At 43.4% G+C, this 144179-nt stretch overlaps 4 protein-coding genes across 4 annotated transcripts in view; 2 read left to right on the top strand and 2 right to left on the bottom strand.

Annotated features, from left to right (window-relative positions):
- LOC132590517 (inner centromere protein-like) overlaps positions 1–14639 on the bottom strand; it is a 34277-nt gene extending 19638 nt beyond the window's left edge. The window contains exons 1-5 of the mRNA XM_060263427.1: positions 14493–14639; positions 10334–10441; positions 6278–6996; positions 3524–3572; positions 3188–3224 (exon numbers count right to left, since the gene is read on the bottom strand). Of these exons, the coding sequence (XP_060119410.1) occupies positions 3188–3224; positions 3524–3572; positions 6278–6996; positions 10334–10441; positions 14493–14620 (1041 nt within the window). The 5' untranslated portion in view covers positions 14621–14639. The remainder of the gene's footprint in view (positions 1–3187; positions 3225–3523; positions 3573–6277; positions 6997–10333; positions 10442–14492) is intronic.
- A 2888-nt stretch (positions 14640–17527) lies between these two features.
- On the top strand, positions 17528–45678 carry LOC132590514 (inner centromere protein-like). Its single transcript, XM_060263423.1, has 18 exons — positions 17528–17727; positions 18878–19022; positions 19933–20046; positions 21851–22548; positions 23337–23385; positions 27001–27034; positions 27662–27770; positions 29178–29265; positions 34305–34437; positions 34518–34655; positions 36150–36259; positions 36507–36627; positions 37451–37549; positions 38518–38684; positions 39199–39280; positions 42512–42616; positions 44281–44440; positions 45306–45678. The coding sequence occupies exons 2-18, from the start codon at positions 18886–18888 to the stop codon at positions 45515–45517; spliced, it is 2556 nt and encodes an 851-aa protein (XP_060119406.1). The 5' UTR covers positions 17528–17727; positions 18878–18885; the 3' UTR covers positions 45518–45678.
- A 38471-nt stretch (positions 45679–84149) lies between these two features.
- Positions 84150–90033, top strand: LOC132590516 (ferritin heavy chain). Its single transcript, XM_060263426.1, has 4 exons — positions 84150–84453; positions 87521–87667; positions 88419–88544; positions 89723–90033. Exons 1-4 carry the CDS (start codon positions 84343–84345, stop codon positions 89885–89887), a joined length of 549 nt encoding a protein of 182 aa, XP_060119409.1. The 5' UTR covers positions 84150–84342; the 3' UTR covers positions 89888–90033.
- Positions 90034–93414: 3381 nt separating this feature from the next.
- On the bottom strand, positions 93415–129455 carry LOC132590515 (bestrophin-1-like). Its single transcript, XM_060263424.1, has 11 exons — positions 129229–129455; positions 126984–127139; positions 124950–125109; positions 122583–122677; positions 121162–121395; positions 109258–109412; positions 105665–105742; positions 100791–100943; positions 100369–100449; positions 98417–98568; positions 93415–94688 (listed from the first exon to the last, which is right to left on the bottom strand). Exons 3-11 carry the CDS (start codon positions 125099–125101, stop codon positions 93500–93502), a joined length of 2289 nt encoding a protein of 762 aa, XP_060119407.1. The 5' UTR covers positions 125102–125109; positions 126984–127139; positions 129229–129455; the 3' UTR covers positions 93415–93499.
- Positions 129456–144179: the final 14724 nt, after the last annotated feature.

The following is a 144179-nucleotide window of genomic DNA, read 5'->3' as shown; positions in this document are numbered from 1 at the left end:
TTAGCACCTATCCCAATTAACTGAAACCGAGTTGTTATATCTACCAGTTGTTATATCGCTGCATCAATTATCAGATGTTTGAACTCCAGGACCATTCATAATTACATGTGAACAAGCGTCTCTCAATATACACTCTGTAACATATAGTGCAGTTGTTCCTCAGCTGCTACTATATGCGTCCATCTACTAATCAGTTACACACTGCTTTAGGAAAGGAGTACACATTACACTAAAGAGTCACAAAGTAGTAACAGAAACAATTGGTTTGCCCCTATTCTAGGAGAGACTTGTGAATTTTCTGCCTTCCAGCAGTATACAACAGGCTCAGCAGTTGGAAAAACCAGCTTTGGACATTATTAGAAGCTAACAGAGCTTTATATCCAACAGCAAAAATCCTGCCACTTGAAAGATCCACAAAATCCAACACACATAAGTCATAACTGAACAATAATCAGTATACAAGAATGACTGTAGAGTAAGCTTTGCCTGCTGGACTCCTAACATGTAGAGCCTATGCAAACATCTTTGCTGTGAAATATAAAGTACATATGGCCCTGAATTTTTTTTCTTTGGACCTAGTTGCTCAGTCTCATCTCTAAGATTTGCAGGATTGCCAATGTTCTCTCCTTTTAGTAGAAAATAAATGGAATATTATTTATCAGGTGATTTTACTTCCATACCACAAAAAGCTTCACTGTATTTTTATGCATTAAGCCTCAGATCAGCAGCAAGAAAGGAGGTGGAGTTTCTGCAATCTAGAGAAGCAGACAACCCTCACTTGCAACTCTTATGCATGGAAGAAGTCAGGAAAGAGGGTGAGAGAGCTGGTACTCTGTACAGCAGGAACAAGCAATCACATTTGCAAAATTTACTTTGCACCATGCTAGTTGTCCAGGAAATCCAACAGTGGCAAAACTCATTTGCAACTCTGGGCTGGGTTTTAGCAGGAGACAAAACATCCGTTCCATACACAAGCATGACCCAACAACATGCTTATCTTTATATGTAAGTTAAATGCAGTACTAGCAGGTAGGGATGAAAACAGAGAGAGGTTTAAAGTTTGTATATTGCTAAATGTTTAAACTAGCCTTGCTTTGCAAATGCTACAGGAAGACCTTGGAAATCATGCAGGGACAGAGCTCAACAAACACATTAGGCTGGTTGCTGGGGTGGAGCTGAGAAAAAGGTGACGCTGGGAAAGGACATAATTAAGTTTTACTTTTATTCTGCTACTTCTCTATTCCAGTTGCCACAAGAACAAATCATGCTCTTGCAGCAGCAGGTCAAAAATCCACTGCCTGGATATATTTTAATCACAATTTCCCTGACCAATTTCCATTTTCCTGACTTTCCAGAAAGTGGCAACCCTATAAGAACACAAATTTTGATATTTAAAAAAAAAAAAAAAAAAAAAAAGAACACCAATTTTGCCTTTACTGAACTTGGCCTAAGACTCTGGATTGCCTTTCTGGATAAGTTGCAGAGCTGCTTCTTCCTTATCGTCTTCCAGATGGGGTAAAAAAAATGTTTTGTGTATGCGAGAAAGTCTATCTGAAGAGCTACAGCTCAAGAAAAACTTGAAAACTTTCACACAACCCCTTAATTCTCCTCTCCCACAGGAACTAAGCTATGCACTTGTCATTAGAATGAACACATTATTTCCCAGCTTTCCCTCCTTCCATCTTCTTCCCTTTCTCTGCTTCATCAGGTCTCAGATTCTGGATTGTAAATTCCTGAGGGCAGGATCTTGCCCTCTTGTGTTCTGTAAAGCATCTCACCCATCAAATTTTCTGACTGAGCAGAATATAATCAAAGTGAGCCTCAATTAATGACTTCCACTGGAATAACTGTGTTAAGACCAGAACTCTACGGCACCCAAAAAGACATATATTGCATCATAAGCTTTTGCAGATTCAAACCTTTTTAAAAAGCAAATGTTTTAAGAAAGGCAAATTGCTATATAGTCAGAACGGAAGAAGAAAAAAACTCTTTCTAAGTCAAATGTAGAGTCCTAGGGGGGAGGAGGGATATGAAACTGGAGTCCCCACTTCAGTGACTTAATAAATCTGGATCTTAAACCTGTGAGTATAACTAGTATACAAATCCTGACTATGAAACTATTCACAATCTGTGTGCTCTGAATTATTCCAATATCACTGAAAGTTGATTTGAAGACTGAAAGACTTCTACACGTCAGGTTTCTCCGCATTCTTCCTACCCTTGGAGAAGACACCTACCCTTGCCCACCCTACCAAGCACAATCACTAGCCTTCCTCCAGCTTCCCCCTGAGCGTGGCAGGAGACAAGGAAGCCAGCAGCAACTGAGCTGTTTTCAGCAGAGCTCACAGCCTAGCACAAACTTAGCTCTGTGCTAGAAGTTTTGCAAGGCATTTTAAAAGGGCTGACTCTCCTTTTAAACCTCCTAGCAGAGTTCACAGCCCAAGGGCCTCCAGAGCTTTGGGCACCACAAGGCAACTTCAAGTCACAATGGTAACTTGGTATCTGGAACTGTTGAGGCCTGCTTTAGAGTGGCTGCAGATATACTAAATGAAATTACTTCAAAAAATAAATACCAGCTGAAGCGTGGTACAGTGTAGAAGAATAAGTAATACCGAGAGATTAAGACCTATAGTACAAAATAGGTGCTTATAATAAACAAACATGTTTATAGCAGTATATACTAAACCTGCACATAACATGGAATTTTTTGCAGAACTTCCCAGAATCTTAAGACTTACATGTAAGTATCCACCAAATTTCCATTAGAAAGATAACCTAGAATTGCTTATAGGTGAAGCATAAAATGTTTTATACTATATAGCTTATAGTTACATCACTCTATAAGAAAGTTGTATGACTTCAGCAAATTAAAAGTAATATACATGAAATGCAGCTTAAAATCCTACATTGAATCACACAGACTACAAAGGTCTTTAACAGCAAAGTCTTAAACAGCTGCACCCTTCTAAACGCATTGACTTCAGACAAAGGTTCCACTCTGTTCAGAACTGCATAGTGAGAATTCTTGACTCGTTCAAATTTAGGACATTTTCAAAATACTCTGTAGCCCTAATTTTCTGTGTTACATAAATGACATGTTCAAGTGGGATACAAAAATAGAACCTGCAGATTTCCACAATCCACTTCTCTAGGTTCTCTTATTATGTCAACTATTCCTAGAACTTGCCTCTTGATGAGAATGGGAAGCAGGATCCAGCTGCGGGCTACAAAAAAACAAAGGGAAAATATGTAGTATTTAGAGACAACAGTACAATTCCTTTATTTTTATTTATTTATTTAGAATTTATATAGAATTTATATCCCGCCCTTCCCACAAGTGGCTCAGGGCGGCTTTCAAACTCCTATGGTGCAGAAATACAAATATACCACTTCCAGCTTAAAGAAGCTGCACTTTACATTCATTCCATATTAAAGAGGGCCAAAGAGCATGAAATATATTAACAGTCGTCATGCTTTCAAATAGAGTCTCCCTAGTTTTGGAAAGTGAAGAATTTAAACTCACCTAGATACAATAATTTCTTCAGCCACTAATTTCTCCAGAGATACACGGCCTAAAGGATACACACATATTAGCATGTAATCAATCAAAATGCAACATCTGCAGAGATACCTTCTTTCTGATCTTTATCTCTTAATGCAGAGGTGTCAAACATGCAATTTGGGGGCCAAATCAGGCCCCGGGATGGCTCCTATCAGGCCTCCGAGCAACTGGTTGTCATCTGCTTCCTTCTCCCTCTCTCTTGCTTCCTTCAACATAACAGCTTGCTTGATTGCACAGGAGCTACAAAGCAAAACCTCGATTATCTCCATTGGCTGAGGCTCCTCCCTTGGAGAGGGAGGAGGAATAGCTTGCTTTGCCAGGCTCTCTCAATTGCTCAGCAGAGCTACTTAGCCAAGCATCTTCCTTCTATTGGCTGAGGCTCCCCCCCATCCCCTGAGGAAGGAAGGAAAGAGCCAGCGCTTCCTTTGCCCAGTTCTCTGGTTCCCATGGGAGAAATACAAAGAAAGCATCTTTAAGACCAATGAGCGCTAACATTTTAAGCATGTTTTTAAGTTTTTAAATATATATGTGTGTGTTTGTTTGTGTTCTTTATAAAATTTACCTCTCTACTACCTAATCTTAAATAGGTACACACATGGCTTAGTCCAACAAGGTCTCATTTATGTCAGATCTGGCCCTCATGAGTTCAACATCCCTGTTTTAATGTTCTCTTCTGAACTCAACCCCAGAATGCAGATAAAAACATCCAAACACGGGGAGGTTTCTACTAAAACCTTCAGATTTGTCTCGGCCAAAAGGGAGTGATCAGGATATATGTGTGTTCCTCTTGGATTTTGGTCAACATTTAAGTGGAAATGGCAGGAAAGCATAAAACAGAGTGCCTGATTTGGAATGCATCTCCTACAGAGAGATGTTCAGTACCCACCCTGTAACAAAATGCTGGGGCTTTTGTATTAGCATGGGTAGCAAAAAGGTCCACTCCCAGGAAACAACTGTTGAAAACCTGGGAAGATAGTAATTCTTCCCCACTTGCCCCTTTCTTGCGGTCTAGGAGAAGGGTAATAAGGGTAAATCTTGCCAAGGAGACAGAGTCATAGAACCCTGCCTCAGCACTTGAGAAGATGGTTCTGATGATTGCCTAGCTGCTGGAACCACCAGTGTGTCAAGGCCAGGCTATATTTCCTCTTCTGATTATGAATGAGCCAGGGAGGCATGTGGAGAAGGTGTTCATGGTGGGGAGACTTCCCTCTGTTCTGTTGGAACCAAAGATGATTTGGCCGTAACCAAAGAGTTAATCAATTCAGAGAGCATCTTAGAAACTAGAACAACACTTCCCCTTATGTTTGGATTTGGGTGCTTTCTTAGGTGGGGGTTCTGACACGCAGCGTTCTGTTGAATGGACAGGTGATCAGACTTGAATACTTTGGTTCCGTCCCTGGAACCGAGACAATGGCAGGCTCACAAATTGGTTGGTTCTAACTGGGGACTTTGAAGAAAAAGATTAACTGTGCTCTACTGGGATAGATGTTTTCACTGCTGGGCTATTAGAGCAAGAGAGTGCATTCTCCCATAAGCTTGCCTGTTAGCGGGCTGCTCAATCTGAGCAGGTTTTGGGGGTAAACTGAAGGCAAATTTTGCACATGGCTGTATTATAGATCTCATCCAAGCAGAAGAGGCAGCAAACATGTTCATCTAAGTGGGTCATTTTTGTACCAAACTGAGTACATTTTTAAAACAAAGCCTTCTGCAACATTTCCCAAACTGGGGAGAGTCCCCAAGAAACAAAGAAAACTTTGAGAAAACTCATGACAATCAGAGCTGAAAAGAATACATCCTTGAAACATGGAGGCGAAAAAAGGACTGAGGTCAAGTGGGGAGGGGAGGGCTCCTTCCTGCAGAGCACATGACTGTTAGGCAGGAAGAGGGCCTCTAATGAGCTCTGCAGGGGAGGGGCACCCACCAGAGTAGGTGGTAAGACAGCTTCCAGTGGCTGGCCTGCACAAGTCTAGTCCCAATGTGAGACTGCATGGAAGGCTAGGATGAAGTGCTGTTGCCTGCCCTGAATGTTAAGGGTAAGAGAGGGCTCACGCTAGAAGCAGAGATGGCCAGATCTACTGGGAACCTGTAAAAATACACTAGATAAAATGAATCCTGCAAATAGACATTTGAAGCACAAGTCACATTTAGCTTAGCATAATTTATTCTGATGCATTAGCTTGAATCTTTACTCATCATGTGTTCAAAGTTGTTACAAATCATAACAGAAACATTTTAAAAGAATGAAAAGTCATCTGAAATTAAAGATTTCATTATTTGAGGATTTAGTCCTTGCTAACATCTATCTCTCTGTCCTTCAAAGGAAATGTTTTTTTCTAACATTTCTATCTCAACTAGCCAGTTAATGCTACAAATGCTTAAACTCTATGCACTACTGGAAATGGGACCCTAAAGTTGTCATTTCAGTGTCTAGGTTCTAGAGGTGTCATTTCACTGTATCTGGCCAATTATAGCAGTTTTACTGAACACTAGCAAAATGCTTTAAAATTCCCTAAGCTTAAAATGGGTTCCCTATGGAAATATTCAAAGTCCCCCCAAAGTATCTGCCATGACCATATCAAGACAGTGCCACTTTGATCTTCAGCAGCACAGCACTGAAGAACCTAAAATAGGCAATTGGACATTTAAAAGTGTGTGCCCATGTGTGTGGGAGAGCTAAGAGAAAGATACCATAGTCTTTACATCGCAAAAACTTACAGCTCACACGTCTGCTAGTGGATGAATGCTCCTGAACTGTGCTTCTCCTGGATGAGGTCCTGTTAACAGCTTTCTGGAGTGTTCTCTCCCTTTTGCTGGCTAGCGAACATCTCTGTACAAGGGAAGCTTTATTCATAGATGTTCTACCCATCAGACTTCGGCGTACAGACTGATGCTTTGCTTTCGGAGCTCTGGATGTCTGTGCACTCTTGGTCTCTGAATCCTGGTTGTTTTCTTGCTGCCACTCAAGTAACTCTTCTGCCTGAGAGCTGGTTTTCTCAGTTTCAGTGGTGTTGACAATGGTTACATTTGCTATTTTCAGCTTGCGTGCACTCCGGTCTCCTTTGATTACTTGAGACTCAGGGACGTCTGGGACCACAAGCAACGAACCTTTAGACAAAGGTTGCAATGTTTCTACACAGTGCTCACCCTCTAATGATGATGCATTAGCCAAAGCAGCCACAGTTTTCTGAGCTGCTGTTTTTTCAATCTTTAACTCTGCACTAAGCCTCTCATGGTTACTAATTTCTACTAGCGGTATTCTTCCTCTTGCTAAGTCAATAGTTGCTGTCTTACAAGAAGCATTTGAAATCCTTGCAGCCTGAGATCTGGTCATCCGACAACATGGAGAAGCATTCTCTACATTCTTCTTCTGTTGAAGTCTTTTGGAAGTTCTCCGAACAGGACTTGACCGGTTACTGTCTCTCTCCAATGACCACCTGTAAACACAAACACAATGTTTGAAAACACTCTCAGGAATGTGATGAAAGCAAGTTCATAACAGGGTTGAACTGGCAGAAATGCTACAAAGAGTAGAACAAGCCCGTACGTTGCCTTTCATGGTAGTTAGGAAATAACAACCAAGGTGCTCCTTGCTTGTCCTTGTCTGCACACTGAAGTTATTCTGAGAGATGCTATCAAGTTTACCAACACTGTCCCGCCCCCCATTGGCAGTATGAAGGTTCAAGAACTGACAACCAGGATCAAGAGTTCCCTCCATAGGCCGTGGGATAAAACAATTCAGTGTCCGGTGTTCTCTCCCTGATCCAAAATACTTCAGTATCCTTGCTGATGAAGCCAACTTGACCACTAGCCTGCACTAAACCCATTACTTTATCTGAGGCTTTACCAGTTTACTACAGCCAGACTTATTTAAATAAGCCCCAACTCCCTGATGCAATATGAAGCTAATGAAAAAATAACTCTCAAGGTCAAGTAGATACAATCTCCCAAAACAACGACCAGCTTGTTGGTAGAGTTCAATCCACACTTTGGGTTTCCTTTCAATGAATTTAGAATTTTTGTAAAAAGACAATAACTGATTGCAGGCCAATAATACAACAGAAAGGCCTTCAGAGCACAAGCACTAACACAGCACAGAAAGAAATAACAAGAGGTAGGCTACAAGTGGACTTTACTCTTTCAGCAGTATTTATATTAACTAGACCAGGGGTGTCAAATTCATTTGTTACAAGGGTCAGATCTGACATAAATTTTGATTGTCTCAAGTTTAATATAATCTCACTATCTATATTAACGACATTATACCAGATTCATCCTATGACAGCCATATGAAAAATCTGCCTGTGATTTTAGCATTAGAGTTGCCTCATGGAAGTAATCATGAGGGATCAAATTTCTGAGCTAAAACAATTTCTTCCCAGATTCTAGTTGCCAAGGCAGTAAGCATTTAATTTACAATAGATTATATGAGCCTAATGCCTTCCAGCCAAAGCGAGGCCTGAAGTAAAGCTTTTCTCTTTGTGCTCACAGAAGGCAAATAGTATCTGAACAAGGGGTTCTTATCAGTATTTTGTGTATGCTACCAAAAAGGCCCTTAAATAGGGCCATAAATCAGGGAGTTCAAAGTCTCCTTTTTCAGTTGGTATCTGCAATTTTTAAAGACAGTTCTGGGTCTTTTATTATTCTCCCCCCCCCGAAAAAAACAAATAAAAAATTATGGTCAATTTTGAGAAATTGTTTTTGAGAATATACATTTGTTATGCTTCTTTCAAAACTTGACAAAAATACCCATATTTAGATTTTGATGATAAATTATTTAAATTTATCATAAACTGATTAATAGGATTAATAGCAATCTGAAACAGTGGATAACAAACTACTGCAAAGAACTTTATACAGGAGATGGAAAAATTGACAGACATTATTTGGATCAGTCTTTACTTCTTGTTTAATACCCTTGAGTACAACTCTTAAAAGTGGAAGATATTTTGGAATTCCTTGTACAATGCTTGAAATCGTTGTTGTTGGTTCTGACTTTAGAAGATTTGTTCAACTTCGGATATGGACTATATCATTGTAAATTGTACTTTATTGGACTTCTTTTTTATATATTGATTTATTCCAAATAATATGCTTTTTCCTGCAACTCTTCTGTGATGGAGTTTTTGGCATTAACGTCAATTAAAATTATTTGTTTATTATTAGTGCTTTTTGTTTTCTCTGAGTATACAATAATGGCACAACCATATACACAAAAGACTGCTCAAAGAGTATCAGCAAAAATGGAAAACTTATTATTCATATTATGCAAATAATTTGTTTCTTGATTTAATACAACATGTGAAAATTTTTGGATGTTATATTTTAAAATCTATTTGATTATTATATAAGTTCAGGGAAACACTGATTGTAAGATCATTTTTTCACTTAATATTCTTTTATGTATTTAAGTTATTTAGTAAGAATCAGATTTACAATATGATAAATTATTAATATGTAGGTTATAATGAAGGCTCAAATTCAGTGTTAATATTTATCTTAATGCTAGAGATGTAACTGTCACGCCCTGGAACTTCTGGGTCTGGTGGGGGGGGGGTGGGTCAGGGTGCCCCAGGGTTCATTTTGCCTGAGGGAGAGATAACATGGTCTCAGAACATTGTGACAGGTAGGGTTTAAACTACACCCGTTTCCCACTCTCTCATTCCCAGACTCTGTCCTCAGCTGTTTGTATTCTGGGACCAGTAAGCACAGCAAGAGTTCTGGACTTTTCTTTCCTGACCAGTCATTTTGCTTCCCTTTAAAATTTCCCACCTCACACTAACCCTCTCTGCTACTGCCAATCCCTTTCTCTCCTTACACTAACCAGAGTCCAATCCTGGAGTCCAATCCTGACGACAGGGCCAGAGTCCAATCCTGGAGCCTGATCTGTGCTCATCCTCCCACTTAGCACCCCGGTGTTTGGCGGGCTTATCTGACTTTACCACCTTTTCCTACCCTGCTGCCTCAGATACAGAGTTGTTGGACTGCTGACTTTCCTCTCTTCCTCCTTCGACTCTCCTAATGGCTCAGTCAGGTATCTCCTTTGGGCTTTTGTGCCTTTGCTGCCCCCCTTTGCCAGTTCTGTGTTTCAGCAACCCCTCTGCCCTGTTCCTCTGGCCCTTCCGCTGGCATTGTGTGCAGGAGGAAGGGATCATTATGTACTGAGGTCCCTGGGAGCTGATGGGGTAAGGCTGAGAGCATTCCATGAGACTCCAGCCTCAGATACAAACCTTTCTTATTTTTACTAGATTTTCTTTGTATATTTTGAAGCATTCTATTCCTTCAAAGAGAGAAAATACTTATGTTGTTCTATTATCTGCTACTATATTTGAAAAAAATGTATTTTCATTAATCCCTTGTATATAACTATTCATGGTATCTGACAACTTTTTAAATTTTTATATCCCTTACTAACCCCTTTTTCCTTTTGGGATCCCAACTTTCTTTTGAGAAAATAAAAACAAGCGTGATGGAAATGAAACACAGCAACTTTCATGTGTTACAGCATGCACATTCCTTCCTGTTAGAAAGAGAAGATGAAGAATGTTGGCTAAAATGGAACTGTCCCCATAATTAGTAAAGTAAGTAGATAAAAATAACTTTTTTAAAAAATTACCACTCTACAAATTGGAACATTTTTTTTAATAAAGTTGTTTAATCAAATCAATGTTGCAGCCCTGACATTCTCTAAGTATCAACTGGGAATAGCAAATGCTATCTATGATTTATTAAATCATCCAGCAATCATACACTCACCACTGTAGGCATTCTTACCTCTTTTCAGAAAATTGATCATTCTTAGCTGTCGAAAAACGTCTCTTTTTCCTGCGACTCTTCTGTGATGGAGTTTTTGGCATTAACTCAGGCTCTTCATTACAGTTGCTGTTTTGACAGGGAAAAGTTAAGTTCAACACTATTTCCCATTTTGGCAGGTGCTATTATCTAGTAAACTTGAGCATTAAATTAAATGCCTAATTTCAGTACAGGAGGCCATTTCTTCTTTGTACAGTTTCAATTAATGCTGCAGAACAGGGGCTACTAGGAAATCCATTCCCATGCCAACTCAAGATCAGTTACTGTTGGCTGAGCTTGTCAACACCTCCCACTGAAGGAGTGGCATGCTGGCAGTTAAATAGAAGATATCCTTCCTCCGTTTTACAACAATTCCAGCAAGATTCTCTGGGCGGTCACAAACTACTTGGAGAAATGCTGAGTACAAATGGCTAGCCTGCAGCTTCAAAAACCTAACAACTTCTATTAACGCCAGCCAAAAATGCAATTTAATATATTTGTATCTTTCCTTTCAAACAAACTTAATGGTTGTTTAATTGTTCTAGGAACTAGTTTGCATGCTTGTTCAGGAAGCATAAGAGTTTAAAAATGGAAACCAGTATTTTCCCAATAATGAATCACCTTATGGCACCTCAAAGACCAATGGATTTGTGATGGCACAGATTGAACCCATTTCATCAGATGCATGAAGCATTGTATTTATTTGGCAGACTGTAGACATTGGGTGCATTCGCACTACACTAAATAATATGTTTTGCAACTGGATTTTTACTGTGTAAGAATAGTAGTCTGCCAAATGAATACAATGCTTCATGCTTCTGATGAAATGGGCTCAGTCTCAAAATGCAAATCCTGTAACCCACCATCTACAACAAACTAAGTCTGCCAATATCCAGCATCAAAGGCTGGCACGACAGGGTCTTAAGAGCTAGAACAGTAACATTTCCTTTAAGCATTTTCTTTGGCAGCATTTGCCTTATGAAGGATTCTACATAACTCAAAAACATGCACAATGTCTAGCATCTTCTGTGTTTTCCTCAAAAAAAGGTATTACATTTTTTTGTTTCTTTTTTAAGTCAAAGCTACAGACTGTAGAATTGGGAGGGGGGCACACAGCCCAATCCTCTTATTTTCATTGCAGCAGACTAATATCTCTGTCCATTTTCCTTGGTGATTTATGTCACCAGGATTGGGCAGCAATTAGGGATGTGCATTCGGTTCGGCCGAACCGAATATACAGCCGAATCAACACTGATTCGGCTGTATTCGGAATCGGCTGTAGCCGATTCCCATTGCCGCCTATTATGCGGCAGCCGAATACGGCTCGCCGTATGCTGTCAAAGTTTTTTCAAAGAAAAAGGCGGGAATGGCTTCTGCAGCCTCAAAGGAGCTGCTTTCCCGCCTTTAGTGGCCTCTTTCCGCCTCTCCCATAGCCTCCCTGGGATCGGGGAGGGGGGGGAGGGGGAAGAGGAGCCCCAGCAGCCAATCCAAAGCATGCATTTGCAAAATGCATTGCAAATGCATGCTTTGCAGGACTGTTGTGTAGCTGATGGCCCAGCCATCAGCTACATTGTTGTTATTTTTGATCTTTTGCTTACTTGGGTATCCAAGTAAGCACTGTTGTCTGGCCAATCAGAGAGCAGTGCTATTTTTTGAAATTGCTCTCTGTAGGGCCAGAGAACCTTTTAAAGGAGTCTTCCTGCTGGACTCCTCCATTGGTGTGTTGGTGTGTGGCTTGGTGTGTGTGAGAGAGATTGTGCTGCTGCTGGTGGCTGGCCCTTGGCTTCAGCTGCTGCTGCCCGCTGCTCTCTCACTCAGCCTTACTTTCCTGGACTCAGAGAAGACAAGGTAAGACAGTTTTGGGGTTCTTGTTTTAGTTTTTGTTGGTAAAAGGACTAGAGTCCCTTTACTTGTCCAGATTTGGGTGGGTGACTGAGTACTGGGTGGGTAGGGTAGCCTATTTGGGGTTGGGGTTAGGTTCTGCTGGGGGTGGGGTTTTTTTTGCTAATTTGCCCATATCTTAATTTAGTGAGAGGACTTTTTAAAGTGCAGTGTCCTTTTACTTCTCCTGATTTGGGTGGCTTGGATTTTTTGGGGTTAGGGTGAAGGGTTTTTTTTTGGGGGGGGGGGGAGTTCCTGTATTATTAAAAGTTGAGTTTTTTACTGTTTCATTGTTTGATTTGTTGCTGCTGTGTTGTGTTGCTGCTGTGTTACTTTTATCTTCAGGTTATTGGGGGGGGGTGCTGTTTGGCCTAATTTTCATTGTTTAAAAGGCCACTTTTGTCCCCCTTTTCATGGTTCTGGTTTTAGGGGTGGGGGTGTTGTTGTTGACTGATTTGGCATGAGTTTTCTTATTGGCGAAAGGCCACTTTTTAAAAACTTGAGTTGCTTTGCTTGGCCTTTTTTTTCCTGTTGTCACTTTTCTTGGTTTGGGGGTGGGGGGGTGTTGTTGACTGATTTGGCCTAAGTTTTCTTATTGGTGAAAGGCCACTTTTTAAACACTTGAGTTGGTCCACCACTTCTCTTGTTTGAGACTAGAGTTGTGTTGTTTGGGGCAGGGAAGCTGGCACCTGGGTGAGAGACCCAGAGGCAGCATGCTTGTTGTGGTTGGCCAGCTCTCCCCGTGTTGTTTGGGGCAGGGCTGGAGAGCTGGCATCTGTAGATTGTGTGTTCTGTGGCTGGGAAGCTGGCACCTGGGTGAGAGACCCAGAAACAGCAGGCTTTTTGTTGTTGGCCAGCTCTCCCCGTGTTGTTTGGGGCAGGGCTGGAGAGCTGGCATCTGGGTTTGCTGCAGCCAGGTCTGCAGAGCAGACCTTGAGCAGATTGTGTTTTGTGTGGCAGTGACGTTGGCAACTGGGTTTACATTGGTTCCAGGCCTGCGGGGTTCATAGAGTAGATAGAGGGATGTAGTGCATTTGGGTCCTATAGAGATTCTCTGGTGTAAAGTTAGGTTTGGCTTTGGGTGCCCCAGGAATTGGACCCCCGGTCCCATTTTTTTTTGGCCTTGTGGGTTTTGTGTGGGACAGTGCCCTGAAGCTGCACAGCAGTTTGGGGGGCTCTCTTCAAAACCTCCTGCTCCCCAGAGCCACTTTTCCCACGACAATTGCAGTGAGGAAGTGGCTCTAATTGGTTTTTTCTCACCATTGGGAGCAGTGTTCCTTTTGGGGTGCCCACAGATGGGTGCTGTCTTTTGGGGCCAGGGGGGTTGCATGCTGGGGAGTCCCCTGAAGCTGCCCTGCAGTTTTGGGGCCTCTCCCTCAAACCCCCCTCTGGCCAGAGCCACTTTCCCCACAGCAATTGTAGTGGAGGAAATGGCTAATTGGGCTTTCCCCATCATTGTTGGCAATGGGCCTTTTGGGGAGCCCAAAGACAGGGACCCCCTGCCCCAATCTTTTTGGGACTTGGGGGGGTTGGAGGGGAGAGTCCCCTGCAGGTCCTCTGCAAATTTGGGGGCTCTCCCTCAAACCCCCTGCCCCCCAGTAGCCTCTAATTATGCCCTATGTTGCCATTGATTTCAATGGCCCTTAGGGTGTAATGATGGAATAGGGGCACCCTCTTTGGGTGCCCCTGGAATGGGATCCCCTGGCCCAATCTTTTTGGGACTTGGGGGGGTTGGAGGGGAGAGTCCCCTGCAGGTCCCCTGCAAATTTGGGGGGCTCTCCCTCAAACCCCCCCCTCCAGGCGGCTTCAAATATACCCTATTTGCCATTGATTTCAATGGCCCATAGGGTATAATAGGGCCATATATTCGGAAATAGCCGCACATTACCCTATATGCGGCTATTCCGAATACGGTATTCAGTAGTACACGGGGAATCCGAATTTTTTTTCCCCGTGTACTTCCGAATCCGTGTAATTCCGAATTTTTTTTTTGCACATCCCTAGCAGCAATCCTAAATCCAAGCTATGATTTTCTTAGTCAGTTTCTGTACTGTTAGTTTTTCACTGATATGACACTTTTTCTGCAGCATTTCCTGCACTATGGCTCCTGTTGTTGTTCAGTCGCAGTCGAGTCTGACTCTTTGCAACCCCATGGACAAAGTCACGCCAGGCCCTCCTGTCTTCCACCATCCTCCGAAGTCTGCTCAAATTCGTGTTTGTTACATCAGTAACACTGTCCAGCCATCTCTATGGCTCCTACCTCTTTAATATCTTGCTGGCTTCTTCAAGAATCTCATCCAGCCATACAAAATCTCTGTTGTCGACATTGTGCAGGAATTCTGAAATGTTGTTTCTACATTTTTCTTCCAGGCATGCAATGTCCAACATCTTCACCCTCAAGCTGATCCTGCTGAAATCAAAGGGAAAAAAAATCTTATCACCTCAATGGCACACCCTATATCCGATTTTAACAGTAAAGCCTGAAAGTTCTTTAGAAAGGATATATGATTTTAAAATGTAGGCTATATGTGTTGGCTAAAAAAACACTTGTGGAGTTAGTTACTTTACTATAGACCCATTTGTTGTGAAGCATTTTAGATCAAAGAAACCTACAGCCATGCAAGGAAATTTTCTGCCCTGAAATTCCAGAGAATAGCAATATTTCAGTTTTATAAACACATATGAAAAAATGGTACTAGAGTTCTCTTTTTAGCAAAGGCTGCAACATTATGCATATTTCTAAGTAAGCATTATTACAGGCATTCTACTTCTACCAGGGGTATGGTGCCCCAAGGTCTTACACTTTTATAGAAATTTTATCTTTGAAGAGACGGCACTAGAGATATTGCGTTTTGTAGAATTTGCTTTTTTAATAAATGCACTGAGCCACCACAGGTACAGAGATATTTCTATAAGAAAACAGATTAACTAAACTAGTTGAGGAATTAATCAATTCTATTCCAGAAACATGTAAAGAAATTAGAGCTCCTGTTTAACAGATACACAAATGTTTGTAAGGAATAAAGCACTTGTATGCAAGTATGGTTGACTGAAGAGTCTTTTTAAGTGGTCTCTGTTCCATTCTTCCCTATGTACACAAAATCAATACAAAGAAAAAGATGTGTGTTTAATTCTCAGCCTTCCGTATCTGGCAGTCTTGTGTACGCATTTTACTCATCCAGTTATTTCTCCCGTGTGTTTTGTATGTGCATTACTACACCACAACCCTTCTTCTGTGCATATATTTTTGTTTTCTATTCCCCATTCGGTGTGTGTGTGTGTAGAGTTTTCTTTGTCGAAAAAGCTCAGCAGGAACTCATTTGCATATAAGGCCACCCCCTGATGACATCATTGTTTTGCACAGGGCTTTTTTGTGAAAAAAGTCTAGCAGGAACTCATTTGCATATTAGGTCACACCTCTTGACATCAAGCCAGCCAGAACTGTGTTCCTGCTTAAAAAAAAGCCCTGTGTGTGTACAAACATCTGCCTTCACCTACTGCAGCATCCAGTTCATTGTGGTACCTCCATTCAAAACTCCAACAATGCCTACAGCTTTAAAAGCCTGGAGATTCCTGCTGTAGTTAAAAAAGCTTCCTCCCCGTCTCCCTACAAGAAAGAACTCTCTCCTTTTCGGCATCGTTCAGAAAAACTACTAAACCATCACTGGGGGAAGTTCCTTTGTTCTCTTAGCAACTTCATATTCGTAAGTGAACTTGTCTAGTCCTCCCAACTTAACAGATAGTGGATCATGTTTTCTCTAAATGTATAACCAGTTCTTCAGGTAGCTATAACAGCTTCTGAGCATCTGCAGAACGCAAATTAAACGTTAACTCCAAACCCATCACACTATGATATGGCTTGAGGTTTTTTTTTCAAGAAAGATACACAACATGAACATATACTGAATCAGACCCTTGGTCCATCAAAGTCAGTATTGTCTACTCAGACTGGCAGCGGCTCTCCAGGGTCTCAAGCTGAGGTTTTTCACGCCTACTTGCCTGGACCCTTTTTAGTTGGAGATGCCGGGGTTTGAACCTGCAGATGCTCTACCACTGAGCCACCGTCCCTCCCCAATACTAAATAATGTAAATAAGATAACACAATTTGTAAGTAGGACTTCCAATGCAGCAATCTTAACATTTGAAAAAAATGAACCACCCCCCTAACCCTATAAGTACTTCTCTCAGAAATAACACCGAATTAAAAATGGCTTTGTTATAACGAAAGCAACTCCGTAAGAAACCAGTACATAGGCTAAACCACGGCAATTAAGACTGAAATACTAACCACTGCACTTATGGAGCAAGTCCTCCCGAAATCAACGAAACTTTCTTCCGAACAAGCAGCCTCAGGGCTGCGCTGGACATTTTTGAGCAACTTACCGCAATAGATTTGGTTCGGTATGTACCCGCACACAGCAATACTCTCGGACGAGGGCAGATTTTTAAGGGTGCAAAGCAGCAGCCATTCGGTTCAGACTGCAGCCACCCCAACCCCTGAAGATCCAGCCCCCACCGCCCTGCAAATTTCTCTCCACGACCCCTCCCCCACACGCGCGCCCCAAAAGCGTTAACAACACCGATCGCGGAAAAGCAGCAAAAGCGCTCGCTATGATTTTTAAAAATACGCCATTCTCCCTGCGCTCCAATCGGAGGCAGAGCGCTCAGGAACGGCGTATTCTATTGGCTGAGGAGTCACTTAACAAGTTTAAAAAAAAAAAAGCAGGTATGGGAAATGAAAAGGGAAGAGGCGGGCTTTTCCTAAAAAGGGGGTGTTATTAATTTCTGAAAGAGATTAGAAAATGAGGACCCGAATGAATTACCCAGAGACCACCTGTAATTTAGCATATCTTCCGTAAAGTTAAGCTTATTGCTGGCCTTGAAGAATATCTGCCTTTCCCTCTTGTATCTTATGAATAAGATATTATTACTAAATTAATAATTAAGCTTATTAAATTTTGTGACATCCAGAGACTTTTGGTGAATTCAAAAGTTTACACCATGTTTTGCATCAATTTGGTTGGTTCTTACAAGATATTAAAAAATAAATTTATTATTATTATATTACAGCTTAGTGATGTTCTGGGGGAAGACTGCTTATGAATTTTTTTTAAAAAACCCTTTCATTCGCACTTTTCACGAATTCGGAATGGCTCAAAGATTCAAACTACACGCTCAAAGGGGAGGGGTGCTAGAAAACGTCAGCGCCCTCCCCGCTCCCTTCTGCGGAAACAAAAGGGGTGGAGCTTTTCGGACGCTTTAGAGCCAATGAACGGCCGTTATGCCAACGGGCTACTCTTGCCGGCGTGATGTGGTCTCGCGGAGCCGGGGGAGGGAGGGCATTTGTTTGGAATGTTCCGGGGTCTCCCTGGGCACCTTCGTCTTGGCTGCGCGTGCGTGTTGGGAAAGCCGTCTCCCGTGGTGCCTGTTACCTGTGGAGCTGGGCAAGGAGTTGTCTGAAGACTGCTTTGCCTTAGACTTCCGCCGGAGGAAGGGTAAAGCAGTATTTGATTAGTATTCGCGTTGTTGTTGCTAGCCGACTTTGAACTGCGCGGGCGGGGCCTTGGAACCTTTTGGTTCCCGCATCTTGTCTTGCTAGAAATAAGAGGGCGGCCTTTCCCCTACCAAATGAATTCGAAACGTTTATGTGGCTATAAAGATTCTATAGTTGTTGCTTTTTAAGCTATGAAGGTTTTGTTTATGCTTCCAGTGTTCTAGAGTAGCTAGATGTGTTAACTCGTTAAAAAAAATAAATAAAACGTGGTATCCTAAAGAGTAAACACCAAACAGTTTGTAAGCTTTTGTGGCCTCCAATAAAGCTGTTGGTGTCTGAAGCGCTACAAGTTTCCTCTCTCCTTTGAGTGCAAACTGGTCTTCAGTCTTTTCCTTTAAAAAAAAAAAAGCTCCAAAGATTTGAGAAGTGTACCTGACAGCTTTTGCTTCTGCATTTTTCTTCAAAAAGAAAATTATAAAGTCTTAAGGGATTCCAGCCCTGCTCATCTCCAGAGTAGAGAACAATTCCTCTGGAGAAAATGGATACCTTGGAAGGTGGATTTTATGGCATTGTACCCCACAGAGATCCCTGTCCTCCCCAGGTTCCACCCCCAGATCTCCAGGACTTTCCCAGCCTGGATCTGCCAACCCTACCCTGCTCTCTCCTGCCCCCCCCTCCCCATGGCAAGGAGGACCTGGCAACCCTATGAGGCCTGTGTGCTACAACATGTTTTAATTTGCGTGCTTTAACAGTTGTCCTTATATATTTTTAAAGTTCCAGCCCTGCACTAGTTCGGTGTAGTGATGAAAGTGTGTGGACTCTAATCCGGAAGAAACAAGTTTGATTCCCCACTCTTTCACAGGCTGGGTGACCTTTGGTCAGTCACAGTTCTGGAAACTTCTCTCAAGAGCTCTCAGCCTCACCTACCTCACAGGGGCATCTGTTGTGGGAAGAGGAAGGGAAGGCAATTGTAAGCTGCTCTGAGACCCGAGTGAAGGGTGGGGTATAAATCCAATCTCTTCTCTTTAATTACAAATTTTTCCCAGATATCAAGTTGGTAAGAAAACGTGATAATTAAGTTCAAATAGAGTGGGGAATCTGTCATAAAGTGATGAATGCAGTGATTAGTTTATGTCTTTCTTTTAATTTAGATCACATCATGGCAGAGGCAACAGAACCCATTCACTTTCTTGATGTCTGCAATCAGAAATTTTCTGAATTCATGTTCAATACTGAACATAAATGCTTGATGTGGTTGCGGGAAATTGAGGAGGAAGCCATGAAAATATTCGATAGGTAGGCTCAGGATTTCAAAAGAGCAAGCCTTAACTCCCTATGATGCTTGTGGAATGGGAAAATATTGATCTTTTTGTTACCCATATTACACATGATTGCAGAGTTCCCCTTTTACTCCTGTGTGGTTAAGATTATTATACAACAGGATGTATCAAACCTATGGAGAAGCACACTTTTTAAAAGGAAACCAAGTTCCTAATTTCATCTTTCCTAATTTCATCTTTCTAAGCAGAAAAATCAGGCTGCTCATACAGTTGTGTTTCATTTGCTGTGACTTCCTCCTGGCATGAATTCAGTGTTTTGATCAGAAATTCAGGATTATCTATATCTTTGCCCTGAGTGTGTGGTTACTGTGGATGCTAGGGTATATGTAGTGTGCTCCTGGTATGCTTATGTAACCCCTAGCTAGGAGTGGAATGAGCCAGGAAAAGGTGGAACCTCTAGATGCAGAAGGGTGCAGAATGTGTGGAAAGCAAGACTGCACTACTGGGGAGTTTAAACCTTAATCATAGGCTCTTAACACCTTGTTTAAGAGCTGTGATATCTAGTGGGGAGTTCATTTGGGACCCTTATTTTGAAAGCTGGTGCATAGAGTGTAAAGCTGGAGACCTCTTGGCCCACCTACAAGAGGAAAAAGATGGACTTCAGGAGTGGCAAGCTGTGAAGGAGGGAAAAGTTAATTATTTGGACTTTAAAAAGATCACTGTTCTGTTGTGTTACTAAGATCTATGTTTTGTTAGATGATGATATGTTAAATAAAAGTGTTTTATCCTTGGAAGATTCATTCCAAGTTCTGCCCCACAGTACCCAGAAACTGAGGTTACACTCATGGTACTTCTAAGATGTGCTTCCAGACTTGATAACTCTTTTTTGCATGCTAATTGGAATTAATTTGCTTTTGTTTGACCAGCAGTCTCAATGCTGAGCCTGCACTGATGCCCAAAACGCCATCACAGAAGAAGCATCGGAAAAAGAAGCGCTCTTCATCTTTTAAAGATGACAGTAAAGAACTGACTAGAAAAAGGTAAATCCTGATTAGAAACATTTGTGTTTAGTACTTTAGTGATCTCAAGAGGACAAAGATCATTATATGCCTGTCTGTCAACTTAATTGAATTTTCTGATTTATATTCCGTCTTATCCTGCAAGTGGGCTCAGGGCGGCTTACAACATTCAAAACTTTACAACAGCATTAAATAAACCACATCCAAACTAGACAATATCATAATTACAGAGTTATCAGATTAGATAAAAAACCCAGATCCACTTAGAGCATCTCTGTGTGCTTTCGCCGTCTGAGATGACTTTGGTGGTTGCTGGAGAAGAGAGAGTCCTCTTCTGTGGTGGTTCCCTGTTTGTTGAACGCTCTTCCCTCCACCATGTGCCTAGGTATTTGTGTGGCACCTGATCTAGTTATTTTTAGGTATTGTGTTAAATCATATCCATCCAAATCCTAGTTTAAATCTGCACCTCACAATGAAGCTTGCTGAATGACCTTGAGCTAGTCATGCAGTCTCAGCCTAAACTATCACTCAGGATTGCAGCAAGGATAAAATGGGAAAGGTAGAACAATGTATTCCACCCTGAGTCCTTGAGGGAAGAACATGATAAAAATGTGCTAGGGAGATTAATTTTCCCTCTTGGATATTTAGTTTTTAACATGCTTATGTGATTCTAATTTGTTTTCTTTATTTGCTGTTTTTTAATTGACTATTTGCTGATCTAGATTATGATTTTATTGTTGGACTTTGTGTGTGTTTGCTGTCCCGAGAACTAGTTCTTAATATTTCTGGGTTTGCTTATTACCCCAAGCAAGCTGTTTGCAAACTATATACTACCCGTTTGTCTTTTCCTGTGTAAAAAAAAAGCAGCATATGCTTTTCTATTATATTCACCTTACTGTGGTTCAGTCTTCATTTTTCCTATTTATTTAGGAGCTAGAGATGTCAAAGGGATAATAAGGGTAGATTTGTTTAAACATATTTATCCATGTATGATTTTTATTTCTTCCCCTTCTGTTTACCTCCACCAAACATAATGTGAATTCAACATATTGTTTCTCTTTTTTTGTGCAAACTTCCTCCATAGCTTCTAGATTAAAGCTGGATGAATTCCGATTGATAGCAAAATTCTGCTTTTATTTTTTGAGAGGAGTTAGGAAATAGTATGTACATAATAGTATATTCAGCTAACGTGTATAGATTCCGATAAACACACACAGCCCGGTCTTGAGCACATTTATTCACAAGTCCTGATGAGTTCAGTATGACTTGCTTCCAGTGAAAGCGTATAGCTTATCATGGTCCATTAGACAAGTTGTACTCTTAGAGATGTTAAAGACCACCTCCTGCCATCACATGATGGGCACAAATGTGGTACTCATGTGCCTGACAGCTCATAGGAATGAATAGGCAATGAGGATGTACATTTAATTTAATAAAACAGTTGTTTAAAACAGTCCTCCAACCTTTTTGAGCTGTGGCCCAACTACAAGATGGCTGCCAGAGGTGGAGCCAACCACACATAAGAAGCCCAAGCGTAGAAGAGTAGAGGAGTACTTTAAAAAATACATTGGGAATGAAACAAACCAGCACTGTGGTGGCAGCTGCAGTTCAATGTTAATTTCATCTGTGCAGTCAGAAACCATGCATAATTGTGCAAATGAGTGATATCTAGAGATAATATGTAGAGAAAATCTGTATGGCTAATGCACAATTGTAGAAGAGCAGTCAGAAAAACTGGCATACCTCCAGAGAATATGGAATTTGTTCTGCAGTTCTTAGTGCCACCTTGTGGCTTGAATAATATTAACATGTCTTTCTGTTTAAGACTCTCAAAAAGACGAAGTGGCGTAAAACCATCCTCCTCTATTGAACTTTCTCTGAGCAAAGAGAATCTGAAAGTAACGACATCTTGTAAAACAAACTTTTGCACAAAGGAAACTTTAGAAGCACAGTGTCACAAAAAAGTTATGTATCCAGCTGAAGAACAAGCACTTGGTGTTGACTTTAACAAAAATACTGAAGTGAAAGGAAAAATGGATGAAGAAATGATTAGTATCCCTGAAATCTCCACCATGTGCCCTGATGGCCATTTTGCTGACAGGGTTGGAGCTACTGAAGGTGCAGGTGTTTTGGATGTCTCTGCCATTATGCTGCCAAATCCCCTTCATCCAGTAAGGACTGGAAAAGACTGGGATACATCTAGGCTGAGTACTTCTACTCCAAAACCATCTTTAAATGTGAAGCCTACAGGTGAAGGAGAGTCGTCCTTGGCCCGACAAGGAGATAATGCGGTGCAAGAGGGAACTGCGTCTCAAGATTTAAAAGACAGTAGTGAAATCTCTGGAGGCTCCCGATCGGGCCATCGCCCTTCACATAGACCCCACAAGAACAAGAGAGTATCACTTGTAGAGAAATACTCACTAACCAGCAAAAGGAAAAGCATGATTCGGAAATCCATCAGCAAGTCGATTGCCAAGAAGAAAGCAGCTCAGAACTCTTCATCCACTTCTAGTCGAGTAAGCGGTAAGTAAAGGAAATTAAGTCTTGGAGGCAGATAATGGTCATTCTTTGTATGTGTAACGTTAGGTTATGAGATTTGTGAAGAAAAGAGGTAGCTCTAATACGTTTGCGTGGAAATTACTGTGTCACTCTAACTTCAGTATCTTAAGACCTGACAGGCATTTCTACTGCATACGATGTCTGTAGCTTCTTTTAAGAGTCTAGAAACTGCATAGAAGAGAATGTTGATGATCTTGTATGTCAGCAAACTTCCTCAGTTGTCTGACATCTAACCTGTTGCATGCATTGCTCCTTTACCATGCACAATGAAGGCCCTTTGAGGACAGATTGGCTTCTAGGAAACCCATAGCAAACCTGACATGCTTCACCTCCTGTAGATATTAAATGAAGCTGCGTCCTTGATTTTTGCCCAAAATAAGTCTATCTAGGACTGTACTTCTTAAACGGAAGTAATTGTTTACTGAAGTAATTGTTTGAATTAGTGAATGTTATAGTTTAGGGGTGTCAAACTCATTTGTTATGAGGCCCAGATCTGACCTAAATGAGACCTTGTCGGACCAGGTGTTGAGTTCTTGCAGCATCTTGGAGTATCGCTCTATTCCAAGTTACAAAGAGCATTTTTCCTCATGCTAAGTGGCAGCCAATGATGTGGTCCAGAAAAAATGTTCCAATATCATGGCACATTAAAGATGAGGTGGACTTGACACAGATATGCTCTGTGTGATTTGTAGTGAAGTCTTGCAGTTAAAACATTTGATCAAGTAATTTTTTATTTTATATTATTTTTTCAGGCCATAGTTCCATTGAAGTGTTTGTGGATGATGAAGCAAGTACGAATGGGTGAGTTAGTTTTACCAAACAGAAGCTTTAGAAGTCTTGTCTCAAACAGTCTCCTAAGATTTCAGAATCCATTTTTAATCTGTAAATTAAGCAAAATATTTTTAGCATGAAAAGCAATTTCGCCACACTAATTTAGTAAAGCTGAGACTTAGGGATGAAGTGATACAGTTAAAAGAAAGCACTTAAATTGTCATTTAATATGCTGAGAGGGAAGGAAGTTGACTCCGTCTTGTTACTGCTGTTCCTCTCTTTCGAAGTCTAAGTGATTCCTCCTGTAACCTGAAAAGAACCTGGACACTCATCCCTGGCCTGCTGCTTAGTCTCTTTATAGGCCTGCAGAGCACTCCTGTACCTGTCTCCTTTTGACTGATGGCCTGGCCAGTTTGGTCCTGCTATAGCTGCCAGCAAAGGACTGCTTGGTGATACGGTGGTGCTGTACTTCATTCAGTCAGCTGGCTGTGGCCCATAGGGAGCTGGAGCACCATGGGAATGGTAGTGAACCCAGAAGTTGGAGCCAACCTCTGGGTTTGCTTGTGGCAGCCCAGGCAAGCCTAAGGGCATCATGGGGGCCAGGAAGGTCCCATATTGCGCAGGTTTCTGAAACAGCTGCTGATAGTATATCCTGAATGCAGTGCACTGGACTTCAATTCTTTTAGTAAAACCTCAGTTTGGATTCTTCCTGCTGTCTGTATTTGATCCCATTTACAGAAGTCTTCTAAGGTCCATAAGATCTTTCCTTTAACTGCCACTAGCTCTGAGTCTGCAGAAGCCTAGGAAAGAGCACTGGACTTTGACACTGGACAAAGAGCAACATGAGTCAGCTCTCCTTTCGAGCAAGAATACCATGTCTCTCTGTGTAACCATCCCAAGTTTAAGCAGAGAATGGATCCATAATGAAATGTAAAATATAATCACTTTATGGTATGATATAAAATAAATGGTGGTCATTGATACCAGTTCATTATACACAATTTAAGCAAAATTTCAACATCCTTTATGTCACTTTATATTTTTACTGATTTTACATCCCACCTTTGAGTGATCAGAGCATTTTTGCTAGTGTAGAATAGTCGTTCCTGAAGAGTATTTTTGGTCTGTTTCCAGTATTTGGTGTTGAAATAGTTTCCTTGCTTAGTCAGGTGTGTATCCTACAGTGAAGATTAGGATTTTTGGGGAGGGGGGTTGCAGAGAAATATCTTGTCCTTACAATAATTACATATCCACTTCTGGATAAACATCCTGAAGGTGCAGTGTGACTCTTCTGTAAGGTAGGAATGTCCATGGGAAAAACAGTGGTCTCCCTGCATCTAAATGGCTTGATGCATTGAGTTGCCTTTCAAATCTCAACGCTGACACAGAATATTGTGTGTTTCAGAGTTAGGGGTAATATGTTGTTGTAGTGACTGGTGCAGGCTGCTTATTAACCAGGCAACAACTGCCAGAGGAACTGGATGGCACTGTGAGACTGACTTTATGTTGACATGACTTGCTCCTACATGTGTTATTAGTTGCCTTGTTTATGTTTCACCTAACTACATGCTAAAGATGCTCTGGAAATGGGTGCATTGATGTGGATATTAGCATAAGAGAAGCCATGCGGGATCAGGCCAATGGCCCATCCAGTCCAACACTCTGTATAACACAGTGGCCAAAAACCAGGTGCTATTGGAAAGTCCACCAGCAGGGACAGAGCTCCAGAAGCCCTCCCACTGTTGTCCTTGAAGAACCAAGAATACAGAGCATCACTGCCCCAGACACAGTATTTCATTTGTACCTTATGGCTAATAGCTAGTGATCGCCCTCTGCTCCGTATGTTTATCCAGTCTCCTTTTGAAACTGTCTGTGCTTATAGCTGCCATCACTTCCTGCAGCAGTGAATACTCTTTGGCTGAATAAGTACTTCTTTTTATCTGTTCTAAGCCTACTTATTAATTTCATTGAGTGCACATGCGTTCTTGTACTTCTCCATCCCATGCATAATTTTGTAAACCTCTGTCATGTCACACCTCAGCCTTTGTTTCTACAAGCTAAAGATCCCTAATCTCTTTAACCCTTCTTCATAGTGAAGGTGTTCCATCCCTTTAATTGTTTTAGTTGTCCTTTTCTGCTTTCCATTGCTATAATATGCTTTTGTTGTGCTATTGCTATAATATGTTTTTTGAGGTGTGGCAAGAACTGTACACAGTATTCCAAATGAGGCTGCACCATAGATTTATGCAGAGGCATTATGATACTGGCTGATTACTTTCATGCCTCTTCCTTGTAATCCACAGAGTAGCATTTGCCTTTTTTAATTACAGTCATACACTGAGTTGACATCTTCAATGAGTTATCTACTGTAACTCCCAAGATCTCTCTCCTGGTCAGTTATCACCAGTTCAGACTCTATCAGTCTATATTTATAGTTACGGTTTTTGGCTCCAGTGTGCATTACTTTGCACTTATCCATGTTGAACTTCATTGCCCACTTGCCCAGCCTTGACATATCGCTCTGGAGCGCTCCACAGTCCTACCTGGTTCTCACCACCCTAAAGAACTTAGTGTCATCCGCAAACTTAGTCACTTCACTGCTTAGTTCCAGCTCCAAATCATTAATGAACAAGTTAAAAAGCACCAGACCTAGTACCAAGTCCTGCAATGTCCCACTGCTTATCACCTTCCACTGTGAAAATCCATTTATATTCACTCTGTTTCTTGTTACTTAACCAGTTTTTTTAATCCACAAGAGGATTTGTCCTCTTATCTGATGACTATTGAGTCTACTTAGGAGCCTTTGATGAGCAACTTCATCAACATCTTTCTGCAAGTCTAGGTAAACAACGTCTACTAGGGTGCCCTTGTCTTCAAAGAAGACTAAAAGGTTAGTGAGACAAGATCTTCCCTTATAGAATCCATGCTGATTCTTCCTCAATAGCTTTTGTTCATCAGTATGCCTACTAATTCTGTCTTTAATAGTGGATTCTTACCAACTCACCTGGTATTGATGTTAGACTGACTGGCTTGTAATTTCCTGGATTTCCGCTGCACCTTTTTTAAGATGGGGGTCACATTAGCTACCTTCCCAGTCCTTGGGAATGAAGGCAGATTTTAGTGATAGGTTGCATATTTTTGTCAGGAGATCCACAAGTTCACATTTGAGTTTTTTTCAGAACTCTTGGATGTATATCGCCTGGGGATTTGTCAGTTTTTAATTTGTCCATTAGTTGTAGGACCTGCTCTCTTGTCACCTCAATCCAACTCCGGCCTTTCAACACCTCTCTTGAAATTGGTGGTTGTGGAGTGGGCAAGCACCTTCCATCTTCCACAGAGGCGTTTCAGCATCTCTGCCATTTCCCTGTCATCCTTTAGTAATCTTTTCATCCCTTGGCTGTCCTTGCCTCCCTGGCTAGTTTTCTGCTTCTAATGTATTTGAACAGAAGCTTTGTTTCACTTAGCTCTCTACAACTCCCATCAGCCCTGGCCATTGGCCATGCTGGCTGAGGCTGATGGCAGTTGTAGGCAAAAAAAGTCTGGAGAGCTACCGTCGGCCACCCCTGGCCTACAGTCTTTAATTTGAAAGAGGGTTTTTTAAATTAACTGGATTGAGTAACACTTTGTCAAAATGCCTCCCTTTAGGCCTTCCTTGGTACAGAATGCTCAGTCTAATGAGGTAAGGTCTTGGTGAGGTGCCTGCTGTATTACACTTGGTGGTGATTTATTTGATCTTCCCTGTTACTTATCTGCATTCAGGGCACTCTCTCAAACAGAAATCTCTGTTACTTGGATTGGGAGATGGGTCTATTTGTTTTTATGTCTCTGCATCTTTTAGTTACCTCTTTGTCAGATGAAGCTTGTAAAAGTACTTCATTGCAGGGGCATTAGGATAGTATTTTGAGGTGAACTTGTATCTTGTGTAGTAGAACTGATGACGTTCATCTTATCTAATGCAAGTAAGGAAGGGGCTCTGTCTTAGTGGTAGAGCATCTCCTTAGCATGCAGAAGGATTCTTAGGTTCAATCCCTGGCATCTCCAGTTAAAGGATCTGGCAGGAAATGATGTGAAAGACCTCTACCTGAGACACTGGAGATGGAGACAATGCCAGTCTGAGTAGATAATACTGAATTTGATAGACCAAGTAGAAAAATTCTGAAACAGTTACATTAATTATTGAGGCTTCCTAGTAAGCTATTGTAAAGAACTGGCATCTCTACTTGCTGATAAAATTGAGGCATCTGACATGGAAGCTATTGTGGAAGCCCTGTAGTTGTATTTGTACTACATTGTTCTTATTCTTTAGGAACTGAAGATGCTACAAAAAACACCCTCTGTTCTAGATGTACCTAGCCTGGTTGCTGCAGAAAATCCAGATCAGCCTGAGATGCAGAAGGGGAAAATATGCAATGAAGGTAAATGCATCAGCATAGTACAGTATAGACAGGTTCCAATGTGAGTGAATAATAAAGTCAAAAAACACCAGAATAACAATAACACTTTTACACAATATAGTGTATATGCAAGCTACATTTATCAAAATACATGCATAGCAACAGTCATCATTAGTAACTTACAAACCACTCCTGATACTAAATTCACAAACACTCATAATAGAAACTCAGCTGGAAAGAGTTCTTTTCACTCCCCCACACTGTCTGCTGTATGAAGATGATAAGGTACAGTTCCTCAGAGACAATTGCCTTCCTACTGTACTCCCTTATGTTCAGCAACTTTGGTGGAGTCCTCAAATCTCCAGCACAGCTTATCTCTAAGAGAGTAAGGGACCGCAGCCTGGGATTCCTCACAGTTTCAGACCTTTGTCAGCCTTTTTCTCTCAGTGTTTTATCCTGGAGCCTCAGTACAACATTTAACAACTTGGATCAACGCATGTTAATTGCTCTTTCTGTTTCCGGCTCTCTTAGAAAACAGAAAAAGCAATTAACGTGTTAAAATGCGTCTTAGGAGAGCTAGAAACAGAAAGACCAATTAACATGCATTGATCCAAGTTGTTAAATGTTGTACTGAGGCTCCAGGATAAAACACTGAGAGAAAAAGGCTGACAAAGATCTGAAACCGTGAGGAATCCTGGACTGTGGGCCCTTACTCTCTTGGAAACAAGCTGTGCTGGAGATTTGAGGACTCCACCAAGTTGCTGAACATAAGGGAGAACAGCAGGGAGGCAGATGTCTCTGAGGAACTGTATCTTATTTTCATACAGCAGACAATGTGGGGGAGTGAAAAGAACTCTTTCCAGCTGAGTTTCTATTATGAGTGTTTGTGAATTTAGTATCAGGAGTGGTTTGTAAGTTACTAATGATGACTGTTGCTATGCATGTATTTTGATAAATGTAGCTTTCATATACACTATATTGTGTAAAAGTGTTATTGTTATTCTGGTGTTTTTTGACTTTATTATAGTACAGTATAGAAGCTGGTGAAACTGTGGCTGTTTGAAGGTTGGCAATCTCCACCAATCCGCTGCAGCGCTGTTGGATTTTTTGTTTTAATGTCCATTTGTTGTTATTGTTCTGCATTCTTGTCTTGTTAGCAATTTTGGGCAGAGGGAAGTTGAGTGTTTTTATGACTATTAGTCACATTTAAAGTGCTTGTACTCGACAGCCTAGAATTAAGTACCTTTTCATTCCAAATACAGGAACGTTGCCACAGAATCCTAAAAAATAATTACCATTTCCCAAAGTACAGACTGAACCTGCTTAGACTTAGCTCTCATCACTTAAGTGGTGATAATGCATACAGTTGTCAGAATACCTCAGCTACAGGAAATGTCCTTTGTGGAATTTACTGTACCTTCTCTCTAGAAAGTCTTGCCATTAAGATGACTGGCTCCCAAGTCAGTGGGTTTGAAGATTCATCCCAGAGCAACCAGACCCATGAAGAGAGTATCAGGTATGTCTCTTAATCCTTGAGAGAAGAGAACGCATAGTTTAGTGATCTTGAATTACTTCCTTTTTGTTCAACTTGGGCTTGAACCACTTCTGTACCTAACACAACTACCAAAAGAGTAAAACACTGGATGATCACTTGTGTTAGGAATTTGTAGCACAGTGATATCCTGAAGTCTGTCTTATTCCTATTTTAACTGTTTGAATATATATTTTTAATGAATGATGTGACTTCTTCGTTGTCATCTGCCCTGAGTGCATTTGCAGGGAGGGCAGAATATAAATCAGCTAAAATAAAATAAAATATCTATGCTTATCTTTGCTCTGTCAGATGAATAGTTATAGGATGTACACTGATATATTTTTATTTATTTGTTATGTTGTTCTGTCTGCTCTTCCACCCTGCCAGGATACAAAGGGTGGCTCATATAAAGGGATGTGTCCTTGGATTCAGATTTTGGGAAGGAAATAAATATCAGTATTCAGGGAATTTGGGTCTCCCATTACCATTTTGGGATTGACATTTGGTTTCCCTCCCCCTGAGATTTGGGAGTTATTTGGATTTTCTACGGGGGACCAGAGTGGCTGTATTTCAACCAAATGACACCAGAATTGTAGGGGAATTGTGCTATTTGTCCACTAAAGACCCCTCCCCCCCCCCGGTTTCAATCTTTATTGGCTACAGCTACCAAAATAATTGTTTTTTGGAACTCAACCTGAAAGTGTCTCACCTGGCAGGGTTGACTTCTTGATTTAGACCCAGGAGGGCTGCCGACCCAGTCCTTTGGTCTCTGGCTGGCAAGTATTAAGGAGATTGGTGGTGGCTATTTACCCCAGGCTGTGATTTTTTTTAATGTAAATCGATACTGATACTGAAACCTTTATTAGGCATTTGTTCATAAGTAACAGGAAGTAGGAGGCAATACAATTATATTGTAAAAGAAAATGCCATTTAAAATTATAAATATCTAAATTTAGTATAAAATCGACAGACTAAAAAGATCCTGTCAATACTTCATTTCTTCCCTAAGCCGATAAACCCATCCTACTCAGTTTTATTGCCCATCAGCAGAAATAGACAAGGAAATATTAATATTTGTTGAAGCATGCATACAAGTAAAGTAAAGACATAATTGTTTTAAAGTTTAAACAGCACAGATCTTACTTTCCAACTTTTAAAGGTAAACCTATGCTGCAGCTTAAAAACAACAACAAAACAAAAAAACCTGGTTTCTTATTATTTTGGAAGCCTAACAAAAGCCTAAATTTTTGTTTAATGAACATTTACTGAACCCAAAGCCAAAATGTTATTTTGATTTTTTAAAATAACTGAATCATCATCTTCAGTTAACTGTTATTAAAACCTAGCTAGAAATTTTCTTCAGAACAATTAAATCTTTCAGAACTATCAGGAACACCCCAAAACTCCACTAGACCATTCCCCCCAAAAACACAACACAGAAAGATCTTTTAAAAACTCTAAAACAAATGAGAACAATGCAAAGAGATCAATTTGCTAAAACAGCAACAGCCTGGAACCCGGCTCCCCCCCCCCCCCAGCACAAGCTCATTAAATGGTAAAATTAAAAATTCTAAAACAAGCCAAAAGACCTGACAGAACGGCACCAAACAAAACCAGACTTTAAAAACAAAACAAATAGGAAAACATAGACTGTGCCCCTGCAGCCTAATAAGACGAAAAGAAACAGGGAAACTTGAAATAATAATAATGAATATTATTTTAAAATACATTGCAAACCAGTCCTGGTGCACAAAACAAGAGCATCTTCCCAACTGGGCAGCAATGTAATCCAAGGCACAGAGAGATCAGAGCAACCAGAGCCACACCAACAGCATCATACCAAAAAAATCTCACTCTGAAATGGAGTTAAGTTGCAGGCTGGCCTATTTTTTATTCCCTTTGCCAATGATCAGAAAGCTGTAGGCTGTGAGAGATCATCAAGATTGACCAGATAGTGAGAGCTCATCCTAATGCCTGATCTCATTCACCTGAGAAAGCTGCCTCCTTCCCCTTGCCTGGGAAACCTGTTCAGTGGTGAGGAAAGAGGCCTGGGACCCTTAAAAAGCTACCCTGATTGTTTCCAGAAATATTTGGGACCCAAATACTGGTATTGTCCAGAATCTCAAGTAGCTTCTGGATACCCAAAGGTACCCAAAATGTATTGTATCTGGACCAGCTATCGCATCCCTACTCATAAGCATAATTAGAATAAATATATCACAATAGTGAAAAAGTAGGAAATGATGACACAGATTAGCATCATAAGTAATGTATGGAATTCAATTAATCTTTTGGGATTATCATTTGTGTCACCTGGGAAGTGTAGTGTGTATTTGTGCTGCTGTATAATCCATCAAGGAACACACGGTTTGCAGGCAGTCAGAGCCAGCAGAGGGAAGATGAACAGCCAGAGTTGATTTCTGGACCGAATGTACTATAGATTGAGTAGAGGATTAAAGGATTAGAATTAAAATTTCTCTTTGGCTTAAATATTTCTAGAATCCAGTTTGCTTTTACCCATTGGTAAACAGTAAAGCCCTTACCAAACTGAAATGTATTAAATACATTTTTAAGTTGAGTTCCATTACCTCAAGAACATCAGGTGCATCTTCATAGTATGATGATGGGCTAGCAGTAGACTTGCAGCCCAATCCAGAGATAAGGGCGGCTGGCCATGGCGTTGCTGCCGCGCCGCTAGTAGACTTCCTGAGGACTTTGGCACGCTGGCTTGGTGGTGAGGTGGGGGTGGGGGCGAGACAGGCCTGCACGGGACCTTGGAGAAGCCGTCAATCCCCTCACACCCTCCCGCTGTCAGAGACTCTGCCAATGGCAGGCAGACAAGCAGGAAGTACCAAGTGCAGGAGTTCGCTGTCATAGACAGTGGCTGGAATGTGTGTCTGGGAGTGAGCAGCCCAGCAGCAGACACCCCCCCCCCACCCAGAGACCCCCTGTGCTGCCCTGACGCCCCCTGCCATGTGCACGGAACACTTCCCCCAAGGACTGCAGAACTCTGAGTCCACTTCATCAGCCCCCCCCCCCCTAGTGCCCTGTGCATAAGAACCCTGTGGGGTCAGGTAGGTTGTTGGCCCGGGCAGGCTGAGGAGCGGCTCTCCCTTCCCCTATCCAGCCACGCGAGGGGCAGGCATTCCCTTGGAGAGGCCACTGACCGGGGGGGGGGAGGGTTGCCCAGGGAATGTGCAGCAGATGCCAAGTAGGAGAGAGAACAGAGGGCACAGCTCAGGCTTTATTTTTCCAGAACATAATGCAGCAGTCTCCTTGGCGCGCGCTGGGCAGTCTCACCGTGGGTGGGGCTCCATTCTGAGCGGCGGGCAGAAACAGCTGAGGGAGTGGGGGGTGGCGGTGGAATGGCACACGCGGAAGCCTCTGTTTTTGAGTCCCACCTGCAAAACGGAGATAGAGATCAAGACCACCTGCAGGGGCGGCCACTGGAAGAGCGGGCTGCATTTTAGCCGGGCGCTCTCTTAAAGGGACAGTCTCTAACCCACCTCCCCACAGCGGGACAGCTGCCACACACACACGCCCTGTGCCTTGCCAAGGGTTGGGAACGTGGCAGAGGGCAGACCAAGGGCAGGGAGCAGGCAGCAGCACAGGGGAGTAGGGTCAGCAGATGCCCCCTGCCAGAGCCCACTGCCTGGTTCATGTGCCAGAGACGCACACCGAGCGGTTGAGAGCAAGGGGAGGGGGAGGCGGGGGGGAGGCAGTGGAACTTACTCTGCCATGGGTGACATGCAGAGCCTCTGGGAGCCCGGAACCTGTGGAGACCTAGAAACAAGAGCAGTTAGCCCCAGGGGAAAGACCTCTCTCTCCCCCTTGCAAGGCAAAGAGACTGTCAAAGTAACAGCGAAGTGCAAAACCCGTCACCAGTGTGCCTGCCTGTCCCTCACTCTAAGTCCATATGGCCAGGAGCTCGCCGGCAGAGCTTTCCGCCATGCGCTCCTTTCCCTAACAACTGAGTTGTGCAAGGCCAGAGTGGAAGTATTTCTAGGAGGGGGGAGACCGCGATTGGGTGATGGGGAGGGGGCTCGTCAGCTCAAACCACAAGGGGATTGGTGAGGCAATAACGTCACTCCCTAAGGGGTTTCCAAGCTTCTGCAGCAGCAGTGACCCTTGTTTTTTGTTTGAATGAGTGCCTAAGGGGCACACCACTGTTTTTGTGGGCGTAAAGTTGCGCCTCTCGGGAGGCCGTGTCATAGGCCAAACTGCTCAGGAAGCCGCCTAAACCTGACTGTGCCCCCAACTCCACCCCCTGCTCCCCCTGAATGCCGCATTCCGCCTCACTTCCGTCTGCACTCGGGCACAGCCCTCAGGTGCTGCTGCCCTCGGGTGGGGCGCCGCTTGGGTGGCCCTCCACTCTGGCGGCGCCAGTCGTATGTCGGCGCAAACCCTTCCTGTGCCTACATACTGGCTCGTCTGTTTCCAAAAGACTTTCCGTGCCCCCCCCTCCCGATTGCACTCTCGGATACTTACCTAATTGTGCAATAATGAACTCTGATATTGGTATCAGTGTATGTATCAAAAAGTGTCTTAAACAAAACTGGACTTCCTGAACCAGTATAATTTTAAAATATTTTAACTTACATAGTACCATTTCTTGCATGGTTAAATATATTCTGTGTGATATTTATGCCTTTTTTCAGATTTCTGCAATTCTAGTCCTGTTACATTAGTAGGTCTCTCCTCATCCTGTTGATTGTACTGGCTTACATTATGTAGTCTGCCTTGAGTCTTGGTGAGAAAGGCAGACTATAAAGAGCAATAAAATACAATAATTTTAAAATGTTTGGTTAAATATTCTTGAAAATTCATACATTATCTCAATGGTCCATGGTTTTTTATTCAAAACTCTGTAAAAAGAAATTTTCCTCCATTGGGGAAGAGCGAAATAGGCCTTGTTCTCTCCCATCCCCTGCCCCATGATTTTCCATCTTTATTTTTGAGTGGTAACATTACTTTGAGGGTAGGAATTTTGTTCTAATGTGCAGTACATATTCTCTTTTTAGGAGCCAAAGTTATAAACAAGCACTGAATGAGCTGCCTGCTGCCCAGCCTACAAAAGATGAAGATCTTTCATCTTTTAGTCAAAAAAACACATCTTCTGCAAACAAAACACTGTCCCCTTCTGGTTCAGCCAAGGTAGGTAAAATCAAGGGCATCTTCATCTGCTCTTTCATGTACCTAATCAGTCACTAAGGACATGCATTCTCTCTTGACAGATCACACAACCTTTCAAAACCTTCTTTCAGACAATGCAAAAAAGCCAGCTGTTCAAACCCCCTGGGTCTCCAGGGCCCAGCAGTGTTATGAAAAGTCTTGTCAAACATACGACACCTGCCACTAAACCTGATACCAGGGTAAGGAGAAAATGATCTCTTCTACACAAACACACAGAATTCTAACTTGTATGAAAGACTGTTAAAAGTGAATTTTCTGAAAGTCTGCTACACATCTAAGGAGGTGAGGCTCAGTAGCAGAGCACATGCTTTGCATGCAGTGGGTTAGAAATTCTATCACTGGTATCTCCAGTTGTGCAGAGGAGGGAAAGACCTCTGCCTGAGACTTTGGAGATCTTCTACTACTCAGAATAAGCAAGACAAAGTTCCTCCAGATGAATTAACGGTTCAATGTAAGGTAATGTTATGGGTCCATGAATAACAATTAACAATGTGTAAGGTTTCACTACAGTGCTCGACATGGTGATTTTCGATTGTTTAACAAAACAGTGATGGAGAGTCAGCAGAGGAGTGGCAGAAGGACTTCGTAGGTGTAGTGTATGCTATTTGCTGGGGAAGGTGGAGGCTTGAGAACCAAACTAACATTGTATTGGAGATCTGTGTTTGGATCTCTCAGTATTTTATTTAATATTAAAAAGCTATCATGAGGAGGAAGTGGGAAAAGCTCCCAATTTGATGCTGTAGCAGTAGATGGGAAGGAGGTGTGTGTGTGTGTGTGTGTGCATGTGCTCTCACACAACACACACGGTTCTTGCTGTTGCCCTGTTAATAGCCTCCTAGACACACTGTGAAAGGGGAGAAAAGACACCCTACTTTCTCACTGCCCCTCTGCACTGTTTCCTGGAGCTCTTATTAAGGAAACTGCATGCAAGGGACATATGTTAGTCCCCCTTATCCCCCAGCACTGTAGTCCAATCTAAATCTACATATTTGTCCCACACTTTCATGAGTACTTTTTATTTAATGTCAGGAGATCCAAATCATGGGTCTGCAATGTAATGATTGTTTGGCTGTTTGTGAATGGTTCTTTATTCAGCTGTATTACTGTTTTATCTGAAATGCAGTCAAAGGCTGACATTGAAATCGGAGATAGTTGGAGAAGTTTAATGTTGAACATCCATGCCTTCCTTGAATAGCATAGAGGCATTTAGCTGGGCTTCTTTGTCTTGCTTCTCCCATTTATTTACACTGATGTGGGCAGAGAAAAAGTTACTTACCTAGACCATCTGGTATCATGTTGCAACCTCCTACCATGTTTGGCCTTGCTGAACTAGAAATCACTGCTGTTTTAAATCACTCTGATCAACTGGTTAGTCAACAAGGATTTAGATATAGCATCCAATGACTGAGTATTTTCTTTCCTTTCATGCTCATCCTGAAAAGGGAGAATTCGTTGTAAGTAACTAATTATTTCTGTACAGTTAATTGTTTAGAAACTCACCTTTCCCTGTAATTTTCTGTGGGTCAGTCCTGGGGCTGGTGTCTCACCTGCACAAGAATTCCCCATCTTTTCTAGTTCCTGCCAGACTTGTTGGAAGAATAGAACATAATTTATATTGAGCCAATAGATGGTTGGTACAATTGGGACTAATCTAAACTTTCTGTATATTCTAGGAAAAAGAACGACAACGACTGGAGAGTCTGCGGAAAAAACAAGAAGCTGAGCAACAAAGAAAACAGAAAGTGGAGGAAGAAAAAAGACGAAGGTTGGAAGAAATAAAATTGTAAGTAGATGTTTTGTCTTCACTGGGATTTGGATTACCTGGAATATTTGCCTGAATCATAGCCCTTAGAAGTAATGCTTAGTTACACCTGTGTAACTATACTGTATACTGATGCAGCCACTGTTGGCAGTACAGAGGTCATATAGCGCTCTGCAGATGCAGCAGAACATAGAAGCATAAGGTTATGCTAGCTGTGGTAAAAGTTTTGTTCCATCTATATTAATTGAGATCTTGGTACATCCCACAGAAAGCGGGAAGAACGGTTAAGAAAGGCGCTGCAAGCTCGGGAACGAGTGGAGCAGATGGAAGAGGAAAAAAGGAGACGAATGGAACAGAAATTCTCTCAACATGAGGAGAGGAGTGAGAAGGTAGGATATGGCTTCATGGGGTTTTTTTTAGCCTAGCAGCAGAACTTTTTATGAGAGTGGACAAAATTCATAAACCGAGATTCCTGTAGGTATGGAATGCAGTTGATCACTCTAAAGCATTTAGCACATCCGCGGTTACACAAAGGCTTCCTATTCTTTTGTTTCAGAATTGTGACTTTTTTGTATAATTCCCCTTGAGTCCTATTAATATAATCCCTTCATGTCCTGATCAGTAACTACTTTGTCCAGCAGGCCGTATTAGGAGCATATTATCTCTTCTACCAAACCTTGTGGTTTTCCATTAAGCCTAGCTGTCATTCTCTGCATCTCTCCCCCCCTCCCAACCCGGTTCATTGTATCTGAAATCAAGGGAGGAATGGATGAGAAAGAAGAGATTAAAATGGACAGAAAAAGTGCCACAAGAGGAGCATTTCTCCTCTCTTGTGTGCTCATTTTCTCTTCCTCCGTATTTCCCAAGAGGGCCTAAAAACTTAGGGTATCTAGAAAGCCTCTGAGCACCAGTTTCACATCCTTCTTGACTTCTTGAACTCTGCCAGCTTCAGCACCCAAATTTGTCAAAACCTTTTAAAATCATTTTCAATGGTAATGGTAGTCAGCCTATGTCCAGTGAATTCTCACTAGAAATGTCATTGTTATTTTGAATACCTTGGGATTTGCATCTCTGAAATCTTTTAAGTGCTGAAATAGTGAAATAAGTATTCTTGGCACATAGAGAATATGATCACTTTGGTACTGCATTGTTATGAAGAATGACTTTCAGGACAGAGGCGAGCTATAAAATTCTAAAGGGCTTTTCTCACAGGTGCGAGAAGAGAAAATGGCAGAGGAAAAGACAAAGAGAAAAGTGTCCATGAAGAAAATGTGGGATACAGAAGCCCCAAAACAGAAAGCACTGCAGATGGCAAGTACTGCATTCATTTTCATATATCTGCAGAATAAAATAGAATTGCAGAGAAGCTGGGTTCAGGTCTCTGGCTCAAGGTTGACTCAGCCTTCCATCCTGAGGTCAGTAAAATGAGTACCCAGCTTGCTGGAGGTCAAGTGTAGATGACTGGGGAAGGCAATGGCAGACCGCCCTGTAAAAAAGTCTGTCAAGAAAACGCCATGATGTAACATCACCCCATGGGTCGGTAATGACTCAGTGTTTGCACAGGGGACTACCTTTACCTTTTACATAGAAGGGAAGGAAAGGGTCAGACTTCTGAGTGACTTGGCTTGTAGTCCTGAAACTGCTTCAGCCACCTGGAAAACTGTAGGAGTCCATAGGACTCCTTGTTAAGGCCTGCTGACTTAGCTCTTCATCTAATTAATAAGACTACAAAGAATGTTTAAAAGGGCTCAGATATGTAATGTATCATCTTTTTAAAAAAGTATATTTAAATCTCATTTTCTGTTATGTGCAGCAGAAGATTAGTCTTTTCTACAAATAGGTGGCGTCTTCTCAAACATAACACGGCCTCTGCCTCGTGGGTATTACTTTCTCTGTGTAGCGGTGTGTGAGTGCAGGAACCACTCCTGATCTCACTGCACTTGACAAATGAGGTTGTAAAAGAATGGAGTGAACAGTTCATTTCTGGAAACGTTATGTACTTTTACAGTAAGGCTAAATTACAACCAAGTTGTAATACAAGTTGTATTAAGAAAAAAATGCATAAAATCTGGATACAGCTAGCCGTTATCCATTTCTTGCATGCAGTTATCATCTTGACTGTGGAATGAGAAACTTTGCAGTAGCTTCACAAATTACGGTTGTTAGAACACCCAAATACATGTACAACCTGAAAAAGCTGGCAATAACTGGTCCTTGTGTATGCTTTCAGGTTTAGGAGAGTTGAGTTGCCATCAAAGGAAAATGCTGAATGCCTGCAGTTCAGCCTTTCCGGCATGTATATAGAGCATGTTGACTTTTCTCCTCCACTCCCTTTCTCGTTTCAGGAAGAGGAGCAAAAGTTTCAAGAACAGCCAGAAAAATGGAAGACGGTTGGGGAAATTAAGAAGATGCTAGAGCACAATAATGCAAAACAAGCAAATGAAAGGTAATGCTATCTCTCCCTAATTTAAAAGGGTGGTGAGCTTGAAACATTTAAATGCACTGCGAGGAGGCTAAAGTCTAGGGAAGTATGGGAGTTCTTTGTCATTTTCAACAGCTAAAACTGGAGATAAAAAGTAAGGCCAAGGCTGATGGTGCAAAATCAGGTAAAATATTTATATAATTTTAACTATACCATTATTTATGTAAACTTTGTGGTGTTATTATATATTACAGATTTCCATGATGAAGCCTGTTGGTAAAACTTGTAGGGATTTTTTTGGAATTTTAGCTATGGTAAAATACATTTTTTTACCTGATTTTGCACCATCAGCCTTGACCTTTTTACCTTTTGTGACTGGTGTGGCCCTTTATTTTCCTGTAACAACATGGGAATGGACCCAAAAACAATAATTTTGAAAGGATTGCTTTCTGTAATCATTCTTTTGGAAAATACATAATTCTTGATATTTGGAAGAGTTGCTTATGTATATTCTTTGGCCTCCATTTTCCCTTTTTAGGCACCACGGACAGCAAGACAAAGAGAAATGGATAAAGCAGCTGGATCTGGCAGTGGTTACAGAAGAGGAAGAAAATCAGAAGGTGTGGTAAGGAACAGGGAAACCAAAACACTAGGTAGATCTGGGCTGACTCTAGGTTTTGGGGTGCCTTGGCCATAATGATTTGTCCTCCCCCCAACACATTAGTGAATCAAGCCCAGGGTGTGTGTGAATGCTGAGAGCAGAGATGAGTGTGGCTGTTTCTTTGCCCTTCATTTAAGCTGAAAATAGCCTGAGGAAAAAAGGTGAGGGAGAGCTAGGCACTCTCAGAGGGTTAATTTTTGAAACTCGGTGACTTGGAAGTTCAACCCAGGACCTTGCCTAACATTAAAGACTAAACTATGTTTGTCCTGTTGTGGGAGTAGATACAATGGACTCTAGAAAGAGGCTCTGGACAAGTGTCCCAATCTTGGGCACTCAGTGTCAATTTGCTGTGGCATCATAGCATGACAACAATCACACAGACACTGAAGCTCAGCATTCTTTTGTCTGCAGTGAATTGTCACCTTTTCCTGTCATATTCGGCATTGTGGTGTTTAGCATCAGTGTTTGCTTGTGGTGTGATCTGGGGTTTTTTTGGTCTGGCATGGTTGTGTTATGGTATACTACAGAGTATGCACCTCAAGGCAGCCGTTTTCTGTAGGGGAACTATCTAACAAGCTTTCCATCTTCTTCCCCCTCCGTGCAACCTCTGCCTAGAAAAAAATAGTCTTTCTCCACAGTGTGAACCAAAGCAGGATGAAAGCAACCTCAGCAGGGTATAAGGACACAGTGTCCACCCTACAAAGCAGCCATTTTCTCCAGTGCAACTGATTTTCTCCAGGGGAACCCTACCCTCTCCAGGCTCCACCTCTCAAATCTCCAGGAATTTCCCAACCTGGAGTTGGCAACCCTGTCTCCTCTCCACACAACCATCAACCTATCTTTATTTGCCCCTCTGACTTCAGCTTTCCATCTTCTCCCCCCTCCCTGCAGCCTCTACCTAGGAAAGTACAGTTTTTCTCCAGGGGTGGACTAAAGCAGCTCACATTCTCCTCTCCTTCTTTTGATCTGCACAACAATCCTGTGACATAGATTAGGTTGAAAGTCTGTGACTGGTCCAAAATCACCCAGTCAGATTCCACAGCAAGAACCTGGCTCTGGCAGACCCTGCTCTGAAGTACTAATTACTACATCACACTGGCTGTCATAAGGGGGCTACTGCTGAATAGGAGCAAGCAGCCAGGCCTAGTTAAGTTATGCCAGTCAGGTGGAATCAAGTCACCTAGAGGGTGCTGCCAGGCCTAGGGTAGCCAACCTCCAGGTGAGTCTGAAGATCTGGTATCACAACTGAATTCCAGATAACAGATCTCTCTACAGAGCAAAGTAACTGCTCTATGGCATTATATTTAGCTGAGGTCTCTCCCCTCCCCAAATCCTGGCTTCTGTAGACTCCACCACAAAACCAGGACTGGCCCCAATGAGTTCTCCGTCAAAGACCAAAATAGGCCTGAGAAGGGCCGCTCCACTTCTGGTGACAGAACTAAGCTTAGTTGCCTAGCAACAGCCACTGCTTAGGAGCTTCCCCAGTGGCCCAATCCTCATCTGTCCTGGGGCTGGAGGGTGGGGTTGCTCTTTGAGCAACATACAGCTCAGCCAAAGGGAATGTAAGTGAGTCCAATATGGTTAAGCTTTTATATCTATATAATATATTGGATGAGATTTTGTGAGTCAGAGCTCACTTCAGTTTATTGCCTTATACACATTCAGCATAAACCCGCTGGCAAAGGTGGCTGAGATGGGTTTTGGTATTTCTGGCAAGCATGAGCAGCATGCATCTGAAGTTTTTGCAAGATCTGGCAGCCTCCCTGTGCTTCATAAAAGTCTGTCAATCTCTGCTGTTTTTTGGTTTTAATGTGGGAAAAGCAAGTTTCACTTCATACATTTGAGCAAAGGGTTATTCCACTTCAGGATTAATTGGAAGAGGAAAAGGTCTTGCCTGATCCTTTTGGTAGCTCCTGCCCCATATCTGCCTTTTAGAAAATCATTTTCTCTGATTAATATTCTCTCCTATGGTGCGTCATGCAGAAGAAAATGTGGTTTTTTTTATTTTTTCTTTGGATCAATTGGCTACCTGGTATTTCTATTTCCCATCCCTTGTATTTGAGCTGATAACTGCTAGAAATGGTAATTTCCTACCAATTAGTGGGTCTGGGGGAACAGAATGCTTTGTTGAATTAGGTTGGTGAGTGGTGATCTTGAATGTTACAGTGTCACTGAAATAGCACTAGCTCACCGTTTCCAAAACTACTTTCACCATTTAATACAGATAATGAACTGCCTCTCCTTATTGAGTGCTATGAATTCAAAGTCCTCGGAAAGGGAAAGAAACTCAGTGAGCTTCTAAATTTGGCACTGGCTAATGCTTCAGGTTCTTTCTGAGACCTGAGATACTATATTTGTTACAGATAAGTCTGGTTCTGGAAAGTTAGAGCTTGCTCTTTGATACAAAGAAAACTTGTACAGACCTGCTTTAGGAGATGTTTGTGCTGTGAGAACTGTGCATGCCTCCTTCCTTCTTAATAGCTCTCCCTTTTGTAGATGGGACATCTTCCTAGTGACTTTTGCAGGATCTCTGGGGCAGTTTGCTGTTTCTGGCTGAAGGAGGGTTATTTACAGGGAAAGGGCAGAGCACATGTTCTTTCAAACTCTTTTTGCAGTCTTAGGTTGGTAGGCTCTCATGGGTTTCTAAAATTTGCTGAACTGTGTAAACCAGCTCTGGTGGGAATAATATTCATTGACATACATGCAAACCAAGCCTTCTGACTTTAACATACAGACCTGCCAGATGTATAGCATTCGTGTGCCTCCTATACTGTGACCAGTAAATGTATGAATTAGATTTCTGCTTGTTAGATACCATCCAAAATATTTTGAGGGGGTTGTTTTGACCCACATGCTGAATCTCAAGGACTGTTGTATCCCTGCCCTACCAAATCACGCTCATAGATACATGCTCAAACTGCAAAGCCTTGCAGCTACTTACCTTAGCCTACTATTAATTGCCTGATTAGGGGTGTACTGTTTGTGTGTCTTGTTCAGGAAGGAGGGGATTGAAGAACTGCTCAATACACTATGTTGATGGAAAAAAAATAGGTTTGGAGATCCTCTGTGTTTTTAGCTGCTGTTTTTGAGTAAAAAAGATCATGCTGCTAAAGGACAAGACAAAATGGAAAATGGGTGAATTGGATGGAAAGTAGAATGAGCAGCTAAAAGCCTGATGTTGCTGTACCAGGAGGAAAAGAGTCCTACCAGTCTAGAGCCGCTGCCTCAAGAAAAGAAAGCCAAGCATGTTGAAGTGGTTCCTGCTGCCAGTAAATGGCTCAATATAACTGCTCAGGTGAGTGCTGTTTCACAGTTTTCTCCAGTGAGATGAAAACTTAGCCACATGATTGCGGACTTGTGTTCAAGTGTTCCCACTGTGAATAGGAAAGTGGCTCCAGTGTTGAAGCTCGAATTTCCCAAACTTTTGATACCTAGGGGGAACAGTTTGTTTTTTCTGTACTAGAAGTAAGAGACACATTCAATTCTTAAAACTCAGATTTTTTTCTCAGTCAACTACCAGAACAATAGGAGAGCATTTTGTGGTATCCTGGGATGGGATGGTGTAATTGTGGTATTTGAATAGTATAGCCATCCATGTCACTTGACCCTGAATATTAATACTGTATTCTATTTTCCTGTTCCTTGGGGTCATCATATTGGGTGTTGGGAGTGTCCAGCATGAGGACTGTATTTTTTTAAGGCATATTACAGCTCTTCCCAGTATCCTAGCATGCTCTGGTACACAGTTTGTGCAAACCAAACAGAATCATGGTAGAGAGTGACAGGAGAAAACCCTAAAAGGGTTCTGTGATAGCCAGCCTCACAGAGACAAAAAATTAAAGAAAACTTTGAAAAATTCAATACAATCTTATTTTCACTCTCATATAAAATATTTCAAAAGTCATACCCTGACAAACAAGCACCTATATTCAGTGTAAGAGAAGAACACAAATAAGTAAATAAACAGTCCAATCCTGGAAATATGTATATAAAAAAGTCCTTCCACTTCAAAGGAATCCCCGGTCCAGTTTCTGAGGAGACCACGTGTAAGTTCCACAATGTCCAATTCTTCCTGTATATTATATTCTTGAACACAGCAAACATAGCAATGAGGTAGTACTTTTATCTTCCCTCGTTTTGATAGAAGCTTTAGCCAGCTGTGTCAAAAATATCATCATTAAAAATACATTCAAAATTAATCTTAAAAATTTTCACCTGTAAACAAAAAATTCATACCTTTCTAACAAATATCAGAGCATGGCAAGATTCACAATTTTTGCACATAATAAAGTTTCAGTTTACAGGTCTTGCACCCAGATCACAGCTCCTTCCACTAAAATACTAGCTAATAGGTGAATTCAATTAACGCAATTACTTAAAGGTATAACATTGTGTCATATCAAAGCTTCCATATTACAAACCATAATACTCAAATTGATGTATACAATATATACAATATTTGTCTCTGTGAAGCTGGCTATCACGGAACCCTTTGGGGGTTTTCTCCTGTCACTGGTACACAGTTTGGCAATCAGTATTATATGCTGTTGAGTGAATACTATGCCTGAAATGCTTCATCAAGCACTTTCAGAGACTACACACATTTTTCCTTTCCAAAGAGGATAAGGAATCCAAGAGGGCAGAGATCACTCATCTCACTGTAACGGAATAAACTCTTATAGCAAGTAAACTAGGTAGCAAAGTGCAGTTTTAGCAACAGATCACAATAGGGCATAATGATGTGAAGCTGGTTGACTTAAAAGGAGACACTGGAGTGTTTCCATATGGTACCACAGTACAGGAAAAATATGGAGAAGTGGGGTGATAGTAGTGTTGTGAAGTGATTAGTGTTTAACTAGGCACACTGATGCACACTGCTTTGCCAAAAGAACTATAATTAACTGTCTGCTGCACTTATAACATTGATTATCCATTAAACTTTTCCTTCATTTAATACAGAAATCTCCTATCAGCACGTCCAACCATGTGAACCCCCAGGACCAGAAAGATTCCAAGTCCCTCAAAATCAATCCCAATGACTATGGAATGGATTTGAATAGTGACGACTCCACTGATGATGAAAGCCAGCCCCGCAGACCGATCCCTCCTTGGGCCACTGGTATGTGCAAATCTTCCATGGCTACAAATTGATACCCCTGAAACTTAAAGAAGAGTCTAGCCATAGGTTCTGAAAATCCCTCTTGAATTTCTCATTGTTTTTGAGGAATTTGTTTGAACATGTGCCTTGAACTTCTTATGATACTTCAGTGCCAGTTGGTGATTCTGGTATTTTATAGTATCATGTGAACTAACTGAACTCTTTTGCTGGAAAGGAAAGGTCCCCTGTACAAGCACCAGTAGTTTCTGACTCTGGGTTGATGTTGCTTTCACGACAGACTTTTGCTGAGGCCTATAGAATCAATGTCTGTCTCATTGTTTTCTTTAAAAGTGAATTAAAATAGTTCATCTTGGAGTCTTAATGTGTCTGTAGTCATCTGCTGTACTAAGATGGAGAGCAAAACTAGAGCCCTGAGCCACTTGTGGGAAGGGCGGGATATAAATTCTAAATAAATAAATAAATAAAATAGAGCCAGTAGGATGCTTCAGTAGAGGAAAGTTAATGTGGAAATAAATTTTTTCCAGCTTTGGAAATCTATATTAAACTACATTATCTTCTTCAGGCTACCTCTTTGCCATCTGGCAAACTTTCTTTCATTTGAAAGTTACAGCTGGAGGGTGTTTGATAACTAATGCTAGGATAGGATGAGCAAAGCAATGCCTAGGTTTGTTAAATGGGCTATAAGTGAGCAGCTGTTTCAGTTAGATAAACTGTGCACAGATTTCACATTCTTTCTTCCATAGAAATGCTTTGAGTAAGAGGTTGCAGCTCAGCATAATTCAATTTCTTCTTCAGGTCTTCAGCTTAATGAAGCTGTCACATACCAGTGCTGTCACATATCAGCATAATTCAATTTCTTCCTCAGGTCTTCAGCTTAATGAAGCGGTCACATACCAGTACTACAACCCTCCAAATATTGATACATTTTTTGGACAAATCTTGAGCCCTAAACTAGAAGATATCTTCTACAAGAGCAAACCAAGGTATTTCAAGCGCACCAGTTCTGCTGTCTGGCAGTCACCACCTTTACCGGGTACCAAAACAGCATTGCGTGCATCCAATAGCATGAAAAAATAATGAGGCTGGGAAGGACCTCATATTTGTCAGCTGTGGTTTGTCTAAGTAAGACATCTGTAAACATTTTAATATTTTCTATCTCTTGTATTCCATGCAATAAAGATTTAAATTCTGAAACCACTATATTTTAAATAAAGGATGAGATTGCGTGTGTTCTAAAACTTTAAATACTTTATGTGGCTAGAAAAATGTTTTATCTGCAATATTTCTTAATAGGGATCTTTTTTGCTCACATGGAAGTTCAGCTACTTCTGCAGAGATGGAGAAAGCAATGGAGGGAATATAAATTGTCAGTAGGTGGCCTAACTGAGCAAGTAAACAGAATGGGATGAATGCTATGAATTTGGAGTGTCATGAGAAATGCACTACACAGTTTCTAGATTACCTCTTCATAACTTAATAGTCATTTCAAATGAAGCCTTCTATTGTTGACAGGAAAATTCTTATGTTTTAGAAATGTCTGGAAAATCTGTTAGTGTTTGGGAAAATACCCTGCTCCACATTTCACATTTCAAAAAATGGGTTCCATTAGAAACTTGTTATAAACAGAGGAATAAGCACCTGAAGGAGTCTATATTTTTTCCTGTGCCAGTTTTGTTGCACTTGCAAAAGTTGAAAGCTTTGAGTCATATCCTTACTAGGGGTGTGCAAAGAAAAAAATCGGAATTAAATTCGGAAATATACAGGGCCAAAATATTCAGAATACCGTATATTTCCAAATACCAGTACTCGGAATGGCAGTATATGCGGTAGATGTATGGCTATTTCCGAATATATGACCCCATTATACCCTATGGCCATTGAAATCAATGGCAAAATAGGGTATATTGGAAGCCGCCTGGAGGGGAGGGGGTTTGAGAGAGAGCCCCCAAACTTGCAGGGGACCTGCAAGGGACTCTCCCCTACAAACCCCACAAGTCCCAAAAAGATTGGGCCAGGAGGTCCCATTCCAGGGGCACCCAAAGAGGGTGCCCCATCCCACCATTATACCCTATGGGCCATTGAAATCAATGGCAACATAGGGCATAATTAGAGGCTACTGGGGGGCAGGGGGTTTGAGGGAGAGCCCCCAAAACTGCAGGGGACTCTCCCCTACAAAACCCCCAAGTCCCAAAAAGATTGGGCCAGGGGGTCCCTGTCTTTGGACTCCCCAAAAGGCCCATTGCCACAAATGCTGAGGGAAGCCCAGTTAGCCACTTCCTCCACTATAATTGCTGTTGGGAAAGTGGCTCTGGCCAGAGAGGGGTTTGAGGGAGAGGCCCCAAAACTGCAGGGCAGCCTCAGGGGACTCCTACACATGCAATCCCCCTGGCCTAAAAAGACTGCACCCATCTGTGGGCACCCCAAAAGGAACACTGTTCCCAATGGTGAGAAAAAACCAATTAGAGCCACTTCCCGCACTGTAATTGTCGTGGGAAAAGTGGCTGTGGGGAGCAGGGGGTTTTGAGGAGAGCCCCCCAAACTGCTGTGCAGCTTCCGGGCACTGTCACACACAAAACCCACAAGGCCAAAAAAAAAATTGGACCGGGGGTTCAATTCCTGGGGCACCCAAAGCCAAAGCTAACTTCACACCAGAGAATCTCTATAGGACCGAAATGCACTACATCCATCTATCTATTCTATGAATCCTGCTGGCCTGGAACCAATATAAACCCAGTTGCCAACGTCACTGTCACACAAAACACAATCTGCTCGAGGTCTGCTCTGCAGACCTGGCTGCAGCAAACCCAGATGCCACCTCTCCAGCCCTGCCCCAAACAATGCAGGGAGAGCTGGCCAAGCACAACAGGCATGCTGGTTCTGGATCTCTCACCCAGATGCCAGCTTTCTTGCCACAGAATTTGCAATCTACAGATGCCAGCTCTCCAGCCCTGCCCCAAACAACGCAGGGAGAGCTGGCCAAGCACAACAAGCATGCTGGTGCTGGGTCTCTCACCCAGATGCCAGCTTCCCTGCCACAGAATATGCAATCTACAGATGCCAGCTCTCCAGCCCTGCCCCTAACAACACAACTCTCAAACAAGAGAAGCGGTGGACCACACCTAGCTCCACATCATTCAGTATCTGGCACAAAGCAAGAAGCAGACTTACCTTGCGTGACGGATGGTTGGTTGGTCCAGGCTCTTTTGCATTACCCAGGGTGCACCATGAGGAGGTGGGCCAGAGTTGCACCCCAAATGAGGAAGATCACAGGGAGGGCCTCAGATTCTGTGAGAGGAAGGGAACCATGCCTTCTCTCTCAGCAGTAACACACTAGCTATCACTGTCCCATTAGAGGGACCTCAGCATTGGTATGGCTGCTGGCTGCCTGTCATCATCACTGGCATCTCCCTCTTTCTTCCTCCTGCCCATGAAAAAAACACTGGGTTATCCTGGTTGGGCCTGTAGGTGCTGTCGGTTACAGTTGGGGGCTGCAATGGCCCTTTCAGTATTATTAGGCATGTGTGGATGGGGACTGGGGAAATTTGGATTGCTTTGCAGATTTTAAACCAGCATTCAGTTTTGGTTTGGGGATGGATGAGGGGTGGGGGTGGGGGGTGCACTGCCAATCAATTTGTGAGTGAGTTTTTGGGCTGTCTTTGGACTCTAGTCTATGTTTAGTGGGAGAGCGTTTTACAACCACCTTCCAAGCGCGGACCAAGAGAGGATGCAGGCACAAGTAGGTGCTCATTTCATTCACTCTCAAAGTCTACGTTCGGGGAGCCGAACAGAGGCAAGTTGACCTACAGGAAGACCAACTGCTCAACTGTCCAAGGTTGCAGGTGACTGAGATGTGGGCAGACAATGTCGCCCATATGTGAAAAGACGCGCTCGCTCTGCACGCTTGTCGGTGGACATGGGAGAAATGCCTTGGCCACGGAAGAGAGGGCTGGCCAGACCCCCTCCTTTGCAACCCAATAGTCCAAAGCAGACGTTTCCTGTGACTTGTTGGGCTCCGAAAGATAGTCCCTCACCATCACAGCACTCATCTCTGCTCTCAGGCCTACTGCTCCCAGAGGGGCCAACGAACCGCCCAATGAGTGTCATCTTGGCACTCTTCTTGGGGTGAGTCTGGTGGGAAACACTGCCTAGCCGGGGAGCTTGGTGATGAACAGCAGTGGAAGTGCAGATGAGCTGCTTCCACCCCCCTCCTCATCTACTGGCACTGGGCCCGCCCTGACTGCAGTGCTCAACCTTCTGGGAGAGCTCATTTCGCCAGTGATCGAGCTCGTTGGCCCGCTTGGCAATCGTATCCTTAAGGCGCGGGTCTAACATGGTCGGCATCATGAAGACCTTATTCTTGGTGAAAGTCTGAAAGCGGGCCTCAAGCCCTTCCTGCAGCCTAATCAGGGCGCACACCACTGGAAGAACATCTGCATGGCCTTGAGCTGGCACTAGAAATGAGGCCAGGTCCTCACAGGTCATGTGGACCATGGGGACGACCAGTGCGATGCTCGCTGTGTTAGACGAGAGTATTTCTGTGTGGGTCTTGAAGGGCCCAAGAACCTCCACAGTCTGAGAATTGACCACCCAATCCTCTTGGGTGAGACGGTTCTCATCCCGAAAGACCCTCGTCTCAGAGACAAAGGCATCCAGGGCTGCTCTCTGCTCCACCATGCGCTCCAGCATTGCACAGGTGGAGTTCCAGTGTGTGCGGACGTCACCAATCAGGCAGTGCCCTGGCACACCTGTCAGTGTCTGTTTCTCATGCAGCAGATGCGAGTCCGTATTGCTGAGAAGTGACCCGTGATGTGCCGACACTTCTGGAGCAGAAGTCGGTACTCATGGGTCGCGGCTAGATACTAACGATCCTGGCTTTTCGTCTGGCCCAATGCGTCCTTAACCACGAGGTGGAGAAGGTGGACCATGCAAGGAAGGCGTTTTAGGCCCTGACGCTGGACAGCCACCTTGATGTTGGAGCCACCGTCTGTCACCAGGAAGCCCGTGGCGACGTCCCCGCTGCCTACCCAGCCCTCTAACTGCTGTGAGAGGATGGTTCCAAGGGTATCCACTGTGTGTGGCACGTCGACTGCTTCAGTGTGCAGCAGGGTCCAGCGATAGCTGGCTTGGCAGCCCTGACGCTGCCTGCCACTACTGTCACCCCCACCCTACAACTCACTGGGTTGCCACCAAAGCATAGTCAGGGAGATATACCCCTCGAATTCATGTTGGGAGCTCCAGATATCTGAGGTGAAATGAATAGTCCCCCTGGCAGCACGGGACAAATGTTCCTTCACCACAGATCTAGTTGCCCTGAAAACAGATGGCACAGTGGTCCTGCTAATGGTGGTTCTAGCAGGAACTTTGTATCAGGGCGCCAGGTACTCGAGCAACCCTAGCATCCCAGGTTTCTCGACCACTGAAAATGGAAGCCCATGGGTGACCAACCTGGCAAGGTTCCAGGCGATCACCCTCCCGCCGTAACTGATTCCCCCTCTTGGCACACAGGTACCACCTCCACCAAACATCTCAGGCAGAGATGGCTGGCATTCCTGCCTTGTCACGGAACTCTCCTGGAGAGCTCCGTTGGTAGTCGCGATAGGACGGACCTCCTGGCTGGGTGGTGCCGCTTGGGCACCCCAGCACCAGCCTGCTTCTCCCCCTTAACAAGCACCGCCTGGTGGTGCTTCCACAGGTGGTTCCGCACCCCCCCCCCCCCGGAGTCAGATGGGCAGGGTCCCACCCACAACTGACTTGGGCCTGCACAGCTAGCACTGTGCATAGCGTGAATCCTCTGTAAGTTGGAAATGCTTCCAGACTTCGGAGGTGTACGGATGCCTAAGCTGACCGGCATCTTGGGTGTCCTGAGCCACCTCCTGTGTGGTGCTCGGGGCAGACACATCGTGTCTTGGGGTGGCAGGAGGGGCTGGCCGCCAGGGGGAAGTGGGCAGAGATGGAGGCACCTCGTATGTCTCCATTTCTTCCCCCTCCACCCCATGCGGCCTCCTGTCCTGGCCATCCCCTGAAGGACTGCTGGTGCCCGAAGCTTCTCCAGCTCCTGCATGACACTCTGCACCCTCCTTAGGGTGATCGTTTTGGACAGAAAGCTGTTCCCAAAATTCATCTCCAAGGAGGGCTGCTCTTGCTGTCCCTCCTGCGGCTGCTGAGGCCGAATGGCATCAGCTGGAGGAGAGACTGCCTGAGCAGCAGACCCCTGCTCAGTGCCAGCATCTAATGGCACCTCTGCTGGGGGCACCCCAGCAGCAGCCTCGATGAAGGGCCCAAGGTGGGCCTTCTTCTTCATCACACTCTGGCCAGAGATCGGAGTGCTGGAAGGCGGCTGTAGAGTGGCCCTATGCACAGGTGGGGGAAAAACCTGGGTCCTCCCCCTCCCCTCCACCCCTCTAGTCTTCTCCTTGGCCTTGCCCCCAGGGCCCCTCTTCTGCTGCCTGTCACTCATGTCACCCTTGGCCAGTCTCACACAACCTGAACTGAGAGTGGGGTTTTTTACAAACCTAACTCACTACACTGTACCCTGAACTAACAGGTGCCCTGACTTCTTTTTAAAAACCCTTCCACCAAAACTTGTTTGCTTTTTTGGTCCCTAACCTGTCCTCCTTTGAGTTGGGGTAGCAGTAGTCTGGTAAAGTTTAGGAGACTAGGTGAACCTGCCTCTACCTGGCTACAGTTTTTAAAAGGCTACCTTAAGATGAAGGCAATCCTTGTTATATCCTCCTAGTTCTTCTTCTAACTAGATCCTGGGACAAACTGGATTTCCTTGCAAACTAGAAATCAGGTGTCCCCTATAACTAGAGAGAAGCTGTGGTTTACCCTATGGAAATCTAAGGATGCACCAGCTTTCAGTGGCTGAAAGCAAGATGCACTGCAACTCTAGTCTCTTTAAAAGGGAGCCTGATGTGGCCTAGTAGTCACACTGCCTTTTATGAGAAACCTAAAATCTTTTTAAATTGCCCCTATCTGGCCTAGTTGAATTTTGAAAGAAGATAAAGCCCTAAATTGGATTAATTTTTTTTTAAATTTCAAAAAACATAATCCCTAAAAACACCCTTATTAGTGGGGCAGCCTATTTAGTGGCCCTAGCCAAACCGAAAGCACCCTCAGACTTCAAAAATAACTCTATAAAAACAGAGGCACTCTATAGCAGAGCCACAGCAACCATAGTCATTTTGTTTAAAACTGCGTGAAAGGTATTCTTTCTAGTGTAAGCAAAGATATTAGAATAGGCTAGCATTGCACTACCTAGCTTGCAGTAACGTTGGCTCTATTTTTGTAGAAGAGTTCACCTGAGAGCTAGCCCTGGAATTGATAGTGACACAGAGAAGTTGAAAGCTTAGGTAAACCAGGTACTTTCTAAGGCAGTTTTTATGGGAGAAACATTCACATTATAGTCCAATAACCTATGTATTAACAATTTTATATGAGGATGGCAAGGTAACGTTCATGAAAGAAGTATCCAGATCTCTTCTAGTAGGCACGCACTCATTTTATTTACAATATGTTCTAAAAATCTTGCTTGAGCCATTTAAGATTATTTACATTCATTTGAGGTAGTAGGAAGTGCGGCTAATTTTCAGCATTGGAAATAGCAGCTCAAAATAGATTTTGTATTAATTACAGCTATACCTCAGACATGTCTGGCAGATGCATCTTGAGACCAGTTCAGCAAGGCATGCTTATAATGAAAATAAAAAGTGGTCTGTATTCCTAGACTCCTGTATCATTGCCCTTCCAGTCTTACTCCCCTAACAGTGACTAATTCTTCACTGTTTGCTAGCTAATTTTACAGGTCATGGAAAACTACTAAATTGGTGACTTCTAAGTATCCTCCACATACTTATGCCCCTCTCTTGTTTAGAGGACCTTAAATATAACTGGGTGGAATTTAAGATTGATAAGCCAAGTTGGGCCCCATGAAAATGAAGTGAGTTGAATGTGTTTCAGTAGGAGAAAAAGAAGCTCTTGCACCTTTCTTCCTCAATTCTTCCTGCACTATTGCTTGTGTCTCTCAGATTTTGTCCTCCTTTATGCCTCTTCCCCTGAACAGTCTTGCTTGGTAGTTTTGTGAAGATACCCTGAGTGTTTGAGAATCTTTTTGGCAGGTGCTGCCTGGAGCCAGTGGACAAAAGGACCTGAACGTGTCCTTGAGTCAGTCTTGAATGATGCAGTTCCTCTTTCCCTTCTAGGCTCAGATCTAGCGTCTGCACATCGCTTTCTGTTCCTGGAGATATTCCCTGGTTGTAAGAGGGAGGTGTGTCTTTGACTTTCACCTGGGGCAGGTTTCAGGAGCTAGGAAGCAGTAGTGCTTTCATCCCCTGCTGTTTCCTCACAAAGAAGGATGCCAAAATTGATTAGCTGATACTGGAAGGAAGTTATTTGGTAATACGTCAGCTTTGCCATGTGAATTGGAAACATATCCTGCATATGGATGCCATTTAATGCCTGAATCACAAGTCTGTAAAAGCTACCTGTTTTGACCTCAGTTTGGTCTACTCTACATCAGTTGTTTGGCAAAAGCTATCGCTTGGCCTCATGTTTTGCTCCACTCCGCACCAATTGCTTAGCACAGTGAGAGCCTCTGAGGCCCATGCAATTTACAGATAATTTACATTCAGATGGGAGGTATTGGATCAGGACAGATTAAACACTCTTGTTTTGCCACTTCAGTTAAAGGTACACCTCTTTGTTTTCAAATTGACCAGGAATAAGTTTTGATCAACTTAGAAATTGATCCAATCTTATTTTTCTACACAACTGTCACCCTACAGACACAGCTCCCCTTTGAGTTGCAGGCTAGACTTCCCTCTCTACAGTCTAGTGCAGGGGAGTCTAACTCATTTGTTATGAGGGCCAGATCTGACATAAATGAGACCTTGTCAGGCCAGCCATGTGTGTCATAAAATGTAATGTCAGGTAGCGGAGATATAAATTTTATAAAGGATACAAACACAAAGGTGTTTAAAAAAACCCCTAAAATAAAACATGCATAAAATATTAGCCCTCTTGCAATATTGCAGTCAGTTTCAAAGCAAGCTCTCTGTCCCCCCCCCCCACTTCCTCGATAAGAGAGGAGCTTCAGCCAATGGGGAAAATAAAGGCTTTGTTCTGTAGCTTCTGTGCAATTGAGAAATCCTGGCAAAGCAAGCTGTGACACAGAAGCAAGAGAGAGGGAGAAGGAAGCAGACTAGCTCGTGGACCTGATAGGAGCCCTCAGGGGGCCTGATCAGGCCCTCATGCTGCATGTTTGACACCCCTGGTCTAGCATATTATGCAGGGAGTCAATCATGCCGCAGCATGCCAGCTTGCTCCCATTTAACAGCAGTGACTAAACAGCATTAACAAATGTCATGTAATTATGTGGGCTAAACAAAATGTGTAATAGGTGTTCACACAAGGGCTGTAACTTGCTGGGAGAGGGGCCGTTGGCTTTCTCCTCAGCCATTTTCCCAATCGGAAACACCCCGGGAAAGTTGCTCGTTGCCCATTAGTGTAAATTGTTCCAATCATTCCCTGTGGCTGTATCAGGTAAGAAAAATGGCATTGGGAAAGCCTTAAGCACTTTTATCTAGCACACTACAGTTCCAGCCTGAGCTCTTGGAACTCTCGGTACACCTCTGATTTTACCAGCAGACATTAGTTAAACTTGGATAAGTTTTCTTACGTTTCCCGCTAAACTCCATGAGCCTAAAACTGATATAGGTCGGTAGTTTTTGACTCTTGAGGGTCGGTTCCCTTCTTATGAATCAGGGAGATTATTGCTTCACTCCATGATGGTGGAATTTTAGCAGTTTCTTGGATATCTTCTATTACCTCCTTGTAAGGAATTAACAGTACCTCTTCGAAAGCTCTAAAAAATTCGATAGGCAAACCGTTCGGGCCTGGAGACTTATTAATTTTCTGTTTCTTAAGAGCTTCACTAATTTCATACATTGAAATAGGTTCCTCTAATCTGTCTTTTATTGGAAATCCCCTAAAATACCCGATAAGAACGAATTTTTATTTAAGCTCTTAGAAGCTGCTGAACTTGATATCTTAACGACAAGACTAAAAGAGGGGGATTTACAGACAAAAACATGGGACCCACTATACTCGTGGATAAATAGCATGGGATTGGATATGAGGAACCTGAAATGGTGTTTTGGATAGGCCCCTCCAGCTCAAGGTGAAGGGAGGTTGGGCGAGGGAGACTGATTGTTTATTGTTTCTGTGTATATAGGATTGTATGTTTACATAGTGTTTGTATTATTGTATGTATGTGTTGTTCAATAAAATGTTTTTTAAAAAAAATAAAATAAACTCCATGAGCCTAAATTGAATCAGCCTCCTGCAAAATTCAGAATTAAAAAACTGTGCTCCAAAAATGAAACTCCCAGTGTACTTATCCTTTGTCTTACATTTGTCTCTTTCTCAGAGATCAGGTCTGTTGGTGCACAGAGACATGTTCTAGGTACTACTTAATTTGTTCATCACCATTATATCCACTCAACCACACAGGCTCTGTCTAAGGCCCTGCAGGATCTGTAAGGCAGAGATGTTTTGCCAAGCTTTTGGTTTATGGTTTTCTATTGTGGCTGGCATCCTGTCCCCCTGCCCAGAATGTGGCCAGATAGTTCAGACCTGAGATCAGAATTTACAAGGACGCATCTTGGACCTTTTATTCTGGTGGTGTTTTCTCCTTGTATTAATTTTGTTATATTGAATTTTAATGCTCTGTATTTGTTTTATGGCAGTATGCCTCTTCTGTACATCACCCAGAGCCTGGCACAAGCTGGGGATAGGGTTAATAATAATAAGGTAGTTGTGACAAACATGTTTTAAAAGTTGTTGTCCCTTCTCTTGAAACTGCTGTGAGAAGATATGCAAAGCATCTTCTATAGCAATAGTCCCCCACAGTATTTCCTGCCACCTCTTGTTTGACAAATGATCTCTTCTGCAAAGCAAAGAGCTGGCTGATTTTCTTCACCTCATTTGATCAACCCAAGATACCTTGCCTTTGGATCTTTAGGAAGCATCTATTCAGAAATGGTTGTTTTTGCTGTGAAAAGATGCTTAGGGTCCCAGCATTTCAAGGTTGACCACAGTATACTTTGGCAGCTATTTTATGGGTGATGCCCAGTGCCCACTCTCAAAACCCCAGAAGTGCCCACAGAAGTGTCAACAAGAATGGAGCCCCATGCCCCAGAACATAATGGTTTCATAGTCAAAGTCTTTGTAATGAATCTACAATGTACACCATGTATTGAAAGTGGGGTCTGACACAACAGACTACAGAAGTAGGAGGTGGCTGATGCTGACACATCCATGGAGCAGCTGCTTGTTTGCTCTAATTACGGTATTTGCTTTGAGCATGGAATATGGTTTCTTTAGCCAGTAGTGACTTGCTAAACGTTGCTGATGGAGCTGGCAACCACCGCTCTGCTAGGATTCTGTATTCCAGTGATAATTATACAGGTTTAGAGTTGCTTCAATGTGCACATCTCTTCAGCATTACTGTTTATCCGCTTTAGAGAATGAACAAGATAGTGATTGCATATGTCAGCTCAATAACGCGGTGAATGTCTAATGCCATCTGATAAATATAAAGTGCCTCAATGCTTAACTGAAATCAGTTAAATGTATGGACATGTTAAGCAACACGTATGAAGATCCGTATGTGGTGGCACCGCTACTATAAAATTATATCAAAACTTGGTCTGGTGAGCATGTGTGTCTATTGTACTAATGTGAATCCCTCTCCTATCCCTTCAGCACAAGCCAGTGTGAAAGAGTATTTCCTTAGGATACATCTGAAAAACGAGTAGTTGGATCTACAGCAGTAAAAGATAGTTCCAAACTGTGTTCCTAGGCACATTGCTCTTCTTGCAGGTGTATTCCTTAATAAGAAAATCAGCAATAGCAGACAAGCATACGTGAAAGAAAGCTCATCTGTCATAAAAGATTTCCCCCTCTAATGCACAACTACAAGGAAGTATTTGGCATACGTGGTGTGCACTAAGTGGAAAGGGACAGTAGTGAGGTTTGACAGGCCTGTCAGGCAATCTGCTTGTAGCAGGGCCCGTATACACTGCAGCATGCTTCCAAATCCTCCAGAACATGTAGAGGTTGTAGTAGGAAAGTTTCACAGGATTTTCTTAGCAGCAAAATAATGTGGGAAAAGTTTTCTGAGTATAAGTCTGGAGGCAATGAAGTAGATGATTATTGCTTTAGTTTTAAAGTTTTATGTGATGCTGTACAGTAGGTGGAGCAGTTTGTTTCCAAAGGGTGAGTCAAGATCCATTCGTGAGTCATGAGACTACGTTTGTGGCAAAGGTGGTATTGGATGATAATGCAGCTCAAGAAACCTGATAAGGAGAGAGCTCTGACTCCATAAACACTTTTTGAAAGGGGGTGGGGAGGGAGGAGGAGGAGGTGGGGTTTAGTGATAGTTGCTTTTAAAGAATAAACCACTGTTGACTTTTTTGGGTTTTTTTGTATTGTGTGTGTGTGCATGCCTGGAAGTCATGGCAACCTCTGGCTACCCCTACTGGGGCATGGAGAATGTTCAGAGAAGTGGCTTGATGCAACCTACCTCTGGTTTCTGATCTTCGTATTCTTTTGAGGTCTCGCATCCAAATACTTGCCAGGGTCAGCCCTGCTTAGCTTCCAAGGTCTGACAAATTCAGGCTTGCCTAGGCTATCCAGGTGAGGGCAAACCACTGATTACCATGATTACCACTACATAACAAGCAGTCCCCACCTTACCTGACATAGAAATGAGTAACAAAATATAAATGGCTTGTATAAAGTTTGAACAACTGAACAGGATTTAGAGGCTATTTTTATATTTTTTATATACCTAAATAATGAGCATTTATATACCTCCTCTCCCCCTCCCTTTGTTTCTCCATTGTCAAACCATTAGTGTCAACCCTGAATGTTAAAATAAAACTGGTCCAGAGTGAATGGCCAATGTGTAAAACCTGTATCTGGCAAACCAGTCTCAAGCCCATGGATAATCTTTGAAAGGATGGCAGTTGTTTTTGCATTAACATCTGGAGCTTGTGGAATTCAGAGACAGCTCAATAAAACATATGGCTACTGAATGCAAGCAAAGTCCTGCCCTTGCTAGGGGCCTAGTGTGGGAAAAGATGTTCATCTGGTGTCTTCCACTGGACTCTATAAAAATTCAGTGTAGGAAAAAGGAGCATCTCTTAATGCTTGTTTTAGCCAGGCTGCATCTTCACTTCTTGCTGTTGCTGCTGTTTTCCTGCATATTTTGTACTTATTTGATCCCTCTGGTGGTTTGTAGCCTCTTAAAAATCTCTATAGTGCTTAAAAAGTCAACAGTGGTTTTCCTTCATTCTATAACAAGAGTAAAAAGAGGATGCTTACATGTAACTGATGATCTTCGAGTGGTCATCTGTGCATTTTCACTCATGCGGATATGACGCCTGCGCCGATCCCGATCAGTATGTTAAAAAGCCCGGGATTTTTGTGCTCCACAGCCAGTGGGCATGTGCAGAGCCCCTACCGCGCATGCCCGCTAGGCAGGGCACAGATATCCTGCCAGTTCCTTCCGACCACTGTTGAGAAATCTTTTATTATTATCCCCCTTTTTTTAGCATCAACAAAGAACCGACAGCAGTGGGGAAGGAGGGCGGGTGGTGTGAATGCACAGATGACCACTCGAAGATCATCAGTTACAGGTAAGCAACCTGTTTATCTTCTGTGTCTTCACATCCATGGGAGACTAGCAAGCAGACCTACCTGGAGGAAGGGTGATGGAGGTCAGATCTAGGTAGCCGCCTGCAACACTAGATGTCCCAACTGAGCCTTCTGGTGGCGGCGGACGTCCAGAGCATAGTGCTTCATGAAAACACACGGCGAGACCCAGGTCACCACTTTACAGATATCAGACAGTGAAGCACCCTGAAGAAAGGCTGTTGATGTAGCCAACGCCCTTGTGGAATGTCCTCGTATAGGGCCCGGCGAAGGTCTTTTGGCTAGCAAGTAGCACAACTTGATAGTCTCTGTTAGCCACTTGGACAACTGTTGAGCAGAGATCTTAATGCCCTGCCTGGGTGTGGCATAGGAAATGAACAGATGATGGTCCTTCCTATATGGTCTCATTCGTCTTAAGAAGACCAGCAAAGCTCTCTTTACATCTAAAGAATACAAACCTCCTCTCTTCTGGAGAAGAGGGGTTAGGAAAGAACGTCGGGAGTGTGATTTCTGAGTTCAGGTGAAAATCAGAGACCACCTTGGGAAGAAAAGTGATGTCAGGTGCCAGAGACACCCCATCATCGTGGAAGCTTAAGTATGGGGAATTGGATGGCGTGGGCATCGAGTCGGTTAGTGCTGTCAAGGTGGAAGTCATTTTGCTCGGTGTCAGAGCTGACTCCAGGAGCACGGCTGAAAGACGGGCCGCTTGGTTTTTCCTGGTCTGTCTGGAAAACCTCACACCATTAGCGCAGGAGTCAACTTGGTGGCTCTCTCTTAGGCACAGCAGACAGAGCTTGTGGCCATCTGGAGGGACGATTTTGCTTCCACAACACACACAGCGTTTGAAGAACCCCCAACGTCTGTCCATAGACTGCAGTGGGTAGCAAGGAGGAGGGGGGTACACCCCAAAGGGTCTAAAAGTTGCTTATATATTTGCTTATATAGTTGCTTATATAGTTGCTTATATATTGCTTATATATATATTTCCAACAGGAACGAAGATGAAAAATGATGGTGACGAGACAAAAATGGGCAGAAAAGGTAAGGTAAGTACCGACCGGAGCTGCAGAAGAATGGACTGTTCGGCGCAACAATCAGAAGAGAACTGGCAGGATATCTGTGCCAGCGGGCATGCGTGGTAGGGGCTCTGCGCATGCCCACTGGCTGCGGAGCACAAAAATCCCAGGCTTTTTAACATACCGATCAGGATTGGTGCAGGCGCCATATCCCCATGGGTGTAAAGCACAGAGACCACGAAGAAGATCTTATGTTCTTAAAAGTGGAAACATTCAAACAACTCACAGTGTGACAAGATTTTTAGGATGTGATAAAACTACTGGTGAAGGTGTGAGTGCAAGTAGAGGAGAACCATGGAACCTATTGAAAATATGGTTTAGTAGAAGGTCCTGTTTGCTTGCTTTCTTTTCCTCTAGTGCTGGTCAGCTGCCTTATAAACAAAAAGAAGCCTCAAATATTTTCTCTGAACAGCAGTCTTCCAGTGAAGAGCAAATCCAGTTTCCCAGTATGTCAGCCTCACTGTTTGCTTTTGATGTTTGCATAGTATCTGTTTTACTGGCCATAAGGAATGGAAACTCCCTGTAATGGTAATTCAGTGGAGGTACCTTTCTCCTTAACATGAGTTCTTGGATTATTCTGGAATTTTTTTCCATGTGGTACCTGAGCATGGTGTTCTGAGAAACATCTGATTCTTTCTCTGCTACCAACTCAACACTATCCAATATTCTCTGTGGTGGTGAAGGATTGCTTGGTCCATGACAGGGTCAGTGCCTCTGTCTTGAACTGCTGCAAGACCAGATACAGGAGGTTGCTCCTTTCTCCTGCTTCCCTCTTACTCTGCCTGCATGAGAAGGGGCAGGGCGGGGAGGGAAGGAAAGTGAGATAATGTGGAGGAATAAAGCAAGAGAATGCTATAGCTTTTTCAGAGCATTTGAAGGACACAGAAACAACCTCCAAGTGAGGACCAGAGTACCTTGCATTGAGCAAGCAAAAACAAAAGTTACAGAGGAAGGAGCTCCTATATGAAATAACCTTGTTTGAGGCAGAGTGAAAAATAAGGCTCAGAAAATTAGAGAGAAGTTGACTTTCTAGCCCATGTGCCATCATAAAAAGAGTGAAGTGTCAGTTCTAGCAACTCACACTTTTCTAACACTGCATTCCCACCTTTTCTGGCTTGGGACCTGCCTTTAAAGCTCAGGGAAAAGCAAGGGACTCACTGAGCCACAAGCAGTTGGAATGAAATAAGCATGTCATGTTTGCACTGAAAACAAAAACAAAAGAATTCATGATTGTACTGAAAGCAGTACATGCCTGAAAGCAGCCCTGAATCAGAAGCCATGTTTTGGGGCCACCTTCATGACTACCGAGGCCACATGATGTCTGAGATTGTGGAAGGGCCACCATGTTTGATAGTAATAATAATAACAATAATAATAATTTTTGATTTATATCCCACCCTCCCCACCAAAGCAGGCTCAGGACGGCTTACATGGCATAAAATTACAATACAATAATAAATTACATTACAATAATAAAAATACACTAATTACATAGTAATTGTATATTACTCAATTAAATGTACTGTTACATTAAAACCATCGAATTAAAAACATCACATTTAAAACCTACAAATTAGTTCGGTGCTACAATCTCGATGTTACTCATCTTGACACAATTTTATGTGACGATGGTACAATAAATTCCACATGAAGAAAAAGCCAGCTGAAAGAGGGTAGTCTTGCAGGCCTTGCGGGACTGGTTAAGGCTTTAAAAAAGTAGAGCTGGAAACTGATTGCAGGTTGCAGGCAACGGAAAAGCTGACTCACAGGGAAGGGGTCAGGCTGCCAGATGGCTAGGCCTTGACAATAGTTGTATTCTTTGGCTTCGGGATTCAGGTTATAATTAACAATCTGAGTTTGCAAAAAAATAACTCACATTCTAGGACCATTGAGAAATCTGCCTTACACATTTTTGTTGTAGCTCAGGAAAAATGGCCCCAGAGCAAATTAGTTTATGCAGTAGCTCACTACTTTAATGCCAGTAGCTCACAAAATAGAATTTTTGCTCACCAGACTCCAAAGCTTAGAGCAGAGATTTCAAACATACAGCCTGAGGGCCTGATCTGGCCCGTCCAGGGGCTCTTATCTAGCCTGCCAGCAACCTCCTCCCCCCCCCTTGCTGGTACTGTGCTGTACAACAATTGAAGTCCCAGCTTTTTTCCTCTCAGACCTAAGTTTACTTTATTGTTTCCAGTTCCGTCAGGGAGAGGAAGAGGGAGAGGTCCTAAGGAGGGGGAGGCTGGGGACAGCCCAGCCAATCCCCATGTGGAAGGAGTTGCAGTGCTGGATGAGGAGTGGCTGAGATGCATGTAAAGTGCCTGAGGCCTGAGGGGATCGTTCTGGTGAAGGCACCCCCCCTTGGCTGCCTGTGGCCTGCATTGGCAGCAGTGTGGTGGTGGGCCAAGGCCGGCCCTAGGGCGCATGGCGCCCCAGGCAGCCTCGCTGCCCGCCACGCCCTCTGCCCCCCTTCATGATGCCTCCCCCTCCTCGAACTGAATACCTCGAGGCCTACCATCCAACCAATCCATCCCACTGGATTGACCCCCAAAGCAGGCACCACGCCACCTCCACCATTGCCAAGGTCAGGACTGGCCTGCCCACTAGGCAAACTAGGCATTTACCTAGGGCGCTGACAGGATGGAGGTGCCAAAATTGGCCCTTGCCCCTGCCCCCTAGGCAAATTCCTATTTGCTTCCCCCTCCCACCCTCCCAATTTTAATGCCTTTAATGGGTGAAGCGCTGCGTTCCCAGGGCTCTTTCAAGCCGCCCCCCCTCCCGCATATCAGCTGATCGACGGGTAAGCAGCGTGGAGGCCGGCGGCTCCTATGCGCTCACCAGGATCAGCACTGGAACAGTGGCAATGGGAAGGACGAGGAGCCACTGAAAAAGCGGCCACTACTCCTCCCCACTTCCTTTCCACACAATCCAGGGAGGAAGTGGGAAGGTGGCAGCCGGCAGCAGCCGCTTTTTCAGCGGCTCCTTATCCTTCCCATCGCCACTGCCCCAGTGCTGATCCTGGTTAGTGCACTGGAAGACAGGCATAGGAGCCGCCGGCCTCTATGCTGCTTTACCTGCCGATCAGCTGATCGCACTGGACATACTTCCCTCCCTCAGCCCAGCCAGTCCTCTGCCATAGGAGGGAGGGAGGGAGGGAGGAAAGAAAGCTGGCTGGATTGGCTGGCTGCTCCACAGATGACCCAGGAAGGCTTCTCCAAAGCTGGGTCTTGTCCCTCCCTGGGCAGCCAGCTTGAGCTCACCCCCTTCCCCCGCTATTTTATGGGTGCTCTGGCTGGGGACTGACTATGCCAGGTATAAATGCTTGATAAATAAACCCAGCTCATATATAAAGCAATGCTTTGTACCTTGCTTCTGTTGGTGTTGAGATGGCTGAAAGGCACTGAAGCTTCCCTTTTTGGATCCAAGTATAAAGAGAAAGGGGGGTGGGGGAGAAAGCTAGTTCAAGAAAGTTGGGAACTTCTTGGAGATATGTGGAAGGGGGAGTCTAATGCAAGAGAGTCTGCTCTCCAAAGTAGCTTTTTCCTCCAGGCTGAGGCTGTGTATTCTTGCAGCTTGGAGGGCAACAGGGTTTCTGGAGTTCTGGCCCCTCTGATGGACCTCCTAATGGCACCTGTGACACAGAGAGTTGGATTAGATGGGCCATTGGCCTGATTCAACATGGGTTCTCATGTTCTAACCCAGTCTACTGCAGCAGTGAAAAAAGGAAAACTCTTATGTTAGGGATGATTAGGAAAGGAACTGAGAATGAAACAACTGATAGTGTAATGCTCCTGTATATGGGATGGCCTCATTTAGACTCAGAGGACCTGGTTGGCCACTTTGTTAGAATGCTGGTCTAGATGGATCTCTGGCTTTATGTTTAAGGTATGTTTGTATTTTGAGTAAAAAATATTGCTAGTTGGGTTTGCATGTGTCTTTTATAAAATTTATATGTCTGGTTTGTCATGTTACTTTTTACGGCAAACATGGGCAAGCCCAACAAAATGACATTTATGTCAGATCCGCCCCTGGCTTAGAGGGAGTATTGCTTACAATACAATCATGTGGAGTCATCCCTTCACCTTTGTTAATCAGGCTTGCCACTATGATATTTAAATCACTGACCCAGGAAGCACCATCACACCCTGCCTAATCCTACGTTAATGCAGGCCAAGCTGGTATTCTGGGCAGATAACTTAGTCACCCCAGGTTGACATTCTCCCATGTTTCCCCATACTTTTGAACATGGTTAATCATGCTCATTTAAGAGCCCCGTGGCACAGAGTGGTAAAGCTGCAGTACTGCAGTCTAAAGTTCTGCTCATGACCTGAGTTTGATCCCAGCAGATGCTGGTTCAGGTAGCCGGCTCCAGGTTGACTCAGCCTTCCATCCTTCCGAGGTTGGTAAAATGAGTACCCAGCTTGCTGGAGGGAAAGTGTAGATGACTGGGGAAGGCAGTGGCAAACCACCCCGTAAAAAGTCTGCCGTGAAAACATTGTGAAAGCAACATCACCCCGAAACGAGTGGTGCTTGCTCAGGGGACTACCTTTATAAAAAAAATCATGCTCATATCTGGAGCTCTTTTTATTTTTATTTTTTTTATTTGTAAAGTTTCAAAACATACAAAATAACAACAGGAACCCAGACCACATTTAAAATCATGAAAGGTTATGGTGAATACACAGAAAGATAGGTACTGCTATTAATATGCAAATATTTGGCATCTCCACTTTGGCAAAAAATCAACAAATAAAATCTTTGGGCATAAGTGTTTATAATGGGTTTCTCTAACACACAATTTAGAAAACAAACAGCAACTAACCACTCCTCCCAACCTCACCGCCCACCCTTCACTCAAAGAAAATCTTATAAGTGTTCCATCAAAATCAGTGTCCAGAAAAGGAAAGAAAATTCCCCAAATGCAAAACTATATCCTCCTTTTCACCAGTCTATGTAGTGATATCATAAAGTGCACCTATGGAAGAGATATTGGTAGAAACACATAAGAATGGCATTCCGGCTAATCCTAACTAGTATCTATTAAAAACGGAACTATATTTTGATATAGAAGCATAACTGATAGATTCCCCAACAAAGGATAAGTCACCAGGACCTTGGGGGGGAAACCCCAAGCAAATAGGGCTATCAGCTCCATGTCCAGGACTAACTTCTCTTGGGAGGCAACAAAGCCTGAGACAGCCTCCCACCCACCAACCAGTGAATTTGTATTGACAAACCAAAAATAGAGTTATAAAATCCAGCTGTTATTCTGCCACAACTACTGGGGGGGGGGGGAAGAATTATAAAATGTTGGCTAGATGGTTGATTAAGGCGTTTGTCTCAGGTATTTTAATGAGCCCCATGGTGCAGAGTGGTAAAGCTGCAATACTGCGGTCTGAACTCTGCCCATAACCTGAGTTCGATCCTGGCGGAAGCTGGATTCAGGTAGCCGACTCAAGGTTGACTAAGCCTTCCATCCCTCCAAGGTCAGTAAAATGAGTAACCAGCTTGCTGGGGGAGAAGTGTAGATGACTGGGGAAGGCAATGGCAAACTACCCCATAAAAAAGTCTGCCGTGAAAACGTCGCCCCAGAGTTGAAAACAACTGGTGCTTCCACAGTGGACCTTTCCTTTTTTCCTCAGGTATTTTGCTCTATTTAGGAGGTCTTATAGGAAAGTCAAGTTTACATTTTTGAGATTTCTTCAATAATTCTTGGGAGGCTCTGAGGTTTAGGGCTGTCAGGAGGGCATGACAACTATCCAAATCTGATGCAATGTGTGTTTTCTCATGGTGAACTACTAAGAATTCCTTTTATAACATATGTAGGCTTCAGTTAGTTTGATAGCGATATACTTAAATTCTCTGCGCTTTTTAAAAGATTCCGGGGAAAAGTCAGGGAAGACTGGTATATTCTTTTCCAAATAAAGTAGGAAGCTCTTTATTCTAGCTTCCCGTAGAATCTTCCACTTGATACAATTGTCCAGAAATTTCACAATATCTCTTGGCTCTTTGATGCGAGAAGTATTAGCTGAGCCCAGCCTCTACACTCTACTGATGATGGGAGCTATACTCTCCTCAGGGCTCAAAACAGAAGGAAGCCATGGTGCCAGAAAGATAGGCTTGCAAGTTCCCAAGTCCTGGAGGGGGATCCACTGATTTTTCAGGCTCCTCTCGCCTGCCAGCCAGCTGGTCAGTGGGGGAAGCTCCGCCCCAGGCAGCTGTGATATGCCTTTAAATCTCCACAGGTTTAGAAAAAACTTGCAAACTGTGCTTGGGAATATGTGTATGCCTTTAAATATCAGCAGGAGGAAAGCTGCATGGGGTTGAGGGCAAGCAGGCAGAGCCATGTGGCTCTTCCCAGTAAGTGTGTGAAGCTATGAGAAAGGAAGAGAGCAGAGTCCCTCCATTTGGCATACATTCCAGAAGTCATTTGCATAGTAAAATAAATAGTAAAGAGTGAACTGGACCCTGAGTATGGGATGGAGGAAAACTCCACCCCCTAGACAGCTTTGTTCCTTTCTTTTATTTTCCTCTGTTAGGCTAAAGAAATTGGTTGAGATACAGCAAATTGTTACATTTAACGATTCCCATGAGTCAAGTGCCCCAGTGAGATCACAAAAGTGTGGGCTTGCAAAATGTTTGCATTTATTTTGGCTGCTTTGTGAGTGTAAGTGTGTGTCCCACTTCTGGTGACTGACCCCTACTGGGAGCATGGAAGGATGTTCATAGAAAGATGTTCATAGAAGTGTCTGAATAAAGCAAAGCCTGCCCCTGGCCCTCACAATTGCTGGCATTCCATGGAGGTTTCCCACCCAAGTACTTGCTAAAGTCAACCCTGCTTCGCTTCCAAGATCTGATGAGATCAGGCTTGCCCGGGCTATCTAGGTCAGGGCGCTCTGCAGGATGTTTGACTGCTATTGTTATATTGTTAGGATAAGGAATGTGTTACTTTGTGCTTTGATTTAGTACTGCTATTATTGAGATATAAGTTCCCCCCCATGGTACAAAATCCCTCAATAAACTATATTCCTTTAAAAGTATTTAAATCAGGTCTTGGTCATCTATTCCTTTTCCTATTTGGTCATCTTTTCCTAAGACATGCTAATTGTAGCCACCTCTTTAGGTAAAAGATTTGTTTTTTGACTCCCTGCGCAAACATGCAAGCTAATTCCCCATGTGAATCTGAATGTACATTCACATGTTTGTGGGGATATGGTAACACCTGGATTCTCTTCCTTGCTCTCTTTTTCACTTTTTTTATCCTGCCTCTGTTCAGCTTCTTGGTCTCTCTCACCTTTCACAGTCTTGGCACTGCCACTGTCAGCTGTTTCCTTTGCTTTCTTGCTCTCTCTTCCCCTTTTTCTATGACTCCCTTTCACAACCCCCCTCTTTTCTGTCCCCATCTTCTCCAGCTTAGTGCCCAATGCATGTTACATAAGTGGCATTTACTTTAGATATACCACCTCACATGCCTCCTGAGAAACCTGTATAAGGGTCAAGAAGCAATGGTCAGAATGGGATATGGAACAACTGATTGGTTTCGAATAGGAAAAGGAATTTGACAAGGATGTATATTGTCACCCTGCTTATTTAATTTATATGCAGAGTACATCATGCAGAATGCTGGCCTGGATGAAGCACAAGCCGGAATTAAGATTGCCGGGAAAAACATCAACAACCTCAGATATGCAGATGACACCACTCTAATGGCAGAAAGTGAGGAAGACCTAAAGAACCTCTTGTTGAGGGTGAAAGGAGAGCACAAAAGTAGGCTTTAAACTCAACATCAAAAAAACTAAGATCATGGCATCTGGCCCCATCACACCTTGGCAAATAGAAAGGGAAGACATGGAAGTAGTGACAGACTTCACTTTTTTGGGATCCAAGATCACTGCAGATGGTGATTGTAGCCATGAAATTAAAAGACGTTTGCTCCTTGGGAGAACAGCTATGACGAACCTAGGCAGTATAATAAAAAGTAGACATCACCCTGCCAACAAAAGTCCGTATAGTTAAAGCGATGGTATTCCCAGTAGTAACGTATGGCTGTGAGAGCTGGACCATAAGGAAGGCCGAGCACAGAAGAATAGATGCTTTTGAGCTGTGGTGCTGGAGAAGAATCTTGAGAGTCCCTTGGACTGCAAGAAGATCAAATCAGTCAGTCCTAAGCGAAATTAACCCAGACTGTTCCCTGGAAGGTCAGATGCTGAAGCTGAAGCTCAAATTTTTTGGCCACCAAATGAGAAGGGAGCACTCACTGGAGAAGACCCTGATGCTGGGAAAGACAGAAGGCAAAAGATGAGATGGCTGGACAGCGTTACTGATGTAACAAACATGAATTTGAGCAGACTTTGGAGGATGGTGGAAGACAGGAGGGCCTGGCGTGACTTTGTCCATGGAGTCACAAAAAGTCAACTGTGCAACTGAACAACAACAACAAATGGCTTCAAGATCAAGTATTTATATATTCACACATAAATTTGTATATTCCCAGTTAAAACATTTCACTTGCCCATGGAGCTTACAATTTTATATTTGGCCACTCAGGGGAAATAGCCCAGAAAAGTCATAATGGAGAAGAAAAGGGGAGGAGTCAAGGAAGAATTGTGAGCAATACAGTTACACTTAACATGCACCTTGATTGTACATATATTTACATAGAACACTGAATTTAATAGGGCTCACCCCTGAGTAAATGTGCATAGAATTACAGTCTTAGTGATTTACACAGGACCTTCTTTCCCTGCAGAAATACTCCCTCAGCGCAACTCAGCCTGGACTTGCCTCACCCCCATAACTAATGCTGTTCACATGGCACTTGTGGTGTGGAGCTCCTCTACCCACAAAAGATCAGCTTTTGGGGGAAGAGGGGCTCCTCCACATAAACACATGTTCAGGGCACTGGCTGGTGTGCTATGCAACATTGGGGGGCGGGGAGAGCTTTTACATGTGTATGGAGTGGTGGGGGTGTTTCTGAACCTGCCCATACTAGAAATTGCCTTATCATCCAGCTGCTCGCAGTGTGGATGCAAAGACAGGCAGGGAGCCTAATGCATGTGCATATACAGGCTGGCAATGCAGCAGAATGTGCTCTGCACCCCATAGGTTGAAAACCTCTACCCTAATGCAATAGTCATGTAAGTTGTATCTAAGATGGCTGCATAAGTTCCATACTGCTTTGAACCACAAAGAAAGGCAGGATATGTTTTGATAAATAGAAAATAAAATGCAAAAGGCAGCAGTTTAAATTAGAAATCAGAGTCTTTATTTTGGTAGAAGATGCAAGGGAATCCAGAAACTGTAGCTTTCATTAATTTCAAAACCTATTAAAATGTTTGACTACGGCAATTTAATAGTGAAACTGACAGGATACAACTGGCTTTAGGAAGGCTTAAAGGTATAGGGCAAGAAAAAGGTGGGCTTGTCAGGGCATCTCTGGGTTTAATCTATTTATGAATACAAATGCAGATTAAAGGCCCAACTGATGTGATGCTGGGAGTTCTGTGCTTAGAATGCCTGATCTTTTTCTTCTTTTTCAAAAGCAGGTACAAGGGACCCTAGTTTGGATCAGGGCTGAGGGAGAAGGGTGTTAAGCTGTTCTTCTTGTGCCTTTTCACTGACTTGAGTTCTATGGAAATGCTGTTTGCTCTCTTGGTGTCTGTGTGAGGCTCTCTGTAACCTGCTTGTAGTTTTGCCCCATCTGGGTTCATTGCAGGTTTGGAAAATAATGTGGGGTGCAGGAGGCTTGAACTTTCCTGTTGTGCCAATCTCAACCAGAGTTCTGCAATCTGTTTAAAAAAAAAATGCTTGGGAATTTAGGACACAAAATTGCTCCTGGGGTGTTTTAATGTCCCCATCTGCACCTGATCATGTCTGTTTCAGCCCTTATAGAAGTATAAGCAAACCCTATAATTAATCATGTAAGATTCTCCCATAACCTGACAGTTGGCTGGTCATGTCTTTCCAGGCTCCTTTGCTTCACAGGGCTGCTGTAAGGATCAACTTTTATCATGAGTTCCTTGAGAAAATGGGTGTATGAAAATTAAACATTTAGGATTATAATTATTGCTGCCAGCTGTTTTGAACTACTGGAAAAATGACCTACAAAAATTAAAAATAAATATTCTCTCTCCTTTATACATCAAAATGGAACAATACAAATTGGATTCGTTTGTAGAATCCAAAAATCTTAGACTAGATTTTAAAAGAAAAACAATGTAAGCCGAAATGCCCTCAAAACGAGGTTGGGGAATTAGTCAGGTGGGCACCTGGCTCACTAGGGATCTTTTCCCAATGTATAAAAGATTAACCATCCAGAGAGTAATGCTTAAATAATAGGGACTCTAATTTAATAAAACCAATTATAATTTATTGAAAAAAAATATAGTCTTCCATACAAGATAAAAATACACATACAATCACACATACAGTCCTAGGAAATATAGATAGATGGATAGGAGAACATAAAGGGTAGACACACAGGGTAATATTTACCTATCGTAGTCTTCGAGGAAGGCTCCAATTGGCGACGAGTGAGAAAGCGGGTAAGGGACCTGAAACTGATCAGGAATCGGGGATGGATCTATGTAGCGGAAGGTGGGATACTGATAGAAGCACACCTGTGGGTAGCTAGTCCACAGGTTATAAGGACTCTCTTGAGCCCTCAGGGGATGGGAGGTATGAGGGAGGGGAAAGGGGAGGCTCTGCAGTGACCATAAGGGCTGGACTACTGCAATAGCCAATAGAAAGTTCCTTAGTGGCACCTAATTGGGTATCTGCTCTTGACCAATGAACTTGCCTGGATCCTGTGTACCTGAGAGAACTTTCAGGTTGAAACAGGCCCTGGGGCGGCTCCAAAGTGACAGTTGGGAAGAAAAATAGAGGTGACTACTGGGTGGGGGACACTTAAGATTAGATGGGCTTATCTAAAAAGGTGACAATAGAGAATCAAATGTTGGCCTAGGTAACACCCGGATTTAGACAAAAGACTTGGCTCTGGCAGGAGATGATCTTCCTCTTTTTCTGTCGTCTTCTGGGTACGAGTCTTTGTCCAGGGTTCCGTTGGACAAAGGAAGCGACAGTTGGGTTGATGGTCCATTCATTGGGCAGATGGGTTGCTTGCAGGCCAAAGGTGACATCTGGTATGTACGTGAGCCTTCTGTTACGATGAAATGGAGTCAAGCCTGGCGGGAAGATGGCTACGTGTGGTGTTAGCCTTCCACGGTGGATTCCATGGTCAGCGCTTCATAACCGTTTGCCTGGATAGCTCCTTGGCGGCACAGTCTCTTCTGCTCCATGGCTGGCATACACGACGGGAAGACGTCCGTTGTGCTAGTAGGCACTCTGTACCGGTTTAGAGTGCCTTTATTACTTGTGGCTGCTTGTACACATAAGTCCTTTATGTCCCTGGATAGGTTTGCCCACACTCTCTGGCCAGACGTTTGCGAGTTCACTTCTCCAGGTGCCCTGGCAACCATACAGGTGACTAAAGGGGGCTTTTTCCTCACAACAAAGGGGGCTTCGGAAATGGGGCTTTTTCCTCACAACAACCAATTTCATGGCATCATTCCAAAACTATGCCTTGTGGAACATATGATTTAGCAATTTGTAGGAAGTCTCTGCAAAAAAACATAGAAGAGGATTCACCTTTCCTATCCATATGACACCTTTTGAGTCATGTTCTCTCTCTTCACCTCTACCCTGCTTGGAATAGATGGACAACCATTATGTTATCTCTGTGTTCTCTTGAGCTCCATGCATAACATGCTGCTGACAATGAAGAGTTATTAAACTGTTTTGGGCAGAGATCTTTCCCATCACCTACTACCTGAACTTTCTACTTAGAGATTCCAGGGATTGAACCACCTTCTACATATCAAACAGATGCTCTAATATTGAGATATGGCCCTTCCTCATCCTTTCTTTGTGTCTTAAACCTTAAAAGGCATCAGACGACATCTCTGAAAGAAGACCTAACAACTTTTTAAGTAGATGGAATGGCTGGTTTAGAAAGAATAAAGAAGCCAGTTGTTTCTGATGGTGCTTAGTGGGTGGTTAGCAAAGACTGTGGCATTGCCTTTAACTGGCCAAAGCATGCGTAGGCAAAGAAGGCTCATGTTTTGTCTGTGGGACTACTGTAGGCAGTAGGAAGAATGGCACTGTTTTGAGACAGGAATGCAAGAGCATTTTGAAAGTCCAAGTTGTACAAAATCTTAAAGCATCATAACTTCAAACTACTGTAGCACAATACATGATGACCAAAACAGAAATCCAAAAAAAACAACTGAATCACAGATAACTAATGATAGTAATTATATATAACTTGAACAGTTAACAGTACATTCTTAAAGCTACCCAGTAAGCTGCTTAGGATAGAAACTAAGCCCCATAGCAGAAACTCTAGTGAACACTCCAGTGCTACTCCCCACAAAAGATGAATAATGGTGAGCTCTATAAAACTCTGATCCCCAACGGCTGAATCATTTGGTTTGGGAGAGACAGGCAGGTATAAGAACTAGATAAATGCCCAGGTTATGCTACCCTCTGAAATACGTAGTCCATACTATGTGCAGAGGCCACCCAGAACATTACTGTCCTTGAGTCTCTTGCCTGTTGCCAAGTAGCACTCCAAAAAGAGTAGAGATGAGGATGGACACTACCCATAGTGCAGTGCCTGCCAACTTCCTGCTGAGCCTACCGTGCAAACTGTTTCTTAAGAAGATGCTCTGCCAACCACTGTAGATATTGAGTTGTTATTATAGTTTTATTAATCATCTATATATCTAACAGCAACATGTGGCTGTCATCTGCGGTTATTTAAATGTGCAGATCGGGGCCACACTGACCCTAAACAAGCTTCCAACAAGCTTCAGGAACTTCCCAGGTTTGGAGCAAAATCTGAAATAAATATATGGGGGGGGGTTAATCCCTCCAAAAATGTATTTGCACTTTCTGTACATGTGTAAACAACATACTTAACAAGAGGAGGTCTCCTAGTAATTGCTGTCAGGCCTGATGAGTCTTTTTTCAGAAGCCAAAACAGCCCAGAAAAGGACCTGCCGTTCCCTCTGCCTTTTACAGAGCGAAACTTAGCCTTGGAATGCTGTGCTTGCCTAGTGAGAGCCACCGACAGAATCTATTTGTTAAAGCTACAGGCACTCCTTTTTATAATTTTGGGTTATTTTATTTTATTTTTTAGATTTCAGATTTTTCTGCAAGCCTGGAGCTTTGTTCAGGTTTATAGAGAGATCTGCCCTGCCCATTCACAGCTCCATTCACCAGGTTTAAGTATCCTCTTGCATTGCCTTCCAGTGCAGAAAGAGACAGGGAGAATGGAGCTGATCAATTTCAATGCCTCTTCAAGATAGTTACCCAGCACTTACAAGATCTTCCCACTGCTTTTTGTTTTCTCAGCCGTGCATGCTACTGGACACTGTCTAAATGGCTTCCTCCAAACTTAGCCCTTGCTTTGGATTTGTGGCAGTTATTTATGTCAGAAGGCTGCAGCTCTTGACTGTAAAGTCTACAGTTCAATAGGGTTGCCAGCTGGCCAGAAAAAATGTCCTGTTCCTATAATAAAGGTTTGATACACAGAAATGGGCAGCTGAAGGGAGGTAAATAACATAACTTGGTTTCATCGTGAACAGATCAGACGACATCCAGGAGGGTCAAAACAACTCTCAAATACTACTTATTGCAAGGCATACAAAAAAGAACTAAACAAGGTTGTAAGGGAATTAACAGTGCACACTCAGGATCAAATCCTTTCACATACCACAGGAACCTCAGCCAGGCACCTTTTATCTTCTGCCCAAAAAACACAAACCTGGCAACCGGGAACACCCCATTATAGTCATAGGCATTATCACCAAGGTGATATCTGGATAGACTCTATTCTAAGACCTATGCCACCAATGCTTCTAGTTATGTTCTTGACACCACAGATTTTCTGAGGAAGATACAATCTCTGAACAATCTTCCAGATGGTACTATTTTAGCCACCATGGATGTACAAACATAAAGATGTATTACAAACATAAAGAATATTAATTTCTGACAACACCACAGCTGACTTTGCTGCCAAACTGTGCCATTTTGTTCTCACCCACAACAATGTCAGATCTGGTGATTAACTGTTCCTCCAAATTGATGGTATAGTCATGGGTACCTAACCGCATGCCCCCACAATATGCTAACATCTTTACAGGCAACCTGGAGCAATGCTTCCTAGACTCCCACTCATTCCCAGCTCTCTTATACCTATATTGATGACATTTTTATTGTCTGGACACATGGTAAAGAAGCCCTGGGCTCATTCCAACAAGCATTCAATTACTTTCACCCCACCATCAATCTGACAATGAACCAATCTATGCAAGAAATACAGTTTCTGGACACTACTGTAAAAATACACAATGGATCCATAGACAACACATACCAGAAACCTACTGACTGACAAACATACCTACGTGCTTCCAGCTACCATCCTAAACATATCAAATGATCCACTGTATACAGCCAGGCTCTACACTACAGCTGCATTTGCTTGAATCCTACAGATATTCTCACCTGGGGAATCTACAACAAACCTTTTTTGAACTAAAGTATCCACCTGATGAAGTCAGGAAACAGAGAAAACCTGTTACAAGACAGGCCCAAAAAAGACTCTATTCTGTTGCTTCAGACAACACATGGATCTAACATCACCTGGTATTTGCAGTAGATCAAACATATTAAAGGGACAGCTAGTGTCAGAAGTCAGGCCCCTCCTCCTGCAGAGGGGCAGATTAGTGTCAGTAATGGAATCTATCTTAACACAGTTTGACAGCTCTGTTATGACAGCAGGTGATCTAGCTGGCATGCTAGGTCACAGTGACCTTATCTACAGGCCGGTGTGAGCCGGCTGAAGACAGGTGGAAAGGACCTGCTGAGTCAGCATGACTGTGGACTGCCAGGATTGGCTGACAGAACTATAAATGGACTGTGCTTGCAATGCACAGGTCTCTCTTCGAGAGTACACTTGCTGGCGGAGCACTTTGGTCCTGTGTTTAATGTATTTGACTGCACTAGTGAGCACGAGTTGTATATATTGTAAATACACTACTTTAGCACTAGCTGCAGGTGTCTGGCTCACTTCTTTCCTGAGGCTCACCGTTGAGCACATCACACAGCTCTCTCTGCTAACACCCGCACCGACAGGGTTATGGGCCCAGCACACTTCCGCTGCGCGGAGGAGCACCGTGAGTGTTGAGCTGACCGAGTTGTGAAGGAGCCGGAGGCGAGGAACGCCAGTTGAAGGACAAAGGAGTACCAGCTATCTCATTCCAAGAGCCAGAGGGAGGACGGCAGCCAGCTGTGTGGAGGAGTCGGCATCATGGCTCAGCAGCAGCTTGCAGTGGCCGTCGAGAAGCTTAACTCAGCCAACTACGCGGTGTGGAGCCTGCGAATGGAACACTACCTTAAGCGTGAGGGGCAGAGAAAGGGAAGCGGCGTGGACGGAGGCAGCGAGGGCAGAGGACCACCAGCAGATGTGCGGAAGAAGCCCGGCTGGTCACTTCTGCAGGAGGGAGTACCGGGTCTGTCTGGTATTGGACTCTGGTGCAACGAGCCATCTCTGCTGCGACAAGGAGCTGCTGAGAGATGTTGACATTCCTGAACTCAGTCATGTTAGATTAGCCGACTGTGCTACCGCGGCTGTTACATGTTCTGGCTGTATAGAGTTTCCTGTTTTGGATTGCACATTGCAGCATGTTTTGTGTGTCCCCTCATTAAGATCAAATCTGCTAAGTGTAAGCATGTTAATTGACGATGGCTATCAGGTAAAGTTTGAAAAAGCCTGTTGTAAGATCTTAGGAGGTGGGGGGAAGCTGCTTGCTACTGGGAAACGAGATGGGAATGTGTATGTGGTTCAGAGTCATTGTGCCCAGGTTGCACAAGTGTCAAATGTGCCAGTGCACGATCAATGCATCCATCTGTTCCACAGAAGACTCGGGCACTGTGGGTTTAATGCATTGAAAAAGACCCTACAGTTGGTGCCAAGTCTGAAGGTAAAGCCCTGCAGGTGTTACTTAGACTGCCAGGTCTGCAAAAAGACTAAAAGCAGGGCTTGTGCAGTTGCTAGGCAGAGCAACAGAGAGAGTAAGCGTGCCTTAGAACTCATTCATCTTGATGTAATTGGCCCATTGCCAAAGAGTCTGTCGGGGAGGCAGTATTGCCTAGTGGCTACCAACAACCATACCAGGTATTCCTGGGTGTTTGCCTTGAAGCACAAATCCAAGGTATACAAGGTGTTTACCAAATGGGCTAAAGCGGTGGAAAGGGAGTTGGATAAGCATATCAAAGCTATTCAGTCCGACCGCGGTGGGGAATTTCTCTCTAATGAGTTTAAACGTTAGCTGGAGAACAAGGGCATTGCCCACAGGTTAGTGAACCCGGCCACGCCCCAAGAAAATGGGTTAGCAGAGCGGCACGGAGCTATACTGCAGACTTTAATGTATAGCATGTTGGAAGATGCCAAGTTGCCAATTTCTTATTGGGCCGAGGCAATGTATTCAGCAGTGTACTTGCACAATCGAATTTGGTGTAAAGCTGTGAATGACTTGCCTTACAGAAGGCTATACAATAAGGTTCCAGACTTAAAGTTTTTAAGAGTCTTTGAGACGAAAGCTTGGGTTGACATCCCCTCAGAGAATAGGAGGGAGGGAGCTGGCCGGGCAGTGAGCCTAACTTTTCTGGGCTACAAGCCAGAAGCTAGGTGTTATCGCTTTTGCGATAAGAGGGCCAAGCTAACTTTCAGTAGAACTGCCAGGTTTAATGAGCGCGCCAGGTGGCCAGAATTACATGCTACTGAAAGAGAACTTGTACTGCTGCCAAGTACTGATAACGGTGCTGGAGTCCTGCCAAGGGTAATTAAGCAGGAACAACAATCTCCCGGCCGAGAGCTGGCAAGCAGACAGGCAGAAGGAGGTGAGCCCAAAGTTGGCACAGAGCCTCAGGTGCAAAGTCAGGAAGTGGAACTTCCAAGTCAGGAGGTGCAACCTCTGAGTCAGGAGGAGGAACCAGCCCAGGAGGTGGCATGCAGTGAGCTTGAAGGAGCCGAGCCTGGTGCAAGTGCAGGACCCCGGGTATCTGCTAGAGCCACAAAGGGTATCCCTCCTGCTAGATACAAGGTGCCTTATGTTACACTGGTAGTTAAACGAGACCCACCAGGGTTCCAAGAAATGCTCAGAAAAAAGGCTGAGGCGTGGAAGGTCTGGGTGGCAGAGTGTGAGGCACGGAACAGGGAGGCTGAAGCCAAATGCCAGAAGGAACTGGCTGACCAGGATGATGATGAGTTCCTGGATTGGAAACTGTGAACCTGTAATTGGGATAAGTGTGTAATACTGCTGTCTAAGGAAACAATGTGAAAGCATGTGAGTGTAACATGGCATAACATTGTGTGTGATATACAGTTATCAAATATGTATGTAAACTGTGTTTGGGTTTACTGTGTACGATAGATTAGGAGGCTTGTCAGTAATGGAATCTATCTTAACACAGTTTGACAGCTCTGTTATGACAGCAGGTGATCTAGCTGGCATGCTAGGTCACAGTGACCTTATCTACAGGCCGGTTTGAGCCGGCTGAAGACAGGTGGAAAGGACCTGCTGAGTCAGCATGACTGTGGACTGCCAGGATTGGCTGACAGAACTATAAATGGACTGTGCTTGCAATGCACAGGTCTCTCTTCGAGAGTACACTTGCTGGCGGAGCACTTTGGTCCTGTGTTTAATGTATTTGACTGCACTAGTGAGCACGAGTTGTATATATTGTAAATACACTACTTTAGCACTAGCTGCAGGTGTCTGGCTCACTTCTTTCCTGGGGCTCACCGTTGAGCACATCACACAGCTCTCTCTGCTAACACCCGCACCGACAGTTAGCACACACAGAGAGAAAATGCCCTTCATATTAATATCACTTCTAAAAATAATAATGATAAAATTGTTAATCCTGAAATGGCACACAAAATGGATGCCAACAAGAGTGAAACCAGGGAAAATATTTTCTGGTTTTGGCTTTCTTTCTTTCCCATTTGCTCCAAATTAGCACTTCAAGGCTGGTAGTTTTCCCATCAAGCAATCACACATTCATGCCTTTTAGTTATACCTCTGGAATACCCATCCAGGTACTCCCAAATAAACATATCAAAGCCTCTCCCAATAATTTGACCATCTCTGAAAAAAAAGACATCAAAGCATTGTTTGTTTGGGAGGCCCACAGGTCAGCATAGCTCCAGGTCCCATATCAAGGGCACCTATACACCATTCTTTCGAATAGTTCTTCCTCCTTGAAGCATACTTTTCTCTCCATCAACTCCCCCAACTGAGCCTTTCTCAACTGTCATTTTCCCTCACTTATCACTCACTCCCCAGCATTCCCTAATCTCCCTAGCAACCAGAATTTATCAGGAGCGTGGCTCAATCTCATCTAGCCATTCCCTATATAAAATTCACTACATTAGCTTCTCTCCACTTACTGTATTTGATGTGGATCACCACCATGCACTACATCGAGGGCTGAGGTACATCAAGCTGCTGTATGCATTAGCAAAAGCTATTAGGGATACTTGGTTCAAGTAAATTTAACCTCATAATTCTCAGGCACTCTCACCTAAATCTCAGGAAACCTTTGTAGAACTTTGGTTCCCTCTTGTTGCATATCTCTCTGATCTCAACATTCTGCCAAAAAAACCCACACATTTTACAATAGTCTGATATTTTTCTAAAAGCAGAGATACTCCCTCACTTTTGTAATATGGTTTTGATTTTTTTTTTCTTTCCCCCCAAAACTAGGAAAGTTTGTTCACCCTGTGCTTTTCTGTGCAATGTGTTTGTCAGACTCTGGCAATTCTTATTGCTTTCCAAGTCGCTATGTATTTTATTTGCATACTATGCCTATCTGAATAGATTATATTACCTTTGTACTGAACCTACTTTATTAACCATGCCTGTGTGATTGTGATCCTACGTGGATTGTAAAGAGTAATTCTAAATTTCTGTGGGGGGGGGGGATTATGGGTTTAGTATCTTGTAAGCATAATTCTGCATGTTCTGTACATCTTTCAATTTAATTCAGTCATTCAATAAAAACTGAGAAGGGGGTAGGGTTGCCAAGTCCAATCCCAGAAATATCTGGGGACTTTGGGGGTGGAGCCAGGAGACACTGGGGTGGAGCTAGGGGGCAGGGGGGGAAACGGCGCCGGGGAGCGTGGCGAGCCACCCCGTCTCGGAGCAGGCGACGCCGCTGCACGGCTGCCGCCTCTTCTCCGCTTGCCGTGGCTGCTCCTCCGAGATGGGCGGGGGGGGGGCAGCAGCAGCGCGGCGGCCTCGCCCACTCCGCTCCGCCTCTGGGGTGGAATCGGAGGGGGGGTGGAGGCAGGCCGGGGGCGTGGCGAGCCGCGAGTCCGGGTCCTAGAAGGGCCCGGATTCGCGGCTCGCCATGCTCCTGGCCTGCTCGCCCTCCCCTTCTCTGGTTTTGCCTGCGCTGCTGCCGCCTCTTGGCTGCTCCTCCAAGATGGGCTCAGCCTGGGCCCATCTTGAAGGAGCAGCTGCGGTGCGGCGGCCTCGCCCGCTCCAGGATCGGGCGGCTCGCCATGCTCCCCGGCGTCATTTTCCCCCTCCCCCCTCTTCCGTTTTTTGGGGGAGCGGGGGAAGAGAGTGGAAATCCTGGGGTCCCCCGCCAGGGCGGGAGGGTTGGGAAGCCTAGAAGGGGGGTGGGGAGTGAGTGTGGATTAAAATGGTGACTGTAGCACCTTGGCCTGACCACCCTCTTCTGGAAGACTGTCCAAGCCTGGTTCACTGAGGGTGTGTGTTGGGTGGCTGGCTCAGGTGCTTGAGACAAGTGTCCCTACAATCACTCTGAGAGCCTGAGAACCAATGATATAAAACAGTGGAGTAGAAGGGTTAGAGAGGGCACCTGTTTCACGTTATAACAGAATGGATGCTTGACATCTGAATAAATACTAATTTGCCCCTTACTTGAGTGCAAGGTCAGCCTCCCTAAGAGCATCTCTGCTTTTGAGAAGCAGAAATGGCCCACTTGATCATCAAGTTAATAAGGATTTTTGAAATAATGGGCCTATGTCCAACAAATAGCACAATATCTTCCTCATCTTTGAAAGGCTTAGATCCTGTACCTTGACCTCTTCTTTTAGAAGTATTAACTGCCAACAAAAGCTTCTCCCTTCCCCATAGAGCACGGTAGCAAGTGTTACCTTTCCAAATCTTGCTATGTCAATGGACTAGAGATATAAAGATGTTGCACATTCTTATTGACACACACTCCTGCGTCATGCATGATGAATCACTGACCACATAAAGCAGTCAGTGCTGAGGTCCCATTTCCAGCTGATCTCTTACTGTCTAAGCCACAGCATGACTTCGCTCTCTACTATGAGTTGTCTTAATAAAGATTCCCAGCTTCCGTTGTCCTAATGCCTAAGTGATCTGTAGGAATTTCCCAGTGACATTTTTCTATTTGTTTTTCCTCATTATTGCTAGTGCATTGCATCATTTCTAATAAGCTACTGCATACCGCACTCTATCTTTTGAAAGAAGCAACTCCCATGTTTGCCCACTAGTGCCTCTATACTAGGGTTGCCAATCCCTAGTTGGATAAAGAATGAAGGAAAAGTCTTCAGCTCACATAAATCTCAGTCCTGGATGCTGAGCAGAAGGAGCATATTTCAATCCAAAGGAAGGCAATAGACGTCCCAACAGCTAGAATATGTTTTTTCCTCTTTGGGAATTTATTTCAGACATGGGGACATTGCTCTGAGATTTATGCAAGCTGAAGACGAAGGCTACTCGAAACTGGACATTATCGATTACCGGTACAGCTCTGCTTTCTCAGGGTGGTCAAGACTGAAGTGGCCAGAGAAGAATACTGTTGGCTGAGCCACACTTTTGGACTAACTTGACATCTATTTGCTAAGAGCAACCTGCATCGGCATTGGGTTACTACACTGTGTCACACTGCATTTTGTATTGCTTTGTTGTTTGTAAGTTTTCCTTGTTATAGTGGGCTTTGTAGCTTCATATATTGTTCTTAATTACAGATGTTAAATACCTTAAAGTTTTGTTAAGTACTTAAGTCTTTTCTCACCCTGGGGCTTTGGTGTAGTGGTTTGGTGTAGTGCTTAAGTGTGCAGACTCTTATCTGGGAGAAGCGGGTTTGATTCCCCACTCCTTCACTTGCACCTGCTGGAATGGCCTTGGGTTAGCCATAGCTATAGCAGAAGTTGTCCTTGAAAGGGCAGCTGCTGCTGTAAGAGCTCTCTCAGCCCCACCCACCTCACAGGGTGTCTGTTGCGGGGGGAGAAGATATAGGAGATTGTAAGCTGCTCTGAGTCTCTTGTCGCACATTCCTATTGATGCACACTCCTGCGTCATGCATGATGAATTGAGAGAAGGGAGGGGTATAAATCTGCAGTCGTCGTCTTCTTATTTTATTCTTTGGCCATATAATTACCTCACGTCTCCTTTGTTTGCTGAATCCCGAGTTGGGGGCAGGGGATCCCATGGTTTGGAGGCCCTCCCCCTGCTTCAGGGTCATCAGAAAGAGGGGGGCGGGAGGGAAATGTCTGCTGGGCACTCCATTATACCCTATGGCAGGGGTGTTAAACATGTGGCCCAGTGTGGGCCGAATTAGGCCCTTGGAGAGCTCCTATCAGGCCTCCAAGCAACTGGCTGTCATCTGCTTTCTTCTCCCTCTCTCTTGCTTCCTTCTGTATCACAGCTTGCTTTGCCAGGCTTGCTCAATCAAACAGGAGCTACAGAGCAAAGCCTCTCTTTTCTCCATCAGCTGAGGCTCCTCCTTTGGGGAGGAAGGGGGGGAGAGCATGCTTTGCTAGGCTCTCTCAATCGCACAGCAGAGCTACTGAGCCAAGCCTCTCCTTCTTCTACTGGCTGAGGCTCCTCCCCCTCCTGGTCCCCTGGGAAAGGAAGAAAAGAGACAGAGCTTCCTTTGCCCAGTTCCCTGGATCCCATGGGAGAAATACAAAGAAAGCACCTTTAAGACCAACAAGTGCTAATGTTTTAAGCATGTTTTATTTTAAGGTTTGGGTTTTTTTAAAAAAAAATCTTTGTCTTTGTCCTTTATGAAGTTTATGTCTCAGCTACCTAATCTTAAATAGGTACACATATGACCCAACCCAACATGGCATGGCCCGACTGGCATGGCATGGCCCAACAAGGTCTCATTTATGTCTGATCCAACCCTCATGAGTTTGACACCCCTGCCCTAAGGAGACTGATTTCCATAGGGTGTAATGGAGAATTGATCTGTGAGTATCTGGAGCTCTGGCAGGGCTGGTTTTTTTAGGTAGAGGTAACAAATTTTCAGCATAGCATCTGGTGCCACTCCTGAAAACACCCCTCAAGTTTCAAAAAGTTTGGACTAGGGGGTCCAATTCTATGAGCCCCCAAAGAAGATGCCCTTATTGCCCTTATTCTTTATTGTTTTCAATGGAGGGAAGGCATTTAAAACTCCTTTGGAGTTCAGTCATGGTTGTCACATATGGGTTCCACCTCCAAAGTCCCCAGATATTTCTTGAGTTGGACCTGGCAATCCTTGCTCCCAGTTCCACCTCCAAAGCCCCCAAATATTTCTTGAGTTGGTCCTGGCAAGCCTATGTTCATGTGTGACATCAGCTTTAAAACCAGTTGCTGGAGAAAAAAATTATCATGTATAACATGAAAAACCACTCTCCATCCAAAAGACATGATATGCTCAGATCCATAAAGTTTTCTCCTCCAAGCCATTCAATATTAGCTAAAATGCTGTTATCAAAGATTTCAGGTTTTCACGGCTGGCATCATCATTAGGGTTTGTAGAATCTTTCGGGCTCAAGTGCCGTGTTCTACTGGAGAAAGTTTTTCTTCCAGATGTTTCGTTCTCAGCTGTGGAGAACATCCTCAGTGGCGTTGCAGCCGGAGCAGGCGCTCTGACCTTCTTGGCTGCTGTATTTCTTTGTATTTCTCACTCAATGCACAGCAGACAAGAAGGTCAGAGCGCCTGCTCCGGCTGCAACGCCACTGAGGATGTTCTCTGCAGCCGAGAACGAAACGTCTGGAAGAAAAACTTTCTCCAGTAGAACACGGCACTTGAGCCCGAAAGATTCTACAAACCCTAATAAAATGCTGTTCCTTGAGCTAGAGAGCTGCAGCCAAAGATTTGCCCAATGCACTGAAATCATATGAAGTTCTGCCTCAACAGTTGCTTTGAACTGGCTTACTATTCCCCCAGCATCTGAAACATTTTTGCTTATCTCTTTCTGCCAAACAAAAGTAGAGGTGTCAAAAACCTTAAAGATTACAGAGGAGAAAAGGAGAGGTCAAAGAGTGAATGCCAGAATAGCCCTGCAAGATCAGTCCAAATGACTGATGAGGAAATGAGGAAACTGGTTTCACCACAATAGCCACTAGCTTATATGACTGTCAAATGGGATTAAACATACTCTTGGAGAAGAGCTCTATCTTAGTTATGTTAGTCAACATAACTAAGCAGGACCTCCAGTTTGAGAGCTGTATTCTTCTGAATACCAGTCACAAAGCAGCCAAGGAGAGCGAATGCCAACATGCCCCACTTTTGAGCTTCTGGAATGCATCTGCTTGGCCACTATAGGAAACAGGATGCTTGACTAAACGGACCTTTAGTTGGATAAAGCAGGGCTTTTCTTCTGTTTTTATCTTATCTTCAATCAGTCTAAAACTTTTTAAACAGCCAATAAGTCATCACAGAACATCATTGCATTACAACGCTAACAGCTCAGCCCTAATGCCAGTGCTCATATAGAGCTGACAAATTAGCCAATTTATAAAACTGTATTTTCCCTTCATCTAGACAAGCCAATGTGATCTGTTGCTGATGAAGCTTGTGCACACTTACCTGGAAGTAAGCCTTATTGAATAAAGTGGGACCTGTGTCTGAATGAACAGGATTTTTTAAGAGACTGAGCTACAAAAGTTCCTGCCAAAAAATTTCAGACACATAACTTGTCACATAGAATTACCTGATGCAGCTACTGTTGTGTCTTGCATTTCAGTCCCGAAATTACAACACAGCAGACGCTACGGAGGTGACCAGTGGAAGTCTACTGGTCCCTGGTTGTAGCTCTGCAAATACGCTCCACCAATCAAGATCTGTGGCAGGAAGTTTAACTGGCCAGGATTGGAACTGGCCAGACTGAGGGTTGTTCCGGGATATGTATATAATCAGGACCCGGCCTGCATTGCTTGCTTGTGATGTACTCGCTAATAAAGCATGTTGCCTTCAACACATCTCATCACTCAGTACATTACAGCTACCTTACCTATTATTGATGTAGGATTGTTTGGGGCCCAACTTTGGCCAATGTGGACAAAACTGAAAAGTTCTAGGTGTGTGTGTGTATACCGGAACTATATATATATTCCAAAAAACCACTATACACATGCAATTTTCCAAAACCACATGGAATATCAGGGAATAGCATCCATGCCTTGCAGTGCGGAATGTCAGGAACAGCATGCCTTACAGTAACCGACTTCCTTTGGATTTCACCTTGCACACCTTCCAGGGTGTGTGTGCTTGTTTGGGTCGAGGGCAATAAGAAACAGGGCCTTTCTCTACTGTCAAGGTCGGAATGCTAGAATTTTCTCATCTTAGAAAATCGCCTCTTGCGTGCGGAGGGGTTTTTCCTGTGCACGAAATGTAAATGACACACAAGCCGCAATGTCTTCCGCGCCACCACCCTTCCCTGCATCCCCGAGGGTCAGCCAGGCACACGAGCACTGGAAGAACAGCCGACTCATGCTTACTGCTTACGAGCCTCTCGGCGAGGGAGGCGCCCAAACTCGAGCCTCTGAAGCCCTCCTCCCTGGGGCTTGCACGGCGGCGGGCGTGGCTTCTCGTCTCTGATTATGACGTAACCTCGAGCTATATACAGGAGGCGCGTAAAGCGGCTGCGTTTAGAACGACCTGCGAGACCGAGTTGAGGAGGTTCCTGCTTCAACAGTGATTGGACGGAACTCCCCCCCCTTCTCGCCTCCTCCGCAGAGCCCCGTCGCCACTCACTCTCACCGCCGCGCTGCCATGGCTTCGTCTCCTTCCCAGGTGCGCCAGAACTACCATCAGGACTGCGAAGCGACCATCAACCGGCAGATCAACCTGGAGCTTTACGCTTCCTACGTGTACCTCAGCATGGTGAGCAGCGACTGCGGCTCGGAAGGGGCGAGAGGAGGGTTAGCCGCCCTGCGCGGCGTCCTCGCTCTGGTGCTGCTGAAGAAGAACATGGAAGCTGTGGCGGGGCAGCCGCCGCCATCTCCTTCGGTGCTTACGCGCCTGCCTTGGCGTGTCCTTGAGGCCTGCGTTGTGTGGGCGGCGCATCCTTTCTGGATTTGCACCCCGCAGGCGTGAAGGAAGGGAGGAGTCCCCGGATGCCAGGATCGTGGTAAACAGTCGCGCCTCGCTAGACCCGTTGCATTTCTCCTCGTTCTTGCCCCAGAGTGACTCAGGTTCTTGCCGGCCTGCTCTAGGCTGGATGGGTAGGGGGCGAGGCCACCAGCGGCCTGCAGCCTTGCTTAACTGCAGTGGCAGCCTTGGTAAGGAAGTGCAGGTTTAGGTGACCTTTTGTGTCCATCCAGCGAGACCACTTTTGTTTTTTTTACTGTTTTTCTTCCCTGCGGCCAATAAAGCTAGGCGCGACAGCAATAAAGAGGTTGGCAGCCGTGTACCGTTAATGCGCTGCCCTCCTCTTCGAATACTGACTCCTCTATAAGGTGCTGGTTATTACCTTTAAAGCCCTATATGGCCGAGGACCTGCCTACCTTAGGGACCGCCTCTCCCCATATGTTCCTCAGAGAGCACTGAGATCTAGTTCTCAAAATCTTTTAAAAGTCCCTGGACCAAGGGAGGTTAGATTGAAAACAACGAAGGCGCAAGCCTTCTCAACGATGGCTCCCCAGTGGTGGAATCAACTACCAGAGAAGGTGCAAGCCCTGCCAGACCTAAATCAGTTTCGCAGGGCTTGCAAAACTGTCCTCTTTCAGCTCGCTTTAAGATGAAACCCGGGAAATGACATCTAGCCATCCTACACATAGTCTGAACTGTAGCACCGAAATTTATAATTTATAATGGTTTAACTGTCTATCTAATTTTAACTTAATTTATGAATGTAATTTAACTATTTTAATTTAACTATTTTAATTGTTTTATAGTAATGATTGTATATTACCGTAATCATGGTGCATACCATGTCTTGTTAGCCGCCCTGAGCCTGCCTTTGGTGGGGGAGGGCGGGATATAAAAATAAATTTATTATTATCATTAACCGATATGCAACTTTAAAGGATGTGTTGAACTGCTGCGCCACAGGCGAAGAGTCCTCTTGGCGGCTCCCTGCGCCTTTGGCTCACAGGAGCATTTTAGTGACGCAACCAAACAGGCTCCGTTGAAACTGGCGAGGCGGAAGGAACCTTTATAGGACTTTGGCCCGCTCGGAGGAGGCAGAATGTGATTGGGTTCCAGTTTGCGAGTAAACTATGCTTGGGGTGCAGAGTCTCCAGAGCTTGTCTCTAGTACAGGAGGATTGTACTTCGATTGACTTTGGACCTGAAATAATGCTTGTTTGTATTCATTGGTGTTACTAAAGCCTTTGGACTGGGCAGTCAGAAGGCTTGGTGAAATAGTATAAATTCACTTGTTTCCAGCCACTACATAATCTGGGTGTGGGGTAAGTGTTCTGGCAGTCAGCATCATCAGTATACCTATCAGCTTGAGAACAGTATGCAGTTAAGGGTGTGAGTGCAGTCATCTTTTGGCTTCTTCCAGGGTCCAGAGAAGTATGTCCAATGATTAGAATGTGAAAAGTTTTGCAACAGAACTTTTATTGTGCATGAATCTTCCTTAGAACCCGCAGCCAGGGTGTATTGTCAGGTGAATACTTAACATATGCTCCAAAACAAAGCAGTGCGATGTTCAGTGCAGTATCATTTACTTATTTAAGAGGTGTCCTGAATTTTTGTTAGTAAATGGTGAAATGATGGTTCTGGGTGTGTTCAAGTAGTCCACATTGAATGACTTTTGTTGAAAGCTGGCACATGTATTTAAAATATGCCTGAGGTTTGAAACCAGGTTTTCTACTGTTAGAGGCCTCCCAAGAGAGCAAAAGGGGGGGGGGGGGATTCTGGTGCTAATGACCTCTGGTTCCCAAACAGAGAAAGGATTTCCCATACCATATTTACCTCTACTTCTATCCCTGAACTTTTCTTAACTTCGCAAAGATGGAAGTGTGTGCTATGTGGGATTGGGCTAGAATGGACAATTTGTTGAGTAGTGTTTGTAGTAGCCTAATAGTTAAATTGGGGGAAGTATGTTTCAAGCACTCCAATCCCATTGCTGTGATGACTTCCAAACCGGGTTTTATCATCCTAGTGTTGTTTTTTATACTGGCAAATAATTGCTGAATTCCCAAGCAGTATGATTTCTGTATTGCTGTGGGGTCCATGGGGTATTGAACTGTACCAGAGAATCAGATGCATCATTAGATCTCACACTATTTTATTTATTTATTCATTTATTTATTTAGTAGGCTTATATTCCGCCCTTTCCCATAAACAGGCTCAAGGCAGATCACAACGTATAAAATAACAATAAAAAACTACAGATCAAAGTTGAAACACCACATTAGAATTAAACTGTAAAAGCAATAAATAAAATGCACCACTGGTGGACAGGCCACAGCATATCAAGTAACCAGTTATAGGCCCACATTAAATGATGGTAATGTCACTGCAAGGGAGGCCAAATGATGGAATAATAGGATGCCCGCTGCCTCAACCATAGGCCCGGCGGAACAGCTCCGTCTTGCAGGCCCTACGAAATGGCAGTTGTTCGGGTAGGGCCCAGATCTCTACAGGGAGCTGATTCCACCAGTCAGGGGCCATGGCCGAGAAGGCCCTGGCCCTAGTTGAGCCAAGACGGGCGTCCTTGGGGCCAGGAGTGGTCAGGAGGTGTTGTGTAGCCGATCGCAACGACCTCTGGGGCGTATATGGAAAAAGGCGTAGTTTTATATCTTTTGTGTTATATCTTAAACTGAGTGTTCCAAACCTGAGTACAGCCAGGCTTGATAAAAATCAAGCATTTAGTAAACTCTATAGCAGCAAACATCTGCCTGTCTGTTCCATTACAAAGTTAGAAACAGTTGGCTGAGTATTAATGGCTGAAATACTGGGTCTTGTAATTCAAGTATTTGGATTTCCCCCCCCATCAGTCCTACTACTTTGACCGTGATGATGTGGCGCTGAAGAACTTCGCTAAGTACTTCTTGCACCAGTCTCATGAGGAGCGAGAACATGCAGAGAAACTTATGAAGCTGCAGAACCAGAGGGGTGGTCGTATTTTCCTACAGGACATCAAGGTCAGTTGTACTGTGGAAGACTGAAGAATTAAGGTTGTATCATGTGGCTGTATTCTGGGGTGGGACTTGCTGTATTTTTTTACCGTTTTAGCCTGCCTTTCCTCCTAATGAGATTTCTGTTTGTATCCTGTGCATATGCAAAACTAGTATTCTGGAAGAGGTGGACTTAGAGCCTTCCCCCTCATATCGTGGTCATGTACGTAGAAGGACCTCTATGAAAAGCATTCACACATGCGTGCATGCCCATGGTACAGTTCAGCAGCAATCATGTGTCTTACCCTCAAGGCAGCAGTTTTCAACCTTTGTTCTGGTGTTCATGGAGGGGAGAGTCTCTCAGTGAGGAACAAGATTGCCAGCCATTGCTGCTATTCGGCTATGCATGATTAAAAGTGTTCTGGATAGACTTGGCTCATGGAGAGAGTTGGTATCTCAGTGCCAAATGGTAGTCCTTCCAGAACTGTGGTGCATTGAAAACACAATTTGAGAATCTGACTGTCATGGAAACTGTAGTTCATACTGATCCGATAGTGATTGTGCTTATAAACTGTGATTCTTGCCTAAATGTAAGTAGCATGTAAGTCATTGTTTCCTAGGTGATACTAACTAAGCAAATGTCTTATGTCAGAGAAAAAATTCTGAGTATCTTGAAGTGTGGGCACAGAAGAAGGTTTGCTGTCGACAGGCATACCGTGTTGTGTGGAGTATCTGCTTGCATCTCCAATGTGAAAATTTGCTGCTTCTCTTTTATTAGAAACCAGATCGTGATGATTGGGAGAGTGGATTGACAGCAATGGAGTGTGCTTTGCACTTGGAGAAGAATGTGAACCAGTCTCTATTGGAACTTCATAAACTGGCAACTGACAAAAATGATCCCCATGTAAGTTGCAGCTAATGAAAATGCCATGCTCAAATGGAAATTGTAGTACAGGCCAATTGTTTTGTGCTGTGTCACTGTGAATAGTGCCCTATTTATTCTGCTGTACCCTTAGGAAAAAAATGGGATGTAGTTAGAGGGAGGTGACTTTAGAAATAGATCTGCAAACAGTATTAGTAGGAATTGTAAATGAAATGGGAGCCAGTAAATAATTGGAATGGCTTGAAAAATAAATCTGAAAGTATAAGCAATACCTGCTGAATTTTTAATCTGGAAGTTGAATACGGTTATTCTGTAGCTACGGCTCCAGTTTTTCTGTCCAGTTCATACTAGCAAAACAGAACTATAGAAACTGGCAAATTATACAAATCAAAATGTTGTTAAGTTTGCATAACTGATTCATGGGATGGTGGTGGATAGTGCTGTCAAGTTGCATCTTAACTTATGGCAACTCTATGGGATTTTCAAGGCAAGAGATGTCCAGAGGTGGTTTGCCATTGTCTGCCTCTGCTTGCCATTGTCTGCCTCTGCGTAGCAACTCTGGACTTCTTGATGGTCTATTCAAATTTTAACCACAGCCAACCCTGCTTAGTTTCTGAGATCTAATGACATTGGGCTGTCCTCAGGCAGGATGCATTTTTATTGCTTTGGAACTTAGACCATGCCCACCTGACTACAGAACTCTACAGGCCCTGAGGTCAACGATAATATCCTTGGATTTTTTTTCTTTTTTCAAAAAAAAGTTTTATTAGTTTCAAGCAAAGACAGGGATGGGGAATAGGAAAGTACACAATACATTCCGGTATTATTTTGCATATGAATACTTTCAAAAACTTAATTCTACAATAAGTTCTTTACATGAATTATCCCCTATTATTTTGTCTCAACTGCACAGAATCCATTTTCAAATTATATAGTATACACCTTTTGTTAAAATTATATCCTTGGATTTCTTCACTGCTCCCATCTATGGAGTTTATTAAATCTAGTAATTCTATCTGTGCAGGGAAAAATGTGGACTAAAAGGAAGAGAAGCATGTTTGAGTTGGAAATCCAGACTAATGATGCCACACTGCTTCTTTAGATCATTGTATTCTTGCATGATTCCCTGGCGGGTTCTTGGCTTTCTGTGGGCTGGATTTGTGTGCTGCTGTTTAACCTACACCACTTTCTCCTTCCAGTTATGTGACTTCATTGAAACACACTATCTGGATGAGCAGGTCAAATCTATCAAGGAGCTGGGTGATCATGTGACCAATCTGCGCAAGATGGGGGCACCAAAATCTGGAATGGCAGAGTACCTATTTGACAAGCACACCTTGGGAGAAAGTGACAATGAGAACTAGAAGCCTGCCATTAACGCCTCACTGAAACTTGAGCATTTTGTTTGACCATGCATGTGTCTTTGGTTAATCCCGAACACTGTCCATGACTGTAAAAAAACCAATTTTTTTGTGTTGTATCTCATGCCCAATAAACTGACTTGGTTCCAGTTGGTTTCAGCTGTGCTGTCATATGTAGGGGAGTGTACATGCCAGTGAAATATATAACGCAGTAGAGTATGTCTCCTGAAGTTACTACAGCTTCTAGGTCTCCATTGCTCTCCAGTAACTTCACTGGGAGCATTATCTGGTGCATGCACAACAACTCTCTCACTTTTTGCTACTGACAGGTACCAGTGAGTTAGTGGGGTTAAATTAATTCTCATGTTCAAGCTTTTTCATTGCAAATGCACAAGTAATCTTTTTCCCATTAAACCATTCACTTTTTGAAGTAAAAAAGGCTCAGATAGCATCCTAGATCAACAAACCTACTATAGCATATGATTTTATGGAGCAAGATCTTTGTTAAGACATAGCTGAAAGACTATTCTTTCTGCAATTGCTGAAATTTGTAAAAGCAGCTACATGTATGTATATACACACAATGGTCAGATCTTTGGTCTATTGAAATCACTGTTGTCTACTCAGACTGGCAGTGGCTTTCCAGGATCCCAATTTAAGATCTTCCACATCAGCTACTATCAGACCTTTCAACTGGAGATGCTGGCATTGAACCTTGGACTTTCTGCTAGCAAAACAGATACTTCACCATGGAATTGGATTATTTCAACATGGCTGTCATTAGTTGGTACAGTTCATGTGCTACTTTAGAGTGACAAACTAATAGTCTTCTGAGGCAACTAGAAATCAGAACTATGTTCATTACGGCTTCATCTTTTCAACTACCAGTTTTGAGGACATTCATGCAAAGCTTTACTAATCTTCAATGTCATTTTATGTCCCTCCTGAGGTAATTAAACATGTAGATATCTGTGATTTTAAGGCCACGTGTCTGCTAGTACAGTGATAAGTCATGCTTTGGGAACCCCTAAGCTGTAACTGGCTACAGTAAAAGGTAAAGGTAGCCCCCTGTGCAAGTACTAGTTGTTTCTGACGCGGGTGAAGTAGCATCACTGTGTTTTCATGGCAGACGTTTTTATGGGGTGGTTTGCCATTGCTTTCCCCAGTCATGCACTTTCCCCCCAGTAAGCTGGGTACTCATTTTAATGACCTCAGAAAGATGGAAGGCTGAGTCAACCTTGAGTCAGCTACCTGAACCCAGGTTCTGCCGGGATTGATGAAGAAGAAGATGAAGATGATATTGGATTTATATCCCGCCCTCCACTCCGAAGAGTCTCAGAGCGGCTCACAATCTCCTTTACCTTCCTCCCCCACAACAGACACCCTGTGAGGTGGGTGGGGCTGGAGAGGGCTCTCACAGCAGCTGCCCTTTCAAGGACAGCCTCTGCCAGAGCTATGGCTGACCCAAGGCCATGCTAGCAGGTGCAAGTGAAGGAGTGGGGAATCAAACCCGGTTCTCCCAGATAAGAGTCCGCACACTTAACCACTACACCAAACTGGCTCTCCAGGTCATGAGCCAGAGTCCTGCAAGGTGGTTGGATAATTTCCTGATGACATAACTTCCCCTAATGAATTGGACAGTCGTTTGTTTGCAATAGATTGAAATCTACTAAAAATAACAGCGAATAGTTGCAGCACACTAGCTTCTACAATGAGCAGGAAGGCTAGGAATTTCTCCTCTAAAATCAATATTGTTAGCTCATGTTGAATCTATGATTGTGTGGAATGCACACAGTTCTGCCTCATGCTTGTATATTAGCTTCATGGATGGAAACAACCATGTATTGTAGTCAAAACAGTATATTCAGTTAAGTGCATGGTAGAGATTCTTTAGCGCCAATCAAACTGCGCTTATACCGAAAAAGGTTGCAGGTTATTTTTGTCAAGGGAATTTCCTTGTTATGTAGACACTGGTGGCAGCAGAGAAGTGAGAATGGCCATGTGATTCTCATGTGGTATTTCACGTTTCCAGTATGGAAAAGCATTTTCAGTTGCAGATGTTGGACCTGAGTTGTTATTGTTCATACCAACTTGAATGTAATTTTGACAATTAAAAGCTTTTCCTGAGTATGCAGAGTGTGTTGGGTCTTACCAGCTGCTGAAGGTGTTATAAAAAGTACAAACAGCCCATTTAATTTTACTTGGTAAAACGGCATTGTTTCTACTTTTACTGATGCTATTTAAGTAATGAGGAAGTGAAATGTTTTCTTCATGGGTGGCTTCTATCACCTGCTTTTTAGAAGTGAATCATAGTCCAGTGTTCATGAGAACCTAACAAGTATGACACCATTTTCTTTTTGCTTGCTGAGCGGAGGATTAGCGTACAATGTCAGGCATTTTTATAGTATAAGAAACCTTTGTTTGTGCTATAGCTCACTGAAACTACAAATGCTTGTTGGGTTGGGAGTTATTAATGTCTGAGTCTTAATTTTATTTAACTTCATTTATGCCTTGCCGTTCTCCCCAGTAGGGACACTATGGCTTCTATCATTCTGCTATGCAGTGTGTTTATTTTCTAAAGGCAATTATACTTGTAGAGCAAGTTTCTCAAACATTTATTTACTTCATTTATATCTCACCTTTCCCCCCAATAAGAACCCAAAGCAGCTTCATCATTCTCTCCTCCATTTTATCCTCACCTAGAGCTCAGTTTTTTTTCATGTTAAAATCAGAGGCATTCTTCGCTCTTGGGGCATCCTTGTTGCAGGAGAGCCAATTCAAAATTGCCTGCTAGTGTTCTGCCCTCCTGTTACTCCATAAGTCTTTCAGCTCAGAGGTTAGATTGGGGGCCAGTAGTGAAGTTTCTGGGATCCCTCCCATATTTTGACAGTAAATCAGATTTTAGTGCAGCATGATTCATCTTCACTCTACTGTGCAGAGAATGGTGAACCAATCCAACCTGCTGGTTTTTAAAGGTACATTTCATTTAGTCCTGGAGCATGTGGCTGGGAAACTGCTGCCATAGGGTCCTTGCACTGAAGACAGATGTGGCTTTGAAATTGATAAAACGTTCATGTTTACTATAATTGAGCCCTTGTGAATTAACCGATTCAGGCAACAAGTATCTAACAGAGTGCGATAGTCTTCTGTAATCATTGTATTGAAGTTGCGTGATATTGTGTGAAGACATCTGTTCTCTAGCCTGCTTGGCTGCTCAGGTGGAGGTGCTCTCCAAGGAAACATTACAGGTGGGAAAGAAATCGCTGACTGAAACAGTCATGCAAAACTGACAATCTACAGCTGAAACTAGTGACATCATTCCATTCTTTGGTGCTTACAAACACATCAAAAAGTCTTGAACTTAAAACACTTTTAACAAGTCTTGCTGGAATTGCAGCTGTTTTCCTAGTACTGCAGTGAATAGTGTTTGTAACACATTGGTTGATGGAAGTACACATTGACTGCTCAACCTAAGTGCTGGAATTCTCAAGCATTCTTCAGCTTCTAGAGCACAGCTCTGATGCCTCTGGCACAATGTGCTAAAAGACTGAGCACCAATGAAGCTTGGTTAAAGAACAATGACACCATCCTAAAGAATCTGTGAGCCCCTTTGATTTAGTTGTCCCTGTCCATCTTCCCTTCATCAGCTGTGTTTTCGCTGGTTTCCATGATCACCTCCATTAATCCTACAAGGTCTCCCTCTGCTAGAGAAATGCCAGAGTCATTTGGTGAAGAGCTGGCTGCCTTTCTGTGGTCTTTAGTGTGATGAGCATTGGTGTTTCCACTCCCCATGTCTTTTGCATGGGCAGAAACCATTGCAGGATCCTGCTCAGGGATTCCAGAAGCATCATCTGCGCTAGGCCTCACAGCAGCTTTTGTTTTGTTCAGATGGGATCTCTCAAGTGCTGGGGATGTCAAAGGTGTGAATGAAAAGAAAGTAGGGCCATTGCTGCTAGGGGTCCTGATGCCATGGGTATGAAGGGAGGTAGGGCGATCTGGGTTTGGACTTGCTGTGTTATCTGAAGTCAGCCATGGATGACGGCAGCCTTTCAGAGTGTTCTTGCTGTTAGCCTGCCACTCAGGGCCTGGGGACTCAGGAAAGAAACGAAAAATGGGACTTTCTGAGTCCCCCAAGGACAAGGCCCCTGGGCTTCCAAGAGGAACAACATCCTTGGATTTATGGCTTGTGGGTTTTTCCTTTTCTTCTACTGTCACTACTAGGGAGTCTGGCATTGGGCTTTTTTCTGCTGGCGAAGCAGAAGTTTCTTTAGGTCCTGAACCAAGAGAGGTCTGGCTTCTGTCCTTATCACTAGCCTTGCAAGGAGACTGGCTGGCAGAGTTGTCCTTCAAAGAGCAGGCAACAATACTGGAGAGAGCAGGAGGCTTCTTGCAGCCTAGACGTCTGGATGGGAAGATCATTGGAATGGAACTGATGGGTGTTTGTGGAGCACTGTAAAAACCAGGCCTCTCACAGAATGGAGTTGACATGAAGGCATCAAATTCCCTCAGTCTGCTGTCTTCATTGTCCCATTGATCCTGGGAACTGAAACCTGTGTGAAACCTTTGTGGATTAAAGCTAGTAGGGCTGCCAGATTTCCCATCTGGGTATGCATAATATGGGGAGGAAGGCATATTTTCATTTCTCCGACGCATCAGATTCATTCTTGATGATGCTCTATTGAAACTGGGGGATTGGACACTCAGGAAGCGGCTTATGTGTCCCAACAATGGCGTTGAGTGGTTTGCTTCTTCATTCTCTTTAATCTTTTCCAGGGGTTGGAATTCCATCTCTTCTTTCTGCATGCTGGAAAAGAGATAGGCAGTTGCATATAGTGAGTGAAGAGCAAAATCACAGCGTGAGTCTAAGCTCATACGTATATATGCAAAAGAAATTTTATTCAATTTTTATCCCACTCTTCCTTAAAGAAGCTCAGATCAACACGTCTCCGCCCTCTTTTTATCCTTACAACAAACCTTAGAGGTAGATGAGGCTGAAAAATTACTCAGGTAGGCTAGCTTCATTGGAGTATAAGTGCAGTGTAGCTGCATTTGCCCAGTAGTCCATCTAGTTTAGCATCTTGTTACACACAGCAGCCAGCCAGATGTTCTGGAAGGACTTCATGCAAGGCAAAGTCTCCCAGCTCAGGTATTGAGAGATTTATTGTCTCTGAACAGAGAAATTTCATTTCATTTTCACTTATCTAGTTTCACTTGGCTAATACCAACTGATGAACCTCTCCTTCATGAACTTGTTTTCCTTTTAGAACGATCTGAATTAATGGCCATCCCTGCATTCTGTGTCACTGAATTATAGCAGTTAATTACTTAATGTGTGAAATAAATCCCCTTCTATCTGGCCTGAATCTATTGCCTCTAAATTTTGTTAGGAACACTATGTTCAAGATCCATGCATCAATGTATAAACCTCTATCATGCCCCCCATCATCTTTCCTTTAAACTGAAAGTCCCAAACTTTTTAGCCTTTCCTTTCTAGAGAATGTCCTTCAACCTCTTCATTATTTTGACTAACCTTTTCTGCTTTATAACAGATAGGGTTGCCAATCCCCAGTTGGGACAGAATACAATCTGAGAGAGGTCACTATAATGGGTAACACAACAAAAAATGCAAGCTAGTGACCAATTTACTAAGAAGTATAGATTCTTTACACAATTTTCAAAAAAGAGGGACGCAGAGCGTCTCCAGCAGCAATTTCACAAGAAACCACATACTGAGCTGTAGCCGATATGAAATTGCTTCTGGAGACGCTCTGCGTCCCTCTTTTTTGAAAATTGTGTAAAAAATCTATATAATTGAGTCAATATTGGTCCCAGGTCTGATGAAGACTGGAAAGAAACAAGTACTTAATCGATTGGCTTGTCACCACACTACTTTGGGACTTGAATATACATGTTTTGGACATTTGGACTGATTTCTATATACTTCTTAGTAAATTGGTCACTAGCTTGCATTTTTTGTTGTGTAATCCCCAGATGGGGACAGGGGATCCCCAGTTTGGAGGCCCTCCCCCCGTTTCAGGGTCATCAGAAAGCAGGGGGAGGGGAGGGAAATGTCTGCTGGGCACTCTGTTGTTCTCTATGGAGACTGATTCCCATAGGAAATAATGGAGAATGAATCTGCAGGTATCTGGGGCTCTGGGGGGCTGTTTTTTGAGCTAGATGTGCCAAATTTTCAGTATAGCATCCAGTGCCTCTTCCTAAAATACCCTCCAAGTTTCAAAAAGATTGGACTGGGGGGTCCAATTCTATGAGCCCCAAAAGAAGGTGCACCTATCCTTCATTATTTCCTGTGGAAGGAAGGCATTTAAAAAGGTGTGTGGTCCCTTTAACTGTGATAGCCAGAACTCCCTTCGGAGTTCAATCATGCTTGTCACACCCTTGCTCCTGACTCCACCCCCAAAGTCTGCAGATATTTCTTGAATTGGACTTGGCAACCCTATTAACAGGGCTTGATAACTCCCAAGCCCCAGATGATCATGGTGTTAAAAGTTTCATTGTGGCAGCTTTTATTTTTAGCTGTTATTTTATTACAGCATCTTGCAGCTATTTACCATGAAGTACAAAGGATATTTGTTATTCTGTACCAGAATCGTTTGTTTTATGATGCAAAACTAAATGGGCATGAAGTTATAATTGTTTATATACAAATTTAACTTTACACCATTTAGTGGTGGTGGTGGTGGACGATTTCATATCTTTAGGTATTTTCTGTACTAGCTGCAATATTTAATAAAATGGAGCTTTTAAAAGCAGCAATGTAATTATGAGAAACTGGGGAGGTTAGGTTAGAGTTAAATGTTAGTTTTTTGTGGTCTCCTTTAGGTTATCCCTATATTTGTTTATATACTGTAACACTTTAGTCAGCTTTAATCAAATTATGAGACACTATGAAGAAGTTAAGAATAGATTTTGTGATAGCACTAATTAGAAAATATGGTCATTAAATAAAAAAACCTTAATACTTGAATATGACTTAGACTTATAATTTCTTAAGGTTGGCTCCTAGAGCCAAACAAGAACAAAATTCATCTACTGTATGGTATCCTTTTTAAAATAGATGGGCTAAACTATATGCAGTGTTCCAAAAGATCTCTACAAAGGCATTGCAGTGCCTGTTATTCTATTTGCAATCCTTTCCCTAATAACGGAGTTTGCCTTTTTGCTGCTATCATTGAGCTGTCATTTGCTGCTATCATTGAGCTATCTACTGTAACCCCAAGATCTCTTTCCTAGTCAGTCACTGCCAGCACAGATCTCATAGAGTGGGGGAGTGTACAGAGTCAGTGATGTATACTCTGTTTACAGCATACATTTCTATCTCCATTTCCTGAACCAAGAAAAGCTGAATTATCCTGCACCAAGAAAAGCTGAATTATGTGACAACTAATATGTCTTCAGACATGATTTAAGAGTCCAAGGGACACCTCATGTATTACCAAATTGTGTGTACATACTGCTTATCTGGCAGCAAATACCTCAATTATGTTGGGCAATGATACTAACTTTGTTGCCACAGGGTATTTGGGGTTTATCTTGCTGCTGAAGAGAAGGGTGGGGTTTGGCACTGCAAACAATTTAGCCCTTAGGTTTGGATGACTAAGGTTATACAGAAAGCCATAATAACAGCTTCACAGTGAATCAAAACAGCAAAAAACATGGGTAGACGTAGCTCAACAAAAAAATGTCTGAACTTCAGGGAATGTAAGTTTTTACAAATTGCTAAAAGCCTTGTGGAGCTTTAAGTATAGACAACATATATTGTGGGATAATCATTCATTGGCAAGAGACTGCCAGTACTGTTTTAGGCAGGGCTTTTTTTATAGCAGGAACTCCTTTGCATATTAGGCTACACACCCCTGCTGTAGCCAATCCTCCAAGAGCTTACAGGGCTCTTAGTACAGGGCCTACTGTAAGCTCCAGGAGGATTGGCTACATCGGAGGTGTGTGTGGCCTAATATCAGTCAGTTCAGTTACCGTTATTGGCGTTAAAAGAGAGTTAAAAGAGAGGAAAGAAAAAAATAGATATATACACATATGCATACAAATAGATAAAACATGCCAACATGACAAAAGAACATTCTAAAAGGGTCTAAAATCTGAACAAAAATAAGTCAATCTGTCTAATAGAAATGTAAATTACAGTACATTACTGTGTATGAGAAGAGCAGCCTGCAAAAACTTTACCATAGCATGTTGTGTTCCCATCTTTGTTGTTTAATAGACACAGCAGTTTATATGAATCCAGAAGCTCTAAGATAGGGGTGGCCAACGGTACCTCTCCAGATGTTTTTTGCCTACAACTCCCATCAGCCCCAGCCAGCATGGCCAATGGCTGGGGCTGATGGGAGTTGTAGGCAAAAAACATTTGGAGAGCTACCGTTGACCACCCCTGCTCTAAGATACTATCAAGAATTAATGATAAAATGCTGCGCTGAATATTAACATAATGTGTGGCCTAATATGCAAAGGAGTTCCTGCTACAAAAAAGCCCTGGTTTTAGGCAACTTCACTTGCCTGATGTCAAAGGTTGAGCCGAGGAAAGATGGCCGCTTATATTCTGCAGTTGCTGCTGTGTAGGGTGGCTGTGGGTCTGATTCATTCCAGTATGGATCTTTCTGCAGAGCTGGCAAATCCTGGTGCATTTCATCCACAGCCATAAGAGAGACCTGTCAAGAGAGGACATGCATGTCAGGCATAATGAGCTAAAAACTGCATATATATTATCTTAGCATTGTAAAAGTTCTTCCCTTCTGCTGCTATGTTGGATAAAAATAGAAGTTCCTAATGACTGGGGAAGGGTTGTAATGTAAAAGCTAATTGAAAAGTTGGACTTGTTTGGTGTAATGACTGAATATGTGGGAGAGCTTATGACAATTATGGAGCAGCAGCCCAGATAACCATGTGTTATTTATTGCCCCCTCTCTTTTCTCTATTCCAGGAATGTGGAATAAAGTGGTAGTTACTGAGTTCCTTCTGCATTGTACTCAGCATGTTGGGTCAGAAGGTGTGTAGACCTGCCAAAGGAGGTATCTTTGAGGCACAGGAAGGAGCATCATCTCATGGGTGGCGAGGGAATGATCAAATTGTATTTATTTATTGATTTGATTTATATCCCACCCTCCCCGCCGAAGCAGGCTCAGGGCGGCTCACAACATAAAAACATCACAATAGTTAAAAGAATACATATTATAAAAATAGTACATTCTATAAAAAATTATACATTCAATAATTAAAATCAACATTTCATTTCATTTGGTGCTAGGATCTAGATATTATGTCCTATTCATACAAGAACAACAGTATGAGAGAAAGCTCAGTGAGACGTGAGCATAGGAGGCTTCCACATTAAAAAAATATTTTGATATGCAGGAATTAGGAAGGTTACACAGAGAAATATGTATTATTTATTAATAAAAATTTACCCCATCTTTCTGCCTACATAGGGCCACCAAGGCAGCTACCAAATTAAACAGATCCCTTGAGTGAGCATATACAACCTGCGCTCCATCAGCTGCGCAAGCTCCAGATTGAAAACCTAATCAAGTTCAAGGTTTTGGTTCTTACCTTTAAAGCCCTAAATGATCTGGGACCATTGTATCTGTGGGACTGTGTCTCCCTATACACCCCTCAGAGTGCTTTATATTCAACCAGTACCTACTTGTTGGTAGTCCTGGGTTCCAAAATGGTCCAGTTGTCCTGGGCCAGGGCCTTTTCAGCTCTGACCCCAGCTTGATGAAACTCTTCCTAGTGAGATCTGAGCCCTATGGAACTTGACTCAGTTCTGAAGAGCCAGGCATATGGTTGAAGACAGTGATGGCTGGTGAGATCAGTGGCCTCCTAGGGGTCTTTTTCTCCGATCTTTTTATTTCCACACCCCCTGGTTAAGAACCTTCACATCAGTGGAATATGTAGTTACACTAGCTACCCCAGTTGCTTGCAAGAAAGATGTGTGACACCATTTGATTGGATTGAATGTACTTATTGTTTATTTTATCCATATTTATTTATGTTTTTACTCTGTAATGATGAGATATGTTGTGTGCCTGAGCCCAATTTTGGGAAATGGGCAAGATAAAAATTAAATTTTTCATCATCATCATTGTTGTTGTTAAATGGACAAATTAAAATCTAATCCTAAAAGCCATTATTGAAGTTATAAACACCCAGCTCTGTATGATAATAGAACTGAACACTAAGATAGGCATGAATTTGATTAGTAGGACTACTGATACAATATGAAGTTCCTTTTCAGTGCTGCACACTCAGAGGCCACCATATTGTGCCTGAGCTGCTGACAGAAAATGCAGAGATTTTATCCAAGCCTAAATGCAGCATTTAATATATACTCTGCTTATTTCAACAGCAGAAGTTTGGAGGGCTGCCACAGTCTCCAGTGGTTCAAAGGGGAAGGTGATACCACTTAGGAGATGTAAAAAAAGACCTTCTGGTGAAGGCCTCCAACTCACTTGCAGATTTCTGTCAATGAGCCAGTTGGTTTCAAAGTCATCGTCGTCCTCCCCAAATGGATTAATTAGCTGTTCAGCTACCTGTGAAATGATTGGAAAAGATCACAAATACAGCAGCTATTTGTTTACAGGACTCAGCTCCAGATCCTTTTTCCTAGTACAGAAGTGTGGTCAGGAGGAAAGTGCCAGGCGGAGGGCAGCTGGATGGTTCAGGAGCACCCACCCATTTGAGCTTTTAGATCAGGACCCTGAACTCTAGCTTTGCAAATGAATGGGCTAATCCTAGTACAAAGATGTGTCTACATATATTGCATGAAATGGCCATAAATACTTTAGTTTTGGTGACTCAAGAACCCACTTCTGATTATCTGTATTGGTGAAGAGAAATTTCTGAGGATTGAGGTTCTTTCTTTTGAACAGACCTTTAACCATCCAGCATAGAAGAAAAACTGTAGGAAGGTGAAGATGGGTACAAAGAGGTCCATCTCATGGCCTGGATATGCCTTTGCTGGGTCCAGGAATTGCCGGCCAATCAGACAAGCCAAGAAGAAGCTGTAAACAGCGACAGTGACCACCTGAGAGAAAGAGATGTTAGAGCCTTTCAAGACATTGTTGCTTTTTTGGAATGGAGAGGAGAACCATGAAGCATTGCTAGAACCACATCTTAAATTCAAAAGCATTTCTGTTACTACAGAATAACAGTTGTCGGAACTTAAACCAAAATAATTGTGCTCTCTGATTCTTTCCCTCAACTACTATGCCTGTATTATAGCTGTGTTGCTATGTGAAGTGTTTTTGACAATATATCCGTTGGACAGTGTTGCCTATAATATCACTGCAAGGTATCATGGGTGATAACAGACAGGTAGTTTGAGCCGCCCCGGGGACCAGAGGCAGGCTGATCAAAAAAGCACATACGCACTTGCACATCTGCCTGCCATCCCTGTCCCGCACGCAGCCCATTCAGGGCTGGATCGAAGCCGCCACAGAAAGGCACCACGTTGTAAGTTCTGAGACAGCTCCAAGGCACTTTCCCAGTCATCTAGATAGCTGGGAAGCGCCCAGGGAGCAGCCAAGAGGTGCATGAGCACTTTGTAAGCTCCTCCAGAGCACACGCACCCTGTCCCTGTTCCGGGGGTGGACCGTATGCTGTCAGGAAGCTTCCAGCCACTCCTTTTCTGACTGGCTTACTTATGGGGCGGCTTGATGCCGCCCTGAGCTGGCCATCTATTTTCATTCCACATGTCCCCCTCCTTTTTATTCCTTTATTATATACTTCATACTAATAACTTTCCCTGGTTCTTTTCCTCCTTCCTTTGAAGGCAGATTAAGTCAGATCCTCTATTATTGGACCGCACACTTTACGCAGTTTAAAACAGAATAAAGCAAGCAAAAACCCTGATGCAGCAACTTGAATACAATTTATTTCTGTTATGAGGAGATGGAGATATTTTGTGAGGTGGCTAGTACCAGTAAAACACTGAGGCCTAGTTCATGCCTGTAATGAGTGCCATGGTGGCAATGAAGTGCCAGAGTGGGAGAATGAATTGTAACGTTCATTCTGCAGCTGGCATGTTTAAAATGCCCATCAAACAGAAAACTGCCATAGTAAGCAAAGTGTTTTCTCCCTCCTGTGCTAGTTCCAGGAAGTTTTGTTTTGCAAAGGAGTATTCAAAGCCAGGCTCTGTTACCTGCAGTCTGAAATGGTGCAATCCATTCTGAGCCCTTAAGATTCTGCCACATCATTTCCTGCATGTGTGAACCAGGCTTAAAGCAGAGGTCACTCACATCACCTTGTTTGCCCGGGCTTGGATGCTATTGGAAAGTGATTCCCCACCCCCCACTACGTACCTACAACACTGCAGTACTTCTAGGCACCTCCCAAGTTGTTTCAAACCAATTCAGCAATACTTCAGGGAAGATTGCAGCCAAGCTGGAGTGGCACCTAGCTGAAAGAGAAAGGCAGTTCTTGCCCACATGGGCATAATTTCCTCTGCTCTGGGGAACGTTTTCCTCCACCACCAAAGGGCTTTTAGAAATTGACAACTGAATATCGTTATAGTGTTATAACAATCTGTATATCAGGTTCTCAGAATTCCCAGCTTTTTTTTTAAACAGCAAGTCTGTTGTCCCTTTCATTCAGAGACAGGCCACAGATTCAGTGGGAGCTCACAGGAGCAGAGCTCCTGAGCCTTTCTGAGAGTTCCACCTTCTTGTCCGTTGAATAGTATGTGCAGCTGCATAACAACCCCTGGATGAGCTCCGCCACCTATTTTTCTATAAAATGACCCCTGTTCAGAGATATGTCTTGTCTTTTGTTATCCTCACGATGTGACGGGCTAAAGACTTATTTTTCTGTTTAAATGAAAGCTGGCATTCCAGAGCACCTGATACACAGATTAATTCATCATTATAACAATATGCAACTGCTGATTTTTAAAAAATGAAAAAAAGTCCTGGGATGTAGGGCAGAGAATATGTGGAGTAACCTGCCATGTGGAAGCCCCATTACTACTTTGCGCTGCATCAGCAGCCACAACAGCAAGTGAGAAACCATGCAAGCCTGTTCCCATGTGGAAAACACTAGAGAAAGCCAGGTTGCTCTTCATGGAAAAGGAATTTTAGCTGGCAAATGGCCTAAGAGTTTGAGAAGCCCGGTTCTTAACTCACCCATCTCTCTCCCCACACAAGAGCTACTCTGATTGTTTCTTCCCTTTTGATTCTTCCAGATGTTGTTCTGCATTTTGCTCCTTTGAATCTCACTTTATGTTATTTTAATCCCAATAAGTGTGCAGGAAAATCACACATGGTCTGTAAAGCTCTGGGAAGTGGAAATATCACCCTTCCTGGGGTGCGGACACGCTCACCATTAAATCCATCTGCAACGCGCCTCTATTATAATCCGCACAACCAATTTCCCGATCATGCCCGTAGAGGGATTTTCTGAACATCTGACCTCACCCCTGCTTGGCCTTATTTCATAAATCTGGTAGAAGTTTAAAACTTCCTGTCTGCGTTTCACATCTCAGAAACATGATGCTCTATGTTACGATGATTCGAGTCCTGTCTGGGGACTTGGTCTCAGAAGACAGTGTTGGGGGATTCTTGCCCTGTGGGTCCCCACAGGTTTGGATCTGATCCACTGTGCTGCTTAATATCTATATGAATATATGATGACCACAGAGAGTGGTCATCAGGAAGCAAGTGCTCTGGATTAGTAGAAAGGCTTAAGATCTCTCCTGTCTTGGACAGAGTTAAACTTCTCTTGAAAAGCCGGATTCATAATGTGCTGCTTGATCTAGCAGTCACCTTAGAAAACCAGATGGCTGTGGTGGTTTGGAGTGCTTTTGCCCAGCTTCAGCTGGTGCGTCAGCTGTGGTTCAGTCAGATCTAGCCACAATAATCCATGCCTTAGTTACATCTAGACAGGACTTTTGCAATGCACTCTACTTGGGGCTACCCTTGTGTGTGTGCGTATGCACATCCCTGCCTGGAAGTCATGGTTGACTTCTGGCAACCCCTAGTGGTGCTTGGACTTTCAGAGAGGTGGCTTGGTATTGCTTGCTTCTGCATCTCAACTGTTGGTATTCCTTTGAGGTCTTGCATCCACGTACTTGCCAGGGTTGGCCCTGCTTCGTTTACGAGATCAGGCTTGCCTGGGCTGTTCAGGTTAGGGCTACATGGAGCTACCGTTATAGAGCATTTGAAAGCTGCAGCTGGTACCGAATGCTGTGACTAGACTAGTGGGTGGGGGTAGCTACCAGGAGGATGTGACTACAGTAATTGCATTGTCTACCAATCTGCTTCTGAGCCCAGTCCAAGGTGTAGCTTTTGTCCTTCAAAACCCTACATGGCTGGGGACCAGACTATCTTGGGACCATATTTTCCCATACATTCCTGCCTGGAAATTAAGATCACAGGGAGAGGCCCTCCTGACTGCCCTGCCAATCAAAGAAGCTAATCTGGTGGACACAAGAGAGGAGCCTTTGCAATGGCAGCCCACAATTGCTAAGCAACCACCAAGAAAGGTGTGTTTGACCCTTCACTTTCCATCTTCAGGAGGCAGATGAGGACACTTTTATATAGGACTGCATTCGACTAATTTAATTTTTATTTATTGGCTGTCCTAATTGAGATTTTAAACTGTCATCTTTTATGTGTTTTATAACGGTTTTATTTATATTGCAAGTTGCTTGAGTGCCACAAGGTAGAAAGGCAACTAATAAATGTTTTAAAATAAATAAAATAAATGTGGAATGTGGAGGTCTGCAGCAGGAAGGAAGAAATAGGTGAAACCCCCAACTTTCTATAAATGGAACTGCTGCTTGTAAAAGGAACTTTTAGACAGGGCTGTAGCCAGGATTTCTTGGGTTGGGGGAATTTCAATTTTTCAAGGGGCACTTAGCTGATTCCCCTCCGCTGCAGCCTTTACCCATACTGCCTCCACTTGATGGGGATCCTCCCTGGCTCTCTTGGCCAGGCTTGGCATGCTCCACCACCCATCTGGCCCCCACTTCCTCTATGGCGCAGAGACAGGCAGCCTGAGGTCAGGGGTTCCCTCCACTCAGGAGGCTGCTTGGAACCACAGTTGCTCAGACTCACAGCCTTCCCCTGCTGCCTGAGGGCCGGTGCTACTGCCCACCCCTCTCTCATGATTCAAATCTCACAAGGGGGTGGCAGGAGCAGCTGCCAGTCCCCGCACAATTTAAAGGGCGCGCCAATCAGTTGACTGACGAGCCCTTTAAGTATTGTGGGAGGCCAGCGGCTGTTCCTGCCACCCCTCCTGCATGATTTGAATGGGGGGAGGGCCAGCAGCAGTCCTCAAGCAGTAGGGAGGGTAGACTGCAGGTTGAGGGCCCTGAATCGGGGCCCTCATCAGGAAGTCGGAGGCAAGGCCCCCTCAGCTGTCCCTAGTTACAGGCCTGCTTTTAGATCCACCCCACTTTGTTAGGTAAATTGTAGTAGGTATGTTTATGGGGTTAAAAAAAAATGGATTGTGGTTCCAAAAAAACCACAATGTGGTTCCAAAAAAAAAAATGGATTGTGTGGGAGAATTATATCAGGACTGGGTGGATTATGTGTGAAAGAATGAAGGGGATCATGGAGGCAGGGTACGAATTTGTAGCTGGCATGTTTAAATCACACTCAAAATCAACGTAAGGATCCAGCTTCCAGCAGGAGACATCCAAATAGTGTACTCTAGATTTCACACTGGACCTGTTTCTGCTCATTGCTCTGAAATAATATAATACTTCTGGTTGCAATCATGGAGGAAAATGCTTATCAAGGTTCTCACCTGAGTGTAGACTAAAGGAATGCTGATCCAGTCGTACCCATAGAGTCGCCCACATTGACTGCGCAGAGTGTTCATTTCCTGGCAGAATAAGGAATAATTATAGACCAAAAAACCCTACAGGATTTCCATCACTGTTTATGAGAATACCTACTTTTACTTTTCTGCTCCTTTATCCATGATTTCAGGCCTCAGCCTCACTATATCTGTCTACCTTATTAGCCTCGTATGTCTCTGAATCAAAATTGCTATGGAGTGCATTAGATATTTTGGTTGCATAGCACAGCAAGCCACATAGAAATTAAAGGCATCTGCACCAGTTTTTAGTAACTGATAATTCTAAACAAGTAGTTTCCAGTAAGCAACACTCCTATCCTGTATAGTGCCCCACCTCATCTCAAGATCTTAATCTGCCTCCCAGTGAGTTAAGAAAATTATGCCTTCTATCCCCAAAGCTCTCCCTGAAAACCCAACTGTGTGGAGGATGGCTGTTGTTATTTTCCACAGAGTATGAAGGAACTCTGTACATGCTCAGACACATTCTACTCCTTGCTATTATTCAGTGGACCAAGTCTGTAATCCTTTGTATTAAAACATGCTTCAAGGCTGAGTTTCAGCTAAAACTAAGGCCTGATTTTAACCCACCTTTTTAAACTTCCCTTCCTCTTTCCATCAACCCATCCCTTAACAAAGTATTTAGAACTCTTGCAAAACCCAAATATATGTATGTGTACCCTAACCACCAAAACCAAAAACCTATATATGTGTGTCTACTCTAATCACCCCACATTATACAGTGTGTTTTATTTATTAAATTACTCAGAACATAGAACTGAAGTTTCTTTATTACAGCTTTTAATATAAACAGCTCACAACCCTTCCATTATATTTCTTCCAACTGTTTTCATCCTGAAACATTCCTTTCTGCAAATATTCTCCTGCCATATTCCAAATGGGACTACAGATGTCCAAAGTGGGATATTTCTGTCTATATTGTCAGGATTCTTACCATCTGAGTGAGCCCAGAGTCCCTAATGTGGAATAGTTACAAAGCTAATCCCCCAACTTTTTGCACTCTGATGAGGCCAGAAGGCAGACAGTCTCCTGGTCACCTTCCTTCTGGGAGGTTCCTCAAGCATCTCGTGGATTCACATCATCCTGCTTTCTCTTTCCCCTCTTATTCTGCCTGCTCTGAGTCAAGGACAGAATTATTGTTGTTGTTTATCTATTTGTCTATCACATTTTTAACCTGCCTTTCTTCCAAGGAGCTTAGAGCGCTCCATTTTGTCCTCACAACAATCCTGTCAGGTAGTTTAGAACAGGGGAAACTATTGCTCTTTGTGTACATTCCTTCTCAAGTGAGTTGTGGAGTTTACTGGAAAATGGGTCGGGAATTCCCATCCTTCCTTCTCTGTGTCCTTGTGTGTTTTCACTTCATAGGGTTGTTGTTTACAGGTTGCATGTATGATATAAAGTAATTCAATTCCTCCATCTTTAGGGATGTGCCTACAGTGTGTTAGTTATTCTGCTGCCCACTCCACAGCAATTCACATTACTAATGATGGAGTGGTGTTTTTTGTTTGTTTGTTTTTTGCTTCTTCTGGGTTTTGTTTGTCCATATTGTGGGAGACAGTGAAGTCATAAAGGCACTGCATTTTGCTGAGCGTGCATTGGTTCCTTCCAGACATGTCTAATAGGGGGCTGGCATCAATATGCCATGCACTGTGATTGGTACTGTAGGCATCATTACATTCCCTGTTTGATGTGTTATTTTTCTTTCAGCAGAGCTGCTGGAATGGCTTAGTGTTGGAAGTGAAGGATGATGCAATGTCTCTTTGTAAGCATACCCATACTGTTGGAGATGTCATGCTTATGATCATAAAGAGTACTCAGAGAATGAATTTATATTTCAGCTTACAGGAGTCTTTTACACTGTAAACGGAACAACTGAAGCTTTTGTTTTAGAACTGGTTTAAACCAGTTATTTTGAACTTCGTTTAAAAAGACAGCTCTTCATGGTGGGGAGGAGTAGAACTAGAAGTTTGTTATGCTGTTATCCCTTTATTGCCAAACAGCTGATCTTAGGCACTTGTTTCCTTCTGGCTGCCCTCTCCCTCTTACCTACAAGAGGGCAACAGGAGCATAGCTAGTAACACCTTAAAGACTAACAACATTTGCGGTAGGGTATGAACTTTCATGAGTCACTGTTTACTTCTTCAGAGCAGGTGCGAGTGACTCTTTTCCACAGACACACTAAAAACACAGCTACATATCTTGATCTAGGAGCATAGCTAGAACACTTGTCTCCTCATTCCTGTAACAGTATGGATTTCTTTATCAAGAAATAATAGCTTTTCGTTTCTTAACTCATATGGCCCTCATTTTAAAGGACACGCTCAAGTTACACACTGCCAGCTCCAGCTAACACACAGGATATCAATAACAATATATTGATATTACACTGGTCTTAGCAGCCACTGGTACAACTGGGATCATAGGACAGTGCTGCTGCTGCTGTTGTTGTTGCTGTCATTTATCAGACTTGTTGACTTGCCCAGTCCCAGCCCAGTCCAGGCTCTGGGTGATGCGCATCAAATGGAATAATACATAGATGAAAGCTGCCCCACAATATAGACTAAAACAATAAACGATTCAAAAATCCCGATGGCATCCTGCTAAGAGTGCTGTTCCTGCAGACTGTCAGACCAATGGGGGTGGTGGGAGGGAGGAAAAACCTCGGGGGCGGGGAGGGGATGGGGGATAAAGGAAGGTGCCAGCCATTGCTGTCCTCAGTCAAAAGCCTGGTGGAACATCTCTGCTTAATAGGCCCTGTGGAATTGCATAAAGTCCTGCAAAGCCCGGATGTCATCTGGAAAAGAGTTTCATCAGGTTGGAGCCAGGACTGAGAAGGCCCTGGTCCTTGTTGAGGACAAGTGGACCTCTTTAGGGCCCGGGATCACCACAACGCTATTACCAGTGTTGTGTAATGCTCTACCAGGGACATAATGGAGGAGACAGTCCTGCAGATATGTTGGTCCCAGACCGCTCAGGGTCTTAAAGTCTGGAACCAATACCTTGAATCTGACTCAGTACTCAAGTGGAAGCCAGTGTAACACCTTTAACACCACCTTTAGAGCTAGATCCAGGTGGGCTGTCATGTTGTCTGAAGCAGTAAAATGTATTTTGAGTCCAGTGGAACCTTTAAGACCAACAAAAGTTTATTCAAGGTATGAGTTTTCATGTGCGCACACACTTCTTCAGATACATGGAAATGGAAGCTAATGTTTCACAAATGCAGGCAGATGCTTCTACGTAGGTGAACAGCAAATTAACATACAACTTTTGTTGGTCACTGGACTCAAAATCTGTTCTACCCTTAGAAGTAGGAAATCATCAATCACTTTGTCTTTTCAGCAGTCTGCTTCATTCTAAATTACCACCAGATCCAGTTCTTGGATTTTAATTTAATTTAATTTTTCGATTTATATCTCACCCTATCCTGCAAGTGGGCTCAGGGCGGCTTACAACAGTAAAACAACATATTAAAATTAAAACCACATATCAACATTAAAAGGTGTAGCATATTCATTACTTACATTCAAGATGCCTTGGAGCAGCACGCTGTCACAGATCCGCCCATCATTGCGAGCCTTCACTGCCAGATTTGAGAACCAGACACAGGGGATCCAGAATTTGTTATGAGGTGAGTTCAGGCTGTCATATTTCTTGTGCTCTTCTGGAGTCATCAACCCTACACATAGGGTGGAGAAAAGAAAGGTAAGTCTGTCCTCCCAATTGATTTTTTTGGCAGAAAAAAGGTAAATATATTAGTTTCAAGAACAATTTTTGGAACCTGAAAATTATAGCACTTTAATTCTGTGCCTGAAATTCCTGGGTTTGTAAACCCAGGGATCCTAGCCATAGCAAGCAGAGAATTTTACTCTTGGAAACAAAATGGGGGCAGCAGGGAGGACATCTAGGGACCTCTAGGGACCCGATGATGAAAATGTTCCTGAGAAAAGAATGGGATAAAATGCACTTAACTTGATACATTTTCTTGTAATGAAACATACATTTTCGGGGAGGGACGGTGGCTCAGTGGTAGAGCATCTGCTTGGGAAGCAGAAGGTCCCAGGTTCAATCCCTGGCATCTCCAAAAAAGGGTCCAGGCAAATAAGAGTGAAAAACCTCAGCTTGAGACCCTGGAGAGCCGCTGCCAGTCTGAGAAGACAATACTGACTTTGATGGACCAAGGGTCTGATTCAGTATAAGGCAGCTTCATATGTTCATCTGGACTTAGTGTTGGAGAGGAGGCCCTAGCACAATCAAAGAGCACTGCTGCCTCTGTAGGAGGTTTGTATATTACCTAGAAATAAACAAGTGTGTTTTCTCTGCATTTTTTTGTTCTTAAAATTCTATTGCTCACATAAATTATGCAGACACATAATTTTTACTATTTTTTCCATCATGGTTCCTGATTTTGCTGGCTGTGGCAGGGATGAGGAATAGCTTGCCAACTCTAGGTTCCCTTAAACTTAAATCCCACACACACACACAAATCACACTGGAGTGAAACTGTGTGGGGAAAGCTTCCATACTTCTACAAAATGTAAGATCCATGAAATAAACCATACTGGAGAAAAATCCTTTTGATGTTCAGTGTCAAAAAGGTTTTGCAAATTGCTCCAACATGAGAGAATTCACACATTCATACATGAGAGAATTCACACTGAAAAGAAACCTTATAAGTATTATGAATGTGGGAAACTTTTCTATCAGTCAAGTAATCTTAAGGCCTAGGGTTTCCAATTCCCAGTTGGGGGCAGGGGATCTCCCAGTTTGGAGGCCCTCCCCCCACTTCAGGGTCATCAGAAAGTGTGGGGGGGAATGTCTGCTGGGCACTCCATTATTCCCAACGGAGACTGATTTCCATACATTATAATGGAGAATTGATTCACAGGTATCTGGGGCTCTGGGGGGTGCTGTTTTTCAAGGTAGAGTCACAAAATTTTCAACTTAGCACTCAGTGCCTCTCCTCAAAACACCCTCCAAGTTTCAAAAAGATTGGACCACAGGGTCAAATTCTATGAGCCCCCAAAGAAGGTGCCCCTATCCTTTATTATTTCCAATGGAGGGAAGGCATTGAACATATGAACATATGAAGCTGCCTTATACTGAATCAGACCCTTGGTCCATCAAAGTCAGTATTGTCTTCTCAGACGGGCAGTGGCTCTCCAGGGTCTCAAGCTGAGGTTTTTTACACTTATTTGCCTGGACCCTTTTTTGGAGATGCCGGGGATTGAACCTGGGCTGGGACCTTCTGCTTCCCAAGCAGATGCTCTACCACTGAGCCACCGTCCCTCCCCGTTTAAAAGGAGTGCAGTCCCTTTAAATCTGATGGCCAGAACTCCCTTTGGAGTTCAATTATGCTTGTCAACAATCTTGCTCTGGCTCCACCCCCAATGTCTCCTGGCTCCACCCCCAGATATTTCTTGAATTGGACTTGGCAACCCTACTTAGGCCGCAAGAAAATATTCATATCATATCCATGTATTTGCTTGAAATGTGGGATATACTTCGGAAATTCTACAGAATTTAAAGTCCATGGCAAATCCACCCTGAGGGAAAAACTCATATTAACACTCAACATGTCAAAGAGTTTTTCTGATGGCTCATGCGTCATTGCATGTGAGAGAAGGTTGTGTTTGAAATATCATGAATATAATTTGGCTCAATCTCAAACTCTTAAACTTCATTGCTATGCATTGACTGAACCTAAAATATTCTGGCTTTTTTTTTTTTTAAAGAGGAAATGTTACTTATATTTGACTGTGGTAACTTTTATAAGAGAATAAGATTGCAGTCTATTGTAGGATTGCAAACTCTGTGTTGGGAAATTCCTGGCGATTTTGGGGAGGAACCTGGGGAAAGTGGCGGGGGGATACCTTTGTGGGGTATAATACCATAGAGTCCACCTTCCAAGGCAGCCACTGTCTTAAGGGAAACCGATCTCTTTAGTCTGGAAATAGTTATAATTATAGCAGATCTACAGGCCCCACCTGGAGAATGGCAAGCCTAATTATTTCAAAAGTTGCTAGATTTCCAATCAGAACAGTGCCCCAAACAGTAACATATCTGTGGAGAACTGTTACCACCCCTTTATTAATGAGGTTCAGTGATAAAGCATATGCTTGGTGTGCAGAAAGTTCCAAGGCCAAACCCTAGAATCCATCAATGGAATCTGAGGGTCAAAAGAGACGGATGCCTGTACGTGTCCCTCTGTAGGAACAAATAGCAGCTTTGTGTTTGGGTGGAATGCTGTTTGAAAAATGACATGAGTGATGTGAAAAAATGGTCTACATTAAATTTCAATAACTGTGAGAATTTTGCTGAACTTTAAGATTTGACAAACTTTCTAATATTTTCCCCCACAAAAAAATGGGAAAATAACCAAAACATATCAAGCAGACAGATGGAAATCTTCATCATGCCCCTTCTGGCTATATAGGAGAAAGTAATTTAAAAAGTATGATGGGAGTGAGGTTTTATTATGACAATTGTAATTCAAGAAGCTGAATTGATAGAATTTAGTACACCTTACAGTGGTATCAGGGTGTGTGTGGCATATGCAAATGAGTTATGCTAATGAGCTCCAGCACATCTTTTTCTACTAAATGACCCCTGCAGCAGTTATCAGAACTGGGCTAGAGGGACAAGTGACCACGTATTACTGGAGTCTGGGTGCCCTGAACTTAAATCTTTGTGCCGACATTTTTGTATTTAAGCTTATTGCAAACATGTAAGTATTATAAATCTTTGGTGTCACAAATCTTTGAACCGAACCAGCTCAGTCTTAATCCAGACTTCAATTAATGTTGAAATAAGATGGAACAGTTTCATTGTCTTTCAAAAGTATGTTGGCTCAGGCAGTAATCAGGGTCAGGATTTTACAGAGGCAGACCATTGCAGCCGTTATAAATGTTTACTCAGAAGTAAGTTCATCTGAGTTTAAAAGGACTTAATTTCTTGGTTAGTTTGCTTAGTGGGACAGTTTCAAGAGATCTTTAATAAATGAGTTACTTCCAATATAATTACTCAAATGAAGCAAAATAGTATTAATAAGTGCCCATCTCTTTGGTGTAGGATGACTAACTATTTCCAAGAGGTGTACCACATATAATTATAGAGATCTCCATGGAAACCTAATTACTTTGTGAACCACCATACTTTGTTTATATTGAAAAGGCTTTACAGGCATGGATAAGGCATATGGAGTTAGTTCAACCCCCAAATCCTAGTTGATGATGTGGTTTATTCATCTGAGGAAAAAAATAGGAACATGAATGATGAATAGGCCATGTCCAGCCCTTGTGCATCCACAATACACCAATCAAATTGTTGGTGTTTTGGAACTTCATGCGTCTTATAGAGTGGTCTCCAAGGTACAAAAGCATATGTCACTTTTTAGGTGTCATGCAATGTTGTTTGCGCTATGATAGTCTAAACCTGGACCGCATTTTTTGTTTACTCCAGAGAATGAAGGTCATATGTGAACTCACTGGTTTTTTGGGGGGAGGGGCTGTTTGTGGTAAGGTTTTGTGATTACAACAAAAATACATGTGCATGCCCTTGGAAGCAAACCATCTCTCAAATTATTTTAACCTGCCTTTAAAACTTCAATTAATTTTAGATTTCTGTCTTTATAATGGAATTGAATTTGACTACAGAATTGTTAGTGCCTGTGGTTGGTTGTTGTGTGGCAAAGATTATTGTCCAATCCAATTTTTCAGCTGCTGCTTTTTACCACAGGGCCACACATCATGGGGGGATTCTGGTGTTTTCAAAACCAGTTTGACAAACTTGGGGTGGGAGGGGGGGAAGATGCCAAAAACAGAATCCAAAATGGCCACTAGATCCACTCTATCAGAAAGGGCATTGGAATGAGGTATTTCATGCCTATCTCACTTGTTGTCAGGGCACATGATTGTATCTTTATAAGCACTGAGGAGGATTTTTAGTAGTATGGAATGCGCACACACTTTGGGAGAGATATGCTTGTTAAAGCCATTCAGTAAGTAACTTTTTATGTAGTGCAATTGGCTTATTGAGAATAGCCCAGAATTTAATTAGGAGGTTCAAGGATTTCAGAAGTGGGATTGGAAATATGGGTAGGAACAAGTCTGTCTTGGCTACCTGTTTCTCTCCTGTAAGCCAGGAGGTGTCTGTAGGGACATAAACACTGCTTTGGTGAACTAGTTTGGGCATTACTGACCCCAGCGATCAGCATATCACAGAAGGTGGAACTGTGGATTCACATTCTCCAGTGGTTCCAGGAGTGGGACAGTCCTTCACAAGTGGGTATAGGCTCCTCCTCCTTGGAACAGCATTGGTTTCTTTAATCGATCCAGCAGGGGGAGTGGCCTATCCCCTGGGAACATCCCAGGTTCGCTGACCCTGTTGAAGGAGCAGGACGTATTTGGTGCTCAGGGAGCGCAATGATCCAGGTCATTGGAGGGAGAGGAAGAGGCAGTGAGGAAGATAACCGCCGAAACAAAGTCAACATGTTCACCATGGTCGGCGGTGAATGGAGAGCCACCAGCGTTGGAATCATCCCAACAAACGCGGCAGAGCAGCGGATTACCACAGAGGGCCCTGCTCGGTGCAGGACCTCCCCCCCACTCCCTAAGAGGAGAGCGGGAAGTGGTGGAGTCAAGGGCAGTCTACTTCGGCACTCTTGAGTGTCTGCAACAGACTGAGGCACTTGAGTGTCTGCAACAGACAGAGGGGCTGACAATAAGCGCTGTGAGGCCTTGGCCGAGGCTTTGGGGCCCCAGAAAACCTAAGAGATGATAAGGGTGGGCTGGCATGGGGGTGTCCAGACCACCTAATGCAGAATCAAGGCCCAGAACACAGGGAGTAGAGAATGCCCAGGAAGGAAGCCAGGGAAGGTTTCTGGGCACTGCCAGGGAGTAATGGGAGCCATTTTGGTAACTGGCTCCTGATATATATTCTTCCCCTCTTTTACTTTCATTTTCAGCGATTAGCTAACCAAAATGGTGGATGAGCTGGGAAAAGTCATGATGAACTCCCCATGTAGCAGTAAAAGGGCTTCCCTCACAGCTTCCCAAATACTCCAGTCTTCTTCAGAGGAGACAAAAACAGACCTCTCAGAGGAGAATGCCAAGGCTAACCTGTTACAGCGGCTGAAAGGGGAGCCCCTCAAAGAGATGGGACACCCTACAGAAACTGGGATGCAGTCCTCTACCCAAGACAGGCATAGCAGGGCACAACTTAAGAGAAGGGTTTCATACAGCCCCACAGCTTCTTCAACCAGGCCTAAGCAAGGGAGGCTGGCCCTAGGAGTGGATTCCCCCATTGCTAGTTCTCATGTGGATGAGGACTCTGAGGCTTCTAATTCCCTGTCTGATAAAGAGGGGGGGGGAATTATTGGAGGAGGAGGTGGTGATACCCATGATACAGTCTAGGTTGTCTAACCTAGATTATTACACAAGCTGTTACCTAAAGTTCTAAGAGCACTATATTTTAACTCTACTCCCAAAGAACAAGTGGACCCAGACCTACCTACAGGGTCAGGAAAAATGCTGCCAAGCTGGGAGTGGCTGAAACTGGTGTTCCCCTACCAGCAAGTCATAGCAGATGCGGCAATTGATGTGATGCAGCTATCAGCCTAGGCCATGGCCTGCAGTGTTGCAGCCTGTTGCAACATCTGGCTCAGAAGTTGGGACATGGATGCGGCGGCACAGGCCAAGGTTACAGCAGTTCCCTTCACAGGCATGAAGCTCTTTGGAGACAGACTAGAGACAAAAAGAAGGTACTTCCCTCAAAGCAAAGAGACACCAAACAGAGACGACGCTACCAGTCCTTTCGGGACTCTAAAAAACTGGCTAGATCCTCCAATTCTAAGCCCTTCAAGGGTAAATGGCAGCCCAGGAATAGGGATTCCAGCTTATGCCAGGAAGTCTGAGCAAGGCACCAAGAGTAATACAAAAAAAGGAGGGTCTCAATGACTATGAGACTAGGCTAGAAACGCAGGGGATTGGGGTTGCCTGCGCTTCTTCGCAAACCAATGGAACCAGTCGGTGTCCGACAAGTGGGTGCTGGAGATGGTTACTCATGGCTATGCCTTGGAACTGGAATCTATACCCTCCTTGAGATTCCAGCAAGTACCCAAGAAACGGAATCCCATCAGATAATGACAATGGCAATCCAACACTTGATGGACATAAGGGCCATAGAACTGGTCCAAGCCTCCGAGAGAGGAAGGGAGGTTTGTTCTATTCTATTCACGGTTCCAAAAAAGAACGAGGATGTTAGGGCAATCTTGGGTTTAAAATGACTCAACCGTTTTGTCAGAACCAGGAAATTCCGAATGGAGACGCTAAAATCGATCCTGCTAGCGATACAAGCCCAACATTACCTGACCTCCATCAACCTTTCTGAAGCTTATCTCTACATTCCCATTCGAGAAGTGTACAGGAAGTTTCTTTGTTTCTCCTACAATGGACAACACTAACAATACCAGGCCCTTCTGTACGGCCTAAAATCATCACCTCAGGTCTTCATGAAAATCCTGGTGGTGCTGATGGCGCACCTGTGGATGCAAGGAGTGGCGTTGTTTCCTTATCTGGATGATATTCTGGTGCAAACCTCGTCTCAGCATCGGAGCATGAAGATTACTGATTTGACAGTCAGAACTTTACAAGAGCACGGTTTTGTAGTGAATCGAGGGGAAAGCAACCTGTTACCAACACAGAGATTGGTCCATTTAGGGGCTCAGATCGACATTCAGCTGAACAAGGTTTTTCTGTCAGAGGAAAGACAGTGGAAGTTGCAGTCCCTGCTGCAAGAAGTCCTATCTCAGGAATGAGTACAGGTGATGGTACTGGTACTGGTTCTGGTCTTTTATCAGGACATCCTGCCATTGGCACGCTTCCATACAAGACCTTCACGGAACTTCCTACTCCCCTTCCAGCAAGTCATCTCCACCAAAACCCTCCAGTGGGTGAACCTGCCGCTGGATCTACATCAGGAACTCCAGTGGTGGTTGGCACCCTCATAGTTTGGTCAGGGAGTATCCTTGAGAGACCCTCCAAGATCTGTAGTAACTACCAATGCCAGCCTGATGGGGTGGGGAGCTCATTCCCAGGGGCTTCTGGCTCAGGGTCTGTGGTCCCAGCAGGAGACTGGCAGGAGCATCAACTTTTTGGAGCTTTGGGCCATACAGCTGGGACTGCAACAGTTTCAGACAACCCTCGAGGGCTGTCATGTTCGTATAAAGACAGACAAGTTCGTATAAAGACAGCCAAGGCATATGTGAACTGGCAAGATGGAACCAAAGTTCGGTCCCTACAACAGGAAGCCAATGTTCTATTCACTTGGGCAGAAAAGATCCTGTTGTCTCTGAAAGCAGTCCACGTAGCAGGCAAGGACAATGTGGTGGCAGACTGGCTAAGCAGACAAACCTTGGACCAAACAGAGTGGATGCTGGACAGGTCTGTATTTCTGCAACTGTAACAGAAGTATGGCAAACTGGAAGTGGACCTGTTTGCCTCAGCAAAGAATCATCAGGTGCCAAGATTCTTTTCCAGAAACAGACAAGACTGAGCAGAAGGGGTCAACGCTCTCAACTGGCCGGAGGGTCTAATTTATGCCTTCCCTCCTGTACAACCGATAGCACATGTCATTCAGAAGATTCTGGAGCAAAAGGCGAGGCTAGTGCTGATTGCTCCCTTCTGGCCGAGAAGAGCGTGGTTATAGGACTTGCTAAAACTGTCAAGAGAGACTTTATGGTGGCTGCTGGTGTCCAGGGACATGTTGAAGCAGGGGGCAACGGTTCATCCTCAACCAGGCAATTTGCAGTTAGCAGCCTGGAGGTTGAACGTCACCTGTTAGAAAGTCTGGGTTATTCTTCTAAGGTGGTTGGTACTCTTTTGGCCTCAAGGAAAGGCTCTACTTATAGAGTATATAACACCTGGCAGGTTTTTCAGGATTGGTGTCTGAAAAATGGTGGAGATCCTTTAACCGTCCTGGTTCAAACCATACTGCAGTTCTTGAAAGAAGGCTTGGATAAAGGGTTGGCTACTAGTATATTAAGGAGAAAAGTAGCAGCCATTTCAGCAGTTAGGAAGGTTAGAAAAGGCAGGTCTCTGAATGCCCATCCACATATTAAATGATTCCTCAGAGGTACAGCATGATTAAATCCACCACAAGTTCACAGGTTTCCCACATGGAAACTAAATGTGGTGTTATGGGCCTTGTGTAAGCCACTGTTTGAACCTATGGCAATCTGTGGGGCAAAAGAATTAACTCTCAAGACAGTGTTCTTAGTAGGAATCACTTCAGCGCGCAGGGTTTCTGAGTTGAGAGCTCTGTCGGTCGACAAGGAGCTTTGTGTTTTTCATGCTAATAAAGTAGTGTTGAGGCCAGACCCCACATTTATCCCTAAGGTCAATTCTGTATTTCACATGTCCCAGGAAATTGTTCTTCCATCATTTTGCCCCAATCCACAGCATGTGAAGGAAAAAGAGTAGCATTGCTTGAATGTAAAAAGGGCTCTTAGTTTATATTTGGAGAGAACTAAAGTGCATAGAAAAACTGATATGTTATTTGTGTCCTTTAGTCAGTCTTCCCTGGGAAAGCCGGTATCCACCTCCTCGCTGAGTAGATGGTTGAGAGAGTGTATTCAGGTAGCCTACAAATCACAGGGTATGGATCCACCGAGGGGGGAATTACAGCTCATTCCTTAAGGGGAGTGGTGACTTCAGCCACATATAGAGCATTCCTGACTTTGGAGAATATTTGTAGAGCTGCAACTTGGAGGTTGGTGAATTCTTTCACAAGGCATTACAAGGTGGATAAATGGGCTTCAGCAGAGGTGGCTTTTGGCCGTAGAGTGCTTCAGCATATACTCTGAAAAGGGAAACCTTTCCTTCCCTAGGGCATATAGCTTGTGTATGTCTCACTTGTGAGGGACCGTCCCACTCCTAGAACCACTGGGGAACGGAAGATTGAAAGCACTTACCGTGAAGCTTCCTTCTCGGTGGTTCTGGAGTGGGATGGTCCAACCCACCCAGGTTTAAGGGCTTCCAGATAGTTAATTGAAGGGTTTGGTTAGTGGGAGTTATACTAACCAAATAAATGCTGAGATCTGTTTTTACAATTCTGGTATTATAGAAAGGTGTTGTAAGTTTTTTTATTAAAGCCTTTGATACTGTTACTATGTTTGGCATGGTGCATGCTTTGTTCTGAGTTTTCTCATCTAGGAACTTTGAGGGGAATTCAGCTTGGCTGCAACTGGGATGTTCCCAGGGGATAGGCTACTCCCCCTACTGGACTGATTAAAGAAACCCACCCTGTTCTGAGGAGGAGGAGCCTATACCCACTTGTGAGGGACCATGCCACTCTGGAACCACCAAGAAGGAAACTTAATAGTAAGTGCTTCCAATCTTCCATTCCTGTATCTAACATCAGCAAGGTAACTCCCCACTCTAGGGTGGAAGATCCCTTGGTGTTCACATATTGCATTCTGTCTCATACGATGCAGCAGTGCCATGTGGAGATACTTGTGCTGCACATCTATAGGATGTTCAACAATTGGGAGGACTAAACAATAGGGAGGGCTAAACAGGAAATTGCCAGCTCCGGGTTGCAATTGGGGGAGTACCTGGAGAATTAGGGGATGAAGCCTGGAGAAAGCAGGGTGTGGGGAGGGGTGGGACTTCATTGGTATATATAACACCTTAGAGTCCACCCTCCAAAGCACCCATTTTCTCCAGGGGAACTAATCTCTGTTGTCTGGGCTCCAGACATAATTTGTAATTCTAGATCTCCAAGTCCCATCTGAAGACTGACAACCCTAATAGGCAGGCAGAAATGGGCCAAGCACAGCCACTGCAGCATGCATCTGAAAAGCAACTAGAATGAAGTAGCATTGCTCTCTGTCTGGCTTTTCCATTATCAGCTCCTCAGTGTCGTTGTTTCCCTAAAAGAGGATAGAGCAGGCTGGTTCCATCTTACTAGATAAAGAATGCTGCTTTATCTGAAACAGTGCAACTCAGTGCAACTTCTGGACAAGTCTGATAGTTATTTTGGCAACTGCTTCTTTTGCAACATGGGTGTTTTTGCAGAGGCGAATATTGGTAGATCTTAAAATAGCCTTGTGTCTTCCTCTAAAGAAATGTGCAACCTTGTTACCCACTGAGTTGAGTGCAGCTTACTCATAGGGCTTGACTAAATATCCCATTTTATTTTCCTGCCTGCAAAGATGTGTGTGTTACGAAACACTACATAGATAGGACCACCACATGCTTTGTATATGAGTCCTTGCTATTTCCAGTCAAGGGATAGCAAGTGTTAGGCAAGATTTGTCTCTGACTAAAACCCTGGAAAATGCTGCCAGTCAGATGAGAAAACACTGAACTACCAGGCTTTTAACTGAAGGCCTCCCTCTTTTTAAAACCCACTTTTATGGTCTGTTTCTTGCCTGAGGACTGTTTTAGAGATACCATTTTAGGCTGCTGAGTTTTATTTGATGTTTTGCCATTTTATGGCTTGTTTTAAAACTGGTATTATCTTTGAGATTTTAAAATTATTTTACTATATTCTTTGTACTTGGTGAGCCACATCACGCAAGTGTCTGGGGGTGTAACATATACCTTTTCCAAGGGGAAAAAAAAGGTGAAACAATGCTGTTAGACAGCTTCCAATGTTCATAACAGTTGTCTGGTCACCAAGCAAGACTGCTGACCTGCACTTGGTTTGATAGCTTTCAAGTAGGGTTGCCAATCCCCAGGTGGTGGCAGGGGACCCCCCCGGTTTGGAGGCTCTCCCCCCGCTTCAGGGTCGTCAGAAAGCGGGGGGAGGGGAAGGAAATGTCTTCTGGGAATTCTATTATTCCCTATGGAGATTTATTCCCATAGAAAATCATGGAGAATTGATCCGCGGGTATCTGGGGCTCTAGGGGTGCTGTTTTTGGGGGTAGATGCACCAAATTTTCAGTATAGCATCTAGTGCCTCTCCCCAAAATGCCCCCCAAGTTTCAAAAAGATTGGACTAGGGGGTCCAATTCTATGAGCCCCAAAGGAAGGTGCCCCTATCCTTCATTATTTCCTAAGGAAGGAAGGAATTGAAAAGGTGTGCTGTCCCTTTAAATGTGATGGCCAGAACTCCCTTTGGAGTTCAATTATGCTTGTCACAGCCTTGATCTTGGCTCCACCCATATTGTGCCTGGCTCCACCCCCAAAGTCCCCAGATATTTCTTGAATTGGACTTGGCAACCCTACTTTCAAGAGGGAGCACAACTATCACCAGCACAGGTAGCTGAGCCTTAGGCTTCATAGATCCCCCCCCCCCTCATATCTTGGCTCTCGATAAGCTTTGGGAATCTCCCAAATCATAACATATCTTCATTGGTGACATGGAGGAGTGTGTCTATTTCAAGTATGTTTCGTCCTACTCTTCGCCAGAGTTGTGGCTCATACCTGCTCTCACAACATGGTCTATGCTTGGAAATCTCTTGAAGACAGCAGTGCTGACAGAGCGCAAGATCAGCACACTCAGCAGATTGATGTAGCGTACCAAGGTTCGCCGCAGGAGGCGCCCATACTCATCCTTCCCTTCCACACTACTTGAAACCAGGTTCATAATGCGGTCAGGCCAAGGGATGCTCTCATATTGACCCCACCAGCGAGATACCACCAAGGTGACATAAAAGCCTAGAGTGGAAACCACATATTAGTCATAATGAGGTAGAAAAGGATATAATTGTCTGTCACCTGCACATACATATATAATTTTTAATTTATTCATTTTATTCAGTATATTTTTCTGCTGCCTCTCCACCTTGAAACTACTCAAGGCAGCTAATATAATATCCATTCTAAAAAATTAGAATAATCAATCCCAAACCCAGCAAGTTAAAACACGCTACAGCGAGAACAAAATAAAATTTAAAAAATTAAGAGGGACCTCTACATACAAATGTTTAAAACTAAAATTCAATGTCAGATAATACACAATTTTTGATAATGTTATATGGCCTCTTTGATTATGACTGTGAGCCGCCCAAAGACCGTATGTAGAGTGGGCGGAATACAAATTTAAAGTCAATAAATAAATAAATGAATAAATAAATCTTAAACTAGCCATAATGTAGGACTTTAACATGTCTTAATATAGCCTTGAAAATACCTCAGATGTGATGCTTTAGTAAGATGGTTCTCTTGGAACATACTTTATGAAGTGACCATCATTTATGTTGATGTGAGACAGAGTTTTCATTAGATTAGTGTTTTAGTATTTTGATTTCTTTATTTGTGAAAAATATTTATACTTTGTCTTTCAAAAGCAGGATATTCAGGGTAGCCAACAAAGGTATGAAAACCACATATAAAACCAAGACAATAATGAATATAGTATAACCAGGGCTTTTTTTTGGTAGAAAAAGCCCAGCAGAAACTCATTTACATATTAGGCCACACCCCCTGACATCACCAGTGCCCCACTTTTTGTAGAAAAAAGCCCAGCAGGAACTTATTTGCATATTAGACCACACACCCCGACACCAAGTCAGCCGGAACGGCATTCCTGTTCAAAAAAAAGCCCTGAGTATCACAGCCAAATTGGCAGCATGTCTAAATAGGAAAGGCCTACGCAGGACTAGTATAGTAAATGTTTTCCAGAATAAAACATTCCCAGTCTGCCATCTGAAGACCAGCAGTGATGGGACAAACCACCCTTGTATGGGAATTCCATTATTTTGTTGCCACTACTAAGAAAGCCCTGCCAATGCATTCATCAATTGCAGCTCAAATGTTAGATGAACAGGGAGTGGAGTCTTCATGGAAGATTGCAAAAGAACAAGTATGTTCTCATACAGCTTCATATTGTTATCAATTCTTACCTAGCACAAAAGATACAGGGATCAGTTCAGCATAGCTATTGCAGTATAGAGCCAGCTTCTCAAACATCAGCCTTTGGCTTTCACTCAGAATAAACCTAGAATAAAAGGAAAATATTCCCAGTTTCTAAACTGTAAGAAAGATTATTCATTGATTGAAAATATTGAACTTGGACTCTTGGCTGCCTGCACAGACTATTCTGCATAATCAGTTGATATGTTTTTGCTCAATAAATGCACATTTGTTTCTATTTGTTGTCTTCTTGTATAGCACTTCTGTTATTATGGACATCACATTTCCTGTGCACTAATCATAATACTTTCTTCTTGGGACAAATACATTTACCCCAGGTAGTAACATTGCTTGGCTCTGTGTGCGATAGCATTTGCGTGGGTAGACAGTGGAAATTTTTTGTGGGTAGCATGCAAACTAGGAGCCTTGTGGTGCAGAGTGGTAAGCTGCAGTACTTCAGTCCAAGCTCTGCTCACGGCCTGAGTTCAATTCCGGCAAAAGTTGGGTTCAGGTAGCCAGCTCAACAATTTAGTGTCATCCGCAAACTTCGCCACTTCACTGCTCACTCCCAACTCTAAATCATTAATGTACAAGTTAAAGAGCATGGGACCCAGTACCGAGCCCTGCGGCACCCCACTGCTTACCGTCCTCCACTGCGAAGGCTGCCCATTTATACTCACTCTCTGCTTCCTATTACTTAGCCAGTTTTTGATCCACAAGAGGACCTGTTCTTTTACTCCATGACTCTCAAACTTTCTAAGGAGCCTTTGATGAGGAACTTTATCAAAAGCTTTCTGGAAGTCAAGGTAAACAACATCTATCGGGTCTCCTTTGTCCACATGTTTGTTCACCCCCTCAAAGAAATGTAACAGGTTAGTGAGGCAAGATCTTCCCTTACAGAACCCATGCTGAGTCTTCCTCAATAACCTGTGTTCATCAATGTGCCTACTCATTCTGTCCTTGATAAGTTTCTACCAACTTTCCCGGTATTGAAGTCAGACTGACTGGCCTGTAATTTCCCGGATCGCCTTTGGAACCCTTTTTAAAGATGGGGGTGACATTTGCTACCTTCCAGTCCTCAGGAACGGAGGCAGATTTCAATGAAAGATTACAGATTTTTGTTAGAAGATCCACAAGTTCAACTTTGAATTCTTTCAGAACTCTCGGATGTATGCCATCTGGACCCGGTGACTTATTAGTTTTTAATTCATCTATCAGTTGTAGGACTTCCTCTTTTGTCACCTCAATCTGACTCAGGTCTTTCAACACCCCTTCCAAAATTAGTGGTTTTGGGGTGGGCAAAAAGTTCTCATCTTCCACAGTGAAGACGGAGGCAAAAAATGCATACAGCTTGTCAGCCATTTCCCTATCCTCCTTCAGTAATCTTTTTACCTCATGGTCATCCAAGGGCCCCACTGCCTCCCTGGCTGGTTTCCTACTTCTAATATATTTGAAGACATTTTTATTGTTGGTCTTTATGTTTTTTGCAATATGCTCCTCATAGTCCCTTTTTGCCTGCCTGATCACAGTCTTGCATTTGATTTGCCACAGCCTGTGTTCCCTTTTATCAATCTCACTTGGATTGGTTTTCCACCACTTAAAGGAGTCCTTCTTACCCTTTACAGCTTCCATTATTTTGTTTGTTAACCATGCAGGCCTTTTCTTATGCCTGTTTGTGCCTTTCCTAACTTGTGGTATGTATTTTATCTGTTTATTTAAAACAGCACGAAAGCTTTAAAAAGAAAACTCACACTTATACTAAGGCATCAATATGCTATGATTGTTTGACAATTAATTTCCTGTGATTCATACAACTATATTGTTTATTTACAACCATGTGGCAAGGGGAGAACAAGGATTAGTGGTAAACATATTTTTAAAGGCATCTATGATCTCTTGCGGCCCACATATGTCATTCCTGAAGAGAAGCACATTTAGCCAGAAAAGAGGGACGGGAGCAATGTTCCCTCTAAGCTGTGGAGTCTTGTGAGCAAAAATTCTACTTTGTGAGCTACTGGCTTTTTAGTTGTGAGCTATTGCCTTTAAAGTTGTGAGCTATTGGATAAATTAGTTTGCTCTAGGGCCATTTTTCCGGAGCGGAGACAAAAATCTGTGAACTGGAGGCTAAAAAAATTGTGAGCTAGCTCCCACTAACTCAGCTTAGAGGGAACACTGGACAGGGGTACAACTCTCCTGCTCCCCTTCAAGAGCATCTATTATATCTGGGTGTGATATTGAGTTATTATTACTGAACAGTCACTTCTGCAAAGATTGTGTGCAAAGTATACTGGTGACAGGATTCCAGTGATTATACAGAGAGGCCCTAGAGATATATGTCAGGCTCAGGAGATGCTCACCTGTAGACAATGCTGATGCCAAAGTAGAAAGAGATAAAGATTAAGAACTCGCAATAGAGGAGTTTGTAGATGCTCCCTTTCCATTGGAGCAGAAGCTGTGAGAAGGTGCCTAGGTGAGCATCAGCTACGCGGTAGGTATATGTCACTGTCATCACAAGTCCTGCTAGAAACAAACAGCATGATAAGGACTGAGGTGCTCTTAAAGAGACAAGGGACCTTAAGACCTTAGCAGCTTGCAGAATAGAAGAACTCAGAGGAAATGATTGGAAGTACTATGTTTCAGTTGGCCCCAGGAGGCTTCCATCCTAATGGCAAAACAGTCTTTTCCAGAAAATAAAGGAAATCCAGATTATAAATGCACAGATAAACAATTTATGTGCATTTACAAATGTACCTTTGGACAGCTTTAGCATGTGTTTGTAGTCAGGGCTTTTTTTGTAGAAAAAGCCCAGCAGGAATTCATTTGCATATTCGGCCATACTCCCTGACACCAAGCCAGCCAGAACTGTGTCCCTGTTCGTTTCTGCTCAAGAAAAGCCCTGTTTGTGGTACTTCAGAAATCCAGAGCTGCTGTTATTGTGGATGGGACACAGAGCTAAGTTATGATAAGACTACATCAAGGCATTTTTGACTAATTTCGGAGAAATTTAATAACAGGTAAGACTAGAACTGAGAGAAGGAAACATGAGGAAAGATTAAAGGAGGAAAAAGCACATCAAGAAGAAGGGAGCGGGGTGAGATGTCCATAAACATAATTTGTTAAGAAATACCGTAACTCTTGGGCTGCTGCCCAGGAGATAGTTTACACATTAAAGGGAACGTTAAAGCAATGTTGATCCTCAGAAGGATCTTGTCTCCTTGTACCAGAACATCATCAACAATCATGTTTAGTGCTGAGCTTAGCTGGTGTGACTGGGAGGGGAGATGCCAAAGGGACAGGGAGTAAAGCACAGCAGGGGATGAGAGACTCTTTCTACATCTTCTGTTGTCCATTTTCTGTGGTGCATGGAGTACTCCCCGCAGAATGGAATGTCCAAGGTGCAAGCATTATTGCTGAAAGACAATGGAACCCTAAGGCACATTTCTGATCATGTAGGTTTTATAATGTCAGTATAAGGTGAATTTCCTGACTCAGTCATGTCACTGCCTGGGGTTGCTCAACATGATGGACAGTCCTTACAATATCCTGATGTTTTTTGCACTGTATCTCTGTCCACATGTTTCCTAAAGCTTATTCCAAGGAAGGAAGGAAGAAAGGTTATATACAGGGCTTTTTTTTTTTTTAGCAGGAATACACAGGAACATAGTTCTGGCTGGCTTGGTGCCAAGGGGTGTGGCCTAATATACAAATGAGTTCATGCTGGGCTTTTTCTACAAAAAAAGCCCTGGTTATATATTGGGGTGGCCAAACTGCAGTGTAGGAGCCACATGTGGTTCTTTCACACATATTGTGTGGTTCTTGAAGCCCCCAGTGCCATATTGGTTGACTTGGAAAATATGTTTTTCTCTTTAAATCACTTCTCCAAGCCAGCTGGCAGCTTGGAGAATGCAATTAAAGTTAAAGTTGCTTTCTTTCCCCCTCCCCATCTATTTTCCTCCCTCCCTCCTGTCTCTCAAACATCTGTCTTGTAGCTCTCGAACATCTGATGTTTATTCAATGTGGCTTTTACGTCAAGCAAGTTTGGCCACTCCTATATATATAATACTCATGGATGGCTCAGGCCTTGACCAAGCATGCTATGTACTGAACTGTTAATTCCTTTCATGCCCAGAAGTGGTTCCTGCATATCTGATTGAGCTGAGAGGAAGAGAATGGCCAGCATTATCTGAGGCTGCCATTTGGTAATTTTGCAATCTGATTTAAAAAAACACTTGTCCTCACGATTGGTGTACAGGAATTTAACACTTGAAACATTTTGCATTCATGAATACCTAAATGGACAGTGGTTTCCTTCTCTTTCTCTATGAATGGCAATCACGTCAGTCAGATCAGCCATACTATTTTCATTTCTTAATCTAAACAACTCTGCTTACCTCTTCCATAAGTTTTCCACAGTGAGGATAAGAGCAGTTTGGGGATGATTAGCGGGAAAACAGCAGGGGAAGAATTCAAATGGCCTTATCCTCAATGTATTGTTCTCTTCCTTGAATTTGCAGCCCCAAAGACTATATTCAGTAAAAGGAAAAGGCCTGTTTGGATTGACAATTGACATCAGTTCTTGGATTCTGAGATAACACATACATTCTGCATTGTTACCACATCTCTGGTAAACATACTGGCACTGATTGAACTCTCTCTTTTTTTGCTGTCAAGTCACAGCCAACATATGAAGAAGATGAAGAAGAAGATATTGGATTTATATCCTGCCCTCCACTCCGAAGAGTCTCAGAGCGGCTCACAATCTCCTTTACCTTCCTCCCCCACAACAAACACCCTGTGAGGTGGGTGGGGCTGGAGAGGGCTCTCACAGCAGCTGCCCTTTCAAGGACAACCTCTGCCAGAGCTATGGCTGACCCAAGGCCATGCTAGCAGGTGCAAGTGGAGGAGTGGGGAATCAAACCCGGTTCTCCCAGATAAGAGTCCGCACACTTAACCATTTAACCACACTTAACCACTACACCAAACTGGTGACAATGCAAGAGGCATTCAGAGGTGTTTTGCCATTGCCTGCCTCTGTGTAGTGACCCTGGTATTCCTTGGTGCTGCCCCACCCAAATACTAACCCTGCTTAACTTCTAAGATCTGACAAGATCAGGCTAACCTGAGATATTCAGGTCAAGCCATTGAACTGTGGTCATAAGGAACATCTGGTGGCATCAGACATTCACCATCATCAATATCAAAAGACACATCCCAGCAATATAATACAGCTCAAATAAGCACTACTGTGCACATGGGGATAAGCATACAGATGTGCATCTGCCCTTGCAATGCATTCAAAAAGAAATGCTCATGGGCAGATATTTTTTTTGCAGGATCAGGGCAACTGAGGCCCAAGTATGGGCACTGTATAGTTGATTATAGTTTAAATTTTATTTTGCTTCTAACCTACCTTTCTCCCTAGTGGAGACTGAAAGCAGTTTGTATCATTCTCCTCCATTTTATCCTCACAGTCACAACAACCCTGTCTCAAGATCACCCAGCACTCTTCCACAGTAGAGTGAGATTCTGGTGAGTTTAACTCTCCCCCAAGTACGGAACAGATGTCAGAAATACGTACATATTACTAAGTTCTTTACAATGGAAACAACTTTTGTTTCTTCATGGCATGTAGTGGATATATTTTCTTATGCAACTGAAATGCAGAACACATCTTTACCAAACATGGAAAAATCTAAATCCCCTCTGTGTAAATAATGCCTCTCTGTTCTTCTATATTATACATGATGTCCTCTTTTGCCTTTCCCTCCTCTGCAATTTAAAATGGATTCCTGGATGTCTTGCTCATTCCTGGAAGAAACTGAAAAGTTAACATTTCCAAGCCCTGCCAGGTGATGTTTGGTGCTACCACAGAGGAATTCTAAAATCAGGCGAGATATACTGTGGTATATCCTCTGGTGAATGGAATCCAGTGGTATTTGGGTGTACTGGAATCAAGGACATTCTTTTTATTGTATCATACTAAAGTGCTTTGATATAGAAGAAAATCTACTGATGTACTGAACAACTCTGTACTGCATGTGGAATATTAGAACCTAATGAACAAAATCACTCACTTCTCGGGTGTAGCTGCATGTGCACCTAAAAAACCTGAGTGGCTGATATTAGGCACAGCATTGCTATGAATCAGTCTATTAATCTGAGGAAAAAAAATCAATCTCACATCACAGTGTTGTAGCAAAGTGCATAATTTCTCCCAGCATATGGCTGCCTCTCACCCAGATGTTAAGGCATACAGCCCTACTCTGGTAAACGTAATCGGCACTGAGCTATCCTATAAGCCCATATATATATAGGAAGCTAACCTTAACACGGTGCACACTATAAAAAAAAGATGTATATAACATAAGTCAAAGAGCCCCCACCCCCCAGCTGATACAATTCGCAGCATGTTACCAACTTAAATGCATATCTGCCTAAGAAATGGAAGTCTGAAGAGACTTTCAGTTATGAACATTATTTGTTCTTCATGTTATGCTTCCTGAGATCATTGAATATTTGGAATTGGTAGCCACCAAACTGAAAAAGATACCCAGACACAAAAGGCAGAAACATAAGAGTTTAACTTAAAAAGAAATCTCACACGTGATTCATCAGCATCAGTAGAGCGGTACTTACAAAAGAAGGCTCCGGGACTTCCAAAGCCTGGCCTGGCATGAGTCCTGGTTGAGTTTTTTATCTGCACATTCCACACCCTACCTCTTGCCACCTCTGTGGCCTGTCGGGGACTGGACCTGACAGTGACACAGGGCTCTAAGAAGCCGGAAAACCACTTGGGAGTTGCAACTGGTCACTTGATTCTTTAATCCCATTCCCATTACAAAAGGAACTCTGTTGTCTTTTGCTATGTTCGCTCCTAATCTTCCAAGTAAGCCTTGCGTGTTTGGAGAGGCAGTCGGGGGAGGGGAAGCAGGGGTGGACCCTCAGCTGCTGCTGCTGCTGCTTACTCCTGGCACAGCCGTGGCAGTTGCAAGAAGAAAGGCATTTCTCCTGCTAATTCTTTCCTGTTTGGATCTATGCTTAATGTCACAGTTTTTCGGAAGGCCCAGGGATTAAGTGGAGCTGGAATTTTCCACCAAGTCATTGAGGGGTTTGTCACGCTGGCCTGAAACCAGCCCACACAGGCCTTCCATGGCCCAAACTGTTCCATGGCACGAGCTGGGATGTTGTGGCCTCTGGTTCCTGGGGCTTGCGCAACAAACGCTGTATGGATCTGCTGTCAGGATCAAAGACCCTGCTATGTGTGCCCTACTTTCTGAAGGAAATGGGCATCAACCAGAAAAACATGCCTTTGAGTCATAGACAACTCATAGTGACCCCATCTATGGGGCATTCTAGGCAAGAGTCAAGTTGAGGTGGTTTGCCACTGCATTCCTATACAGAGCTAGTCCTACTTTCCTTGGTTGTCCTCCATCCAAGCACCGACCATGACTGACCTTGCATAGCAGCCAAGTTCCCATGAGCTCAGGCTAAGCTAGGCTATCTGGACTATTGTGGGCAGCAACCAGAGGGTCTCAGCTGTGCCGAGCACCTAGTCTTTTAAGGTTAAGGCAACACATGAGAAACTTTTTATTTGCCAAGACATTTTGTTGATCATGTCAACAACCACCCACTTGTGCTGTTTTACTGTTTGATTTTTATTGACTGCTGTTCCTGTATTGTTTTAAGGCAATTTTATGCTTTGGTTTTATTTTTTGGTGTTGGACACATGAAATTGCTTTATAGTGAAACCACTGGTCTATCAGTGTCAGTACAGCTTACTCAAACCGGCAGCAGCTCTCCAGGATCTTAGGCAGAGGTCTTTTGTATCACCTACTGCCTGGTCCTTTTAACTGGAGGTGCTGAGGACTGAACCCAGGACAATCCTTGTACAAACCAGATGCTCTACCATTGGCCCTTCTCCATTTTGATTTTGATTCTACTGATTTAGCTGAGTTGTATCATGCATTTTTGTGTTTTATTTTGTTCTTATTGGAAGCTGAGAGAGGAAGTTCGAAATTCAGCGGGGAGCAAGACTTGTTGGCCAGGCTATATAACGTTTGCATTTCAATATCTAGAATTCTGAGCTTAAGTTTCAAAAATGCATCTTTTAGGGATAGCATAAGAAGTGAATCTAAATCAATGCCCATAGATTTAATTTTCCTCTCAATAAATACTAGCCAATTTGACATATTAGATTCTGAGAGCAGTTGATATAAAAGGCTCTCCGAATCAGAGTGGAAATGTAGCCGTAACCAATATTTAAGTGACATTAGCCATGCTTGTGTTTCCACAAGATTTGTCCCTGTTTCTAAACATAAAACTGCATATGGCACGCACTTTGGGAATCACAGGATTTTCCATAGGAATTTTGATTGGACACCTTCAATGTTGTTATCCAGGGCTGTGATCCACACTGGGACCCCATATAAAAGCTGCGGTATCACTTTAGCCTTAAAGATTTTTAGCGCGGCTGGAATAAACTGATTGCCTCTGCTATAAAAGAAGTGCTGGATAGCTGCAACGTTAACATTGACTGACTTAATTATACAGTTACGGTGATTAGTCCAAAGTGTGTTATATTGGAAATGAATTCCTAGGTATTTATAGTATTTTACTTGTTCTATCTCTTTGCCGCCTATTGACCATTTAGCTGGTTTCCAAGATTTGGAAAATACAACAATTTTAGATTTGTCATAATTCAATAGGAGCTTCTTGTTGTTAAGGAAGGTGATACAGCGAACAAGCAAATGTTTTAATCCAATTCTGGAACAAGATAGTAAGACTGTATCATCCGCATATAACAGTAAGGGAACGTGTCTGGCACCGAGTTTTGGACTATGATGGTCAGTATCTGACAAAAAGGGAGCAAGATCATTAAGAAAGAGGTTAAACTAAAAAGGGGCCAACACACAACCTTGTTTAACCCCCTTTCTTAATGGGATTTTTGACGTAAGATTGCCTGATAAAGAACATTTGACTTGACAAAAGTTGAAAGTATATAATTTTTTAATGAGCATAAGGAGTCTTTTATTAATACTTATTTGTTCTAGTTTGGCCCAAAGCAGGTCTCTGTCAATTGAATCAAATGCTCCCTTTAAGTCTAAAAAGGCTACATACAATTTCATCTTTTTCCCAATAGTGTATTTGGAAATTAGATGGGACAAAGTATTACAATGTTCGAGAGTAGTTTTGCCTTTACAAAAACCCAGTTGTTCCGGTCCAAGGATTTTTTCTCGTGTCATCCATTGTTCAAGTTTCCTCAGCAGATACTTAGAATATAATTTACCAATGGTAGATAGGAGACTAATCGGCCTGTAATTACTTGGAATGGCGTGATCTCCTTTTTTATAAATTGGAACCACTATTGAATTAAGCCAGGCTTTAGGAATTATGCCTGTTCTGTCAGTACTAGTAAAAAGAGATGCGAGCGGAGTAGCCCACCAATCTGTATCTAACTTTAGGATTTTAGAGGGAATAACATCTGGTCCTGCAGCTTTATCTGATTTCAGTTGCAAAATTAGATCTTTAACTTCATCAGAGGTCACAGACGGCCACTCTGGAAGATCTACCTGAGAAAGTTCGGAAGGTCTAGAAGTGTATAGTTTACTTTAGGAGAACATAGAGAAGAAATATTGGTACCAGACATTGGGGGAAATAGCAGACATAGAAGGGGCATCAGCTCTATGGGCACCTGATACAATAGACCAGAATTTTTTAGAGCTCTTTAAGATTATGGCCTGGTATAGCTCCTCCCATTGAAGTTTAGCATAATCATTCTTTTTGCTTATAATAACCTGGGGCAGCTGATTTTTAAGATCAAAGTACTCTGATGGTAAAGACAAAGCCCCAGAGTTGCGGTAACATCTGTAGGTGTTGCGCAACAGAGTTTTAACGGCTCTACATTTTCTATCAAACCAGGGCTGCAGAGATTTTATGTTTCTTTCCTTTTTTACATTTTTAGGTTTAACAATTAGTGAACTAAGAATGTTAGATACTAGGGAATCATAGGCTGTTGTTAGCACTGAAGAATTCGTTGCAGTGGGGAAATTAGCGTCATATTTCTCCTCTCTGCAAGCTCCACAGCAACGGCGTGCGTTCTCGTTAACGAGATGTGATGCATTACCATCTGCTATCTTATTTGGTAGATTTAACAGGATTGAGTACTCTAATAGACATTGTCTTTGTAATCCCAAGTGTATTGAAACTATTTCCCATGTATTATTGAACTGTCCCCTTTATGATGATATTCATTGTATATACCTGAAAGATATTTTAGCAGATATGTTGGGCTGTGCTGATTCAGGCAAAGTCCACAAACTTTTAAATGACACTTGTTCTGAGGTAACTTTAACGGTTGCTAGATTTCTTCAACAGGCCATGGAAATACAACAGAGAATGGTTCTGGAATGACCACATTTTATTTGTTTTAATTATTTAATTTGGCTAAACTTGACTCAGATATATTTTACTTATTTTATGTATATTAGCTCCCTACGTACTCTGTTATCTAGGATTTTATATTATCTATATTGCTATTTTACTGCTAAATCTGTTTTATGCCAATAAAGGCTTGCTGTTGCTGTTATTGGAAGCTGCTGCAAGTGGCTCTTCTTTTTTGGATAACAGGAATTCCAAATAAATGAATAAACAAACAAATACCCTTTCAGGCCAGATTTACACATGCATGTTTATCACTCAGTCCAGCATCTCATTATGTTAATGCACATCACTTGATTGCTTGCAACCAGGGCTTTCTTTGTAGCAGGAACTGCTTTGCATATTGGGCCACACACCTCTGATGTAGCCAATCCTCCTGGAGCTTACAGTAGGCACTGTAATAAAAGCCCTGTAAACTCTTGGAGGATTTGCTACATCAGGGGTGTGTGGCCTCATATGCAAAGGAGTTCCTGCTACAAAAAAAGCCCTGCTTGCAACTGAACATGTGATCTGTTCCACAGACTGAGAGCCACTGTGGTGTGGTCAGTAGGTGTCAGACTAGCAGCTGGGAGACCTAGGCTGCTTTCACACTGTGAAATTGACAATATTGTCCCATTGGGGAAAAACCATTGAGTTTGGTCCATTTCCAGGCTATCAGACAGGAGCGGTCTGTGGTTGCCCATTCACACTGCTAGTGTGGCTCAACCATGGACCCGCTGCAGAAAGGGCTGTTCTTTTTAAAAAGTCCCCTGTGTGCACGCTCAAGCAGAGAAGTGCGCAAACGCTCCTCTGAGAGGGGTTAGGGGGAGGAAAAAACCTTGACCATCACACAACTCTTCCGCTTATGAGTCACCCTGGGGCATTCAGACAGCAGCCGATTATGCGACCTACATCCGATTCAGGGGGATGCTACTGGGGAAATCCAGGTAGTTTTTTAATTCGGATAGGAGGTGTCTGGAGACAGGGCGAGAATGGGTGCAGCTCAGAGGGCAGATGTGCTTGTGTGATTGTGTGCTTTTAATCTAAATGGGAGGCAGGGCTAGGTCGGGCCAGATCTCCTGTGTGAAACCACCCCTAGGTTCAAATCCCTCCTGTGCTATGGAAGCTTGCTGAATGACCTTGGACTGGTGACACACTTGCAGCCTGATCTACCTTGCAAGGTTGTTGTGAGGGTAACATGGAGGAGAAGAGAATGATGTGACCTGCTAGGGGTCCCCAGTGGAGAGTAAGGCAGGGTATTAATAAAGTAAATAAATAAATAGCCTAGATGATAAATATTTGTGATAAGAGGGGAAACACTTAGTAAGCTTTACAGCCGAAGAGGAATTGAGCCTTTCCCACGAAATAAGGCTCAGTTACACACAGCACTGGGATAGCTGGAGTTTCATGACAGAGCTACTAGTATCCCTCCCCCCTCCTGCTCAGGAGTCAGATGCATATCAGTAAAGCGAAAGGGAGTTTAATTCTTCCCCATGAGCTGTTTTCCTAACCTGAAATGGCAACAGGGAGTTGCATGTTCCGGCTGGCTTGGTGTTAAGGGGTGTGGCCTAATAGGCAAATGAGTCTAGCATTGGAATAGTCCAATCTAGGTGCAACTAAGGCATCCATCACAATGGCTAGATCAAACTTTGGCACTTGCCAAAGCTGGGGAAAGCATTCCAAACCATAACAGCCAACTGATTTTCTAAGGTGACTCTGAAGCTGCAAACCTGGCTTTTCAAGGGTAGTGTAACTCCATCTAAAACAGGAGAGATCTCAAGTCCCTAATCTACCTTTCTACTAACCCAGAGCACCTCTGTCTTGTAGGCACCGGCGACTCCTGCTCTCAAGGAAAAAATTACCACTCCTCTCCCCTACTTTGCCAGCCCTCCTCTTGATGCTTTTATCATCCAGGAAAGGCAAGGGTCAAGGTGGTAGGCCTCACCTCACCAAAGATACTGTCCACATTATCAGGAACCACAAGCTGAAAAGTATCTTTATAAATTGGACAAGTGGATGCCAAAGGTACATCATCATCAGAAGTGAGCAGTACATCCACGCCAGCATCTAGCCAAGAGCAGATCTGGGCAAATGTGTCTGTAAAGTAAGAGGCAAATTGATCACAGCAGGCCATCATATAGTCAGAGTCCAATTCCCTGGGGTATACTGTAAGAGCCCCCAAACCACATGGAACAGTGCCACTGGATGATTATATGCAGTGACAATAGTGACTGAGAAACATTGCTTTTTTGCAGCTATCACTTACTGTGGAATAGGCTCTAATGTGGACTCTATTTATGCCATATTTAGTTTTCTGCCAGCAATGCTCCAGCTGTTATCCCTCCTATTTAATTCCCATTGGTTTCTTGTAAACCAATGAGATTGCTTGGCATCTGTTTGGTGGGGGGAGAGAAGAGGGCACTTAGTGGTGATTTTGCTAACAGCCATAGTTCAGAGAGCTGTCAGAGCCCCAACAGAATCTGCAGCAGCTGAGGTGGGGAAATCCCCAAGCGCAATCAGGAAGCCATCACAATCCATCAAGGGCCTGGGATGTACCATCTTGATGGGTCAACCAACTCTGCAGAGGAAAGAGGAAGAAATGATGTCATGGTGATCTGAGTGCTGTTGAGTTGTCTGTTTATAAAATGTTTTTATTGTTTTTCATTGTTTTATTATATGTTGTACGAGGAATGGGCGGAATAGAAATTTACTAAAATAAATTAAAAAATAAATTTATTTATAGCCTGTCTTTCTCTCTTGGACTTAAGGCAGATTACACAGAGCGAGCCAATTTCGTTGACAGGATAGGACAATCAATAAGCAATACAACAGGATTTATGTTGCAGCACCAGCATCAGGAATCTGAAAAAGCTGAAAGAGCTGAAGCAAAGCATAAGTATTAGCACGACACATTAACTGATACAAAAATTACAGTAGGCTCCTAGTTCCAGCATGTAACACACACATAGACTGCAGGTCCTAATAATTTTCCCAAGTAAGTTTATGAATCATTTAGTACAGTGGGACTCTATTGCCTGCATAGAAAAGCCCTTTTGAATAATTCAGTTCTGTGCAGTTTGCAGAAAGCCAGGAGAGAGGGAGCCTTCCTGACCTCCTCGGGCTGGCCATTCTATGAGGTGGGGGTCACCGGGGAGAGGGCACATGTATGGGCAGTTGCTGGTTTTGCTGTATTACAGGCTAGCAACTGCAAAAATCCCTGCGCAGATGAATGATGCTGTCATGGTGGGACATAGTGGGAGGGGCAGTCCTGCAGATATGAGGGACCAAGACCATGAAGGGCTTTGCTAGGACTCTGTTGCCAAGGTCTCTGGTATCAAGGCCTATAACAAACCAACATGCCAGCTTTGTTTTCATGTAGAATCTGCGACCCCATCAGTGGACCCAGCAACATCAGCCATACCATCTCAGATTCATTCTTCGGCTCATCCGCTAATGTGATTTATGCCATCATGTGTCAGCAATGCCCTTCTACCCTCTACACTGGACAAACGGACCAGTATCTTTGATAAAAAATTAGTGGACATTACAAGTCTAACATCAGTAACCACAATATTTAAAAAAAAACAAAAAACAGTAGGGGAACATTTTAACCTTCCAGGAGAATTCAGTTGCTGATTGAAAAGTAGCAGTTACCTTAATGGAATTTCAAAAGCAGATGAGAGAGACTGCTGAATTGCAACTGATAACAAAGCTTAAGACAATGCATCCACCTGGACTGAATCGAGACCTAGGTTTCCACTTTCATTACACCCAATCACAACCAATCCAGTCGCACCTATCATGTCTATCACACCTAATCACACCTAATCCAGTTACACCTTCTATTGTCTTTTGCCTGCAAATGTCATTTGGCATTTGAAGTCACCCCTCTTTCCAATGTATAGGACAGATGAACTCACATTCTAGTTGTATCTGAAATGGTGAGCAATGACTCATGAAAGCTCATACTCTACCACAAATTTTGTTAGTCTTTAAGGTGCTACTGGACTTTTTTTATACTGTAGCACAGGGCAGTAACGCACAGGAACATAGTTCCAGCTGGCTTGACATCAGGGGGTGTGGCCTAATATGCAAATAAGTTCCTGCTGGGCTTCTTCTACAAAAATGTCCTGTGTGAAACAATGGTGACACCAGGGGTGTGGCCTAATATGTAAATAAGTTCCTGCTGGGCTTTTTCTACAAAAATGTCCTGTGTGAAACAATGGTGACATCAGGGGATGTGACCTAATATACAAACGAGTTCCTGCTGGTTTTTTCCTACAAAGAAAGCCCTGCTGTAGCATAATGGAACAATGCAGGAAGTTGCTCTATGAGGGAAAAGGTAATAGTCTATTGCAGTGTTTTTTGCATGTATCATCCTGCTGTTACTACATTATTTTCTGCCTTTCATACTTTGTGTCTTATGGTATATTGTGCCTGATATTTTCCCTTTTTTGTTTGCATCGCTGTCTGATTCCGTAACCCTAGTCCTACTGCACTGTTAATTGGAGTTCTCTGATTATTTTGTATTCTTAAGTCTCAGGAAGAAAAGTGAGCTATAAATGAATAATTAACACAACACAATAAAACAATATTACTGAGGGAGTTCCACAAAGGCTCGTTGTCTTTCCTTTAGAGAACAATAAAAAAGGTAAAAAGGTAGTCCTCTGTGCAAACACAGGTTGTTTCTAACTCTGGGGTGACGTCGCATCACGACATTTTCATGGCAGACTTTTTGAATGGGGTGGTTTGCCATTGCCTTCCCCAGTCATTTACACTTTTCCCCCAGCAAGCTGGGTACTTATTTTACTGACGGTGGCTCAATGTAGGGACGGGAGGGACGGTGGCTCAATGGTAGAGCATCTGCCTGGTAAGCAAAAGGTCCCAGGTTCAATCCCCGGCATCTCCACTAAAAATGGGTCCAGGCAAATAGGTGTGAAAAACCTCCGCTTGAGACCCTGGAGAGCCGCTGCCAGTCTGAGTAGACAAGACTGACTTTGATGGACCGAGGGTCTGATTCAGTAGAAGGCAGCTTCATATGACCTCAGAAGGATGGAAGATTGAGTCAACCTTGAGCCAGCTACCTGAACCCAGCTTCTGCTGGGATCAAACTCAGATCATGAGCAGAGAGCTCAGACTGCAGTACTGCAGCTTTACCACTCTGTGCCATGGTAAGAGTAACAATAGTAACATGTTTTAGTGTTCCACACTTTAGGTTGCATCATGCAGATGTACCACTAGAGGGCTCCAAAGCATAAACGAGGATGGTTGTAACAACATGTGAGCTTTACTATTAACAGTTTATTTTCACTCTCATGATAACATAGCACTAGGATAGGATGAGATTAGCCTGATTTTTACAAGCATTTTCTTGGTGACAAGAATGCACCAGCTTGACCTCAAAAGGAGAGGGATGTGATTGTATACACAACATTTTATTAAGTGTTATTAAGAAGAAGATGAAGAAGAAGATATCGGATTTATATCCCGCCCTCCACTCAAGAGTCTCAGAGCGGCTCACAATCTCCTTTATCTTCCTCCCCCACAACAGACACCCTGTGAGGTGGGTGGGGCTGGAGAGGGCTCTCACAGCAGCTGCCCTTTCAAGGACAACCTCTGCCACAGCTATAGCTGACCCAAGGCCATTCCAGCAGGTGCAAGTGGAGGAGCGGGGAATCAAACCCGGTTCTCCCAGATAAGAGTCCGCACATTTAACCACTACAGGAGAAGAAAGTCTATGAGATCTATGGCTGACCCAGGGCCATGCTAGCAGGTGCAAGTGGAGGAGTGGGGAATCAAACCCGGTTCTCCCAGATAAGAGTTTGCACACTTAACCACTACACCAAACTGGCTCTCCTAAGTGCTGGTTTTAATATTTTCCATTGGATGCCTTCCATTTTTTGCACTATCTACACTCTTTACCCACTGAAGACAGTAGAGCAGTCTACCCAAGATGCAGACAAAGAGGCCTGAAGGTAATTTCCTGGAAGGTCTCTCCCCCCACCCCCACTTGTGAATATTCAGCATGATGAAAGGTTCTGAAAGCATGCAAACTGCATTGGGTTATTTTGCTTGGAGTCAAGGAAAGGTATTCCATGATTTTAAAAAAATGTTTGCTAAGGAAAAGTGTGGCCACCTATGATTCATACGATAGGTTTCGGGCTATCTTTCTTCCGTGGTGGGGTGATGGTGCTGGGATCAGATGAAGGGAGGGGAACATCTCCCCCTCTTCACCTTGTCATGACTTCTTGCTCTGTTGGATTTTGCAGCTCTAGAAGGATGCTTCAAAAAAAATAGGTATTTATGTGAGAAAGGTGGTACCTTTGGATAAAACAATCTTATGTGGTCTCATTTGGAGTACTGTGTGCAGTTCTGGTCGCCGCACCTCAAAAAGGATATTATAGCATTGGAGAAAGTCCAGAAAAGGGCAACTAGAATGATTAAAGGGCTGGAGCACTTTCCCTATGAAGAAAGGTTGAAACGCTTGGGGCTCTTTAGCTTGGAGAAACGTCGACTGCGGGGTGACATGATAGAGGTTTACAAGATAATGCATGGGATGGAGAAAGTAGAGAAAGAAGTGCTTTTCTCCCTTTCTCACAGTACAAGAACTCGTGGGCATTCGATGAAATTGCTGAGCAGACAGGTTAAAACGGATATAAGGAAGTACTTCTTCACCCAAAGGGTGATTAACATGTGGAATTCACTGCCACAGGAGGTGGTGGCGGCCACAAGTATAGCCACCTTCAAGAGGGGTTTAGATAAAAATATGGAGCACAGATCCATCAGTGGCTATTAGCCACAGTGTGTGTGTATATATAAAATTTTTTGCCACTGTGTGACACAGAGTGTTGGACTGGATGGGCCGTTGGCCTGATCCAACATGGCTTCTCTTATGTTCTTATCAGTTGGCCAGAATGTCCACAAAATGCTCCCTGACCCTGTATCATACCCTTTTGGGAGACTGGAGAAAATCCAGCTGCCGTATTGGGTAGTAGTTAGTCTGCTGAACTAGGGTCTTGGCTGGAGAACTAGGCCTGAACAACTCCCCCCCCTGCCCACCCCACACACACTTTGCTGTGAAGGCTCACTGGGTAATGTTAAGCCAGCCACTTTCTCTGTTAGCCTGATTTACCTCACGGAGCTGTTATGGTGGAGATAAGATGCTGGCTAAGCGAACACTCGGAGTCCCCAATAGGAAGAAAAGTATGGGGTTGCCAAGTTTCATGTACCAGCCTCCAGCCAGTTTTTTTAAAAAAAGTTCAAGCTAAAAACTGCATCTTTTAAAAAAAATGTTATACATTGTAATGACGCTTGTCAAAGACAATCAGAGAATATTTTCCTTTTCATTCCCTTCATTATAATGTTAAGGTATTATCTATAAAATACAGTAATTCTTACTTCTGTTGAGGTACAACTGTATTCATCATTTAAGTTTTGAGTTTCAAGCTTCATAACTAATCTGTTTTTACTACAACATTGGTTTCATCATTATTATACATTCAATATAGTATTTTCGCCACTTCTACATATTCATTAGAACCTTTAATAGATAAGTGCATGGTGCAAAAGAAAGTCTATTATATATCTCATATAGAGAAACCATTTGTATCCAAAACTGTGCTACCTTAACACACATCACATGCAAAGCACCACAAAAACACTGACCATCTGGCACTACTATTATTCTTTTAAATCTTCTCTAAATTCTCTGAGGAGATTATTTGTTTTCTCTAACATGCTAGCTTTCTTTATGCAGGGAATAGTGGGGAGGAAGCATCCAAAATGGAATTTCCCTATCTGAATGAAGAACTGGTGCAATTCTAGGTGATCTATACCATGCGATGTTTCTGAACTGGCCTTATTGCTGCTCTGCTGTTTTCTCCAGAAGCTTCACAGGCTCCCTGCTGTGCAAAGAGGTTCAGCAGACAAGCACCTCCCTGAACTGGGGCAGCAGTTTCTTCCTGGCTTCTTCCTCTGACATATGAAGATGGGGGCTGAGGAGAGAGGGCTCTTTCCTGGTACATTCCTGTTGTGCCCTGAGATTCACTGGGTAGCCTTAGGGGAGTTATCTTACAACCAGTTTCCATGCTATAAATTCCAGAGGGGCAGCCATGTTAAGTTGATGCAGCAAAGCCAACAAAGAATCTAGTTTATTGTAGCACAATTGTTGACTATAGAACTTACTTGCACAAAGAATTATCTTCAGCTGGTACACACACACACACACACACACACAGAGAGAGAGAGAGAGAGAGAGAGAGAGAGAGAGAGAGAGAATGTTGAGTGGGGTCAAAAAGCCACAAAATGAAAGAAGCTCAGTCTGTGACATTTCTACGTGCAGAACGGTCCTGTTGACAAGTTTCTTCTTTGTACAGCGCTGGTTCTCTCCTCAAGCAACCTAACTGTCCTTGCAGTTCAACAATATATGCAGCTGGTTGGAGCTTGTCTTGATCTCGGGTACAAGTGAGGTGGGACAAGGTGATGGGTGCGGTGATCCCCCTGTGCTTTGCTTCATAACCATGCAGCCACCTCTGACCCCAAAGCTGAACTCCAGAATCCTGGCCGCTCATCTTGCTCCCAGCTGACCATGGTGTGGGGGCTGGGAGGTGGCAATAACACAGCTTGTATGTATGTTGTCACCCACACTATTTGGGGTGGCAAAATACCGTGAGCTGGCTCTGTTTCCATATGCCCAACTTATATGTGGCACTTCATGCATATGATGAAATGGACTCTAATCAACAGAATCCTATATATCACAATAACAGTGCAATTGTAAGCAGAGTTACACCCTTCTAATTCCTTTGTCTTCAACAGAAGAGTATGGTTCTGCTTAAGTCTGCAGTGTAAATCTGTTAGTCATTAATGGGTCACAAGGCTCAAGTTGAAAAATGGCTGGGAAATGATCACTCTGTTAGGCACACAGAGTCAAAAGCATGTCCAAGACAAAGGCTGGTGAATCAGCTTCAGAAATCTTTGCCAAAGGGAATGTTCAGATGCATACTTAATCTCCATCTAGATTTTACAAAGTTATCTGGGTATTTTTATTCAGCTCCATTTATATATTTTATGAAAATAAAGTAGGAAAAATACAGCTATGTCTTTGCCTAAATTAGCTTTCAGATGGTATAACACAAATCTTGTTACTATAAAGAAGCCCTTTAGAAAAACTTGTATATTTTTACAAGATATACCATTACTTCCATTTCTCTTGTCCACCAGCACATGGAAAGGACCATTCACTGTTTGTTCTCTACTCTGCCTTGGTTAATTAGTTGAGTGAAAGACATCTACCAGATAGGAAAAGATTCCCCTGGTTAATTGTAGCTGCTGGTGAAGGCACATGACTTGTAAGGATAGGTAGCAACATCCAAGTTAGCTTTGAGTTTGGCACTATGGTAAAATCCTAAAAGACTCTCGTGAGGCCAGGGATGGTTAAACTGGAGACAGCCCCCCCCACTTCCAGCATTGAAGAGGGCATACATATTGAAGAGGGGATGCACTTCTCTCAATGTTGCTAGTTTTAATGGAGTTTCAAAAACATGCTAACCCTGTTTGACCAGATATAAATGGTATGTACACTACTACTACTGATAAAAATTCATCTATCAAATCACTTTCGGCTCTTTGAAAAACAGTCCTTTCTCTCTCTCTAGCCTAGGGTTGTCAGGTCCAATTCAACAAATATTTGGGGACTTTGGGGGTGGAGCCAGGAGTCTTGGGGTGGAGCCTGGAGACATTGGGGGTGGAGCCAGGAGCAAGGTTGTGACAAACATAATTGAACTCCAAAAGGAGTTCCGGTCATCACATTTAAAGGGACCACACACCTTGGAAATAATGAAGGATAGGGGCACTTTCTTTTGGGGCTCATAGAATTGGAACCCCTTGTCCAATCTTTTTGAAACTTGGATGGTATTTTGGAGAGAGGGACTGGATGCTATGGTGCAATTTGGTGCCTCTATCTCAAAACAGCCCCCCCCCCAGAGCCCCAGATACACACAGATCAATTCTCCATTATCCCCTATGGGAATCAATCTCCACTGGGAATAATGGAGTGCTCAGCAGACATTTCCTTCCCTCTCCCAGTTTCTGATTACCCTGAAGTGGGGGGAGGGCATCCAAACCAGGGGATCCGCTGCTCCCACCTGGGGATTGGGAACCCTACTCTAGCCCCAACCTCACCATTTCTCCCCTTCTCTCCCCAACCAGACCTGCATGATCAGATTGAACCCTGGCCAATCTCTCCTTGTATGTTGCTCTTTTTTCCCTCCCTAGTTTTAGTCAGTCCTTTTCCCTGTACTTATTTTGTAGTAGATCAGCAGCAGATTGCAGATCAGATTGCTGATCTACGCAACCTCGTACGGAAGACCCCTACAGAGGACAAGGTGATCATCCTTGGCGACTTCAATGCCAGAGTAGGTAAAGACTCGGAAGCCTGGAAAGGAGTACTTGGCAAACACGGCATTGGCAACTGCAATGACAACGGGCGCCTCCTGCTAGAATTCTGCATGGAGCACCAGCTCACCATCACCAACACTATCTTCCAGCAGAAGAACAGTCTGAAGACAACCTGGATGCACCCACGGTCCAAGCATTGGCACCTTATCGACTACATTCTGGTGCGCCAGAGAGACCTTCGAGATGTCTTACACACCCGAGTAATGCCCAGCGCAGAATGTCATACGGATCATCGTCTTGTACGCTGCAATCTCCGTCTTCACTTTAAACCCACACCCAGGAGAGGAGGTATCCCTCGGAGGAAGTTTCAGGTTGGCAGCCTCCAGTCAGCCGAAGTTAAAGCTGCCTTCCAGGCAAAACTCCAGTCAAGAATTGAGGACCTCAGTTGCCCCACAGACCCTTCTCCAGAAGCACTCTGGGAACACCTAAAAACTACCGTCCTGCAGATCTCTGAAGAAGTCCTCGGGTTCTCCACAAGGAAGAACAAGGACTGGTTTGATGAGAACAATCAAGAGATCCAAGAATTACTGGCAAAAAAGAGATCTGCCTACCAAGCACATCTTGCTCAGCACTCCTGTCCTGGGAAAAAAGCAACCTTTCGCGCTGCATGTAGCAACCTCCAGCGCAAGCTTCGAGACATTCAGAACGAGTGGTGGACCAAGCTTGCAGAGAGAACCCAGCTGTGTGCAGACACTGGTGATTTAAGAGGGTTC

The sequence above is a fragment of the Heteronotia binoei genome, unplaced genomic scaffold (genome assembly GCF_032191835.1).
Source record: "Heteronotia binoei isolate CCM8104 ecotype False Entrance Well unplaced genomic scaffold, APGP_CSIRO_Hbin_v1 ptg000098l, whole genome shotgun sequence".
Taxonomy (NCBI): Eukaryota; Metazoa; Chordata; class Lepidosauria; order Squamata; family Gekkonidae; genus Heteronotia; species Heteronotia binoei.
This window is presented reverse-complemented; position numbering and strand designations above follow the sequence as displayed.

What these genes read in the sequence shown, in the direction of transcription:
- LOC132590514 (XM_060263423.1), top strand. Translation starts at nt 18,886, where the DNA reads ATGGCAGAGGCAACAGAACCCATTCACTTTCTTGATGTCTGCAATCAG. An exon ending in CCACTAAACCTGATACCAGG is followed by an intron (nt 34,656 to 36,149) that starts GTAAGGAGAAAA and finishes TGTATATTCTAG; the next exon opens with GAAAAAGAACGACAACGACT. An exon ending in GATCCCTCCTTGGGCCACTG is followed by an intron (nt 44,441 to 45,305) that starts GTATGTGCAAAT and finishes TTTCTTCCTCAG; the next exon opens with GTCTTCAGCTTAATGAAGCG.
- LOC132590516 (XM_060263426.1), top strand. Translation starts at nt 84,343, where the DNA reads ATGGCTTCGTCTCCTTCCCAGGTGCGCCAGAACTACCATCAGGACTGC. An exon ending in CCTACGTGTACCTCAGCATG is followed by an intron (nt 84,454 to 87,520) that starts GTGAGCAGCGAC and finishes CCCCCCCATCAG; the next exon opens with TCCTACTACTTTGACCGTGA. An exon ending in TTTTCCTACAGGACATCAAG is followed by an intron (nt 87,668 to 88,418) that starts GTCAGTTGTACT and finishes CTCTTTTATTAG; the next exon opens with AAACCAGATCGTGATGATTG.
- LOC132590515 (XM_060263424.1), bottom strand. Translation starts at nt 125,101, where the DNA reads ATGACAGTGACATATACCTACCGCGTAGCTGATGCTCACCTAGGCACC. An exon ending in TGCTCCAAGGCATCTTGAAT is followed by an intron (nt 105,743 to 109,257) that starts GTAAGTAATGAA and finishes TTATTCTGCCAG; the next exon opens with GAAATGAACACTCTGCGCAG. An exon ending in GGCTCAACCTTTGACATCAG is followed by an intron (nt 94,689 to 98,416) that starts GCAAGTGAAGTT and finishes TCTCTTTTCCAG; the next exon opens with CATGCAGAAAGAAGAGATGG.